Below are 105547 nucleotides of genomic sequence, written 5' to 3'. Positions count from 1 at the left end.
CAACAATCTCTGTGCTTTGAGATGCTGTTCTAGCCAGTCAAGCTATCTGGCCAGGGTCACATAACTAATTTTTCATCCCACATTTCAAAATGTAACATAAGTATTTTCCCACGATTAGAAAAACATCAAAAGAAGCACTTTTATTTATGGTTTAATTTTCCATTTTATGTTGTTCCACAACACTCCCCCAAAATATAATATTTATGAACACTGTGTTTGTTTTCTGAGTCTAAAATTTAAAATAATATAACTTATGATATAAAATATAAAAATAATATAAAATATAGTCTTTAAAAATGAGTATTTTAAAGGTTTCATCCAGGGCCACATTCCCTATACTACCTCTCCCCACTCTGCACCCCCCCACACAGATATGTTCCTAAAAGTTGAATTACTGGGATGCAGGCAATGAACAGCGCTATGAACTGAATTGTGTTCCACTCAAATTTATAAATTGAAGCGCTCACCCTCACTGTATCTGTGTCTGGAGATAGAGCTGTTAGGAGGTAATTAAGGTTAAATGAGTCCATAAGGGTGGGGTATAATTTCACAGGACTTTGGCCTTCTAAGAAAAGGAAGGGAGAGAAATCTCTCTGTCCACTATATCTGCACACAGAGATGGCAGCATTCTACCAGCGAGGAAGAGAGCTCTCAGGAGAAATCGACTAATGCTGGTACCTTGATCTTGGATTTTCCAGCCTCCAGAATTGTGAGAAATAAATTTCTGTTGTTTAAATTTCCTAGTTTATGGTATTTTGTTATAGCATCCTGAGCGGACTAATACAAACATTTTCAAAGTTATTGATGCATATTCATAAATTACTTTCCAGAATGGTGTTACTGATATACACCACTCCAGCATGTATGGAGCCCAATTGTTCGGAACCCTCACCAGCATATTTAAAACTTTTAAGATAAAGCTACTCAAATATCTATCTATCTATCTATCTATCTATCTATCTATCTATCATCTATCATCATCTATCTATCATCTATCTATCTATCTATCTATCTATCTATCTATCTATCTATCTATCTATCCATCACCTATCTATCTGCTTGACTACCTATTATCTCCTATCCTCTTAAAGTTTTTTAAAGCTCATTCTTTTAAAGTTCTATCTCATCAAATTAGACTTAGCTTCCATGACATTGCTTCATGGATATGCCACTATATTTTGAAATTCTCAGTGTCGGTATATTTCATAGAGATAAAAATATCCTCGGCCCTGGCCGGTTGGCTCAGTGGTAGAGTGTCGGCGTGCCGTGCGGAAGTCCCGGGTTCCGGCCAGGGCACACAGGAGAAGCGCCCATCTGCTTCTCCACCCCTCCCCCTCTCCTTCCTCTCTGTCTCTCTCTTCGCCTCCTGCAGCCAAGGCTCCATTGGAGCAAAGATGGCCCGGGCGCTTGGGATGGCTCCATGGCCTCTGCCTCTGCTGCTAGACTGACTCTGGTCACACCAGAGCGACGCCCCGGATGGGCAGAGCATCGCCCCCTGGTGGGCGTGCTGGGTGGATCCTGGTCGGGCGCATGCGGGAGTCTGTCTGACTGCCTCCCCGTTTCCAGCTTCAGAAAGATACAAAAAAAAAAAAAAAATCCTCTCAGGAATCCCAAAACAAAGCAAACAAACACATGTGAAAAACATTTAAGACTTCATATCGCTTCATTGTCTCAATCTTTATGTTTATAGGAAAGAAAAGCTAAGAACTAAGAATCTGAGGAGGTTTTAGTGCCATTTATGAATAGAATCAACACTCAAAGACCTATGGTACAGATTCTTTTCCATTTAAAGCCCTCACCTATTTTGCAAAAAAAGACGCCATTTTTATTAGAAAACAATAATACAGGAAAATTGCTATAGAAACAAAGTATACTCTCCCTCAGTAACTTTTCATCATGCTTTTAAATAAAGCCATACTAACAGAACACTCTTCCCCCAATATGCATGCTAAATTGTTGTGTCTGTGTACAATAATTTTCTCTCCTTCAGCTTGCAACAGAAATCAGTGACTGACTTAAAAGATAGAATGGAATTAAGAACTAAATTCCACTTCCCTGTCTACTTTTATACATTCTACTGTGCTCTGCAGAGTATGCAAATATTTATAGCATAAATTAATTTGCTATTAAACAGTAACAGAAATTTGACCATCATTGCCACTGACAATTATCTTGAGGACAAATTCGGTGTTGTGACTTTATGTCTGACTCACTTTTCCATTCTTGATCCATTCTTAACTCACCTGTTCCGTTCAGTATTACTTTACAGCACATCATGCACTGTTTTCCTAACTCTGCCCTGAGTTGACACCAAGTGGGTGGAAATGAAAATATCTTTCACATCAGTCTGTCTTGCCTCACAACATTCTCAAGCTGTTTTCCCTATTTCAGCATTTCAACAGCAGTTCCGTCCCCTCAAAGCTGATTGGGTTTCTATGGAAGAGGTGCCTGTGGAGTTGATAATCGAAGAAAGAGAAGAGTAATTTAACTTCACCTGTGCTGACCAAGTGACAGACAAGGACAATCCAATGTCAAACAAAGGCTATTTCAAAACCATCTTAACGGATGTTTGTTTTATAGAAAACTCAGCCAGAAATGCCCTTAGCCCAGCAAAATTGTTCTTATGGGCTCTGAGTTTGCATCCTGAGGTTATTTTTATAGCATCTATGTTGGTTTTCAGTGGCCATAAATAGAGGGAAATACCAGCAAACCACTGAGTTGTGGAATTGGAGTGATAATTTGAACAGAGTGATGAGTGGGTAGGGTATAGAATAAAAACACCAGTTCTTCATATAGAAAAATGTTCTATTTCAGAAAAACAAAACTTCTGTGGATCTAAAAAAAAGTCATTTCAGTGTTCCTTGTTTTGATCAATTTAGCAGTGCAGGTATAGCAATTCTTATTTCTCAAATGTCTAATGCTCTATAAATTGAACAAAAAATATGTAATTAGTTGTGTATAATTGACTTGGAATGAAACTAGGTTCAGATTTCCTTCTTCCTCTGTGCCTATTGTAGTGTGGGAAAATGCCTTTTTTAAAAAAAATAGAAAAATGATTTCTCCTTATATTTTTATATTCCATATATATATATGTGTGTGTGTGTGTGTGTGTGTAAAATAGACAAATAATGTTTCCCTATATCAGGAACTAATACAATGAAATTCATGCTGGGAAATAATAGTCACACAGTTTCAGTGGAGACTTTTAGAAAAGATGTGTGTCGAATTCAAAGAACATTTGATTCCTCTGAAAAATCAGATAGTGGTTCTCCTCCTTCTGTTGACAGGTATACTTCTGATAGAAGGGTAACTAAGGCAAGCTACAGCAATTACACATCACTCCACACCAGCTAGGAGCTGGAGAATTAGTGTACTGGGATTCCCTTTCCCTCAGAAAAGGAAACTTTGTCTAATAATATATGAGCATGCCATAAAATAGTACCTCACAGCTTTATCAAGACCGATCAAAACAATATGTGCCTTAGACAAATTAGAAGCTATCAAGCCCTTAACTAAAAGACGAGTAACAACCATCTTGTGGAATTACTCTGTGCCAGGATCTATGCTACATGTGTCACTTACATCATTTCATTCTCATAACAACATGATGAAATAATTACTATTATTATTTCCGTTTAACAGACGAAGAAGCTGAGACTAAGAGATGATGATTTATTTCCCCAAGGTCAATCAGCCAGTAGGTGTTAGAACTGTGATTTGAATCTATATTTTGAAAGCTATTTAATTGCCCCTGATCCTACACACAGTCCACTGGCTATAGACAGTACTCTTGTAATGGAGGAGTTGAAATATAATGTTTCTGTGATGCCCATATTATTAACAGTTATGATATTTTATATACAAACTAGATACAAATAAAATTTTAACATTCTCTATAAAGGAACACAAGGTATAAATTTGATATTTTGAAGTGAAAACATGCTTAAAGTTTTCATCAGGACTGATTTTTTAACTGGAAAGTAGTCTTCGTTTCCCTAATGTAGCTGTGAATGTAAAAGCCAGGGTCTCTTGTTGCCTTTGAACTGTTTTACAATTCTGTAAATTGTAGAAAAGTTAGGATAATGCTGATGGTTCTCATCTTTAAAAATGCAAAAGAATTTTGTCCAAAGGGGAACAAATGATCAATATCCCCATGGGTATCAACCAATTTTATATCCATGAGTAAATTTACTTCAGCATTCATGATTGTGTATCTGTGTGCCTTGAGTTCTCTTTTTAACCGGTTGTAACATCTTACTGATCCCACCATTATTTAATAATGAATTAAATAAAATCTTTGACATCTGTCCATTGTGTATTTGTATATGGCTCATGAGTGCACCATTACATTTTTTTCCCTTTAACACTTCCTTTATTTCTTTCTTCCATTTGAGTATCTAATATAGGGGCCAAATCCAGCCCAAATTCTGTTTTTGGCCCCGCTAGCTAAGAGTGACGTTTGCAATTTTAGTGATTAAAAAAAAAATTTTGTGGCATGTATAAAAATTGTACAAAACTTAAATGTAGTGTCTACAAATACAGTCTGATTAGAACAGCCATGCCAATTCACGTATCTGTTGTCTCTGGTGGCCTTCCTGCTACAACAGCAGAGTTGAGTAGTCCCTACTGAGACCAGGTTTAACGTTCCTGCCCTTTTTCTTCCTCCCTACTCATCTATATATTTTTGACTCTTTCCTAGATCTGCCCCCTCACCAGACTCACCCTAACTGAAAGCATTCTGAAGTTACCTTAGCTCTCTGAACTCAGCAAAACACTTGAGAATCCCACCAGGACTGGAGGTGTGGGTGGGGCTACCAGCAACAGCTGCTGTCTGGTTTTGTTCCTGGTGCTGTTTCCTCTCCCAAAGAACTATCTCTGGTTCACTCATCTCTGCCGGCCAACCCCTAGCTGTTTACATTTTGCCTCCTCCCTAATCCAGCTCTGTAGTACTATAAAAAATCCCATTCGATTATTAGTAGTATATTTTAAATCCCATCAATGAAAAATTACACAAATTTGTGTTCTCTCTTGTTATGTAAGTACAGTATCTACAGAATAGAATTTGCCACCTTTTGAGTGAGAACTAGCCCTTCTATCAACTCATAGTCATCAATTGACCCACCAAGTTTCTTAACTATTTCACTATCTCTAAGATCTATGTTAGTCACTGTGTCTGGACCAGTCACTTTCATCATTACTGTAAATGCACATCATTGTGTAAATGCACAAATCATTCTGCATTTATACTCATTAGAAAAAGCAGACTTAAATAGTGGGAGGCAACCTTGGAGTTCAATGAGGTGGTTGCACTATTTAACAATGTTTCTCTGTCACTCAGTTCCACAGGTCCAGACATGTCAGTCAAGATTTCAGTACCCTTTCCCAAAGCCTTCTGGAATGCCTTGGAAATGATGGTTAGATGAAATCCTTTCTGAAGAAGCTTGATACAGTAATCTAACGGAGAGCCAGCAATGATGGCCACTGGTGTGGTACAATCTCCCGCTTCTATATCTTGTGCCTTAGACAATTTCACCAGCATTTTGGCTTGCTGGATGAAACATGGGCATTTGTTTCAGAATGGTAGCACCATCGTTTGTAATGGTCACTTCACCTTTCCTATCTTGAATCATTTCATCCATTCCTTGTGGTCCAAGGCTTGTCTTAATAGCATCAGCAAGAGCTTTGGCCACGGAGACGTTGCTGAAGTGGATATGGGCCACCTTATCGTGGTCTTCGTAGGCGCTTCTGCAGCCTTGGAGGGTGTCTCGCTCCTGGGCACCATGTTCCTGTTCTCAGGCAGCGGAGCTGGGCTGGGTCTGCATGGGCTGCATGGGCTCTGGAAGAATGTGTGCACTTGGATTCTGGCTTGCTGTGGCTAAAAATACTGCCCAAGGCTTTCACGAACATTTGGTTCTCTTCAGTTTTAACTTGAAGTATCCAGATAATTGATTTCTTTCTCTTTCTTTTTTTCTTCTTGTGTGTGTGTGTGTGTGTGTGTGTGTGTGTGTGTGTGTGTGTGTGTGTGTCAGAGAGAGAGACACACAGACAGACAGGAAGGGGAGAGATAAAAAGCATCAATTTGTTGTTGCAGCACCTGAATTGTTTATTGATTGCTTTCTCATATGTGCCTTGACTGGAAAGGAGTGGGGAGTATGTGCTCTAGCTGAGCCAATTGCTCAAGCCAGCGACTTTGGGCTCAAGCTAGCAACCTTGGACTTCAAGCCAGTAACCTTTGGGCTCAAGCCAGCGGCCATGGGTCATGTCTGTGACCCCACGCTCAAGCCAGAAGCCTTGGGGTTTCCAAATTGGGTCCTCAGCATCCCAGGCCTGTGCGCTATCCACTGTGTTACTGCCTGATCAGGCTGATACTGGTTTCCTTTTAAAAACTTATCCTGTTGAGGACTCATATTATCCCATGGGCTGTATTTTTCTTTGTTTCTGAGCAATTCTCTGTCATTTTCTCTTTGAATAGTGCCTCCCTTTGTTATCTCTTTTTCTCTCTTTGAAACTCCTACTACATGTGTGTTGGATCTTCTTATTCTGTCTTCCATATTGCTTAATTTTGCTTTTCTATTTTCCATTTTCAAAAAATCTTCTGTTTGTGGGTAATTACCTCAGATTTATTTTTTGGTTTAATAATCATCTCTTCTGGTGTTTCTAGCCTATCTGTTTAACCCATCTGTTGAGGGTTTGTTTTTAATTTTTTCTAATAGAATATAAGCTCTACGACAATAGAGAATTTATATGTCTTCACTATTTTATCTCCACCACCTAAAATAGTGCTAGAACTTTGTGGACGTTCAATAAATACTGTACATGTTTAAAAAATTAATGAATCAGCCTGACCAGGCAGTGTCGCAGTGAATAGAGCATTAGACTGGGACACAGAAGACCCAGGTTCAAAACCCCAAGGTCACCGGTTTGAGCATGGGCTCATCCGGCTTGCGTGTGGGCTCACCAGCTTGAGCGCAGGGCTGCTGGCTTGAGTGTGGGATCGTAGACATGACCCCCTGACTGCTGGCTTAAGCCCAAAGGTTGCTGGCTTGAGCAAGGGGTCACTTACTCTGCTGTAGCCCCCCCCCCCCATTAAGGCACAAATGACAAAGCAATCAATGAACAACTAAGGTGCTGCAACAAAGAATTGATGCTTCTCATCTCTCTCCCTTCCTGTCTGTCCCCATCTGTCCCTCTCTCTGTCTCTGTCTCTGTCTCTGACACACACACACACACACACACAATAAAGTTCTATTCTTTTTAAAAGATTTCTATTTTTTTAAATCTAATCTTGTTCTTTTATTTTATATCTTTAACCATTTTATTTTTGCAGTCATTTCAGGTTGTTTTATTAACTGAAGTACTGGGTACAAATATTTTTCAATTTAATAGATCTGCTATCTCTTCCTTGTGGTGGATTGTTCCCTTACCTGGTATGCAAATTTTAGAGTTCATCTTCAGTGAAGGTTGTCTATTCTGTGGGGATTGTTTGTACCCTAAGTTGTGCAAGTGTCCTTTTTGGGGATTTTTGTATTTGGTTCTCTAGGGGCTGAGCAGTTTTCTCTGTTTCTAAGCTTGGTATTCTGTTTCCAAGTGATCATGTAAATTTGGATTTCCATAAACTGGACTTTCAATTTTCATGTGAACCGTTGCCCTCCACACCTACCCAACCTAGACTACTGGGTAGAAGATAAGATTGGCAACTTCATTAGCCTTCTATAAGTGAAAGCTCTTTAGAGTTCTAATTTATACAGGAATTTCAGTTTCAGCTCCTCTAAGGCCACAAGTGTTGGTCCTACATGGGGTTAAAACCTCAATTCCTGGCCCTTACTGTTACCAGCCAGGAATCAGGCGCAGAATGGGTCTGCCTCAGGTTGGCCTAACATGTGTGGGTTCTTGACTTCCTGCAGGAAAGCTTTCAAAAAACAAGTCCAGGTGATTTTGAGAGTATGTTTATTAAAGCTGGGGACAGTGAAACAAAAAAAGGACTAGGATAGAAGAAGCCAGAGGAGAGAGACTAGGCAGGGCTGCTGGCAGCTCACTGGAGAGTCAGTGGAAAGAGGACCTTGGCGACAGGTTCAGGAACTTAGCCCAGGATGCTGCCACTGCCCATTTCTCCTCTGATTGCAAGTCTCCTAGGGACCCTTAGACTTTAAGAGATGTCGCCTGTGGGAAAGGAAAAGGAGGGAGGGAAAGGTGTGCTCTCGGCAAGGAGAGAGGCTCTGGGATCTTTGTTTTGAGGCTTTGTAAAGGCTGGGAGTTTAAGGGAGGATTTAGGGGAGAGTCTGAATAGAATATTCATCAGCTTTTCCAGGTGTGCCCTTGTAGGGCTGTGGTCTCTACTGATTGGTCAGCACCAGGGCAGGGTGTCATTAGTCATTGCAGCTGGTCCTGGCCTCACTGGCCTGGTTTTGCTGCTTTTGCAGGCCTCGGGCTAAAATACAACTGAGGCCCAAATGTTATCTCTGGGAAGGAAAGGTCAGGGGATCCAAACTGCATGACCGGGAATATGAAAAGTTAGGTCTAAAGCTCATGACCAGCGATAGGCCAGGGGAGAAATGGCCACCCTGGGGGAGGGGTGTCCAGCATCAGTTTTGCGCATTGCTTGGCACTGGGACTTTCTATTTGGTCACTCGTATCTGGCTGTAAATTGCTCAGCCAGTTTGTTCAGCTATCTCTCAGTTTCACCATTCCACTTGTCAAGGAATTTTCCTAGCTCCTTACTATCCTGCCTCACTACTACTGTGACTGTGAATCTCTTCTTCATATCTTGTATCTGAAGCTTTGCTTTCTCAATTTTGAGCTCAGATTTAAACTTTAAAATAAGTATACTCTATCATAACTATAAATTTGGAGGAGGTGGGAGTCTCATGCCATAACTTATTTGTAAGGTCGGTGGATAATGGGGGATGGTCATGTGGGGAACTCAGACCCGTGAACTTTGGCTAGGACCGCCTACAGCCAAGCGTGCCAAAGGAGGCTTCGCAGGAACCCTTTGGAAAAAAGCTACCATCTGCCAGCCAGTGAGATTTCACCACGTCATGTTAGCTCCACTTCCCTAGAGGGACCCCTTTAAATATCTCCCACGCGGTTTAATCTGTGCAACTTCCCTGGCCTCCATCTTACCTCGGGGCCAGGGAACCTTTCCGGGCAGGATGTGCGCTCTGTACTCAATAAAGCCTTTTACTATTCCACAATTCGTGGCTCTGGCTGTTCCTTCCTTCTCGGCGGCAAAAAATACCTTACATTATTTCTACGTAGAAAGATAATTTTGGTTCCACAGGTTTTGCTATTTTATTTTATCCAAATTATCCAAGAGCCAATCACTAAAAATCATCATCTCGTTTTTGATTCTTTGGGTTCTGGCAATGTTCTTATGGATGTTAACATTCAAATCAGTTTAATAAATAATACTGTGCTAAATATTTTAGGAAATAGATGACTAAGATAGTCTCTGCACTCCAGAGGCAAATATTATTTAGGACAGAGATTAAGAAATGTTCATGTACAGTGTGTCTGTAAAGTCATGGTGCACTTTTGACCGGTCACAGGAAAGCAACAAAAGATGATAGAAATGTGAAATCTGCACCAAATAAAAGGAAAACTCTCCCAGTTTCATACCTATTCATTGCAGTTCAATATGGGCTTACACACAGATTTTCTAGGGCTCCTTAGGTAGCTATCCTGTATAGCCTCTACACACTCATCACTGACTAATGGCCTACCAGAACGAGGTTTCTCCACCAAACTGCTGGTTTCCTTCAACTGCTTATCCCACCGAGTAATGTTATTTCTATGTGGTGATGCTTCATTATAAATGTGCAGATATTCATGTTGCACTTTGGTCACGGATTCGAATTTAGCGAGCCACAGAACACACTGAACTTTCCTCTGTACCGTCCACATCTCGACTGGCATGGCTGTGGGCTGCACCGCTGTATACACGGTGTTACATCATCATCTGCACATATGCACATGCTGCCACAACATCCTACAGAAACTGGGAGGGTTTTCCTTTTATTTGGTGCAGATTTCACATTTCTATCATTTTTTGTTGCTTTCTTGTGACCAATCAAAAGTGCATCATGACTTTATGGACACACTGTATAATCATAAGACAGTGTCGGGCAGATAAAATATATTATGCTCACTTTGTTAAAGATGGCGCTGCCCACATGGAAGCTGGTCACCCAGGTGATATTAATGTGTGTTGGGGGCGGGCTGTGGGCAGGCAGGATCCTTGTAGCCTGGGTTTTGGTTTTAGGACTAAGCCTTTCCCACTCTTTTTTGATGTGGGGTGGTGCAATCCCATCATGCCTCAGATAAGTGACTTTGTATTAGAGACTTCCCTATTTTGTATATTGGGCTAAAGGTTTTGATTTCTGCACTATAAAGTACAGAAAGTGGGGCAGACTGGGAGCTTGCTCTCTCGGTTCCTGAGATTAGCATTAGAGAGGAGAGCAGAGAAGGCCTTGTGGAGGAGGCCAGGAGAAGCATCCAAGATGGTGGAGTGCTGAGTGAGAAGCCAGTTTGTGCAGAGTTTGTGCAGGGAGAAGGAAGGAGATGGGGAACAGAGCTGAATAAGTCTGGTAAGCTAGAAACCTTTGATTCTAGGAAACTCGGATAAGTCAGTAGCTTTGTGAGCACTGAATGAGTGGGTTTTGGAGCCCAACGTGTGTTTTTACTTGTCCACTGGGTGAAAGCTAGGATTAAAGATGATGGCCTGCCAGTTCTTGGCTCCATTGTTTCATTACTGTCTGTTTGAATCCAATGTGAACCTGCACGGGCCAGGCAGCTGTGATGGTGGCAGTGCCTACACAGACAGAAAGTCTTTAAGTGCTACATGGATGCATATAGGCTTAGAATAATATATGCTATATTTATTATTAAGTAAAATACTAAGCTTCGGATAAGAACAAAAAGGGAATATAAATAAGGCACCTTCTTGTGGTAGTGATAGAAAAAACACCATGGAAACTGTAAGTTGAAATGTGTCTTGAAGAATGAGTGAGATTTCTAAAAGTAATGTAGAGGGGTAAGTTTTAGAAAAGAAGGAGTGGACCCTGGCCAGTTGGCTCAGTGGTAGAGCATCGGCCTGGCATGTGGATGTCCTGGTTCAATTCCCAGTCAGGGCACACAGGAGAAGAGACCATGTGCTTCTCACCCTCTCACCCTCACACTTCTCTCTCTCTCTCTCTCTCTTTCTCTCTCTCTCTTCCCCATTCTGCATCCATGGCTCAATTGGTTCGAGTGCATCACCCCCAGCACTGAGGATGGCTCCATGGAGCCTCTGCCTCAGGTGCTAAGGATAGCTCGGTTGCGAGCATGGCCCCAGATGGGCAAAGCATCTGCCCCAGATAGCGGTTGCTCGATGGATCCCGGTTGGGGCCCATGCGGGAGTCTGTCTCTCTATTGCCCCTCCTCTCACTTGGAAAAGAAGAAAAAATTAATAAAAGGAAATAAAAGAAAACTGAAAAAAAGAAGAGGGAGTGATTTTTCCAAGTTGAGGGAAAATCATAAGCTTAAATAAGAAGATGGGAGGGTAGAGGGCATAAATAGAGAACAAATAATCCAATTTACCAGGTTGAGGTGTTAGAACGACAGGATTATTAGAATGTAAAAATAAATGAAAATAAAGCATGGGTGGGGATGAGGAAGCACAAGATGGACAAGCATGTAAAGGTGATTTAATTTTAAATTTCTTACTGTCTTATATATCCAAAGAAAGGAAAATGCTGGGTTTATTTGTTAAAGTTAAATGCAAGAAACAGGATCACATAAATTCTAGTTAAATGCAAGAAGCAGGATCACGTAAATTCTAGTTCAGAGATCTTCTACTTCTCAATGTCCTGATCCTGATTGGTTAGTTTCACTGATTTCCAGGAAGATAAATGAGATCACCATTTTTTGTCTTTCAGGTTTGCAAGTGCCATCTAGTGGGAAAAGAAGGCTATCACCAGAATGATATTCTCTATACCAGGGGTAGTCAACCTTTCTATTCCTACCGCCCACTGTTGTATCTCTGTTAGTAGTAAAATTTTCTAACTGCCCACCGGTTCCACAGTAATGGTGATTTATAAAGTAGGGAAGTAACTTTACTTTATAAAATTTATAAAGCAAGTTATAGCAAGTTAAAGCATATAATAATAATTACTTACCAATTACTTTATGTCAGATTTTCGCTAAGTTTGGCAGAATAAACCTTTATAAAACAACTTACTATAGTTAAATCTAACTTTTTATTTATACTTTGGTTGCTCCACTACCACCCACCATGAAAGTTGGAACGCCCACTAGTGGGTGGTAGGGACCAGGTTGACTGACTACCACTGCTCTATACAGAAAACATTTTCTTGCTTATTTGTCACTTGTTATTTATATTATGATTAGCTACTAAAAGTGGGCCATGTTCTAACTAAATTGACAGATAAAGTAGTCTAAGAAAACATTGTTTGATCATTGGATTAAGAAAATGTGGGATCAGATAAAAATAGATTATAGACAAAGGTTTTATTAAATATGAAACATTTGAAAATTTCATACCAGGGACTTACCATCAAATTGTATTTTGGAATGAACATTGAAGCAGGTTTTATTCATGTTTTTAGAGACAGCTGAGAGTTGTAAATGAGGAAGAGGCTGAAATCCTGAAGGTAACAGTGTTCTACCAGAATCCTCTCTTCTTCCTCTTTACCTAACTCCTGCTTAGCATTCAGATCTTAATAAAGATATGACTTCCTCTGCGCGATGTTCCTTGACCTCTCAGGTCTGTGTTAGATGAGTCAATCACATCCTCCTGCCAACTGCAGTCCCCAGGATGCTGCTGAGCGCATTCCATGGTCACTTCCTGTCCTTATCTGTAGCCCTCAGTACAGTTTAAATCCTTAACAGCTAGTACCACGTCTGCTTTATTTGCTGTTTTATCCCTAATGCTTGGGATAGTACCTGATGTAGCATAATAGGCACTCCACAAATATTATTTACAGAATGAATGGATTAGTGAAGAGAATAACTGTGATGAAAATGTGCAAGGAAGAAATATTGAAAGTTAATATCAGTAAAGCTTAAATGAAAATAGAAAATATTTTTAGGAAAATTACAAGTAGAAAAAAACCTTTTGTTATTCATTGTGTGTGTATATATATATGCACACAAAATGATATTTTCTACACGATGTCAATTTATTTGTAATCTCTGGTGCTTATAGTTTTCAGAGTACTTAACTTCTCTCTAATTCAATGGAGGAAAAACAACAGTACACAGCTCACATTGTCATTGTAGAGATTAAATAAAAGACTACATATAAAGCATACAGAAAAATGTGTAGCACATATTATGTCTTTATTAGATGGCTTTTATTATTTTATGGTACATACTTCACCTTAAAAACTCTGTGAAGCAACCCAGAGAGTCAAAGAAGGTATTTTAAAATCTTATTTCACAAATTAGAAAACTAGTGATTATAGAAGCTAATTATGCATATGTGATTATGCAATCTCATCAGTTATTAAATTTCTTAATCCTCAATAACTAAGTAATAGCTCATTGTCCTTTCTACGGCATTATGTTGTTTACCTACAGGGAGAGAAGAAAATTACGAACATCTGGATGCCAAATAATAACATCTACTTTGCAGAAATGAAAACAAGTTGTAAGAGCTGTGTTATGTTTCTACTACTGCTCTAACAAACTACCACAATCTCAGTGACTTAAAACAACACAAATTTCTTACCTTATAGTTCAGTAGGTTAGACGTCCAACACACAGGTCTTTCTAGGATACAATCAATCAGGGTTGCCTTGTTTCTGGAGGCTCTAGGGGAGAATGTTTGCTTGCTTTTTCCAGCATCTCTAAAGGCCATTCATTCCTCCACATTCATAGCCAGCAATGGTGGGTTGAGTTCTTCACACATCACATTCCTCTGACTTTCTCTTCTGCTTCCCTCTTCTACTTTTAAGGACATTGTGATTACATTGTACCCACCCAGATAATCCAGGATAATCTCCCTATTTTAAAATCAGTTTGCCCACCCTGGCAGGATAGATCAGTTGGTAGAGAATCTTCCCAAAGTGCAAGAGGTTGCCGATTCAATTCCCAGTCAGGGCACATACAGGAGCAGATGGATCTTCTTGTCTCTTTCTCCCTCTCTCCCTTCCTCTCTCTCTCTCTCTCTCAAATCAAAACAATAAACATTTTGAAAAATATAAAAATAAAGTCAGCTTGCCTGACCTGTGGTGGCACAGTGGATGGAGTGTTGACTTGGAATGCTGAGATCGCCAGTTCGAAACCTGGGGCTTGCCTGTTCAAGGCACAAACGAGAAGCAACTTCAGAGTTGATGCTTCCTGCTTCTACCCCCTTTCTCTCTTTCTTCTAAACTCAATAAGTAAAATCTTAAAAAAAAAGTAAAGTCAGCTGATTAGCAAACTTCATCCTCTTTTTCCATGTAAGATAACAGATTCATAGATTCCAGGGATCAGGATGTAGACATCTCTGAGTGGACCAAGGTCATTATTCTACCTATTCTAGAGGAATAGTGGTGTCTATGGGGGAATATTAAGAAAGAGATCCCCCAAATGAAAGGAAGAAGCAGGTGCTTGTGGGCACAGCTTTTCAAATGAAAGTGTTAGAGGGATCATTGCAAGCTACTTATATATATTATTAACTCACATTGATCTTGGCAGACACTAGAACTTCCAGATGTTTTTTACATAGCTAAACTGGAATCTATCCTATTTTATACTTCTGCAGTTTTATTTTCGATTTGAACAAACATAGGAATTTCTCCATATTTTCATTAAACTTTACCTTTAGATTTTAGGTGAAAGTTTAAATTGTTAATATACTTTTGTGTCCTGATTCTGTCTTCGACAATATTTTTCTATGTTATATAGGTTTTTTCATCCTCTGATTTGACCAGAATGATCACTATGGCTTAATCTATATAATTTGTGAAAAATTATAAATAAAATGTTGACTACAGTTATCCAACTCACTTTGAATTTACCTAATTATATCAAGCTCTACTTTTAGAGTCTCATCCACAAATATTATGAATGACTGGATTAAATGCATTGCATTACTGAAATTAATTTATATAATGACTATACAATTCCCATTTTAATTCAAAAATAAAATCTAAAAAGAAATATCATATGACTTATCTTTAGGTAGTTTGGTTTTTGGTGACCTCCAAACTTTCTTATAAATGTTCATAAAATATATTTAATTATGTACTCTGAAATTTTACTTATCTGTTTTAAAGTTTTTAGTGTCTACCTTTCAAACAATTTTTAAAAGTAGATGATCTATCATCTTTAAAAATTTTTTTAGTTTCCTTGAACTTAACAACAATGGGTCTTAGGTTACCAATAAACAGCTGTGGGATGTAATTTGTGCCTGGAACACCTGAACTTACTTGAAATAGATAGGTGTTTGCTTACTGTCTCTTCACCTATCTCAAGTTTCAGTTCTCTTTCTATATTGTTTCACCTTTACCACTTTCAAGTCAATTTTTCTTACTGAGTAGGGAAAGAACATACAAATAGAGTCAAGTCTCTTTTTTAGCCTTTGCATTATATCTTTGGTACAATGACAATTTTGTGTTTATAAAAACCTATGCAGGCTTACTTATCTTTAACTATAATATATTCCCTATGGTTTAACCAATCTCCCCAACTATTCTTGAAAGTACCAGATAATTCCAGTCCTCAGTGATTTCTCTATATTATTTTATAGTTTGTACCATATAGTTTAATAGCGAAACAAATACCATATTTCCCCATGTATAAGACATTCCCACATATAAGACACATCTTACTTAAGGGCCCAAAATTAGAGAATAAATGTATTACATAAAGTTATTGAACTCAAGTTTTATTCATCATAAAATTCATACAAGTCCTCATCAAAACTCCCATCTATTACCTTGTCCTCATCTGTGTCTGTTGACGAATCACTTTCTTAATATATTGCCTCATCTTCCGTTCCATCTATGGCATTTGAAATGCCACAACCACTGTATAAGACTCACACAGTTTTTAGACCCCAGAGTTTTTTTGGGGAAAGGGTGTGTTTTATACATGGGGAAATGGTATTATCTTCTATCTGATACTCTTTTAAAATTTTTTTTTTGGCCTCTCAGAATAATAGTTGATTTCTTCTTTTTTTTTTTTTTTTACAGAGACAGAGAGTCAGAGAGAGGGATAGATAGGGACAGAAAGACAGGAAAGGAGAGAGATGAGAAGCATCAATTATCAGTTTTTTGTTGCAACCCCTTAGTTGTTCATTGATTGCTTTCTCATATGTGCCTTGACCATGAGGCTGCAGCAGACAGAGTAACCCCTTGCTTGAGCCAGCGACCTTGGGTCCAAAATGGTGAGCTTTGCTCAAACCAGATGAGCCCAAGCTGGCAACCTCGAGGTCTCGAACCTGGGTCCTCTGCATCCTAGTCTGATGCTCTATGCACTGCACCACCGCCTGGTCAGGCATGGTTGATTTCTTTACCTTTTCTGGTTCAGCTGCAAGTTGACGTTCTTGTTAAGCAAAAATACTAGGCACTCAGTATATACTTGTTGATTGGTTGAGTTTGGTTTGTTTGTTTTTTGCATTTTTCCGAAGCTGGAAACTGGAAGGCAGTCAGACAGACTCCCACATGCACCCGACCGGGGATCCACCTGGCATGCCCACCAGGGGGCAATGCTCTGCCCCTCTGGGGCGTCGCTCTGTTGCATCCAGAGCCGTCCTAGTGCCTGAGGCAGAGGCCACAGAGCCATCCTCAGCACCCGGGCCATCTTTGCTCCAATGGAGCCTCGGCTGCAGGAGGGGAAGAGTGAGACGGAGAGGAAGGAGAGGGGGAGGGGTGGAGAAGCAGATGGGTGCTTCTCCTGTGTGCCCTGGCCGGGAATTGAACCCAGGACTACCGCACGCCAGGCTGATGCTCCACCACTGAGCCAACTGGCCAGGGCCTGATTGAGTTTTTAAACAAATAATTAGGTGGCCCTGGCTGGGTACATCAAGGCTGAGGGTTTGATTCCTGTTCAAGGCACATATGAGAATCAAACCCATGAATGCATAAATAAGTGAAGCAAGTTGATGTTTCAATCTCTCTCTTTCCATTCTTCTACCTCTCTAAAAATCAATCAATTAATAAGTTTTAGCAAGATATTCTCCAAATATTAATGTCCTTGAATCATTTTTCTGTTTGGAGAAACACAAAGAAAGAATATAATACTTGGAATTCTTTTAAATGTATCAAGAACAACAACAGTATCAGTAGTAGTAATAAAAGCCAAACTACAGCTACTTTCAGAAGTCATTTCCTTCTCCAACTTTCCACCAGTTATTAATTATTCATTTCCTTAGGCAATTTAATAACAATCTCAACCACATTTGAAATGATAGTTTGGAATTCTATTGTTAAAGATGTAGGATTCTTTTTCTACTTTCTCAGTCAAGCCTATGTTTTTTTACTTGTCTTGTCCTGTTCTAGAAAAAAGTACCAATTTGAATTCTTTCAAATTATACCTAGTTTAAACCTTGAATTTAGAAACCACATCACTCGCTTGTGATTTTTTAGCTTGTAGGAATGGCAAATGTTTAAAAACAAACAATAATAGTGTTTAATAGTAATAGATTGAAATAATGGTATATGGAATTTTTAATATAGTGATATCATACAAAATAATATACTGATAAGACATCAAAAAAATTGCCCTAACAGTTTAGAAACGTTGCTTTTAGTTTTGACTAAAATCTCCATGAGAAATCCATTAATAAAGCTTTGGTTACTGGCACATACAAAATCAACACAAATAGAATCTATTGTTCACTAACAGAAGGTTATGGTATAGGTTAGTGTTTAGGGTAGCAAGCCTGATTCTCTTTTTTTACATTAAACCCTCTCAAAATTTTGCTTCACTGTTTATTTTATTTCAGCTAGGCAACTTGTTAAATCTCAATCTATGATGTCTATGATCTATGTATTCCCATGTGATTTATTTGTCTAAGAATCTATTAATGAGATATGGGGATTTAGGTTGCCACCATGACAACCAAGCTGTACGGTTTGTTTGCTATTTCCTGGATACAGAGGCTCGTAAAGTAAAATCTCCCCTGTGGATGCTTATTTAATACATGGACCTGGTAACTATGGCAATGTAGATTAAGAGTACATGGCTAAATTGTCTACAAGGTACATGTGAGGTGATAAGCATCCCACACTCAAAGACAAAATATATCATGGCCAGTACATTACTCTGTGTAGTCATTTTATGAAAAGATCTTTTTTACTGTTCTTTCTGTTGTTATTCCTACAACCACATTGTCATTATAATTTTGTTACTCATTTCATGAGAAGAATTTAGTATTTTCCCTTCCTTTTTTAGGTAGATTTTGTTGCATTAGTGGACATTTTGTGGGGATAATAACAACAACAATATTTGCATACTCTTGTACATATGTTTTCTCATCAGTAGTGCTACTAACATTTACTGCACACTATGATGCATAAAACCTGGAAAGTTAAATTGGTGTGAGAAAAAGCTCTTAACCCCACATTACTTACAATGTAATTGAAGACAGCGTGTAAGTAAAACTATATGAACAAGATGGTAGCAGGTGTGAAGTGAGATCATTTTGTCTGGGAGAATGAGAGTTTTATAGAATAACTGGGTTTTGGTCAAGTTATCTTGAAGCAAGAGTAGAAGCATAAGCTGACAACACATGATAGAGAACATCACAAAGGTAAGAAACTCAGGAAACAATTGCCTTAAATAGTGATAAAAATGATGAGTCAACTTCTGACATTAAAGCAGGTTAAGGCTACTAGTCAGTAGTATAATTGGAGAAATGGAGTGAATGTATAATTAAGTAAGACATTTTTACCAAGTTTATCTTTGATCTACATTTATTTATTCGCCCACAAATTCTAAGCCATTAAGAATACATTCTGAGGCCCCGGCCGGTTGGCTCAATAGTAAAGCATCAGCCTGGCATGTGGAAGTCCTGGGTTCAATTCCCAGTCAGGCACAAAGAAGCACCTATCTGCTTCTCTACCCTTCCCCCTCTCTTTTCTCTATTTCTCTTTTCCCCTCCTGCAGCCAAGGCTTGATTGGAGCAAAGTTGGCCTGGGCGCTGAGGATGGCTCCATGGCCTCTGCCTCAGGCGCTAGAATGGCTCCAGTTGCAAAGGAGCAATGCCCCAGATGGGCCGAGCATCACCCCCTAGTGGGCATGCCTGGTGGATCCTGGTTGGGCGCATGCGGGAGTCTGTCTCTCTGCCTCCCTGCTTCTCATTTCAGAAAAAAAAAAAAAGAATACATTCTGATAATAATGTTGAGATAATGGAGTATGGAGCTAAGGGGGTACTTGGAGCAGTGAGAGGCCCACTCTGCAGAGTGCATGGTTTTCTAGTCACTTTACTATACATCTGAAACTGGTATAGAATGGTAGGGAATGTAAACTGGGGTTGAAAAAAATTTTTTTTAATAAATATAATGCAAAATTAAAAAATGCATTCTTCTGAATTTATAACAAAAATATTTTAGGTATTTCAAAAGAGAAAAGAATATGTCATGAATAATTTTTATTACTTGCCTCCTTCAGTATTCTGGTATAGTTTCTAGAACAGTCTGTTTCTCTTCCTCCAACTTCTACTACCAGATTTTTAATCATCATGGATTCTGCTAAATCTTTTTGTATTTCCTATTTAATCCATATTTGGTAGGATAAATAAAACCTAATTCCTTGATTTTATTTCTTTTGGAACTTAGCATTGAGACTGTTGGGGAGATCTGGCTTAAATTTGAACAGAAAAATAAAAATAAAATTTAAAAAAATACATGACATACATAGGCTTGACATTAATTTTAAAAAATTCTTTAGCCTGAGCTGGATAGCTCAGTTGATTAGAGCATTATCTGGAAGTGCAGAGATTGCAGATTCTATCCCCATTCTGGGCACATACAGGAATAAGTTAATGCCTCCCCCCTTTCTCTCTCTCTAAAGTCAATAAATAAAAATAAAAAAAAAAGATTCTTTAAGTTAAATTCCCCAAAGTAAAGAACTGTGCAAATAAATATGACTATACAGCCTTTTTCCTCCCTGTCCCCCTATTGTATCCTTCACATCCTCCCACCTCACCTGCCAAAATGAACAGCTTGGATGAGGAGAAGCAGTTGTACTTTGTCACCAACCTAAAGGAGCAAGCAATAGGTGAATATGAAGACCTTAGAGCAGAGAACCAGAAAACAAAGAGTGACAAAATTAGGCAAGATCAAGATGAAGTTGTTAGAAAACTGTAGGAATGTCAGAAAATTTCTCACATCGTTATAGAGGTAGTTGAATTTATGCAGAACTGTTTTGAAATAGAGATTTGTCAAAGTGCTGAAGCTTTGGCAACAAAGCTAAATAAAGAAAATAAGACATTGAAAAGAATCAACATTATATATGGTAAGGTGACCAATCGTCCTCCTTTAGAGAGGACAGTCCTTCTTTTGTAAGTTCCATCCTCCCTTGAAAAGTGTCCTCCTTTTGGATATTGGAAGATTAATCTATAAATGTCTGTATTCGATCAATGCAGAGTCGATCCATTGCGTGTGATGTGACATATTTGTATCTAAATGAGTACTTTTTTCTTACAATTACTATTAAAATTAATAGGCATATAAGCATAATTATAATATAAAATATTACAAATGTTTTTATTATGCATTTATCATTTTATAGTGTATTATTGTTGCAATAAATAAAATGTTTCTTTTATTTACAATATTGTTTTCAATTAATTTTTGTCCTATTTTTCTTCCTTCTTTTTTTTTTTTTTTTTGTATTTTTCTGAAGCTGGAAACGGGGAGAGACAGTCAGACAGACTCCCGCATGTGCCCAACCGGGATCCACCCAGCACGCCCACCAGGGGGCGACGCTCTGCCCACCAGGGGGTGATGCTCTGCCCCTCCGGGGCGTTGCTCTGTTGTGACCAGAGCCACTCTAGTGCCTGGGGCAGAGGCCAAGGAGCCATCCCCAGCGCCAGGGCCATCTTTGCTCCAATGGAGCCTTGGCTGCGCGAGGGGAAGAGAGAGACAGAGAGGAAGGAGAGGGGGAGGGGTGGAGAAGCAGATGGGTGCTTCTCCTGTGTGCCCTGGCCAGGAATCGAACCTGGGACTTCTGCACACCAGGCCGACACTCTACCACTGAGCCAACCGGCCAGGGCCTTGTCCTATGTTTCATTGTAAAAAAATTGGTCACCTTATACATGAACAACCTGAAACCTGATATAACAACTGAAGAGAAATATTGATGATGAAGATTCAGTTATGGACCCAGAGGTTACTGCTGAGAATTGTCTTAGTACAGTATCAGAAGCAAATCAAAGCCTGACCAGGTGGTGGTGCAGTGGATAGAGCGTCGGCCTGGGACACAGAGGACCCAGGTTTGAAACCCTAAGGTTGCCAGCTTGGGCACAGGCTCATCCAGCTTGAGTGTGGGCTCACCAGCTTGAGCATGGGATCATAGACTTGACCCCATGGTCACTGGCTTGAAGCCCAAAACTGGTTTGAGCAAGGTGTCACTGGCTCGGCTAAAATCCCTGATCAAGGCACATATGAGAACATATGAGGAAACAATCAATGAACAACTAAGGAGCTGCAACAAAGAACTGATGTTTCTCATCTCTCTCCCTTCCTGTCTGTTTGTCCCTCTCTCTTGACTCTCCCACATGCAAAAAAAAAAAAAAAAAAAAAAAAAAAAAAAGCAAATCAAAGAACTTTGAGATCATACTGTATCTGTTCAGAAGGAAAAGAAAATATCACCAATTGAACAGGAAAATCTGAAGTGCAAACTTACAGAAGTTATTGAAGAAGTATGTATCTTAGGCCAGCATGGCATTTTGGGACTGGCCCTGTTAAAAACTTGCCATTGGGAGCCGATGTCTGACATATGAACCAAGATCCAGTTTTAATCCCCTATTCTCCCCTCTTTTTCAGACAGATCAGGTATAGAAAATAAGATATTGAACATTCATATACCCACTACCTAGCTCAATAAATAAAACATTAAAGCAGCATCGAAGTGTTCCCTACTGTCCCTCATATTTCACTATGTAAGAACGGTATCTTGAATTTAAATCATACACATTATTGCTGCTGGTCAAGAAGTGTTTTACTTCTCCAATGGGTGGCGGGCTCAGTTGGGAAAGTTTATCCTATCCCCTTGTACCAACACAAGCATATATGATAAATGGTAGAATGGGTTCAAGTAGGTATTTGGAAAATCTTTTTCTTTTTTCTTTTGAATTATCTTTAAGAGCAGGAGTATATAATTGCCTTTCTTTGCACAAGGCTTCAAGAATCTGCCTTTGCAATCTTAATTTAACTTGTGTCAATGGTTCTCAGATTCTATAGCCCAGAGCTTCCCAATAGATGTGCTATAGCACCTTGATAGCCCTCAGTGGCTTACAAGATGCCAAGGTATTGATCCCTTCAGCAAGCAACCTCATCCAATTACCTCAGTTCCCATACACATACTGTCATTTTCTCAAGGGCCATAATGTGAAAGAGGTTGGGAAACTGCCCTCCAATTCTCCAGCCCCGGTTGCTTTTACTTATTGTGCCAAAACATCCTAATTGAATGAGGAAAAGGATGATATTTTTGAAATGGCATTCTTGTTGGACATTTTATACCAGTTACTAGCTGAAACCAGAAACAAAAATATAGCTTATACTAAAAGAACTCATCTCAGAAATTATCCGAAGTGCTGATGGAGTCAGAGTCCCTTTCAGGACCATTATCTTAGTTTCTTCCTTGAGTGTAACTATAGCAGAGAGACAGGAATCACATTTTGATGCATTCTATTCCTCATTTATGATTGATTATTGATGATTCTCTCCCTCTCACTTAGGGGGGTGATTGGGAGCCATTATTTTTAATGACTGTTTCAGTCATCTGAAAAATATAAAAAACAAAACAATGACCATATATATGCCTACTATCTAGCTTACTACATAAAATACTAAGGGAGGGTTGGAACCCTGGAGTCTTTCTGTCCTTAATTGCATTTCTACAAACAACCATATTTCAAACTTCAGTTTTATCATTGCAATGCAATGTAATTACATTTGTCTATAATACATAGCATTTCCACTCTTTTAAAATTATGTAACTATATCTGCCTTTTTTATTCCATGTAATACATATGAAATTTATCCGCTTTGATACTGTTATTGGAACAAGCCAGGGTTTGAGTTGTCCATTGCTGCTAATCAATCACAGAGATGGATCCAATTGGTATAAGAGTGTTTTTTATTCAAATGGACAGCAACCTGAGAAGGAAGGGAGCCTAGAATGCATTCAAATCCTGCCTTAATAGTCTTCACTGATTGACCAGTTAACATACTTTTGGGGAAGGTTAGGGACTTATTGAAGACACACAGTCATGCAGCAGCACACGGGAGGTGGGAGTCCAGTTTGCAGGAATGTCTCCCTGACAATTCTTCTGATGTTAGCACAAATCCAGTTAGCACAGGTCAATCACTGGTCTGTTTGGCAATCCATTTGGTGGTGCATTTGGAGGAAGAGCTGGGGCCTGGTGCTTCTGAGAGCCATTTGTGTCTCTGGGGACCATCTGCAAGGGCGACTGCCTGCTCTCCTAGGGAGACAAAGTTAAGATTTAAGAGTAGTGAAGAGTAGTGAACTAAGAGTCCTAATTATCTCTAGAGCCTTAACTGTTTTTGGGGTTTTTTTTTGACAGAGACAGAGAGAGTCAGAAGGGACAGATAGGGACAATCAGGAAGGGAGAGAGATGAGAAGCATTAATTCTTTGTTGTAGCTCTTTAGTTGTTCATTGATTGCATTCTCATATGTGCCTTTATGGGGGGGAGGGGAGTACAGCAGAGTGAATGACCCCTTGCTCAAGCCAGTGACCATGGGCTCAAGCTGGTGAGCCTGCGCTCAAGCCTGAGGGGCTTGCGCTCAAACCAGTGACCTCAGGGTTTCGAACTCGGGTCCTCCAGGTGTCCCAGTCCGACACTCTATCCACTATGCCACCACTTGGTCAGGTTAGAGCCTTAACTCTTTATAGAAAATTCTTTGACTAAACCCTTACAAGAAACTACTGTGATTTATCCCTCCTCTCCTAATCTTCTGGTTCCTCCTAGATGTTTGCTTATAAAGAGCCTTCCTAGGCCCTCCTGCAAAGACAAACTTCTCACCAAATTTCAAAGAGGAAGGCCAGGTAGTTATTAAGCAAGAATAGCAAGCAAATTAACTATTTCCTAACCCCAACAACACTCGTAGCTTTATATTCTTTTTGAAAAACTGTCTGTGATAGTCTCTTCTATTGACAGTCTCTATTTCAGAAACAAGTTTTGGAGGACTCTTATCATGTATTTTATTTAAGCTAAAAGTCACCCACATCGAAAGTATTTATTTAAAAAATTTATGTATGTTCTACTTAAGCCAAATAACAAAATTTAAAACAAATACCAAAATTGTAAAAAAAAAAAAAAAAAAAGAAAAAAAAATGTGACCATACAGAAATCTAGAGAGGAAAACCTGGAATGCTAGTGTTGGGGGTTTTTCTTTCCTTTACGGTAACTTTTGAAGAACAGTTATGTCACTTTAGATAATACAACTCAAAATACCAGTTTATGTTTTTAGCAAAAATACGTCTCAAGGGTATTATCCACTTCAGGTCGTTTATGAAATTCAGAATCTGCCACTTTCCCAGACTCTCAGGGGAACTTAAAGCATCCTCAACGTCCAGATGTCCCAGGTGGTTGTTGATGGTGCACCGAGGCCGCAGTCAGGAAAACGAGGTCACTACACTCCAGACACTGCGGAAGGGGCTGTGGCGTGAACCTGAATGCAGTCCCGGCGAGAACCGTTCAAACGCCGGGAAACAGAAAAGAACGGATTCTGAAAACGAGCGGTGACCCGGAGAAGCAGCTGCGGGGAGGGCCGCAGGTCAACATCGCACGGGATCAAACTCACGCCCGAGCTCCTGAATTCAAGCTGGTGGTTTGTGCCTGTGCCTCCCGGGGGAGCGCGGGGACGTCCCCGCAGCAGAGTTACGGGACGCAGGGCCGCCAGGACGCCAGAGCTCGGCGCGCGCATGCGGGCTCCGGGTCACAGCGCGCCCCGCCCCGTCGGAGCCCGGCCGCAGGAGTGCCGTGGGGTGCTCGCGGCGGAGCTGCGGGAGCGCGCGCGTCCGCGGCCCCGTCCGTGGGAGCCCCGCCCACAGGTGCATTCGGCGGGGGGCGGGGCCCGGCTTCCGGCGCCGGGCACCTCTCTCTCGGGAGCGCTGCCATTGCTGCGGCTCTGGGGCGCGCTGGGGCCCGCGGCGGGGACGCGCGTGCAGGGCCGCGCTCTCACGGACTTCTCGCAGCTCTGTCACCCGAGCGGTCTCTACAGACCTAGAGCGTCCCGGGCGTGACTACGCTGCGGCCCCGGCCCCGGCTCCGAGGTGAGGACGGCGCTCAGGGCAGCGATGTGCGAGGCTCAGCCGGGGGACACCGTCCATGGGTGATGGAGGGGTCAAGCCCAGCGGCCGCAGGCAGCGGCGGGAGGGCCAGCTCGACTGTTGGAGGCGTGCAGGCTGCGAGCATCGGGCGGAGGCCGCGCGCTGAGCGGCCCCGGGACCCGCGAGCAGCCGTGGCGACCGCGAGGCCGCGTCCCACCGGACGCGGTGGTGTCCCCCCGGGGCGTCGTGGGGGGCGGGCGATGCGGGGAGGTCCGTTTGCCTGCGCGCGGCTGCCCCTTCGGGAGTCTGCTCGCCTTCCTAGGGGCGCGTGTCTCTCGGGGCCGTGCCTGCTGGTGGGGGAGGGAGTGCGCGCGTCCCAGGACAGGATTTAGGGCGAAATACTCCGATTCCTATAGAGGAAAACTCTAGGCTAGCAAACATTTCACGCCTACAGGAAAGCATGGGGCTCGGTACGAGGCGATAGCAGCCCGAGGAGGGTCCATCCCGGCTCCTGCCACTTAGGTGTACATTTTATTTTTTTAAAAAAACTTATTGTATTGATTTTAGAAAGAAAGAGAGGGCGGGAGAGAGAGGGAAGAAAGGGACATTGATCCGTTCCCGTATGCGCCGTGACCGGGATCGAACCGGCAACCTCCGCGCTTCGGGAGGATGCTCTGGCCTGCCGAGCCGTCCGGCGGGGGCCGGTGTCCATCTTAAATACGTGAAGCCTTAAAGAAGGAAGGTGGTCCTGTTTGCTCTGCTTCCCGGCTGTTCCGAGGGGACTGAAGGGGAGGAGGGGCGATGCTGCTCTCGCAGCTGGGAGCCAGGTTCGGTGTTCATATCCATTTATGGCGACAGCCGCCCCGGGAGGTGGGGTGTTGCTCCCTGGGTGCAGCCGCGGAGGAGGGCGGTAAGGCGCTCGGGAAGGGCGCGGACAGCTGCAAGGGAGAGCCGGGCTGAGCTTGTCCCCCGCGGACGCCACGCTCCGCAGCTGGTTCTTGGTACTGCTTGTCCGCCCGGGGAGCGCTGTGCCGGATGCTTAGGGGGAGACTCCGTAAGGGAGCACGGCGTCAGGGCAGGTCGGGCTCCTGGGGGCCTTGGGGTTCCAATCTCACCAACAAGGCGCTCCTCCTTGAGGAGGGGCTGTTTTAATCGTGTTTGCCTGCGCGCAGGGTTTCCTATAGGGACCTCGTACGTCCGAGGAAAAACAAACAGCTGTTCATTTCCACATTGTTTGAGGGCGTCTCATGATAGACGCTAAACTGTGTGCCGAGATAAAGACAGCCCTGGTGTTTGAGATGGTCTCATGGAAAGCGTTTTGTAACGTTTTACTAAATGGTCCTCTTCACTGGTGTGTGAATTGATGGGATTTACATAGATTGAAGCGCAAGCTTTGAGGGTCCATTTAAGAAGAGGTGTTGGATAACTTCTCAGGGAGCGTTGATTTGTTCCGTTCCCATTCAACAAGGAGGACTGCGGTAAAACTTAGGTTGAATCATATGGGTAAATTACTGTTTTGTTGTGTCATTACACGACCTTCAGTAAGTTTTGAAATAGTGGAGAAGAGAGCACTTATTCTTCCCAGTTAAGTTACAAGGCTTGATTTTTATGTTGCTTTTATTGGTTGAGAAGCCATGTGGGCAGGCTTTCTTTTAAAGTCATCTGCCAAGTATGTTCTTAATCTCTTCCTGAAAATTAATGTTAAAAGTACAGGGTGGGGCAGAATTAGGTTTACAGTTGTTCGTAAAATAATAGAACAATTAATAAATAATACAAGAATAAACTTTTGTATACTCACAACTGTAACCCTACTTTTACCCCGTTAGTACCAGATTCCATTTAAGCTTTTATGGCTCAGCGTTCTAGTGAACACAGTCTTCAGTTTAGAACTGAAATAGCACGTTGTTGAAATACAACATTACATTCGGCACAGCTGTGTACCTACATATATACAGGTAGGTGGGTAAAAGGGAGAATGGGGCGTTCTGGAAATTTCTGATAGTTTCAGTTTTCTCAGTGAAGGAATCAGATCGTATAATCCCAGGGTGATGCTGCAGGTGGACCCTTGGGAGGGCTAGGGATTTGGGAGAGCGAGTGCACTAGTGAAATACACAATTGCCAAGCAATTGAACAATCACACATAGGTATGAAAAGCCCAGTAGAGGAAATATGGGTGCACAAGATAGAGTGTCTAATTTGATTTTGCACATACTAGGTACTTCACAACCCATTTCTGTTGCCTGTCTTCACAGTGTTGTCTGGAGCAGATACCTGCACCCTTTGTCCTAATTCACGTTGCTGGTGCCTCTGACATGTTGCAGGTATACTTATTCTTTATGCAAGGTAAGCCCTTTTGGGAGTCTAGCTTTTCCATTCTTTTTTCTCTGCCTGGAATTTCCATTCCAGTCTTTTACAAGCTCTTTCCCCCAGTTGCACTTATCACATGAAATTTTGTCTATCTGTAAAGTCAGTACTAACAGTGTTTAACTTATTTTTGTCATTATGCTTAGTGCGTAAATCTCTCAGTAAATGTTAAATGAATGTGCCACTTTTATTCTTTCTTATTCCTTTAATCTATAACAGGGGTCAGTAGACTTTTTCTGTAAAGAGCCAGATAGTAAATATTTTAGGTTTTTCACCATCTGGTCTCTGTTTCAGTTACTTAGCTCTGCTGTTGTAGCACAAAAACAGCTGTAGACAATACAGAAATGAGTGAGCATGGCTGTATTCCAATAACATTTTATTTATGGATGTGAAATTTGAATTTCATATCATTTTAACTGTTAGGTTGGGTTCAGGGCTCCTTTAAATCCAGTGCCCCTTTAAATTCAAATTATCCTCACCCAACTTCCCACTAGGGCAACTTCTTTATTAAGGATCTCCCTTACCCGACCTCCCCCTCCCCGTAAGCAGCTACCCCTCAACCCTGGCACCGTTCTAGGAAACATCCTTGGGACAAAGCCATCCGGAGGGACATGAGGGTTGGGAAAGGGAGACAGTCTGTGATCAAGGCAACAAACTGAGATATGCTAATCTGAGCATGTCCAGGTGCACCCAACCCCATGCGAGCAAATGCCTGCAGCAACCCCTGTATCAGACACCCGCTTCCTTCAGCTCTCCACTGGTGCCACTAGGGTCTCAGCTCATCTGTTTTACAGATGTGGAAATAAACTTCTGATGCATATAAAACTCATCGGGCTGTGCATCCCTCCTTAGGCAGACCTAACGTTAACATGTCACAAAATATTTATTGATTCCCCTCCCCTCAGCTATTAAAAAATGTGAAAAAACACTCTTAACTTGGCTGTACAGAACAGTCTGAATTTAGCCACCACCTCCTCCTCTGTGATTTGCAGACCGTTGAATTATAGGCACTCTCAGCAGGCCTCAATAAAATAATTTGTAGGAAGGTGATACTGGTTATATTACTACCATTGGGATAGCAAAGCAAAGATAAGTATAGCAGTCTTTTTTGTCAAGGATCTCATGGTCAAATTCAAGATTAAAACATGTAAACAAATAAATAATGATAGGGTTTGGTGACTACAATTACAGTTTATTTACTGGATATAGGTGTGGACCGAAGGAGTGGTCCTGAGCTTTGCTTGGGTGGACCAGAAGTAATCTCTGATAGTCATCTGTTGGAGATAGGGAACATTTTCAGCTGAGAGCTTTTCTTTTTTTAAAGATTAAAAAAAATTTTTTTTTAATTCATTTTAGAGAGGAGAGAGACAGAGAGGGAGAGAGAGATGAGAGAGAGACAGAGAGAGAAGGTGGGGAGGAGCTGGAGGCATCAACTCCCATATGTGCCTTGACCAGGCAAGCCCAGGGTTTCGAACCGGCGACCTCAGCATTTCCAGGTCGACGTTTTATCCACTGCGCCACCACAGGGAAGGCTGAGAGCTTTTCTGAGAATCTTTAAAACTTGCTAAGGTGATTTTACCAGGTTGTTATGAACATCAGGATGATTCAGTTTCTATATTTTATAGGATATCTGAATTCATGTTTCTCGGAAATAAAACATTCTGAGAAGTAAAAAATAATACATTACAGAGGATTTTTTCTAACAATTATTTCTAAAGGTCTTATACATTTTGTATTGTTTTGAGGAAGCTGAAATATGTTTCATAGCATGTTAATGTAATAATATTTCTTTAATAAATAAATAAAATTTTGATAGTGAATTTCAGATTATGTAACTTCTAGTCTTTAAGTCAATTATTAATACATTAGAAAAGAATGGTGGGCTTTAGTGGGCTTTCAGTTTTCTTGCATTTATTAAATTTAGTATGAACTATTTTATCTAGGAAAATATTCATCTAGGAATGTTAAATATTTGATTTAATAGCTTTAATTATGTTAGGTGTTTAAAACTTACCTAATTTTTATTTTAAGCTGTATAGTAAACTTAATGAATTCCCAGATATGCTGTGAAGCAGGGGAAAGTAACTTCAATTTTTAAAAAATTTTGTACCCTTATTTCTGTGTCTTTGTCATTGCTCTTCAGTGGTTTAGAATTCGGTTTGTTAAAGAGTTTAAAGGTAAACTTTTGAGTCTGAGCTATCTCAAGTATTATAAGTTTTCCAAAAATTATGATAGGTTAAATTATGCCATTGGAAGTTGTATTGTATTTCAACTGTCAGTTTGTACTTGCAAGAATCATCTAACATATGTTGCAAAAGAGAAGGTCTAATATAGGTTGGCTACTCAAAAAGCTGCTCTTTAATGTTGTGTGGTCCTCTCCACCATTTTCAACTCTACTGTGTGCTTGAGTTCACTAGTGAGCAGACTCCTGGATATTGTCTGCATATGTGGGGCAGGCCAGGCATCCTTTCTTGCCTTTTCCTTTTATTCTTTTGAACACCCCCACTTGTTAGAGCACTTTAAAGAAAAGTAAATGTATTTATTGATTTGAGAGAGAGAGGAATGGGGGAGAGAGAGGGAGAGAAACATCAGCCTGCTGCTCCACTTATTTATGTATACATGGGTTGACTCTTCATGTGCCCCAATTGCAGATCAAACCCACAAAGTTGGTGAATCAGGATGATACTCCCACCGACTGAGCTGTCTGGCCAGAGCACTGGAACACTTTCTATTCATAAATAGCTTTAAAGTTTTTGTCAAATAATTCCAAAATCTTGGCATTTGGCTTCTGTTGATTCCTACTTCTTAAAAGAGGTGATATTTTCCACATGCTTAATTTGCTAAGTAATTTTGGATTGTATGAGACTTGGAGTTTTGTTTTAACCCTATGGAGAGTGTTGATATTTTCTTTTAGCCTGCTATCAAGCTGGTTAGGTTCAGGTTGCAGGTTTCTACCCACACTCTTTAGGCTGTGGTTCTAATTTCAGTTGTTTTCAAAAGCCTTTGCAATGCAGTCTGGATCTGACCTGTGTGTGCCACAGGACACATAGTTGACAGGTCTGTATCTGGGCAGTGGTCTGACATCTCTTCAGTTCTTCAAGTCTGTGGTACCCAGAATAGAATTAGATCCATGTATGCCCACTTTGGGGGTTAGGCCAGGAGTTAATAAATAACTTGACTGTATTTCTTTCCTGAGCTCTTTTTTATTTGCTCTCCCTGCTACTATCCTCTTTTCCATTCTCCAGCTAATTTTTTTGCATCATTGGGTTACACACTTCTGCAGCCACATCCACTGCACCCAGGGCCGGGTAGCAGGAAGTAGAGAGGAAAGCAGTGGGGTTTGGCTCCACTCTTTTGGAACCATAGCTCCACTTAATGGAGAGAAAGGTTTCCCTGCCTCAGCGTTTTGGCTGTATTAAACTTTTTAAAATTAGATTTTACTATTCATTTTTGGAGAGAGAGGAGAGAGGAGAGAGAGAGAGAGAGAGAGAGAGAGAGAGAGAGAGAGAGAGAGAGAGAGAGAGAGAAGGGGGAGGAACAAGAAGCATCAACTCCCATATGTGCCTTGACCAGGCAAGCCCAGGGTTTCGACCCGTGGACCTCAGTTTTCCAGGTTGACACTTTATCCACTGTGCCACCACAGGTCAGGCATTGGCTGTATTAAACTTTAGTTATTGCAGTTTGACACTACTATTGTAGGATTATTTGGAGACAGGGACACAAGAAAAAGTAGAAAAGAAATAAAGGTTGATGTCCTGGTGCCTACTTCCAGTACATGCCAGAGAAGAAGTGGTAAGCTCACTTTGGTCATGTGGCAGTTATAATTCTAGTTCCCTCTTGTTTCCTATGCCACTGTTTGCTTTCCAGGGTCTTTAAATTGCGTTCCATGCATGCTCTCCAGGTAGGAGAGACAGCTTGGAGTATGCCTAAATCCACTTAGCCTGAGACAGAGACATCTGTCTGTTTTGCCATTAAAAATGGCATGTTCTTAACTGTGTGGTTTCAGTTTTTATTTTGTTTTTAAACTTCCCTCCCCCACTCTTAACAGACTGATCCTGAAAACATGGCTACTGCAATTAGGGAGGTGGGAGTCTGGAGACAGACCAGAACACTCCTACTAAAGAATTACCTAATTAAATGCAGGACTAAAAAAAGTAGTGTTCAGGTAAGTTAAATATTTTTCTTATGCCTTGTTGCGGTTTATTCTGTGTTCCATCTTTAAGAGGTGTTTATTTTGCTGGATACATTTTTATTAATGTTACATTTTTAGGTTTCTTTAATTTGCTTGTGAAATAAAATAGCCACAATAAAGTACCTAAATTATCTATTTTATAAATGTTAAAAATTCTAATGACTCCTAAATTTAATTAATTTCTGATTTCAGTGCTTGATTTTGAAATTTAAGCTATGGATTTTCTAACTTTCATGGCATGAAAAATAAATCGAACAGACAACTTTGTGGAACATTATTTCACAGTTGATTCCCCGTAACCTCCCATCTTTTGCACTCCGGATTGAATTGCCTAACATTACCATAACGATGTCATATATTTGTTTAAAGTAATGTTTTAAAGCATACATTACTTTAAAAGGCAAAAGAAAGAACTCTGGCTAACCAGTTAATAATAATTTTAAAGGATGAAAATATGTTTATCTTCTTATGAAACGAGCAGAACAATTAAATAAAAAAGATGAAATAGTATATAGCTAGTTCATCCCTATTAAAGTGGACTATTGAATTTAACTGAGTGTAGTTTTAGAAATAGAAATTTAGGTATAATTAAAACATGAGTTTTATTTTAGAATTAAAAACATTTTTATGGTGATCCCTACTAGGGATATTTGGTAAGTTATTTAAATAAAGTTATATATGAGTAAATATATTAGTAATCTAAGGTGTTTAAATACATTTCTCTTTTAATTTATTATGAGACTTGAATTTTAAAATATTACAGTAAAACTTAATGTCAAGGAAAATTAATATGCTTGTTGGGTTAGGTGAGGTGCTCAATACAAGATTTCTTTTAGGATAAAATTGCTTTTACTTTTTGCACTGAAGAACCAAATTTCTCATGTTTTTTATTAGTAGTAATTATATTATTTGCATAGAAATCTTGATGAACTTATTATACTTCATAATCATTTTGTTTCCTTTATTATAGGAAATTCTTTTTCCACTATTTTTTTTATTTTGGTTAATATTAATTAGCATGATGCATCCAAATAAGAAATATGAAGAAGTGCCTGATATGGAACTTAAATCTATGGACAAATCTATTCTCTCTAATCTAATTCTTGGATATACTCCAGCAACTAATATTACAAGAAACATCATGCAAAAGGTTTCTACTGATCACCTTTCTGATGGTATTATGAGCTTATATATGTATTCTATATGTTACAGAAAACCTCTTCAGCATTTTTCTGCTTGCTTTATTGCATAACTAACGTGTTTTTTTTTTTTAATTTGGTTGATTTTAGAGGTACAGAAGAGGAAGGGAGAGAGAGAGAGAAGCATTCATTTGTTATTCTACTTAGTTGTGTGTTGTTTGTTTGCTTCCCATATGTGCCCTGACCAGGTGTTGAACCTGTAACCTTGGTGTTTTGGGACAATACTAACTGGGCTAACTGGCCATGGTCTAGTAAATACAGTCTTAACACTTAGAGACATGCCCCTTCACCAAAGCATAGCTATATAACTAAATCAAATGATTAAAATAATTTGATTCTTTTCCTTTATTTTTTTTTTTTGGTGAAGTTTTTATTTATATTCTTGGTAATAGGAAACATTTTTTATGTTTTAATTGTTTATATTTAATTCTTAGGCCATTTATTAAATAAGTATATTTCTACAGAGTAAGAAATTTGAAGGGAAATTTCATTTTGATTCTGTCTCATGTAATAATTAAGCTGTAAATATAGGATCATGATTATAAAGCAGTATTCTTTTCAGATTGCTCTTCTCATTTCTGGAGGTGTATAGTGTGAACTGAAGAAGTACCTAGCTTGGAGACTTTGTGGCGAAGTACCGAAGCCTTGTTTCTCAGTTTGTACTTGTCACATGGAAATGGACTAGAGAGTTGAGCAAGCAGTGAGGTACTAATGAGTCTGAAGTGGCTGCGAGAGAGCTTAAGGCCGAAGCTGCAGAAAGTGATAGAAGTGTTCATACTGTGAGGATTGATTCAATGACATGCTGAGTTGTAAATAATAACCAATTCACATGTCTTATGTAGGATAGTTATAATTAACTTCTAGTGTTACCACATTTTTAGATGGTGTATCATTGAATAGAAGATGTTGATACAATCAGGAGTCAACTTTTCTCTCATTGGTTTCTTTCTGGCTTATTGCTATTTAATATTTTTATCAAATACATATCCTATTAGTATATAACTTGTTTGTTGATTTATCATGTTAAGGACAAGTAGCATGGATAACCATAAGAATTTAGCATGCCAGCTCAAAAAATTGATCAGAAATGTTGAGAACAAAATTCACTGGTAAGTCTTAAGTAGGGGAAAAACTTATATGCCAAAGAAATTCAAGTCAATGTATATTAACTTAGATGCCAAAATAATAGAAACATATACAGATTTTTGAAAGTTCTATCTTCTTAAAAGAATTATTTGAAAGTGGGATATACATACTTACATATATGGTAACGTGACTGACAGGAAGTTGAACTGACATCCTTTTTCACATCAATCCTGTAGTTGCACATCCACCTTAAAGGTCTGGAAAATCATGATGATTAACATTTAAGTAATACTTTATAATTTACAAGGCATTTTCATATTTGTGACTACATTTGATCTTAACAATGCAGTATAATCAGGTAGTTACTGTTGATGAGGATACTAAAGTTTGGAGAACTGTTTATCTGTGCTTTCACAGCTAATAAGTAATAGAGTTAAATACTAATCATATTTTCTTACCATTTCACCACATGTGCTAAAGCTTCTGGACTGAAAACTATATACAGTTGCTTGTAAATATATAAAACCTCAAGAAAATATTAAAAAAATTAGGATTTTCCTGATGTGAAAGGAGCTGAATGATGACTGTGGTATTTTCTCAAGAAGAATTTTTTTTTTTAAGAGAGAAATGGGGAGAGGAGAAGCAGGAAACATCAACACATAGTAGTAGCTTCTTGTATGTGCCTTTACTGGGCAAGCCCCGGGGTTTTGAACTAGCAACCTCAGAATTCCAGGTTGGCGCTTTATCCACTGTGCCACTCCAGGTTGGACAAGAGAAGAAATATATATATATATAATATATATTTTTACAGAGACAGAGTCAGAGAGTGGGACAGACAGGAAGGAAGAGAGATGAGAAGCATCAGTTCTTTGTTGCAGCATCTTATTTCATTGATTTCTTTCTCATGTGCCTTGACGAGGGGGGGAGGGCTACAGTGGAGCGAGTGACCCCTTGTTCAAGCCAATGACCTTGAGCTTCAAGCCAGTAACCTTGGGTTTAAGCTAGTGACCATGGGTCATGTCTGTAATCCCACACTCAAGCCAGTGACCCTGTGCTCAAGATCATTAGCCTGCACTCAAGCTCTTTAGCCCGCACTCAAGCCAGACACTTTGATGTTTCGAACCTGTGGCCTCTGCACCCCAGTCTGATGCTCTATCTCTTGCCACCGCCTGGTCAGGCAAGAGAAGAAATATTTGAAAATAAGATACAACTTGTTTATCAAGGAGTTATTTGTAGTTTTACTTGGAGATAGATAAGTAAATTCCACGTAATACATACAAATTGTATACTCTTATCATTCTAGTAACTTAAGTATTACACTGACATAATTTATGTAATTAAATGACAAATAGTGTGTGTAAAATTTTACTATTTGATTTTTTTTTTTTAGTATCTTTTTTAGAAGGGTTCTTGTTCATTTTCTAGGAAGCTAGAGCATAAAACAAAAGTACTTATTAAATATTGCCATTCATCAAATACAGTGGTAAATTTGGTCTATTGTATTAGGTAAACTATTTTAATTTGTGAGTTAACTATATTGTTGTAATATTTTATAGTCATAATTACCGAAGAATATACAAATGAAAAAGAATTGCTAGCATCTAGTCTTTTCAAGACCAACAACTTTGTAGGTGTGTTTTTCAAAGACCTCATGTCCTACGAACTCCGTTTTTTTCCTGATATGATTCCAGTGTCTTCTATTTATATGGATTCAAGAGGTAAATAGCCCTAAAAAATAATTGAAATCAGTTAAATGCATGTTTTTGCTGCTTTTAGTTCATATACAAAAATTTAGTATGGTCCAACATTGGCATTTTTCATTATACTTAATTGTTCAAATAAGAAAACTGTCAAGTATAGCATAAAAATATATACGTATACTCAAATAACTACCTATCTATACCTATGTCTCCATATATAAAATATATATTATTTTTTATTTTAATACATTTTCATATCAATTACAATAACAAAATAAAAATGTGTCTTGAATTAATGACTTCCTAAATCTATTTTTTTTCATGTACTGTATTTCTCCATCTATAAGACGTTCCCATGTATAAGACACATCTTAATTTTGGGACCTGAAATTTGAAAAAAAATGTATTACATGAAGTTATTGAACTCAAGTTTTATTCACCATAAAATTCATACAACTTCTTATCACTGTCAGAACTCCCATCCATCAGCTTGTCCTCATCTGTGTCTGATGACGAATCACTGTCTTCAGCAATGAGTGCAAAAACAAGTGCAAGAAAAGTGGGAAATGCAAGTAAAAAGATCTACAACCACTCTATAAGACACAACTAGTTTTTAGACCCCAAATATTTTGAGAAAAGTTGCATCTTATACATGGAGAATACGGTAGTTTTCACAAATGGTATATTATGTATTTTTAAAAATCTCAAGGCTTTCCATCACCGTTTTATATTTTATGTTTGAAACATGGAAAACAGCCTTCATTGCTTAAACCTGTAAAGAGACATTAACTACACACGTTCGTTTGTAGAGCAGTTTTTTTTTGTTGTTGTTGTTTTTTTTACAGAGGCAGAGATAGACAGGGACAGACAGACAGGAACTGAGAGAGATGAAAAGCATCAATCATTAGTTTTTCATTGCGCGTTGCGACTTCTTAGTTGTTCATTGATTGCTTTCTCATATGTGCCCTGACCGTGGGGCTACAGTAGACCGAGTAACCCCTTGCTGGGGCCAGCGACCTTGGGTCCAAGCTGGTGAGCTTTTTGCTTAAGCCAGATGAGCCCGCGCTCAAGCTGGCGACCTCGGGGTCTTGAACCTGGGTCCTTCCGCATCCCAGTCTGACGCTCTATCCACTGCACCACCACCTGGTCAGGCTGTAGAGCAGTTTTTAAGTCACTATGCTAAGTAGTGAATTTGTGACTTGATTCCAAAAAGCCCTTAAATAATTTTTTTTCTATTGTCTTACACTGGACTGTACTTTGAAGCTGATAAGTCACTGTAGAATAACTTACCTTAAAACAGAAAAGTAACTTATTTTAGATGACTGTGTTTACAATGAATTTCTTTCCATTTGTAGTCATTTACTATTCAGTATCCTACTACATGTAACTTATTTATTTCAGAAATTTCAAGTAAACGGTTAGGAATGTGATAGGTACTGTCTTTGAAGGGTAATTGCTTATTTTCTTTGGTCCTGTAGAGACTGAGTTATCATACTACTTTGGTAGACCTCTGTATGTTATCTTTCAAAGAAGGCATTTGCAAGTCTTTTTTTACAAATGCAGAATCTTGTATCTCACATTTTATCCCCATAGCTGGCTGTTCAAAATCATGTGAGGCTGCTCAGTACTGGTCCTCAGGGTTCACAGCTTTACAGGCATCCATAGATGCTGCCATTATTCAGGTAAATATGATAAAGGAAGAAAAATAAAGCCAAACTGTATTTTAACAATTACGTCCTAAGTCTTTACAATAGTATTTGGTTTGACTGCTGTCAAATGTACAAAATACATTACCTATTACAACTTCTTTAAGAAAAAAGGATAAGGAAGAAGACATATTTTCTGTTTCAATATTTTTTTGTTTGTTTCAATATTTTGAAACCCACATTTATTGGATGGTTTTAAAGATATGATTCAACATTCTATATATCTGTATTATTTTATCTGTGCTGACCATAGGTAATCTGCTCACGAAAATTAGGGGATATTTCATTGCTTCTCATTCAGTTTGAAATATTCCTTAATTTTTGTGAGCAGTAAGTATATTTATGAAATGTCTCTATTTGCAGACTTCCCCTTGAATAAAAATAACTTAATGAAAGTGAGTATCTTTATCCTAATTATAGTAGTAGATTTTACTTTTTAAATTAACACCACTTATTTGCCAAACATTCTAAGTTGTGTACTGATATTTAATCTTCACCAACTCTATGAGATTGGTGCTGTTACATCCATTTTACATATGAAACTGAAACACAGGGAGATTGATTTTCAAAAACTCAGTTAATGGCAAAACTAGTTCAAACTTCAGCTTTTTGACTCTCAAGTCTGTTTTAATACTATCCTGCCACTAGGATTGCATATACATGTTACAATTATATTTTAAACCATGCTTAGTGTTTCACATTTTTCTAAAAATGAACAGAAGGCCTTGAACAGAAGACCTATCTCTGTTAAGTTGTTAGACTGCTATATATGTTGTAAAATGACTACAATAATGCTTTACTCGACAGGGTTATAAAACCAAATGAAGTGACATATGTAGAATTGTCTTGTAAGCTGTCACACATGGTACATGTATTAACAGACATGTAATAGATATTATACAAATTCAGTAATACAGAAGTTTAAGATAAAAACAGTGAAATATCCGATATATCACCTTGATGGTGTTTTAGTACTTATTTGTGTTTTGGCAAGAGACCTTAGACATCTACAACCCAGACCACCCAAGATGAATAGCCCAAGCTGATTTCATTTTACACATTCAGTTGAATGTTAGATAGAAGTGTCATAAGGCATAGTTTGATTATCTATACGTGCTGTATATAAATATATATATTATAAAACAATTGAAGGACATACCTTTTACTTTTAAAAAATGTATTATTTAAAATAATTTTAATGAGAGTCTTTCATCATACTAATAATCATTCTTTAATTCTTCAATTTTATAAATGCATATATTTGTTAATATACATATATAATTTTCTGTTTAAGATTATAATTGTGAAATTTTATTTATTTTTTGACAAATTATTTTATCAAAGTCTGTATACTTCCCAACTTAGACTTTAAACTTTATAGTCTGCTTCCACAATGAATAAGAGCAGTATTCTACTCTATCATGGTATTGGGGTCAATCACATTATTCCAGATGTGTAGCTTCTTGAAAAGTATTTGTAGTAGGTTATATAAATTTTGTGTATATGTGTCACATTTCTTAGGGGCTACTGTCAGAACTATATTAATCAAATGTATTTATATTTTCCAATTATAGTTGAAGACCAATGTTTCTGTATGGAAGGAGCTGGAGTCAACTAAAGCTGTTATTATGGGAGAAACTGCGGTTGTAGAAATAGATATCTTTCCCCGAGGAGTAATTTTAATATACTTAGTAATAGCATTTTCACCCTTTGGATACTTTTTGGCAATTCATATCGTGGCAGAAAAAGAGAAAAAGTTAAAAGAGTTTTTAAAGATAATGGGACTTCATGATACTGCCTTTTGGTATGTTATTCAAAGTTTATTCAGTATGATTAATAATAATATTAAATACGCAAATCTTCAGAATTCTTATTTTGTTTTGACTTGGTAAGAGAGGTTCTACTGATACTATTTTCTTACAGAGATTGTCTTTGTCTTGAAATTTGATACTACTCAACAAGCTTCAGTAATTGATTGGCTTGTTTTAACATAAGGAAAGTAGGATTTGCAAAGCACATTGGTATTAGAAGTTTAAATTTTCTTTCACATTTTGTTTGAATTGATGGCGTGTGCTCCATGTATTTCAGTGTATTTTTTAGTTCATAGCATATGTGAGGTTTTGGAAATGTAGAAATTAATCATCTGGCATAGTGCTTCTCCAATATCACAGCATATACATGTTATGAAATATGAAAAATTTAGTTAAAATGATTGAAGTTTGTGTATATAGTTTATAGGCATTTTTTCCTGGAAAAATAAAAAGATTATTCGTGTAAATTAATATGAAAATATGATATATAAATAATTTATGGAGAACCAAATGTTTCACAAGTGAGCATTGTTATGCAGTGATAATTTTATAAAGGCCTGCATTTTTATTAGTAATTGTAGATGTGTTTTCCGTAATTTTCACATTATAAGAAAATTTATTTTGACCTCAGTTTGGGAGAAAAATTAGTTAATAAGCATGTAAATTGGTCTTACAGTCCATTTTACAAAATTTTGTCTCATTTAGCTCGATATAATTATTACTTTACCTAATGCTGTCATTACATACAACATATTTTCTTTGTTTTTATCCTCTTTTCATTTTAGTAGTGATCAGTATTTAAGAAGCACTGGGTTATTAAATTACTTTGTGAAAAAACAGTAGCTGGAATAATTTAGGCAAATCAGTCTTTCATGATTCACCTTTGTAAAATGATGGATTCGATTTCAGTAAATTAGAAATCTTAGCCCTTTTTCAGTGCTTTTATGGTAGCATACATTAAACCATGATCTACTAACTTGAAAAATAAAGACTAAAATGACACTTAATACTGTAGAAATTCCACTGAGCTCTGATTTGAGGAAAAACTTTGAACAAATAGAGTGACTCTATTGTTGATCTTCTTGATTGGACATATGTCAATATGTAGTAATTATGTTGTTGATTAGTGAGGTAGTCTTTATAGTTTAAATTACTATAAGCTATCAGAGGTTTTATTATAGCACATGCCATGAAGAAAATTGTTAGTCATTAAACTCTTGTATTTTAAGAAAATCAGAAGTTTTATATTTTGAACTTTTGAAATTCTAGATTTAATTTAATCATGAATTGCTATTTATTTGTTTTTTGACTCTTGCAAAGTTAATTACCATTTTATATCTACATTAGAGTATAATTTAACCAGTAATATATTTTTAATCACTTGTAAGAGCATTAATTTTCAGTACATGAACATTCACCGAAATAGGTAAATTGATTTAATTTTAAGAATAAAATGGTTGACATAAAGATGAAATTTTGTTTAAAGATACTTGTTTTTAACTGTTACGACCTATGCTTTTAACCATAAATGTATTTGTATTCTCATTTTAGGCTCTCCTGGGTTCTTCTTTATACCAGTTTGATTTTTCTTATGTCCACTCTTATGGCAATCATTGCTACAGCTTCCTCGTTATTCCCGCAAAGCAGCTGCCTTGTGATATTTCTACTTTTTTTCCTGTATGGGTTATCATCTGTAAGTATTTCAACTTGCAGTGGGAATAAAGAACTGCCAAAATATTTGACTAATATAGCAAAATCTTTTTTTTTTTAATTTTTTTATTCAGTGAGAGGAAGGGAGGTAGAGAGACAGACTCCTGTATGCACCCCATCCGGGATCCACCTGGGATCCACCTGGCATCCACCCCGCATGTCCACTAGGGGGTGATGCTCTGCCCATCTGAGGCATTCCTCCATTGCTCAGCAGCTGAGCTCTTCTTAGTGCCTGTGGTGGGGTCCATGGAGCCATCCACAGTGCCAGGGGCAGTTTGCTCAAACCATTCAAGCCATGGCTGCAGGAGGAGAAGAGAGAGAGCGAGAGAAGCAAGAGGGGAGACATGGAGAGCCAAATGGTCTCCTCTCCTGTGTGCCCTGACTGGGAATTGAACTCGGGACATCCACATTGGGCTGACACTCTACTACTGAGCCAACTGGCCAGGGCTGCAAAATCTTATATATATACTTTGGTTTATTTATAGTCAACTTTCCAGGAAGGACAGATTGTTAGGATGTTATTGATGAATGACTTACATATAGCATCATTGTACCTCCATATTTTTAGAAGACGTACAGAATAGTCTAAAGATTAGATTTAACTTTTTTCATATGATATATTTCACACACAAATCCTCTGAGTCTATCTATTACCATCTTCTTATAATATGAATAATTAAGATTTGTGTAGTGGATTCTTTATTCCTTTGTTTTGAGAAAATCCTGTTTCAAGTTAATTTATATTACAGGATGATTAATAAAAACATGTCTTTGATATTATTTTGATAATAATATAAATACAGATCTTTGAAAGTGTTGATATTCTTTGATATATTGGTTGAATGCTGGCTGTTAATGACCAACCTTTGTTTTAAGTGGTTCCACTTTTAATTCTGTTTTATGCACCCATGCTGTACCAGTCATTAAATTTTTGACTATTATTACCTCTTTTCTTTAACATAATAATTAAAATATAATTCATATACTTCTCTATATAATTGCCCGGTTTCTGCCTGGTTTTGTTTCATATTAATACATAAAATTTTAAAGATGGGGTCTATATTAAAAAGCTTATTGATTGATTGTTTTGTTCATGTATGTACATAGCTAAGTGCAGAGATATCTAGCTGTTTATGGTTTCTATAGAGTAGAGGTGGTCATGTTTGCCTATTATATAGATAAAATGTTTTTAAATTTGTCAGTTTAACACTTTAAATATAACTATTTGTATGAAAATAAAATATTCTACCATAGCATTTAGAAATTAATTGTATTTGTTTAAATACCAATGTATATGAACAATGCATTAACCTTAATATTTATATTTTATAGGTATTTTTTGCTTTAATGCTGACGCCTCTTTTTAAAAAGTCAAAACATGTCGGATTAGTTGAATTTTTAGTTACTGTGGCTTTTGGATTTGTTGGCCTCTTGATAGTCCTCATGGAAAGTTTTCCCAAGTCATTAGTATGGCTTTTAGGTCCCTTCTGTCAGTGTACTTTTTTGATTGGTATTGCACAGGTAGGTAATATATTTATGTTGCTTTCACTAAATATTTTTCTTTCCAATTCCATGCAGCATATTATAATACCATGAATACTACCTCTGATTTGCAAAAAAAGAAAAAAAATTAATTTCAACATGAGCCTTACCTGTGATGGCGCAGTGGGTAAAGCCTTGACCTGGAACTCTGAGGTCCCTGGTTCAAAACCCTGGGCTTGCTTGGTCAAGGCTCCTATGGGAGTTGATGCTTCCTGCTCTTCTCTCTTTCTCTCTCTCCCCTCTCAAAAAATGAATAAATAAAATCTTAAAATAAAATTTCAACATGAGGAGGGAATGATATTTGAATACTGAAGTACATTTTGTATTGGTTTTATTTATATTTTCTTCAATTTTAATTCGTTCATTATATCATCTGTTAAGTTCTCTGCTTTCTACTTTAATGTACCTGAGCAATTTAGTTATTGTAATAACTCAGATTAAGAGTCATTAGAAGTTTAAGCATCAGGTAATTTAGATTGCTTTATGTTTACATTGCTACCTGTTGTAACATATTCTCAGATGAGTGCCTGCAGAAAATTGTGTGTGGAGGAGAACAGATTTTTCATGACTGTGTAGTAAAATAAGTAGAGCTGGTAGATTTTATTGCTCCAGGATTCATGGGATTATCAGTCACTTAAATAATATTTTATACTTAGATTTATAGATTTAATTTTTAGTAGTCTTTACAGAGGCTATCAAGTTGTAAGGAAAACTTCTTATAAGAAACTTTAATTAGTAACAGTTTGGTTAATGTAATGGAAAGAAAGGTAAATAGTTTAACAGATTATTTATGTTAGCTGGGTAGAATATTGTGATTTGTGAGACTTAACGATCGATTGATTAGAAATACTGAGTTAAACAGATTTTAATTACTTAAGTCCTAAGAGCTGTTGTTATACATTTTAGAAATCCACTGAGTCCCTTTCACATAGGAAGCTAGAATTATAGATTCATAGGTTTTTGTTGTGAGTGGAAGGGATTTTTCATGTCACTTAGTCTGTCTCCTTTATTTTATAGATAAGGAAACTGAAATTCAGAATGTTATTAAAATTGAATCACTTAATGACAGTCTAGGACCTAAAGGCTCAAACTTTAGTACATTTCTTTCTGTTCTTCACATATATCTACTATGAGTAATTTAATAATTGTGTTAATAATTACATTTTAATTTTTTAATTTCAATTTTGTGAGAGAAAGGGAGGCAGAGACAGACTCTTGCATGCACCCTGACTGTGATCTTCCTGGCAAGCCCAGTAGGGGGTGGTGCTCTGCCCATCTGTGGCTTTGCTCCATTGCTCAGCAACCAAGCTCTTCTTAGCACCTGAGGTAGAGGGCATGGAGCCATCCTTAGTGTCTGGGGTCAGCTTACTCCAACTGAGCCTAAGCTGCAGGAGGGGAAGAGAGAGGGAAAGGGGTGGAGAAGCAGATGGGTGCTTCTCCTGGCTTCTCCTGTGTGCCCTGACTGGGAATTGAACCTTGGACATCCACATGCCAGGCTGATGCTCCACCACTGAGCCAACCAGCCAAGGCCTATGTAAATGAATTATGGTACTTCTTCCTTTTCAATATTGAAAAAGATGCTGACCATCATTTTATCCTTTAGTGCTTAATTTGTTTGCCTTCTATGTGGACCATAAATCTTTTGTTTGCATTAGTTAGTATTAAAATCAAACGTTATTTTTATTTCATTTGATAGTAATAATATTAGAATTAAATGGCCCAGGAGTGAATGCATACTAGTTTTAGAAGTACAGCATTAAAAACATGATTGAAAGGGATTGCTGTGATAAGCTTATAGCTTGATAAAGTTCTTATAAAGCTATGTTTTTCTTATAAATTTATATTACTAATTTGGTAGACTTTAATCTGTTAAAAGGCTCAGTTTGGTTACTCTTACTCTGGATATGAGGAGTAACTCTAAGTAGTGTTAGCTTTTACTTATTTTTACCAATTTTATATAATAAAAGTTCGTGTTTCATTTTTTTAGGTCATGCATTTAGAAGATATTAATGAAGGTGCTTTATTTTCTAATATGACTGAAGGTCCACATCCTCTAATTATTACTATTATCATGTTAGCACTTAATAGTATATTCTATGGCCTGTTGGCTGTTTATCTTGATCAAGTCATTCCAGGTAAGTCGATAATTACTGGCTTTAACTTCAAAGATTTTAGGGTATTTTTGTCCACACTAGGTCAAATTTAATTTTTTCTAGCCAGAGTGCCCAACTTGTATTCATTGTTAAAGCTTTTAATTTAATTTCAAATATGTATATTTTGTACCTTATGTCTTGACCACTAGTGAATATAAGATTCTATAAGAAGAGAGCAGTTTGTTTTGAAACCCTTAAGTCCTTAACTCAACTTCTTAACTTTATGTCAATCTTTTTTGGCTAAATTGTTGCATTTTTTTGCACTGAAGGTCCAAAACTCTGAAGCAATTTTGTATCTCCTTCTATTCCCCTCTGCTGCTGTCCTGCATTTATAGCAGTAATTTTCAACTGGTGTGCTGCAGGAATTTATTTTTTCATTGAATTTATTGGGGTGACATTGGTCAACAGAATTATAAAGGTTTCAGGTGTACAACTCTGCAACACATGATCTGTACATTGCATTGTTTGTTCACCATCCCAAGTCAAGTACCTTTCCATCTTAAAACATACAGCATTGTATATTTAGATGGTCAAGTAAAAAAATCATAGCCAACACAAAAATAGCTTTCTGTTGTAAATGAATCAAAATTATACCTATTTTTTTCCATATCAGCAAAACATGTACATACATACATACGTGTTTGTGTATTTTTTGGTGTGCCACAGAATTTTAGTAAGTGTGCCATGAAATAAAAATGTTGAAAATCACTCCTATAGATTCAAAATCTGAAATATCCAGTAGCCCCTTTACTTTTCCCTTTCAATTTCTCATTACTTTTGTCTGTGTTCTAGACCTGCTCTGATTTATATGGTAACCACTAAGCACATGTGGCTTTTTAAATTTAAATTCATTAGAATTAAATAAAGTAATTCATTTCCTCATAGCACAGGCCACATTACAAGTGCTCAGTAGCCATATATGGCTGTTACTCACCATATTGTCCAGTATAGATAGGACATTTCCATCACTGCAGAAAGTTGTACTGTGCAGCACTAGTCTAAACTGTTGTAATACTTCTCACCTAATTACCTACCTTAAGTCTAAGAACTTCACCATTTTCTTTAATCAAGTTAATCACCTGCTCAACAGCCTTAGTAGGCATATTCTTATTAATAGGTATATCTAATTAGAAACTCATTATATATTAAAGTCCTCTATAATAGTTTTATATTCTTAGTCTCTCCTTATCACTCTCCCCTTCCTCATTGTATTTACTGTTCATTTGTATAGTCCTATTTACTTATTTAAACACATTTCCAGGGTATCAACTAAATTGTTTTTGGCTACTAACAAAATCTTTCTAATTGGATTAAACAAGAAGGAAATCAGTTGTTTGACTTAAAAGGAAGTCTAGAGATACGATGGGCTCCAAGTTGTTTGACTTGCTCAACTGTGTCAGCAGGGACCCGCTTTCTCCATTCTTTGCCATCTTTGTCTTAGAGTCTGGCAGATTTGCTCACCTCATGGCCACCGGGTGTTACGCTTCTTTGTTCATGGCCAGTGGAGGAAGATTGGTGAACCTTGCTCCCAGCTAAGCCCTTTGCTTCTGTCTGATTGGTTACATGCTGATAGCTGGAGCAACAATAGCCCTAGAGCATGCCAAGAACTGATTAGATCGATTAAAATCTGTGTAATTGGGATTCAGTGTCTTTGAAGTACATTGCCTTCTAGAAGAGTAGATATTTTTAAAAATGTGAGTGTTGGATTTTGGGAGGAAAGGGGAAAATGGGTACATGCTATGTGGACAACTATCACTGTCTACCATATGTAAATCTCCTGTCCTGTTGCTGTATGATTTTCCTAATTCTAAAATCTCTTCTCTATTAACTATATTTACTTTCCTAAATGCTTTCTATTTTCAAAGACTAAGAGGATACATTCAAGCTTTCAGGATATATCCCTTCTCTAGACATAAAGTTTCCCTCTTCTGGACTCTTATTAGCATTATGGAGGATGTGCCTCCTGCTACACATTGTGTTCTAGCTACTTGGTATATATGTGTACTCATAAAGATTTAAGTTTTTTTAGTGCAGAAAACATGCTTTATTCGTCTTCACATTCCTGTGCACTCTCAGCAACGCTGAAACTATTTCCAAACTGAGTTATTTGTTAATAAAACTTATTTTCCACACAATATTGATTTAGTACTTTATATCTAACCTTTAGATTTAGGTTAAATATTTCACATACTGCCTTTATGATTTTAAAACTCATTTTCAGAAATAATTTATGATAACATAGGTTTTTTATTTTTCAGGGGAATTTGGCTTACGGAGATCATCTCTATATTTTCTGAAGCCAGCATATTGGTCAAAGAACAAAAGAAATTATAAGGAGTTATCAGAGGGCAACAATAACGGGAATATTAGTTTTAGTGAAATTGTTGAGCCTGTTTCTTCAGAATTTATAGGAAAAGAAGCCATACGGTATGATTTAATCGTTGGCAATTTAGTCATAAGAACTGCTTATGGAACATGCCGCATTTAAATACTACTATTTTTTTAAGTAACTTATGTAAGTAATTTATTTTAAAAGATTTGGTACACATTTCATGATTTTTAAAACAGTGTTAATAAGAGCTATTGCCCCCGCCCCCTTTTTAAATTCAGTAAGAGGAGAGAAGTCAGAGACACAGATTCCTGCATGTGCCCCACTGGAATCCACCTGGCAAGCCCACTAGAGGATGAGATTCTGCCCATCTGAGGCATTGCTTCGTTGCTCAGCAACCAAACTCTTCTTAGTGCCTGAGGTGGAGGCCATGAAGTCATCCTCAGTGCCTGGGGCCAACTTGTTCCAGTCGAGCCATGGATGCAGGAGGAAGAGAGAGAGAGAGAGAGAAGTTAGAGGGGAAAGGGTGGATAAGCAGATAAGTGCCTCTCCTGTGTGCCTTTACTGGAAATCAAACCCAGACATCCACATACTGGGCCGAAGCTCTACCATAGCCAACTGGCCATGGCAAGAGCTTTTGTCTTTTAAGTTCTTATTTTCTTTGCAACCATTTAGAATAAGATTGCTGCTAGGTTTGAAATTTTATGTTTCAAGGAAAACATTTTAAATTAATAAAACCAGGTATTTACATAGTTAAGTTATGATATTTTAAACTTTCTCTGTTATGTAGAGTAAAACAGAATAAATGCTATTTTTGTAATTTGATTCAGGGTTTGTTGTCTAAGTTATATAAAATATTAAATTGTCCTTCCCTGGCCAGTTGGCTCAGTGGTATAGCATCGGCCTGGCGTGCAGGAGTTCCAGGTTCGATTCCCAGCCAGGGCACACAGGAGAAGAGCCCATCTGCTTCTCCACCCCTCCCCCTCTCCTTCCTCTCTGTCTCTCTCTTCCCCTCCTGCAGCCAAGGCTCCATTGGAGCAAAGTTGACCCAGGCGCTGAGGATGGCTCTGTGGCCTCTGCCTCAGGTGCTAGAATGGCTGTGGTTACGACAGAGCAACGCCCCAGATGGGCAGAGCATCGCTCCCTGGTGGGCATGCCGGGTGGATCCCGGTCCGGCGCATACGGGAGTCTGTCTGACTGCCTCCCAGTTTCCAGCTTCAGAAAAATACAAAAAAAAAAAAAAAATTAAATTGTCCTCTGTTAATTTCATAGACCGTTATATATTGTGACAAATGAATATCAGTTTAATTTCTAAGTACCAAAGAAATTAATCACTATTTCTTGCTAGATCAGTCAAAGCCAAATTAAAAAATAATGAGAAAGAGAAAAATAAAAGTGAAAGAAAGAGTGAAGTACAATTTGTTTTTTACATTTGAGAAAAATGTATAAAAGCTGGGGAGAGTGAAATACTTGGGATGTAATTATTGGGCCAGTGGCTGTTTTTTTAAGAGTAAATTCAAGCAGGTCAATAAAACCATTAATTCTTTTAAAAATTTTATAAAGTATTTAAAATGGAATGAAAGAATCACTTCACATTTATAGAGAGCTTGAAATGTGTACTGATGTGAAATAAATAGCATTTGGTTTTTATTCTCCCTTAACTGTTATAATAAGTTGCAAACAAGTATAGCAGTGATAAAAGGAAATCTGTAAATGCTTGCATCTAATGCTTCACTTTGTCTTTTGAAGCTGGCTTATGAAAAATGAGTGAATGACATTTAAAATAAAGACTAATGCTATATTTTTCTCTTGTAGTCTCTAAAATATTTTTATAATTATTGCCTACTCTCTTTGGTTAATTATGTTAGTAGGAAGGTGCATTATTATTATTCCTATAAAACATGACATATTTGATAAAAGTACATGGAAATACATTTATAAACTGCTTTAAATACTTAAAGTAGAAAATGATGTTTTTCAGAATCAGTGGTATTCAGAAGACATACAGAAAGAAAGGTGAAAATGTGGAGGCTCTGAGAAGTAAGTAGCTTTTTTAGTATTCAGTTTATGGTATTATAGTACAAATGGAAAAATCATGTGCATAAATTGTGGGAAATTAAAACTTTTATCACAATTTTCTTTCTTTCCTTTAGGGATACTTACATTTATGTATGTGATTAATATGTATAATAAAACTAACATCAAAGTAGTAAAATAAAAGTAATATCTATTAAAGATAAAAAGTATTCAATTATTTGTACAAATCTATGTTCTTTTTTCCTTTTATTTTTATGCATGTGTATACAGGTTAGTTGCTTTTCTTGGCACAACACAGGGTTTTCAACCTTGCAACGACTGACATTTTGGGCCTAATAATTCTTTTTTTGTGAGGGGTTGACTTGAGAGTCAGAGAATGTATAGCAGTGTGTAAGTCTGGGATCTTTAGTTCCAACAGAGTATCTATGCTTGTATACACACATACTTACAGAGTGAGCTGGATGGGATTGGGCAGGAGAGAAGAAGGGAGCTTACCTTTAAGGATTTGGGGCCTGACCTGTGGTGGTGCAGTGGATAAAGCATCAACCTAGAATGCTGAGTCGCTGGTTCGAAACCCCGGGCTTGCCCAGTCAAGGCACCACTATAAGTTGATGCTTCCCACTCCTCTCCCCAACCTCGCCTTTCTCTCTCTCTCTCTCTCTCTCTCTCTCTCTCCTCTCTCGCTAAAAATCAATAAATTAAAATCTTAAAAAAAAATAAAAAAATTGGTTCATATGATTTAAGGTTCCTTACAACTTAAAATCTGTAGGACAGGCTGGCAGCTTGGAAACTCAGGCAAGAGTTGAAGTTGTAGTCTTCTTTTTTTTTTAAATTTATTTTTATTTTTTATTTTTAATTAATTTTAATGGGGTGACATCGATAAATCAGGGTACATATGTTCAGAGAAAACATCTCTAGGTTATTTTGACATTTGATTATGCTACATTCCCATCACCCAAAGTCCAGTTGTCTTCTGTCACCTTCTAACTGGTTTTCTTTGTGCCCCTCCCCTCCTCAAGCCCCTCCCTCCCCCCCCCGTAACCCTCACACTCTTGTCCGTGTTTCTGAGTCTCATTTTTATGTCCCACCTATGTATGGAAGCATATAGTTCTTAGTTTTTTCTGATTTACTTATTTCGCTCAGTATAATGTTACCAAGGTTCATCCATTTTGTTGTAAATGATCCGATGTCATCATTTCTTATGGCTGAGTAGTATTCCATAGTATATATGTACCAAAGCTTTTTAATCCACTCATCCACTGATGGACACTTGGGCTGTTTCCAGATCTTCACTATTGTGAACAATGCTGCCATAAACATGGGGGTGCATGTCTTCTTTTCAAACAGTGCTATGGTGTTCTTGGGGTATATTCCTAAAAGTGGTATAGCTAGGTCAAAAGGCAATTCGATTTTTAATTTTTTCAGGAATCTCCATACTGTTTTCCACAGAGGCTGCACCAGTCTGCATTCCCACCAGCAGTGCAGGAGGGTTCCCTTTTCTCCACATCCTCGCCAGCACTTACTCTGTGTTGTTTTGTTGATGAGTGCCATTCTGACTGGTGTGAGATGATATCTCATTGTGGTTTTAATTTGTATTTCTCTAATGATTAGTGATGAGCATTTTTTCATATGCCTATTGGCCATCTGTATCTCCTCTTTGGAGAAGTGTCTATTCATTTCTTTCGCCCATTTTTTGATTGGATTCTTTGTCTTCCTGGTATTGAGTTTTACAAGTTCTTTATGAATTTTGGTTATTAACCCCTTATCAGACGTATTGTCAAATATATTCTCCGATTGTGTAGTTTGTCTTTTTATTCTGTTCTTATTGTCTTTAGCTGTGCAGAAGCTTTTTAGTTTGATATAGTCCCATTTGTTTATCGTGTCTTTTATTTCACTTGCCCGTGGAGATAAATCGGCAAATATATTGCTGCAAGAAATGTCAGAGAGCTTACTGCCTATGTTTTCTTCTAAGATGCTTATGGTTTTACAGCTTACATTTAAGTCTTTTATCCGTTTTGAGTTTATTTTTGTGAATGGTGTAAGTTGGTGGTCTAAAAAAGTTTCACTTTTTTGCAGGTAGCTGTCCAATTCTCCCAACACCATTTGTTGAAGAGGCTGTCTTTACTCCACTGTATGCTCTTACCTCCTTTGTCAAAAATCAGTTGTCCATAAAAGTGTGGATTTATTTCTGGGTTCTCACTTCTGTTCCATTGATTTATATGCCTGTTCTTATGCCAGTACCAGGCTGTTTTGAGTACAATGGCCTTGTAGTATAACTTGATATTCGGAACTGTGATACCTCCCACATTATTCTTCCTTTTTAAGATTGCTGAGGCTATTCGTGTTCTCTTATGGTTCAGTATAAATTTTTGGAATATGTGTTCTATATCTTTGAAGTAAGTCATTGGTATTTTAATCGGTATTGCATTGAATTTATAAATTGTTTTGGGTAATATAGACATTTTAGTGATGTTTATTCTTCCTAACCTTGAGCACGGTATATACTTCCACCTGTTTGTATCTTCCCTGATTTCTTTAATCAGTGTTTTATAATTTTTCCGAGTACAAGTCTTTAATCTCCCTGGTTAAATTTATTCCTAGGTACTTTATTTTTTTGGTTGCAATGGTGAAGGGGATTTCTTCCTTAATTTTTATTTCTGATAGTTCATTGTTAATGTATTAAAATGCCTCTGATTTCTGAGTATTAATTTTATATCCTGCCACCTTGCTGAATTCATTTATCAGGTCCAGTAGATTTTTGACTGAGACTTTAGGGTTTTCTATATACAATATCATATCATCTGCAAATAATGATAGTTTTACTTCTTATTTTCCAATTTAGATGCCTTTTATTTCTTTTTCTTGTCTGATTGCTGTGGCTAGAACTTCCAAAACTATGTTGAATAAGAGTGGTGAAAGGGGGCACCCCTGCCTTATTCCTGATCTTAAGGGGATTGCTTTTAAATTTTGCCCATTGAGTATTATGTTGGCTGTGGGTTTGTCATAGATGACCTTTATCATGTTGAGGTATGTTCCCTGTATTCCCTCTTTGCTGAGAGTTTTGATCATGAATGGGTGCTGGATTTTATCAAATGCTTTTTCTGCATCTATTGAAATTATCGTGTGGTTTTTCTCCTTCCTTTTGTTTATGTGATGAATCATATTGATTGATTTGCGAATATTGTACCAGCATTGCCTACCAAGAATAAATCCCAGTTGATCATGGTGTATGATTTGTTTCATATAGTGCTGGATCTGGTTTGCTAATATTTTGTTGACGATTTTAGCATCTAAATTCATCAGGGATATTGGCCTATAATTTTCTTTATGTTGTCTTTGTCTGGTTTTGGAATCAGAATTATACTCGCCTCATAAAAAGAGCTTGGAACTCTTCTTTCCTCTTGCATTTTTTTAAAATATCTTGAGAAGGATAGGAGTTAGTTCTTCTTTAAATATTTGATAGAATTCTCTTGTGAAGCCATCAGGCCCAGGACTTTTCTTTTTTGGGAGTTTTTTGATAAATTTCAATCTCATTTGTTGTAATTGGTCTCTTTAGGTTTTCTGATTCTTCCAGATTAAGTTTTGGAAGATTATTTGTTTCAAAGTATTTGTCCATTTCATCTAGGTTGTCTAATTTTTTGGCATACAGTTCTTCATAGTATTTTCTTACAATATTTTGTATTTCTGATGTGTCAGTTGTTATTTCTCTCATTTCTAATTTTATTTATTTGAGTCCTCTCTCTATTTTCTTCGTGAGTTTGGTTAAAGGTTCATCGATCTTGTTTACCTTTTCAAAGAACCAGCTCCTGGTTTCATTGATCCTCTGTTATTGTTTCTTTAGCCTCTATGTCATTTATTTCTTCTCTGATCTTTATTATTTCCTTCCTTCTACTACCTCTGGGCTTTACTTGCTGTTCTTTTTCTAGTTCTTTTAGATTCATGGTCAAGTTGTTTATTTGAGCTTTTTCTAGCTTCTTAACGTATGCCTGTAATGCTATGAACTTCCCTCTCAGGACTGCTTTTGTTGTGTCCCATAAATTTTGAGTTGATGTATGCTCATTATCGTTTGTTTCTAGGAATTTTTTAATTTCTTCTTTGATCTCATTGTTAACCCATTTGTTATTTAATAACATGCTATTTAGTTTCCAAGTGTTTGAGTATTTTTTAGTTTTTGTGTTGTGGTTGATTTCTAGTTTCATGCCATTGTGATCAGAGAAAGTGCTCGATATGATTTCAATCTTCTTAAATTTGTTGAGACTGCTTTTGTGCCCTAACGTGGTCTATCCTAGAGAATGCACCATGAACACTTGAAAAGAATGTATATTCTGCTGGTTTAGCATGAAAAGTTCTGAAGATATTAAATCGAGTTGATGTAGTATGTCCTTTAAGTCTGCTGTTTCTTTGTTAATTTTCTTTCTTGAGGATCTATCTAGTGATGTTAGTAGGGTATTGAAATCCGCTACTATTATAGTATTGCTGTTGATCTAGCCCTTTAAATCCATCAAAGTCTGCTTTATATATTTAGGTGCTCCTATATTAGGTGCGTAGATATTTATATTGGTTATATCTTCCTGTTGGATTGCTCCCTTTATCATTATGTAGTGACCTTTTTTATCTCTTACTATAACCTTTGTTTTAAAGTCCATTTTGTCTAAGTATTGCTACCCCAGCTTTTTTTTCATTTCCATTTGCGTGAAATATTTTTTTTCCATCCTTTTATCTTCAGTCTATGTGCGTCTTTTGTTTTAAAGTGTGTCTCTTTTAGACAGCATATGTATGGGTCCTGTTTTCTTGTCCACGCAGCTACCCTATATCTTTTGATCAGATCATTTAATCCATTTACATTTAAGGTTATTATTTATATGTAGTTGTTTATAGCCATTTTATTCTTTAAAACTGTATTCCTCTTTTGCTCTATTCTTTTTCTCCTTTGATCTGTTTACAACAGGCCCTTTAGCATTTCTTGCAGCATTGATTTGGTTGTAGTTAATTCCTTGAGTTTTTTTTGGTTTTTTTTTGTCTGGAAAGCTTTTTATTTCTCCTTCAATTTTAAATGATAGCCTTGCTGGATAAAGTAGTCTTGGTTGTAGGCATTATTTTGAATATTTCCTGCCATTCCCTTCTGGCCTCAGTGTTTCTGTTGAGAAGTCAGAAGTCATCCTTATGGGGGCTCCTTTGTATGTGATAGCCTTTTTTTCTTTAGCTTCTTTTAATATTTTCTCTTTTTCACTATGCTTCGGTATTTTAATTATGATGTGTCTTGGTGTGGATTTCTTTGCATTTCTCTTTAATGGAGTTTTCTGTGCTTCTTGAACTTGTGAGGCGTTTTCCTGCCTTAATTGAGGTAAGTTTTCAGCCACGATATGTTTGAACAAAGGCTCTATCCCTTGTTCTTTCTCTTCTTCTTCAGGAACCCCTATGATGCGGATGTTATTTCTCTTCATGTTGTCACAGAGTTCTCTTAGAGTTTCCTCAGACTTTTTGAGTCTCGTTTCTTTTTTCTGCTCTGCTACTGTGCCTTTATTTATCTTGTCCTCTAACTCGCTGATTTGATTCTCAGCCTCATCCATCCTGCTTTTAATTCCTTCCATTGTGTTCTTCATTTCTGATATTTTATTTGTCATTTCTGACTGATTCTTTTTTATTATTTCTATGTCCTTTTTTATATTTGCTATCTCTTTATTTAGGTGTTCATAATGTCCATCTGTTGTTTTTATAATATCTTTGAACATCCTAACAATCGTTATTTTAAACTCTGCATCTGGTAATTTGGTTATAGCTGACCCATTCAGGTCCTTTTCTGGGGATTTCTCTTGATTCATTTGTGTTGCATTTCTCTGCCTTCTTATTTTGTCTGTGTAAAAGAAGGTTTTGGCCACTGGAGTCCTCTGGATGTGGCCTCTGTGTTCTCTACGTGTGGTCTCTCTGCAGGCCTGCCACCCCCTCTGCTGTTGCTGCCTAGGGTGTTCCAGTATGGGTGTTGCTGGTGCCTGCCCTCTGGTGCTGTTGCTGTGGTTTCCGCCTCTCCTTCAGGGAGTGGCTGTGATCACGTGCTCGGGTGTACAAGCCTCAGTGGCCTTGGCTTTCGCCCCACCCCTGCGGGTGGCATTCCGAGTACAGTGGCCTTGGCTTTCGCCCCGCCCCTGCGGGTGGCATTCCGAGCACCTTTGCTCAGTTGATGGTGTCCGCCTGACTCCGGTCTTTCGCCCCGCCCTTGCAGGAGGAACCCACTCGTGGGATGGCTGCAAGCCTTGGCTCCACAGCCGGGCGAGACTGCGTGCCCACTCTCAGTAGCGGGACTCCGCCTGTTCTGGGCTCTTGGCTCCACCCCCGCGGGAGGAGCTGGCTCCCAAGTCAGGCCACAAGCCTTGGTTCCGCGGGTGGGGCAGGGCTGTGTTCCTGCGCCCTTGCTCAAGGGCAGGTCTCCACCCCTTTCGGGGCTCCTTCCCTTCCCCCGCCGGCTGGATTGCAGGTGGTCTGCAGCTGGGCTTGACCACTTTTGTACATCCCCTCCTCACCAGTCGGGCAAGACTGAGCTAGATGTATAGGTCATTTTATAATGATGCATTTTACATACATAAATTTTCTTCTAAGCATGGCTCTGCTGCATTGTGCAATTCCTGACAGGTTTTTTTTTTTATTATTCAGTTTTAAATATTCCTGATTTTTACTATGGTTTCTTTTTTTGTGTGGATTATTTATGTTTTGATTTTAACTATATGGTGGTTAATTTTTTTGTTGTAAATTTTTAACATAATTCTATTGTAAAACAATATTATCTTACAATTCATTTTAGTCTTGAAATTTATTGAGATTAGATGGTCCAGCATATGCTTAGTTTTGTACATATTCTGTGTACACTTGTACAAATATATATTTTGCAGTTATTGTGTATTGTGTTCCATAACAAGTAAAGTTGGTTAGTTGTGTTTTTGAAATCTTTTCTGTATATTTAGTGATTTATTTTTTGTGGAAGTGTTTCTGTCATTTACTGAGAGAGGTAAATAAAAAATAAAAATCTATTTATTTATTATTATTTTTTTTTGTGTATTTTTCTGAAGCTGGAAACGGAGAGGCAGTCAGACAGACTACCGCACACCCACCAGGGGGTGATGCTCTGCCCATCCGGGGCGTCACTCTGTCGCAACCAGAGCCACTCTAGCGCCTGGGGCAGAGGCCAAGGAGCCATCCCCAGCGCCCGGGCCATCTTTTGCTCCAGTGGAGCCTTGGCTGCGGGAGGGGAAGAGAGAGACAGAGAGGAAAGAGAGGGGGAGGGGTGGAGAAGCAGATGGGCGCCTCTCCTGTGTGCCCTGGCTGGGAATCGAACCCGGGACTTCCGCACGCCAGGCCGACACTCTACCACTGAGCCAACCGGCCAGGGCCAAAATCTGTTTTCTTTGTACTTCTGTCATCCTTTACTTATTTTTCAGACTGTGCAGTGAAATACCTATATATTCAGGGTTATGGCTTCCTTTAGGTTAGTGATTGATTGCATGATACATGTTTCTCACCTCTTTCAATCTGTTAGTTTCAAAATTTGATCTGAAAATCTTTATCTTTTAATTGGAATGTTTTTAATTTTCATTTAATGAGATTATTACTATACTTGAATTTTAATTATCTAATTACTTTGTTACTGTTTGTCTCCCCTGTCTTACAGTTGTTCTTTACCTTCCTTGCCTTTTTTGATTGTATATTTACAACTTAATATACCGCTTGATGAGTCTTTTACAAATGTATTCAGCTATATAGCCACCACTCAGATAAAATTGGTCTACCTCTAAAGGTTTGCTTTTGTTCCTTTCCAATCAGTGTCATCCTACCCCAGATATAGCCACTCTTCTGAGGTCTGTCAGTATGAATAAGTTTGGTCTATACTTGAATATCCCATTAGTGGAGTCAGTTTTATGTCTAAGTGCTCTATCCATCATGCTTTCTGTCACAGTACTTTGTTCCCTATTTTTGCTGTTTAGTTTCCTTTTGTGTGAATATACAATATTTTTTTCTGTTTTTAGAGAGACAGAGACAGAGAAAGGGACAGATAGGACAGACAGGAAGGGAGAGCAATGAGAGGCATTAATTCTTTGTTACGGCACCTTAGTTATTCATTGATTGTTTTCACATATGTGCCTTGACGGGGAGGGGTGTTCCAGTTGAGCCAGTGACTCCTTGCTTAAGCTCAAGCCAGTGACCTTGGGCTCAAGCCAGCGACCTTGGACTTTAAGCCAGTGACCTTTGGGCTCAAGCCAGCGACCATGGGATCATGTCTATGATCCCATGCTCAAGCCAGTGACCCTGTGCTCAAGCTGGTGAGCCCACACTCAAGCCTACGCCCTTTGGGTTTCGAACCTGGGTCTTCTGCATGCTAGGCCGATGCTCTATCCACTGCACCACCACCTGGTCAGGCCAATCATTTTTCCTTACGATCATGATGTTTTGGTTATTGATGGACCACATATCTGAAGGTGGTCCTATAAGATTATAAATTTCTGTCACCTAGTGACATAGTAGCTGTTATAACAGTATAAAGCATTACTCATGTTTGTGGTGATGCTCATGTAAACAAACCTACTGCACTATCAATTGTATGACAGCTCTTTAAGTACACTCTGATCACACAATGAAATTGCCTAACAATGTATTTTTCAGAATGTATGGCCATCATTAAATAATGCACGGCTATTCTTTTTTTTTTTTTTTTAATTTTTTTTTTATTTATTCATTTTAGAGAGGAGAGGTAGAGACAGACAGAGAGAGAGAGAGAGAGAGAGAGAGGGAGAGAGAGAGGAGAGACAGCGAGAGAGAAGGGGGAGAGGAGCTGAAAGCATCAACTCCCGTATGTGCCTTGACCAGGCAAGCCCAGGGTTTCGAACCGGCAACCTCAGCATTTCCAGGTTGACGCTTTATCCACTGCGCCACCACAGGTCAGGCACGGCTATTCTTGAATAGAGTATATCTAAGTCATGAGTAGTACTCATGGGTGGAATTGCTAGGTCAAATGTTAACTTTAGTAAGTATACTTTCAACATTTCTCTAAAGTTGGTATCCTCACCAACCTTTGGTATTGTCAGTGATTTTAACTTTAGCTGTTAATTTGGTTTAATTTACATTTACCTAACTAATGCTGTTGATTTGAGAGCTCTCTGTTTATTTTTGGTTTTCAGCAATTTTACTATAATATGTGTTGGTGATATTTTTATGTTTATTCTGTTTTGGTTATGTAGTGCTTCTTAAGTCTGTGGCTTGATGTCTTTCTTCTGTTTCAGAGAATTCTCAGCCATTTGCTTTTTAATATTGCTTCTGTCCTGTTTTCTCTTTTCTCTTCCTCTATGTTTATTATTACATGCTATGACTTTTCACTTGATCCTTTTTTTTTTTTTTTTTTTTTTAATGACAGAGACAGAGTCAGAGAGGGACAGATAGGGACAGACAGATAGGAAGGGAGAGAGATGAGAAGCATCAATTCTTCGTTGTGGCACCTTACTTGTTCATTGACTGCTTTTTCATGTGCCCTGACCAGGGGACTACAGCAGACCGAGTGACCCCTTGCTCGAGCCAGCGACCTTGGGCTCAAGCTGGTGAGCCTTGCTCAAATAAGATGAGCGCATGCTCAAACTGGCAACGTCAGGGTCTGGAGCCTAGGTCCTCTGTGTCCCAGTCCGATGCTCCATCCACTGCGCCACCGCCTGGTCAGGCTGTCCTGTTTGTTTTTATGCTCCCCTGAGTGTTTTATACTTCTGTTTCTCTGTGCTCTAGGTATTTTCTTCTTTTCTTGTCTTTCACTAATTTTTTTTTATATTATAGTTCGGTATAACTGAAATCTTTTTCATCTATTGCAGTTTTTATCTTTCCACTTGATTCTTTTATATAAGTTTTAGTCCTTTGTCAACATTTTCTTGTAAAGATAATGATTTTTTTTTTTTTTTTTTTTTGTGACAGAGAGAGAGAAGAGAGAGGGGTAGATAGGGACAGACAGGGAGGGAGAGAGATGAGAAGCATCAATTCTTCATTGCAGCACCTTAGTTGTTCATTGACTGCTTTCTCATATGTGTCTTGACCGGGGGGCTATAGCAGACCAAGTGACCCTTTGGGCTCAAGCTGGTGAGCTGTGCTTCAACCAGATGAGCCCTTGTTCAAGTTGGTGACCACGGGGTTTCGATCCTGGGTCCTCTGCATCCCAGTCTGACGCTCTATCCACTGCGACACTGCCTAGTCAGGCAACATAATTATTTTTAAATCATCTCATATGATACCAATGTCTTCATTTTCTCTAGGTCTATTTCTTTTGTTTGTCTTTTCTATTGGTTTTGGTCCTATCTTGCTTTCTCCTGCCTGGTTATTTTGGTTGACTGTTTACATATTGTATATGACTGATTATATAGATAATTATATGCATTTGATAATGTAATCTTCCAGAGAGGATTCATTTTTACTTCATGCCTGCAGCTCTAGGTATACTAAATTCCAGATCACCTTCGTTAAATGAAAGGCTCTACATACACGGGTGGGCAAAAATAGGTTTACAGTTGTAATATAAATCAGTAATACTACACTTTAATAAAGTAAAATGCAAGAATAAACTGTGTCTCACATACTTATAGCTGTATACCTACCTACTTTTGCCCATGTCTGTATTGAAGCTGGGTTTTTAAATTCCTGTCTTCCTTTAATGATTGACGTATCCATCCAGTGACATTTCTTTGTTCCATTTTTCTCTTACTTAAATTGAACCTTTCAGGTATTAACTTAGTCCCATGCTACTGGTCAGTTTCCAGTTTTTTGCCAATATATTTAATATCCTATAAGTACCCTTGGGAACAAACGTTTACTTGTTTTAATTCCCTTGGAAATATTGGTATACAGACTTCCCCTCAATATTTTGTGCACCTTCTAAATCAGTTTAACAAAAACTGAAAGTTTGTTTTATTATGGTTCATACCATTATCTACAACAAAGAATTACCGTATTGCTCCATATATAAGGCTCACCCTTCCCCCCAAATTTTGGGGTCTAAAAACTGGGTGCATCTTATACAGTGGTTGTAGATTTTTTTACTTTCATTTCCTGCTTTTTCATGCTTGTTTTTATGCTCATTGTTGAAGACTGATTCATCATCAGACACAGATGAGGACAAGCTAATGGATGGGAGTTTTGACGGTGATGAGGACTTGAATGAATTTTATGATGACTAAAACTTCAGTTCAATAACTTTATGTAATACTTTTTTTTTTTCGAATTTGAGCCCCCAAATTAAAGTCTGTCTAATACATGGGGAAATACGGTAATATTGTGTTATAATATTAAATATACTGTATTATTGTGCATATTAAATATGCACTTAAGTATGCTGGTAACTTTAAATCTGTCTTTATATTTATTGATTTCAGAATTACTCAGGTATTATGAATTATCTTTTGTAGTTCAACAAAAATAAAAATTATATCTGAATCTTTTCTATTTTTCCTGAACTAGATTTGTCATTCGACATATATGAGGGTCAGATTACTGCATTACTTGGCCACAGTGGGACAGGAAAGAGTACATTGGTGAATATTCTTTGTGGATTATGCCCACCTTCTGATGGTGAGAGTTTTCTGACTTAAGAAAAATATCCCTTACTTGTTTTATTTGTATTATTAACTAAGGTGTGACAACATAGTTATCCTCAAAATATGTACTGATTGGTTTTTGTCAATGATTTCGGACCAACTTCTGTATCTCTAAAGGTATTTTTTTATGTTTTCCTGATTGCACATATTTGTTTTTCAATGGGAAATAAAAACCGATTCAGTCATATTTAATAAAGTAAGAAGGTTCTAATTTTGTACCTATTATCAGAAATTTTGTGTGGCCTGATTTTTCATTTCCGAGGAAGGATAAATCAATAATTAGTTGGATATTAAATAAGACCTGTAGATACTTCAGATTGAGAAAACAGATACAGATTTCTAACTATATGACAGTAGTTTAAAGGGAAAGAGTGATAAATGTCAAGACTATCTCCTAAAACAGAATTTTAAGAATAATACCTCAAACCTGTAATTATCATATATGCGCATTTCCATATTTCCACAATAACAGTGGGCCAAATTTCCATGTATTGAACTTGCATCTTTTTAAATGTTTAAATTTTAAAATTTTGTTGTTTATCCATAATTCTGTCACTCTGATGGTAGTATTAATATTACTGGGGAACAAAATTTTTGTTGCATCCACAAAAACACTTGTTCTTACCTAATTCGAGTGTGCTGATCTCAATTCTGACATTAGTTTTTCTCTGTAAGCTACAGTTTTTTTTGCAATTCAAGATTTTAGGTTTTCATCTTATTGTAAAATTTTCAACATTTAGTTTAACATAATGAAGTAGAATGTCTTCTTGGGCATCATCTTTGTGAAAATATAATAATTTATATAATGCAGTAAATACACTAATACACTAAAAGATATGATTGCATCAGAATTTGTCTACAATTTCAAATTAGAACATATTAAAACATTTTAATCATAAAATGTGTGCAAAACTTATTTAAATTCTATTTAGGCCAGGGGTGCCCAAACTTTTTACACAGGGGCCAATTCACTGTCCCTCAGACTATTGGAGGGCCGGACTATTAAAAAAACTATGAACAAATCCCTATGCACACTGCACATATCTTATTTTAAAGTAAAAAAACAAAACGAGAACAAATATAATATTTAAAATAAAGAACAAGTAAATTTATATCAACAAACTGACTAGTATTTCAATGGGAACTATGTTCCTGCTTTTGGCTAATGAGATGGTCAATGTCCGGTTCCACATATATAACAGAAGGTATCAGGACTATTCTTACATTTACGCCTACTAGAAGAAGCCATGATTCAATCTTAGAACAAAATAAGAGGGTGTTTTTATCAGATAATAATTTTTTACACTTAAAAACAACTACAATTATGTAAAAGTGATGTTTGTAAAACTTTAATTGCCTTGTGGTTATGTTCAATCCAAGAGTCGTTGCCCTTTAACTCCAATTTAAAAACCAATGCATGCCATTAACTGTAACAAAAAGAAATTAAAATTGCATAAAAACTAGAGCATGCACCAAAAAATGGATTTCAGATTTGAAATCAGTGATGCAGAAATATATAGAAAAAGTTCTAAAACCTAATGCAATAGGAAATGAAAAAAAATTGTTCTTCAGTGTATTTTATATTTATATAAGAGTGTGTGATTTTTGTTATTCTACACACTATTTTTACGTTGATTTCACAGTTCTTATGTGGGCTATGTTAGTATATAGTTTATATAAGAAAGCTTTAATTCAGATTGATTTCTCAAGATCACACTGCTGGTTAGAGGAATATTTTTATCTTTTTGTTCTCTCCACAATTGTGTCATGCTTGGGAATGAAGGAATGTTATTACTGGAGTATAAGTGTAAATAAAGCACCAGTTAAACTTTGGGTTTCTTACTCTTTCCACCATGTAATTGTCCTGAAAATGAGGGAAAATGAGATTGGCGCATAATAGAAGCAAATCACCACAGTGTGAAAATGAGGGTACATTGTATTTTCCAAGTTTGTATTAATTCCTACCTTATATGCTTATTACATAAACAGGTAAACTCAATTACACTGCTCACAAAAAGTAGGGGATATTTTCAAAATGAATATGAAGAACTAAAATATCCCCTAATTTTTGTGAGCAGTATATTAGTATATAGTAAAGCATGTATACTTTTTAATACTTAATATATTTAATATGAGTTAAAAATATATTTTTATTTTAGGGTTTGCATCTATATATGGACACAGCGTCTCAGAAATAGATGAAATGTTTGAAGCAAGAAAAATGATTGGCATTTGTCCACAGTTAGATATACACTTTGATGTTTTGACGGTAGAAGAAAACTTGTCCATTTTGGCTTCAATTAAAGGAATACCAGCTAATAATATAATACAAGAAGTATGTTATTCATATTGAAATCTCTACTTTTATTCCCTGTAAATTAATAGCCTTTGGTAATAACTTGTGTAATAAAAATATGCTTGAAAATCTAAATATAACTTATTCTGAGTCAGTGAACAAAATCATTACAAAGAATTAGAATTTTGAGTAAAAGTTTTGCATGTACAAAATTGCCCTTGTTCCATCTTGAAGTTACTAGTTTCTCAGTTAGGGATTTCTCTTCTTCCTTTCCTTCACTTTCACAGTACCTCCCCCATCCCCGCTCACCATGCACACACAGCCTTGCACTGATCTTCTTCCCCGTTACCCAGGAAGTCATACAAAGTAAAGCAGACCTTATCATCAGTCATCTTTTATCTGTTATTTCAAAATTAGATATTGCTATATGTTAAACTTAAATTCTGTACTAAAGTACCATTTTAAAAGTTGATATTAAAATTGGAACACTTAAAACTAATATTGATAATTGTGTAAATATTGTGGTTTAAAAAATAACATTGTTCCCTCTTTACCTTTACAGGTGCAGAAGGTTTTACTAGATTTAGACATGCAAGCTATCAAAGATAACCAAGCTAAAAAGTTAAGTGGTGGTCAAAAAAGAAAACTGTCTTTAGGAATTGCTGTTCTCGGGAACCCAAAGGTAAACAAATATTATTAGTGTCACTGATGAGATAGTTTTTAAATTAGAAAGCAGGTTATAGAATGATATATACACATTATGTAAAGTTTAAATATACCTAAAATAATATATATTATTTAAATGTAGTTATAGGAATAAGGGGAAGTCAGTAAGATACATGTCTTTATGATAGTGGCCACTTCTAGGAAGAGGAATGGAAAGGATGGCCGTTGGTTGTATCTGCAATGTTTTATTTCTTTAAAAAATGACCTGAGGAAAATATGGCTGGCAGTAAGGTCTGTTAAATTTTACTGGCGGCTACAACAGTATTGTTCTATTATTCTCTGTAGTTTTCTATATATTTGTAATCGTTCATAATAAAATTTCCAAAATAGAAACAAAATCAAAGGAATAGTTTAGATTTTCATTGTCCTGCTAATTTAATTTTGTATGTGCCCTTTTTGTGCTGTTCTTTGTCCTGTGGAAGCAGAGAGCTAGCTGATACAAGGCTTTGCAGAGTGATTGAAAACTGCTAGGTACATGCCTATGCTGGACTGATAATTTTTAAAGTCTGTTCTCACATATGAGTAACAAACTCAGATCTGGTAGATTTCCTATCAGAAATAATAACTTGAAATGGGGAAGCTTTTCAGTTTACATAAGTACTATATATTTTAGTTTTCACGAAGATTCCCTGTTCTCCCTACCTCTTTTCACACAGATACTATTGCTAGATGAACCAACAGCTCGAATGGACCCCTGTTCTCGTCGTATTGTTTGGAATCTTCTAAAATACAGAAAATCTAATCGAGTTACAGTGTTTAGTACTCATTTCATGGATGAAGCTGACATTCTTGCTGGTGAGATTTTTACTTTATTTTTGAAGGATGAGGTTGTGGAGCTAAATGGGAGATTGGACGTAAGAGATGTCAGATTTTGAGGAATAAAAAAGCTAGTGCTCTTAACTAAAAGGGTTTAAAATTGTTTTTATGCATTTTTGTGTCAGAGATGTTCTCAGACTAAAAGTTTAGTCATTTGCTAGAAGAACACATAGGCTCAGCATAGTCATATTCATGCGTATGAGTTATTACAGTGAAACTTAAAGGCATTAAACAAAGTCAGCAAACAGAAAAGGCACGTGGGACAAAGTCTGGAGGCAACAACCGGACGCAGTCTTCCCAGAAACCTTCCCTAGTGTAGTCACACGGGATGTGCTGAGTTTGCCCAGCAGTGAATGGTTCACAGCACATGTGGAACGTCTACTAGGGAAGTTCATTAGAGACCCAGTGTCCAAGGTGTTCATTGGGTGCTGGTCATGTAGGCACCCTCCGTCTAGCATATACCCAAGTTACAGACTCCCAGAAAAAAAGCAGCTGTTAACTATAATCTACATCTTTTAAAGTTAATTGAATTTATTGGGATGGCATTAGATTACAAAACCATACGTGTTTCAAGTGCACAATTCAATATAACACCATTTTCACAGTGATTGTGCACCCCTCCACCCAAAGCAAAGTGTCTTTCATCCCCACTTCCCCCACCCTCTGGGCCCACCTCCACTTTGCCCCACCTTCCTGTCTGTGTCTATGTATTACGTATATATATATTTTGGCTAATCCCTTCACCTTCTTTCATTCAGTCCCCTCACTCTCCTCCCCTCTCATACTGTCAGTCTGTTCCATGTGTCCATGCTTCCGTTTCTGTGAGCCACCTTTAACTGTTCTGGGAGTGGAGGTAACACTCCTAAAATCCAGATTTCCGGACACTAGGTAAGGGCCAACATTGTAAGCAGGGCTTTCTAAGAGTAACAGTCTCAGGTCTGCTGTGTTAACTGTTTTCTGCACAATTCTCAAGACAAATACATGTATAGGAAAAATCCAACACATGATTTTTAATAACTGACAAGATCCAAAAGTTTGAAATTCTAGAGCAGCCTCTTTCTGTTTACATAATATATCAATTTGGTATATCATTGATTATTTTCAGTAGTATCTTCTTTAAAAAAAAAAACCACATTGTGTCTTTGTTGCCTTTTTTGTCATTGACTTACTTTTGGTTATAAAGGAAATTGTGAAAGTGCTTGCATTAGTAAGTCTCAGGAAGAGTATGAGATATTTGGAGCAGTATAGGAAAACAGACAGAGTTAGACTGCCTGGGTACGATTCCTGGCTTTGTCATTTCATACGTGAAACACAGGCAAATTGTTTATTTTCTCATTGCCTCAGTGGCCTCAACCTAAAAACAGATGATGATAATCTAGTACTGTCTCATAAAGTTGTGATAATTTAATCAGCCAGTACATTGGTTCTCATGGTAATTCATAAAATACGAATGCCACTTAGTAATGCTGTTACTAACAATTGGAATGCCAATCTGTTTGCAGATAGGAAAGCTGTCATATCACAAGGAATGTTGAAATGTGTCGGTTCCTCAATGTTCCTCAAAAGTAAATGGGGGATCGGCTACCGCCTGAGGTACCTGTTCATTCTTTATTGGCTCTGTTCTTTATTATATTCTGGATCTGTTGCTGTATTTGGGGCTTGCCATAATGGTTTTTGGCCAGTATTTATGGCACTTGAAAGCAATAGGAGTTTACTTTTGGTTATTTACTGCGTAATCATACAAAGAATGATGATTTTTGGTTTTCTCTAGCATGTACGTAGACAGATACTGTGCCACAGAGTCTCTTTCTTCTCTGGTGAAACAGCATGTGCCTGGAGCTGCTTTGCTACAACAGAATGACCAGCAGCTTGTATACAGCTTGCCTTTCAAGGACATGGACAAATTCGCAGGTACAGCCTACTTTCCGTTGCTTGGTTGTTGAACCAGTATCTTGCATTGGGAATAGGTTTTCTTGGTTTACTTTACTTTTCTGTGTACTATTCACCTGCTCCCAGGTAGCTAGAGGTAATAATCTGTTTCTGCTTTATTTTATTTTAGAAAATTGGAAATACTACTAGTTAACATATTTCTTTTTTTTACAAACAGCATGGAAGAAACTAACATGTTAACTTGAGTAAATAATTGTATTTTCTTTGTTGTCAAGAAAGAAATTGCTTCATTTGCTTGTAGGTTTCCTAAGAATAAGATTTGTGCATGTGTACATGTACATATATATACATGTATACATATATGTATATATAACACATATACATATATGTATACATACATGTATAATTGTGTACTCAAGTTTTTTTGCATTTTCATAATTTTATAATAAAATTTATCATTCTATTGTAAGCGATTAAATTATTTTAATTGTGGAATTAGTTTTCCACTTTATAATGAGAAACTCAAACTCAGTCTCTCCTGTTTTTGTTTAGAGATCTCTTTAAGAATCAAAAGGATCTTACTAATCTACATTTGTCATGCAGAATTCCCATGGCATTTATCTCATAATCAGACAGAAATATCTTGTATTAATTGCTTTCTTTCAAGAAATAAAATTATTAATTAACTGGATTGAAGTACATATGCCAACTTAATGTACCTGCCTATTCTGTCTGTAAAATATTTCTTTTAATTTATAATATGATAGATATCTACCAGGTATATTTCTATAAACAAACATTCTTTGGGGTTCTTAATAAGTTGTAAGAATGTTAAAAGGCTTCTAAGACCAAAAACTTTGAGAACTACTCTGGCAGCAGAGTAAATTTAGACATACTCTATTTTAAAATATTTTAAGTGGTATTTTAGAATAATTCATGATAGTATGTTAACTACGCAGTATTCTTTTATATTTTCTTTTAGGTTTATTTTCTGCTTTAGACACTCATTCAAGTTTGGGTGTTATTTCTTACGGTGTTTCTATGACGACTTTGGAAGATGTATTCTTAAAGCTAGAAGTTGAAGCAGAAATAGACCAAGCAGGTAAAAACAAAAGTAGCAAAATATTTTAGGCAGTAACTGGACATATGGCAAATAAGACAAGTAGTTATATAAGCATGTGAAATTTATGTTTTGGGTAAGAAAGGGCTGCAACAAATAGGTAAATAAGTAATTAAGGTATTTACTGATAGTGATAGGTGTTATGCAGGAAGTAATGGGTGTTCTTGGGAGGCAGGTAAGTTCAATCAGTGATTTTCAACCTTTTTACACTTGAGGACCAGTGAAAATAGAATTATTGCAGGTACCGCTAAGGCTGTAATCACCCTGAGCATGAGTGAATTCGACTAAGCTCATTTTGTAGTAGTGTAAGCCTTTGGTAACCTTGACAAGAGCTGTTTTAATGCTGTGGTCAAGATCAAAGCTAAATCTGTGTAGTTTAAGGTGAGAATATGAGTTGAAGAATTTCTTATGATCGAAGTGGCAAGATGGTTGCAGTCGTAATTCAGGAGAGAGAAGAAAACAGGGATGTCTCCCTCAAACATGAAGACAATGTAAAAGTCAAGTTTATGATGAGGACATAATATCAGATTATAGTCAGAGGGAAAGTTCACATAAAAATTTTGGATCTTACACAGTTGGAGAAAGAACAGGATCTTAAATTATGGTATACATTCAGTTTGATAAAATTGAGTAGAGAAAAGTGTAGGGATAGAGGAAATAATGAAAATTAGAGGTCAGGATGTAGAATGCATTATCAACAAATATGTTTGTAATAGGATAATGGAAGACAATTACATGGAGAAGATGCTTGTACATGTGATGCTTATATATAAATTTTTTTTAAATTTATTTTTTTAATTCAGTGATAGGAGAGTAGGCAGAGAGACAGACTCCTGCATGCACCCCTACTGGGATCCACTGGGCAAACCCATGGGGGTGATACTCTGCCCATCTAGGGCATTGCTCTGTTGCTCAGCAACCAAACTCTTCTTAGCACCTGAGGTGGAGGCGGTGGAGCCATCCTCAGCTCCATGGGCCTACTCACTCCTTTTGAGCCATGACTGCAGAAGGGAAAGAGAGAGAGTGAGTAGCGAGAGGGAGAAGGGTGGAGAAGTGAGAGGGGGAGGAGTGGAGAAGCAGATGGTCGCTTCTCCTGTTAGTTCTGACCGGGAATCGAAGCTGGAACATCCAAACTCTGGGCCAACACTATCACTGAGCCAACCCGCCAGGACCTTGTGCATAAATATTTTGAGGTATACAAAGTAGTTTTTAGAGTTTGGGTAGTAGGAATAAAGTTAAGAAGGGTGGATGTGTTCTATTTAGGTATTTCTGATTTTTTTTCTATAGTACCTTTAGTCCACCATAATAAATAAATTTACTTCTAACATCAGCTTACTTTTAGTTTGGCTGATTTTTTTTTTAAAGGTTAATATATATCAAATTTGTAAAAGGTAAACTGGTGCTCTCTAAACACTGTGATTGTGACATACAATATTGAGCACCTGTTTTTAGTTTGATTGGTCCCTGGTGTCAGGGAAAGAGAGGGATGACACTAGTTCATCTTACTAAGTCCTTCATCTCAACTGTGAATTGGTGGGATGGTAGGATGACCAGGTTGTATGGAATACTATTTTAAGCATTATGCCATTACACTCAAAATATTTAATGTTTACTCATTTTTTATATTTTGCATAAATCTAAAAAGTGTTCTTTGTGGCTCTCATACTTAAGTCAATTTTCATCTCTCTTCATTATCTTTTAATCTTTGAAATTAAATCACGATTATAAAAACATCTTGATTTCTATCCTCATTGTTTAGTTTTGTTTGTGTTTGGTCTAATGGAATCAGTCATAGCATGTCTCTTTTGAGTTTGGCTTCCTTTACTTAATATTATGTTTGTAAAATTCATACTATTGTATTTCATTGGTAGTTTGTTTACGTTCATTGTTTTATACTATTTTATTACAGGAATATTTCACAACTTATTTATCACCTGCTGATAGCCTTTTGGGTTCTTCCCACTTTATTGCTGTTCTGGAAAGGGAGCTAGTTAAGAATGCTAGCGGCTAGAAGAACATTCTTAACTAGCTCCCTTTCCAGAATCTAGCCTGACCTGTGGTGGCTCAGTGGATAAAGCATTGACCTGGAACGCTGAGGTTGCTGGTTCGGAACCCTGGGCTTGCCTGGTCAGGGCATATATGGGAGTTGATGCTTCCTGCTCCTCCCTCCCCCTTCTCTCTCTCTCTCTCTCTCTCACTCTCTCACTCTCTCTCCTCTTTAAAAAAATAATAAAAGAAAAATTTTAAAAAAAAGAAAAAGAATGTTCTTCTGCGTGTGTTTGGTGAACATCTGTACAGTCTCTGTTGGGTTTATACCTAATGGAATTTCCTGGGTTGTAAGCTGTGCATCTGTTCAGTTTTAATACTACCTGTATTGCCAAAGTGTATGACCATTTGACCTATATCTCTGCTTCTTTAAAATTTGCCTGCTTCAGAAAGATTTTCATCTTTTTAAGGAATATGTTATAATTTTCTATTTTATTTTGGTAAATAGATTATAGTGTATTTACTCAGCAACCACTTGAGGAAGAAGTGGGTTCAAAATCTTTTGATGAAATGGAGCAGAGCTTACTCATTTTTTCTGAAACCAAGGCTTCTCTAATGAGCACCATGAGCCTTTGGAAACAGCAGGTGTATACAATAGCAAAGTTTCATTTCCTTAACTTGAAACGGGAAAGTAAATCGGTGAGATCAGTGTAAGTATAATCACTCTTCTACCTAATGAGTTACTTTTTTTAAGGATACATATTGGTTTACCATCTTACTTTTTAAAATGTCAATATATGTAAGTAATCTCTGTAGTTTTGAAAGATTAAAACTATAAACTTTGATTTCACTTAAGAGAAAAAATATGCTTATGGTAATTTCATCAAATACTATTACAGCCTTACTCATTTTTTAACCCTTGGGGTAGTGAGTTTTTTTCATGTTCACTGAACCCCAGGAGTGAGTATTTTTTCAAAAAATGAAATTAGTTACAGTTACAGCTTTATTAACTTAAAATCATGTTTGTTTGATAACCAATTTATGGAAACAAGAACATACATTTGCCTTTTTTTAATGTTGCCTTACACATTTTAAAAATAAATCGATCGTACTCTGGATGGTCAGGAGGCACAAGGATGTACATGAATGTACTACTCGAAGGGTTAAACTAGCATTTTTTTATCCTATTTATAAAATGAGGGAGTGACAATATTCTCTAATTGTGTAATTTTTGAATTATTTAAATTTTATTCTGCATTCATATTTTTTTACAAATGATTTGCATCTGTTACTAATATTTATGAGTAAACAGAAGTAAGAATAAGTTTATCCCTACTTATTAGATGATGAAACTGTTCTAGCTTTGCCATTCTTAGGTTCCCACAGAGTAGCAGACATTGAATTATTTGGAAATAATGTTAAGTTCTTTTCATACACCATTTACCTATCTTGTTAGATCCAAAATGGCAGTAGAAACAAAATTTAAGAAAAAGAGTTTTGGCCTGACCAGTAGTGGCACAGTGGACAGAACATCAATCTGGGATGCTGAGGTCCTAGGTTTGAAACCCCGAGGTCCCTATCTTAAGGGTGGGATCATAGACATGATCCCATGGTTGTTGGCTTGAACCCAAAGGTCGCTGGCTCAGCTGGAGACCCCTGGTCAAGGCACATATGAGAAGCAATCAGTGAACAACTAAAGTGTTACAACTGTGAGTTGATGCTTCTCATCTCTCTCCCTTCCTGTCTGTCTGTTCATCCCTGTCTCTTTCACCCCCAGAAAAAAAAAGAATAGAGAAATAAATGTGATAGCATCTTGTTCTTTAAAAGTTGTAAGTAAGGGTTCAGCTACTCTATAAAAATTTTAGGGTGACTCTGATCTAAAATATACTTCTATAACTTTTAATTTTCCCATTGAATATTGACTTTCTGTCCAATATTGTCATGAGATCATTGTGGAGAATAGGAATTATACTCCCAAGTGCTATTTTTTTCAAGTTTTTTCTTTTATATATATTTTTAAGTAAGTACGTTTTAATGGTTACGTGAAGAAAGATTTAAAAAACAGATTTACATATTACTGTGCCTTGAGCTGTATTTTTTTTCTCTTTCAGGTTGCTTCTGCTTTTAACATTTTTTGCAGTTCAGATTTTTATGCTTTTGGTGCATCGTTCTTTCAAAAATGCTGTGGTTCCCATCAAACTTGTTCCAGACTTATATTTCCTAAAACCTGGAGATAAACCTCATAAATATAAAACAAGTCTGCTTCTTCAAAATTCTACTGGTGAGAGTGTGTGAAGGTCTGTGAATGTGTGTTGGCTGGGGTTTGGGGATGAGGGGTAAATGTAGGTCAGAGATACGGACTTTAGATAAGGTAAAGTCGTGTTCTGTCTGCACAGATCTAAATTAAATAAAACTCCTTATTAATGCTGAGCAATATATTAAATGATTTTGGTTAAAGTATAAATGACAAAAAATATTCTAATTTACATTGCTTATAATCATAAAATTTACTTTTTAAATAGTAGCAGCATTATTCTCAGAGGAGTGTGTTTCATCTCAAAGTTTATCATGAGCAAAATAAACTTCAGAAGTTGAAAAAACCATCATCAGAGTTTACCACATATAATATTTATGCATAGAAATGTTTAAACTTTCAAGGGCTATCTGAAAAGTTAGAATTAAGAAAAGGTGCTGTAGCCTGACCAGGCAGTGGCACAATGGATAGAGCATCAGACTGGGACACAGAGGACCCAGGTTCGAAACCCTGAGGTTGCCAGCTTGAGCACAGGCTCACTGGCTTGAGTGTGGGCTTGCCGGCTTGAGCATGGGGTTGCTTGCTTGAGTGTGGGATCATAGACATGACCCCATGGTCGCTGGCTTGAGCAAGGGATCACTCTGCTTTTGCCCCCCTCCCCATCAAGGCACATATGAGAAAGCAATCAATGAACAGCTGAGGTGCTGCAACGAAGAATTGATGCTTCTCATATTTCTCCCTTTTTGTCTGTCCCTATCTGTCCCTCTCTGACTCTCTGTCAAAAAAAAAAAAAAAAGCAAAGGTGCCTAAGATGTAAATATTTATAATCAAAATATATTTGTAATGGGCATTTTTGGATTTGCTATTATTGTTATTACATAATTGTCAAGTATGAAAAAGAAATTTAAAACGTGGCCTAAGCAATGGGCAGAACAAATTAAAAAAGAAAACTAATATAGGATTGTGTTCTTCAAAGTAGTAAAACCTAATACCAAATTGCCAATAGACTTTTGTAATAGTCATAGCAGTAATAGCAGTAGCTAAAATTTGCAGTTCTGTCAGGTTCTGTTCTAATGCCCATTTATGTATTGACTTAAGATTTGAATCCAGACTTACAGGCTCCAGAGCCAGTGTTCTTAATCATTCCCTAGCTAATGAGGAAAAACTCTTTAAAGAAGAGAGAGCTCTTTCTAATGTTATTAACTGCCTGTATCTGTTTCTCATTTAAACTGATTCTTTACTATTTGCTTATTTTTCAATAACAGAGTCAGATATTGGTGATCTTATTAGCTTTTTCACAAACCAGAACATAATGGTGACCATGTTTAATGACAGTGACTATGTATCTGCTGCTCCCCATAGTGCAGCTTTAAATGTGATGGATTCAGAAAAGGTAAGAGTAATGTATGTAAATGAATACCCATTTGAAAATTATAAAGATTAAGATATTTCCTCTAAAGTTAATCATTTGCTGATTTGGCCTCATTAATTGGAAATTAGAATTTAGTTTTGGAAATAGTAGCTGTGTTTATTTATAATAAAGTTTATGCACTGATGGATGACCAAAAAATAAAGCTTAAAAGAATTTAATTTTATGTTATATTTGTGTTTAAAATATCAAAATATCTGTAGATTCCAAACCAGGTTGTCTTTATCATTGAGGATTTCTTTGATTAACTGACTAGCTTTTAGTCTAGTTAGTGAGAATTAGTTTAGTGGATGAGAAAAACTTGGTACTTAGCAACGGTATATCCATTTATATTTATATATGGTATGTAATAAGTCTCTCTTTTCTAAATTGTAGGACTATGTTTTTACAGCTGTTTTCAATAGTACCATGGTTTATTCTTTACCTGTATTGATGAATATCATTAGTAACTACTACCTTTATCATTTAAATGTGACTGAAAGCATCCAGGTCTGGAATACTCCGTTCTTTCAAGTAAGCAAAGTTAAAATGTGTGTGTGTGTGTGTGTAAAATAAGTACTAAAAACCAATGCCAAATGATAAAAAATGTGAAGAAATTCATATGTGACATCTCCTATTCTTCTTAAAACTTGAGTTGGGGATGGTTTCTGTCTGGGTTTATATCTGGAGAAAAATAGGGCCCCAAGATCCCAGCTGGCTTATAGTCCAGGCAACCTAATGAAGGCATCAGAAGTCATTCTGAGATGGATATCTTCATTGCTTTTCATGTAGTTACTACTTTTAAGTAAATGATGTTTACTTTATATGCCATATTAGTCTGTATTGCAGAAAAGAAAAGGGAAGTACAGTGATTTGCTCAGGATCCTATAGCTATTTTGTAAGTGGCAAAGCTAGCTTTGCTGCCTGTTCTTTCATACAGACTACGCCTAGTATGGTTATTTAGTTTTGGAAAACTAATGTGTTTATTCAGGGGTTTTGAGTCTTTTAGAAAGTACTAAGATGATACCAGGTGGTTCTCAGTTCCATTTCTTATTCTTTGGTTGTTTTTCAGGAAATTACAGACATAGTTTTTAAAATTGAGCTATATTTTCAAGCAGCGTTACTTGGAATCATTGTTACTGCAATGCCACCTTACTTTGCCATGGAAAATGCAGAGAATCATAAGGTAATGAATGACTTGCTTAAAAAATTAAAGGTATATAGTTTGCTAATCAGTCTCATTAAAAAATAATTTATTTTGACTGAGTTTAAGACTTATGTATAATTATTATTTCAGGAATAAGTAAATGGAATATAAATTTATTATAATTTCTTATAGTAATACGGGGTGAGGCACAGTAGGTTTACAATTGTGAGTATGTGAAAGTTTATTCTTGCATTATTATTTATTATTGTATTATTTTCCATATGAACAACTGTAAACCTATATTTGTCCCATCCTGTAGTAATAACTATCATTTATTACTCAAAGCCTTGCCATTTCTTTAAAAGTTACATCCTTTAATCCTTACAACATTGTGAGGTAAGTTTTATGTTACTCACTCGATAGGTCAGGAAACGGAGAATTGGGAGCATTCATATAATGTGTCCAGATTGAGTCATCTTGTTTAAGTAGTGAATCTGGAAACTGACAGTGGTCCTTAGGTTTGTAATTGATACACTCCCCTTTAACCTTTAATGGAATGTATTGATTGTATAAGGCACTTGATGTTAAGTGAAAAAAAAGGTGGGAAATGGTTTGTCATCATCAGTGCCTAGGAAAAATTGCTGTGTGTACAGAGATTTTTTGGTATTTTTTCACCTTCTTTTCTGTTCTTTTCTCTTTTTAATGTCCTCCATCCAGGCATATGCAGATGATCTTATACAGTTTTGTTTTTAGTCGGGGCAGGGACACACAGGGGCAGACAGACAGGAAGGGAGAGAGATGAGAAGCATCAATTCTTTGTTGCAGCACCTTAGTTGTTCTTTAATTGCTTTCTCATATGTGCCTTGATCAGGGGGCTCCAGCTGAGCCAGTGACCCCTTGCTCAAGCCAGCGAACTTGGCTTTAAGCCAGTGACCATGGGGTCATGTCTATGATCACATGCTCATACCAGCAACCCTGCGCTGAAGCTGGTGAGCCCCCACTCAGGCCAGTGACCTCAGGATTTCGAACCTGGATCCTCAGCACCACCACTTGGTCAGGCTTATGTAGTTTTTGACGGTTAAAAACCTTCCACTCTTCGACTCCGCTGAGATTCTCTCTTTCTTATTCCACTAATCAAAATTACCATTCTCTCTATGTCTGTTCTTACCAATGGAGGCAAATTTGTCTAAATCAATTTATATAGTATGATTAATAATGAGGTTAAGCCTCATATTAAATTAATACATAAGTCTTAGGAGTACTTTAAAATATATTTAATTTTTTTGATATATATATATTCATTGTACTAATTTTAAAAATATAGGAAATTAAATAAAAATGATTTATAATGTTCGCCACTCAAAGATAAAACTTACTAGACAGTTGGTATTTTTCTCTTTTGTTTCCACTTAAATGATTTTTAATTCAAAACTTTATTTTGAGGTAATTGTAGAATTACGATAGGTTGTAAGAAATAATACAGTGAGGACTTGGACGGGTTGCTCAGTGGATAGAGCATTGTCCTGGCATGCCTAGGTTGTGCGTTCGCTTCTCACTCAGGGCACATATGAGAAACAACCAATGAGTGCACAACTAAATAGAACAACTAAGTAGAATAACAAGTTGATGCTTCTCTCTCTTCCTTCTACCCCTCTCTCTCCTTTCTTTGCTTTTAAATCAGTAGAAAACTTTTTAAGAGGAAAAGAAAAATACAGTGAGATCCTGTTTATCCTAATAAAAACATCTTGCAAAACTATCATACAATGCAAAACAAGGATATTGACATCGAGAGATGGAATAGTACTTCCCCACAAATATCCCTTTTCAAGCCCACATACTCATCCTACACCCCTCCCTTACCTCTGGCAACAACTAATTTGTTCTCCATTTCTGTAATTTTGATTATTTAAGAATGATTAAAGGAAACCAAGTTTATTTTCTCTTGATATTGTCTTTTCTCACTGTAATTCTTTAGAGATTCATCCAATTTGTATGTATCAGTTCTTAATTCTCTTTACTGTTGGGTAGTATTTCATGGTATGGGTCTGGATGGTTTCCAGTTTTTGACAATTATGAATTAATAGTGAACATTTGCATATAGGTTTTTATAAGAACATAAGTTTTCATGTCTCTGAGTACTCTTGGATAAATGTCCAAGAGTACAATGCTGTATGGTGATTGAAAGTTTAGTTTTATAAAAACTTGTTGAACTGTTTTCCAGAGTAGTTATACTGTTTATCATCCCCACCAGCAATGTTTGAATAGCATAAGCATTTACTTATTATTTTATGAAATAAAATAATTATTAAAAATAATTGTATTTGACTCGATTTTTTATACTTAATTGGAATTTATATTTGTGTTTTTATATTTTGTTGAACACAAAAATTGTCCTTTTTAAAATCACTTCTCTTCTTTTTTTTTTTTTTATGTATTTTTCTGAAGCTGGAAATGGGGAGAGACAGTCAGACAGACTCCCGCATGTGCCCGACCGGGATCCACCCGGCATGCCCACCAGGGGGCAATGCTCTGCCCCTCTGGGGCATCGCTCTGTTGCAACCAGAGCCACTCCAGCGCCTGGGGCAGAGGCCAAGGAGCCATCCCCAGCGCCCGGGCCATCTTTGCTCCAATGGAGCCTTGGCTGCGGGAGGGGAAGAGAGAGACAGAGAGGAAGGAGAGGGGGAGGGGTGGAGAAGCAGATGGGCGCTTCTCCTGTGTGCCCTGGCCGGGAATCGAACCTGGGACTTCTGCCCTCCAGGCCGACGCTCTACCACTGAGCCAACCGGCCAGGGCACTTCTCCTCTTCTTAACTCTATATTCCATGCTTCCTTTACCTCTCTCTATGGCTAATTCTTTCATATAATACTTTTAATTATTATAATTGATGTTTTCATAGATGACAGGAATCAACTGAATAAAATTGTTAGGAATTTGGATTTGTAAAAGTTTGTTTTCTTAATTCTTTTAAAAGATTTTATTTTTTTATTTTACAGAGAGAGGGGGAGGGGGGTGGATGAGGAGTGAGAAGTTTCATCTCATGGTTGCTGCACTTTAGTTGTTCATTAGATTGCTTTGTGTATATGCCTTGACTAGGAAAGCCCAGGGCTTGGAACTGGCGACCTCAGCGCTACAGATTGAGTCACTATCAACTGTGCCACTCCAAGCCAGGCAGGATTTGCAAAAGATTGCTTTAAATTTCAAATTAAGTAATGAGAGCACTAGAGTTAGTGAAACTATCATCATTAAGCTATTTCTTAGTACTCATGAAGATGCTATTTATTTGTGGTAGCAATAACAGCTTACATTTACGTACTGCATATGAATATATAAAAGGCTTTTAAATACATTATCTGAACAAAGTTTCACTTAAGCTGAAAGCCCTATCAAAACCTGGAAGGTACTTGGTAGTTTATTAGTGTTTTCATGAAAGGTCAGTTTCACAAACAATCATGTTTTGACTACAGTGATACAGACTCACTCCTGCACAGCTATAACCCCATTAACCTTTTGTATTATTTTAGTTTGGTGTTTCTTAGCAGCACTGCTGTAATCTGATTCTGAAAATTTCATTTAAATTGTTAAATAATTATCTAAATTAAAGGCTGAAAGGAATTTAGATGGAAGGAAGGCTTTTATTATTTATAGACCTTGAATATGAACTTTGTTGTTTGTTGATGTAATATTAAGAGTTTTAAACAAATTTGCTAGTTTTTTGTTTGCAAAATGTTTAAAATTATAATCAATTGTTTTTCTTTTTCTTTTAGATCAAAGCTTATACTCAACTGAAACTTTCAGGTCTTTTGCCGTCTGCATATTGGATTGGACAAGCTATTGTTGATATTCCCTTATTTTTTGTTGTTCTTATTTTGATGCTAGGAAGTTTATTTGCATTTCATTATGGATTATATTTTTACCCTGTAAAGTTCCTTTCTGTGGTAAGTTACCATCTGTTTATTCATTATATTTATAAATAAAATGCTACTTTAAAAAATGAAGTCTGTAAACATTTGACAATTAGCTGATTGAGTAAATAGAACCAGTTTCTATTTAATTATTATTTATGATATCTGTAATCAGTGCAAATCATATTACTATAACCAATATTTAAAAGCAATAACTACCATTATAAAATAATTCCTTGAAATTGAAGCAGATTTTTCTATAGACTACCTATTTATATGTAATTAGAAATATTTAGCCTGACCTGTGGTGGCACAGTGGATAAAACGTCGACCTGGAAATGCTGAGGTCGCCGGTTCGAAACCCTGGGTTTGCCTGGTCAAGGCACAAATGGGAGTTGATGCTTCCAGCTCCTCCCCCTTTCTCTCTCTCTCTGTCTCTCTCTCCTCTGTCTCTCTCTCTCCTCTCTAAAAATGAATAAATAAAATAAAAAAATAAATAAAAATAAAAGAAATATTTAAACAGGTCTTCCTTAAACTTTTTTCCTTGTCTCTGTGTCTGAAAATTTCACAAGGAAGCTCTTTTATTTAATAATTTAAAATATGGTTTAAAATACCAAGGAAGACTATGATTTGCATTCATGTTTACACTTAAATTACTGTAACTAGACCCTTTTATATCAATGTTTTTATTATATAAGGAAAACAGAGCTAGATGAAGTCAGGATTGCTGAAAGTAAATTTCTCTATTTAGCCAGAGATTGAACTGATCTTATATATCTTCTGCCTTATAAATAAATGCTTTCCTTAAAAATTTATAAAATGCATTAAGTCCTGTATATTAAAATGGTAGCTAATAGTTGATTGAGAAAAAGTTGTAACTTAATTTCTGCCTTAAAATTAAGAAAGTTTTTCCTTAAAATATGTACAAAATGTGTTAAGTGCTGTATATTAAATTGGTAACTTGCCTGGCCTGTGGTGGTGCAGTGGATGAGGCCTTGACCTGGAATGCTGAGGTTGCTGGTTCAAAACCCTGGGCTTGCCTGGTCAAGGCACATATGGGAGTTGATGTGCCCTGCCCCCACCCCATTTCCTCTCTAAAAATGAATAAATAAATTTTAAAAAAGATTAAAAAGAAATGGTAGCTATTAGTTACTGGAAGAAGTTTTAACCAGCTACACCTGTTTATATAATAAATAAAATAACAGACAGCATTTTAAGTTGGCAAAGAAAACTGTTCGGTTTAAATTAATTATTCAGGATTATGTTAATTAGTTAAAAGCATGAGTTTCATTGGTTTAGGAGCAATGAGAATGGTAAGTTAAATAACTATAGTTTCAATTTTTGGAGTGATTTGAGAAATAAAATTTGAAGAATAATTATTCCTTAATGTTTTAATACTACTGCCATTTTGTATCTATGTATTGCTAGTTACTTATATTTTTATATGAAATTACATATTTTTGTTTTACAGGTTTTTTGTCTTATTGGTTACGTTCCATCAGTTATTCTGTTTACCTACATTACTTCTTTCACTTTTAAAAAATGTTTAAACACCAAAGAAATTTGGTCATTTATCTATTCTGTGGTAAGTCAGACTTTATATGATTTCATTTTTACTTTTCATAGTAGCTTAGTTGAAATGCTTTCATGTTTTCACTAGAGAAAAGGGAGCCATGTACTCTTTCAGGATTACACTAAAAAATATCACTGTCTTTTCTAAGCACAGGCCTTATACATACAGTTGGCACCATCTTATTGTCTCTGTTTTTGTCTTCTGCATTATCCACTTCATGAAGGGATGATAGTGAAAGCATTTAACAACTGCATGGCAGCAATGCCAGCTAAAAGCAACTGGTACCAGGTACTGCTGCTTCCTGGCGAAGTATCATCTCTGGTTCTGTGTTTTCCTAGATTGAAAACATACTTAATGTTGATTATGAAAATTCTAACCACTTTTTCACTTGTTTTCCTATTTTTTTCTCTAGACAGCATTGGCCTGCATTGTAATCACCGAAATCACTTTCTTTCTGGGATATACAGTTACAGCTATTCTCCACTATACCTTTTGCATTGTCATTCCAATCTATCCACTTCTAGGTTGTCTGATTTGTTTCATAAAGGTAGGTATATTAGGTGTTTTAATATCTAAAATTCATTAATAGTACCTAATCTTTGAGATTTTAGTTGTTATACTGAAAATAGTAAAAAAATAAAATAACCCATATATTAGCTGCTGCTGCTTGATTTAAATATTATTAATGAAGCAGTTTAAAATCACTGTTGAATTTTAAAAACATGTTTTAAACCTTAAATTCTGAAAGGAAAAGGACTATGTCTATTATGAGCTCTTTGATGCCTCAAATGGTATATGTACATAAATTATGAGTATGATCTGACTTCAGTTACTATTTGGGGGAGTTTTCAAGGATTAAATAATGTATTGTCCAATAAAGAGTTAATAGAAATTGTAGAGAATTTTCTAAGGAAGAAAACCACAGATTAGTTTTATTAAGCTTGGATAGTTGAAAAAAATTTTTCTATATGATTAAAAAGATAAATGATTAATTATTGGCTTAAGATGTTTGCTGATTAATTCTACTCACTAACCTCTTTACTCCTGTCCCTTTTGTTTCAGTTTAATATGTTTATATTATCTGTCCCATATTTTGGGATGTATACAAATCATAGCTATTAATAGTAGTGGCTAATGTTTTGTACAGAATACATGTTTGCTGAACAAAATGCATTTTAATCTAAATATTTCTACACGTTGCAGCTAAAATAAAATTACAACACTTCTGACCCCAAATGTGTGGGTTTTTTTTCTTAAATAAAGCAATACTTACATTACCTGGTATTAGCGCTGACCCCACAGTTTAAGGCCTTATTCTCTAGGACTTCCCTCCCCACCCACACTTCAGATGCCAGTTATAAGTAGTGGATCCAGTTATAAGCTGTTATTAATCCTTCTGTCTGATTTGGCTTCAAACTCAAATCAGACAGAAGGATTCTGTGACGCCTTCTCAGGTTCAGTAATTTGCTATTATGGCTTATAGAGCTCAGGGAAGCACTATTTCCTATTGCCAACTTACTACAACAGATACACAAATGAACAGCTAGGTTAGGAGATACATAGCAAGATCCAGAAGGGACACAGGTGCAGGAACTTTTGTCCTTGTGGAGTTTGGAGTGTAACATTCCCTAGCACATGCATGTATTCTTCAACCTGAAAGCTCTTCAAACCCTGTATTTAGGGTTATTATAAAGTTCTATTACTTGGCATGATGACTTCATCTCTAAACCCCTTTCCCCCCTCTAGTGGTCAGTGGGTGAATGGGGCTGAAAGTTCCAACCTTCTAATCACTTGGTTGGTTCTTCTGACAACCTGCCCTCATCTTCCTCCTACAGTCACCTCAGCTTTGGTGGAAAGGGGCTCGTTTTAAATAACAAAAAATACTCTTTTCATCTCTGACATGTAGGAAATTCCAAGGGTATTAGAAGCTGTGTACCAGGAACCAGGGTCAAAGATCAAATGCCATCTTAAAACATCACAGCAGCGCATATATTTTCAATAATTTTTATCTTAGGTTTCTTGGAAGGATATTCGAAAAAATGAGGATACCTATAATCCATGGGATAGGCTTTTCGTGGCTGTCATATCGGTAAGAAATAACAAAAATGTCCTGTTAGTTTGTACCTGAAGGATAGTTTGGTTGTATGGTTTTACCTCATTTTAGTTCTTATTCTGTTGCATAAAATGAAGGTGCATCAGAAGTCAAGTGTGTTAATACTAGCTAATGTGAGTTTTGATGGTAATACCTTTCATTTTCTGAATATGTCCATTTTAATATTCTTGGCTTTTTTTATGTTAACAATTCTATTTAATTATGATTCTGGTTTTCTAGAAGCAAAAACAAAGCTTTTTTTTCCCTTTGTATTTTATGAAACTGACAACAGTGAACTTTACAGAAATAGAAATAAAGGTGAAAGATTATCTTACAAAAAAAATCTACGTTAGTTTGTATTAAAATCTCTTAAATGATATGACATGCAAAGAAAAATTGTGGTTAATTTGTTGGTGTCAGTCAGGAAACTGATGTATGTGGTCTCTGTTCTCTATCAGTCATGAGCTGTTCTGTGTGGTTTCTTTCAGCCTTACCTGCAGTGTATACTATGGATTTTCCTCTTACAGTACTATGAGAAAAAATATGGAGGCAGATCAATAAGAAAGGATCCCCTTTTCTGGTCAGTTAATTCCTTTTTAAGTTTTAATGTTTTTCAGCATATTTACAGAGTTGTGCAGCTATTACTATAACCTTATTTTAGGTCATATTATCACCCCCAAAAGAAATCCTGTACCCCTTAGTTGTCACTCTTTCCCCCCTCCACCCATGCTTCCTAGCCCTGTGCACTCACTAATCTACTTTTCTGTCTCCAGATAACAGATTTGCCAGTTTTGAACATACTCATATAAGTGGAATACAGAGTACAATACAGAGTCTGTTTTTGTCTGGCTTCCTTTACTTTAGCATAATGTTTTAAAGGTGCATACATGGTGCAGTATGTAGCAGTGCTTCGTTCCTTTATCTATGCTGAGTAATGTGTATTAGTTGATAGACATTTGAGTTGTTTCCACCTTTTGGCTATTACAAATAATGCTGCTATGAATATTTGTGTACAAGTATTTGGGTGGACATATGTCTTCATTTCTCTTGGGTGGATACCTAGTGATGGAATTGATGACATATGGTACTCTATGTTGAACCTTTCGGTGAAGTGACAGACTGTTGTTTTCTAAAGTGATTGCACCTTTTTACTTTAGTTACTCCTTATTTGTGGGGGTTACTCTCCAAGACCCCAAATGGATGGCTAAAATCATAAATAGTGCCAAACCCTGTGTATGCTGTGTTTTTTCCCTATAATTACACACCTTTTCACTTAAAGGAAGCACTTTATGACTTCTATTCCGAATTGCCAGCTTTGCTACTCTTGTGCTTTGTGGCCATTATTAACTAAAATAAGGGTGACTTGAACAAAAGTACAGTGCTATGATTCTAAAATAGTCAGTTTGATAGCCCAGAGGGATTTGATAACAAAGAGATGATTCACGTTCCCTGTGGGACAAAGTGGGACACTGAGATTTCATCATGCCACTCAGAACAGCATGAAATTTAAAACTTAGGAATTTTTATTTCTGGAATTTTACATTTAATGTTTTTGGACTGCAGTTGACCTCAGGTAACTGAAACTGGCAAAACTGCTTAAAAGGGGGTGCGCACAGCACATTCTTATTAGGGATGTATGAGCATTCTGTCTCCTCCAATTCTTGCCAATATGGGTTATTGTTTATTTTTTTATTTTAGCCATTCTAGTGGATATGAAGTGGTGTCTCATTGTGGTTTTTATTTGCATTTCCCTGATGATTCATGTGTTTTTACCCTTACCTCTCTATTAATAGTATTTTCAGTAAGATAACTAATGACTTCCTCTTTGTCTTGTCAAGTAGGCTCAATTTATTTAACTAAGCAGCCTTTAATGTGATAGACTTTTCCTTGTAAGAATGAGACGGCACTCGATCACCAGGTGTGCAGGCTTTATTAGAGGAGAAAGACTTGCCGGGGCACTCCTCTGGGAGAAGTGCACCAGTACAAGCTAGGAGGACAAATTATATGGGGTCAAGAAGAATTTTGAGCTTGTGGGTATTGAATCAAAAGTCCTGGTATGTCCAGAGCCCCTCCTTGGGGTGGTTTGTCAGCTTTTTGGAATTCCTCTGTCTCAGGGGCAATAGTCCAGTAAGGGTGAGGTCTGACAGATAAGTGGAACATCAAGAGGGCAGTTTGAAATACACATATCTATCACTCCTTATACTTTTCTTTTGTTCCATTGTTTTCCATATATCAACTCCTATTCTCCTTTTTACCTTACTTCCACTTACAGTCTGGTTTTCCTTTGGAAGCACTTTTTCCTCTGCCTACCTCTAGGGTGTTTCTATAGATTCAGACATCAGCCCTCTACATCTACTCAGGGTAATCTCACTGACATACAGACTGTAAATTCTTTGAGTGAGGGGCTTGCTACTATTGTTTTTTGTTTTTTTATCCTTTTGTCTTTTTGTGAAGTAGTGCCTAACACATACTGGTCATAAATAATATTGATATGAAATTAGATAATATCTAAATGGTGTAAGTGAAGAAAAAATAGTTCTTTAATTCCATCTTTTAGGGATAACTATAGATCTCATATTGGTAAATTTTTTTTTCATTTTTTTCTCTATGCAGTGCTTGAATTTCTTATTATTTTAATTATTTGAAAATATACTATCTTGATATATTTAGGACCCTTTCAACAAAGTCCAAAAATAGGAAGTTTCCAGAACCACCAAACAATGAGAATGAAGATGAAGATGTCAGAGCAGAAAGACTAAAGGTCAGAGAGCTGATGAGTTGCCAGTGTTGTGAAGAGGTAATTTAGTCTTTTTGCTAAGTCGTGTTAAATGTGCAATGATCAGTTCCCCATGCATAGGAATTAATCTGAAAAATATTTTTCTTCTCTATGAATCAATCTGAAAAAGGTCTTTGAAAAAATTTTTTTGTCTACTTAAATTTTTTTTTTGGAATGATCTTTAAATTTTTTTTTTTTTTTAGCGAGCGAGAGAGAGAGAGGGACAGATAGGGACAGACGACAGGAAGGGGAGAGATGAGAAGCATTAATTCTTGGTTGCAGCAGTTTAGTTGTTCATTGATTGCTTTCTCATATGTGCCTTGACCTGAGGGCTCCAGCCGAGCCAGTGACCCCTTGCTCAAGCCAGTGACCTTGGGCTTCAAGCCAGCGACCTTTGGGCTCAAGCCAGCAACCCCACGCTCAGGCCAGATGAGCCTGTGCTCAAGCCCATGACCTCAGGGTTTCAAACGTGGGTCCTCAGCATCCCAGGTCGACACTGTATCTACTGTGCCACTGTCCCAGTAGAGCCCAAGCTCTGCGTAGATCAGGCGTCCCCGATTCAACTTCCCCAGCAGTGGGACACTCCTGCTTATCAGCAGGGCTGGCAGCCTCTTTGAGACTAGTCTCCAGGCAACTCAGAGGAATCTACTGTTGCAGGAGAGCAAAACCTTGGAGGATTGACACTTGGACAACTTATAAGAGGAAAAAAGAGAATTTATTAAGCCAGTGGAACATATGGGGCTATAACTCCAAAGACACATGCTCCCCAAATTAGATTTCTTACATCTTATATACCTTTTACAGAATGTAAGTTCACGTGATTCCTTTGTCCTCAATTACATGATTTCAGAATGGGAGGGGGCTTACAGGATGCCAGAGGGTAATCATTAGTAGATCGCCCATTAAGGAGAAAGAAAGGGGAAGAGGGAAGAACTACTCAAGTCTCCCTTCCCCCTGCTCTATTCCTGGCTGTTTTACCTTCTTTCACCCAGGTGTAGAGAAGGGAGGGGGTCCAAGCCTTCTTCCTCCTTCTATTCAAAACCTTCCAAGTATGAAAACCTCTTCATTTAAATTATAACGGCCCTTCCTAAGCAGGAATACGATTTTGAGATTTTGTAAATTACACAAGTACAAAATTATATTTACAAAATCTCTCTGAACACTTGGCCTAAATAATAAAATATTCTTGAAGTATCTTATTTAAAGGGGGGTCTCCTTACTCACTATCAGTGCTGAGACCAACTGCCACCGGAGGAAAGACACGACCAACACACAAGTAAGTTGCAAGAATTACACAGGCAGTTGATTACTCACAAATCCTTTTGGCGTGCCTGGGTACAGCTTACGGGGGCCCTGTCAGTGTGCTCCTCTTGGCTGTATTTGGTCAGAGCAGCGTGGAGACAGTCCATGTTCAGAATTGGAGGCTGGGCGGTGCCCCTTAGCTTTAGTACTTTTTCTGGCCAACGCCTTCTAACAGGTGTCAATCTACAGGAGTATCACCTCCCCCCCCTCCCCCCAGTCCCTCGCAGGGAGCCCTTTTTATGTTAATCTACTGAAATGTTACATCAAGCCACTTTTTTTTTTTTATTTAATAAAAATTTAAACTAATTATCAGGAAGCATCAACTCCCATATGTGCCTTGACCAGGCAAGCCCAGGGTTTTGAACTGGTGACCTCAGCATTCCAGGTGGATGTTTTATCCACTGCACCACCACAGGTCAGGCCAAGCCACTTTTAAGGTGTTCCTAGGGAAACTTCTTGTTTATGTTAACTTACAGAGTTATGACATCAAGCCACTTCTTATCTATGTATAACTTCATACACACACTAACTGGGCCCTGCTTGAAAATCAGAGTCTGTTTATCATATTAATTCCTATCCAGATGGCATAACTTTATTTAATTTCCTTAATTGCTTTTAATATTATATCCTAATTATTTCTATATATCTTCCATATTTTTCTATATTTCTATATATTTAATTACTATAACATTATATTACTGCAACAGCCACCGTCTGGTCAGGCAAGTTATATTTCAAATTAAAAATAAATATTCAAGAAGTATTGTTACAGAATGATACTTTCTTAAAGCAAAACACACACACATCGAGAGAATATCCTGGAAGGATATGCATAAAACTGGCAAGGCCAGATTGGGTGCTGAAATACAGGGGTTGCATGTTTACATTAATTTCATATTGAAAAAATACTTGAATTATATAAAAGTAATATAAAAAATTAAAGTACACAAAAATAAAGTACAAGGTCGGAGAAATTCTACCGTAAGAAAACTTGACTCTGGCCAGGTTGTTCAGTGGGTAGAACGTTGTCCCAGGGCACCAAGGTCACAGGTTTGATTCCCAGTCAGGGCACATATAAGAAGCAACCAATGAATGTACAACTAAGTGTAACAGCCAAGTGGAACAATGAGTTGATGCTTCTTTTTCCCCTCCCTGCTTTCTCTCTCTCTTCCTTCAATTTGTCTCAAATCAGTGGAAAAATTAAAAAAAAATCTAACCTTTTCTTGATTGACTTTTGTTTTTTGAGAGAGAGAGAGAGAGGGACAGACAGGAAGGGAGAGAAATGAGAAGCAACAATTTTGTGTTGTGGCACCTTAGTTGTTCATTGATTGCTTTCTCATAAGTGCCTTGACTGGGGGGCTACAGCAGAGTGACCCCTTGCTTAAGCCAGCAACCTTGGTCTTCAAGCCAGTGACTTTTGGGCTCAAGCCAGCGACCATGGGTCATATCTATGATCCCACGCTCAAGTCAGCAACCCTGCGCTCCAACTGGTGAGCCCACGCTCAAGCCGGCATCCTCATGGTTTCGAACCAGCATTTAGTTCCTAATTCTGTTCTTTATCCACACGTGATTCATTAACATAATAGGATCAAGGCTAAATGAGTATGGGAAATGTTATATATTATATACATTTCTAGAGGGTTTATAATGTGTATAAGCATATCATGAGTTCCGAGAAGTTCTCTGATTGTGCATGCCCTGAAGTTGTAATTAGCTCTATAATTTGGGAAAGACTTTGGATCTAATGGCCTGTAGATGGCAGGCTCTCCCCCTTCCATAGCAAGCCCATTAAGTTTTACAGTGGGATTTCTACTACTTGGCCTATTATTAATATTACTTTGGGGTGGTTTCTGAACTGGTTTAGGAAGCGTAGATTCAGTCAAAACTTTGTAAGCAACACTTTGTAGGGCTCCCTTTGATTCCCTGTCTGCTCACCAGGACTCAGCTGCATGTTAAAACAATACTGTTGACCAACCGGCTGTATCTCTCATGGCACCAGAAACTTCCAGAGTCTTATGGGCTGCCCCACCTCTGCTCTGCTGGGGATGTGCAGCTGTCCCACATCTGCTCCAGCCACCACTGTGTGATTATCTACTCACACTTTAATAAGTCACTATCTCAGTGGCAAACAGATATTTATTTATATAATACCCTTTATTAGCAATATAGTTCTTACGATATGGATGTGAGTTGTGTGCAGCCTTGTTATTTCATAACACGTTTCTGATTTATAACGTTGTTTTTTTTAAATCCTGTTTCCCTTGTTAGAAACCAGCCATTATGGTCAGCAATTTGCATAAAGAATACGATGACAAGAAAGATTTTCTTACAAGAAAATTAAAGAAAGTGGCAACTAAATACATCTCTTTCTGTGTGAAAAAAGGCTGGTATTTAATTTTTTTTTTCTTAAATAATGTTTTCAGAAGAATCATTTCCATTTTAAATCTGATTTACATGTGATGATTTTTCTTTCAATTCCTTTAGGTGAGATCTTGGGACTGTTGGGCCCAAATGGTGCAGGCAAAAGCACAATTATTAATATTCTGGTTGGTGATATTGAACCAACTTCAGGCCAGGTATGATATACAACAGTGTGGGCTATGCTGACTATAATTTGTATTTTTCATTAAAATTTTTTAATGACAGATTTGGACTTTGATGCTAAATATTGTTTTAATATTAAATTTTTAGCATAAAATTTGATTTTTTTGGTTAGCTATAAAAATGTACATAGTAAAATGTTGGTACTTATATGTAGATGACACACATGTATAGTATTTTTGCTTTTATAATTATTACATGGATGGGTGATTTTTCCACCAACTTTATGGAAGACAATAGTATTAACTTTAGGGGGTATGGGAGCTAATCTTGACACTGCCATCAGTCAGTCTTTGATTATAAGAATATCATTTAGCACTTTGTGGAAACTGCACAAAATTGTTCTGGTCTTATCTCCACCTCTCGCCCTTTTTCTCTTCCCACGAAGCACACTGGCTCATTGCTTTCCTGGAAAATGCCAGGCCCACTATTTCCTTTGGGCTTTTGCCTTATTATTTATGTTGACTATTTCTTAACCCTGAAGAAATTCCAATGACCAAATGTGCTTTCCTCTCTGGCTCATCTATCACTTTCCAACGAAGCCCTCGATCATCATCTTAGTTGAAACTGGGGCTTGTTTTCCCAACAGTGCCACATCCCTAACTACTTTTCCCGGCCGGGTCACTAAACTCTTAGCTAGGTAGGTCCTTCCTTCTTCAAAAGGAGTAAAAATCTTACCCTATCTCTAGGAAGGAATTTGAATTGATTCACATGCCACTTCTTTCACAATGTTAATTAAGCAAAAATAATTATATAAAGTTGGTTTGTCTTTCTGTAGGTATTTCTAGGAGATTATTCTTTAGACCCAGCTGAAGATGATGATTCCATTAAGTGTATGGGATACTGTCCTCAGATAAACCCACTGTGGTCAGATATTACATTGCAGGAACATTTTGAAATTTATGGAGCTGTGAAGGGAATGAGTCCAAGTGACATAAAGGAAGTCACAAATGGGTAAAATGTAGAATATTTTTGTTACCTGGAGAAAAGTTTCATATTTTAAAAATTTCATAATAAGCATTTTCATGTATCATAATTTTCATAGAAAATGGTCATTACTTTTTCATATAGTCTTTACTGAATTATAGCTATGAAAACAAAAAGGCAATTTTTCAATTTCTAATTATAGAATAAATTACCTATAATTGTCATGAAACTTATTTTAATTGAAAGTCAGCCTTTTAAATCAAGGAATTAACTTGTTTAAAATGTAAATTGAAGGTCTAAGTAGGAGACTTCAGCTGAGTATTCTAGAAAAAAGAATGTCAGTGTTCACAGATAATGAGTGGTAGTATACTCATATTTTATTATCTGTTTTGCAGAATAACAAATGCACTTGATTTGAAAGAACATCTTCAAAAAAGTATAAAGAAACTACCTGCAGGAATCAAACGAAAGGTACTTTTATTAAACAACATGTATGTTTAGTGCCTGATGCTGTCATGATAAAATTCCTTGTTTTGAATGCCCCTCATTTCTTCCATCTAGTTGTGTTTTGCGCTAAGCATGCTGGGGAACCCTCAGATTACTTTGCTAGATGAACCATCTACAGGTATGGATCCTAAGGCCAAACAGCACATGTGGTGAGTAGAACATTAAAGGCACTTGAGACACATTATACTATATTTTACTTTAGAACAAAAGAATAGTTTACTATAACTAAATATTTTGTATTAGTTACATATGCATATTGACTTTAAATCCTACACAAATAATAAAATATAATTAAAATGAAATATTTTGATTACTAGAGAATCCTGTAAACTTTTTAAACTTTATTATATTTTTCATGAAGTATTATATTAATATATATTTCAGAACAAAAATGAGTATGGAATTATTAAAATAAAGAATATTGCTGTCTGAATAGTTTAAAAAAATTTTTTTCCTAGTCATTTAACATGTAAATTATAGTTTATTCTCATAATATTGTGTTGAAGTTATGTTGGAACTTTCTAGAATTCACAGTGCTAATTAGTTGACTAAACTTACAAACCTAGGTTATGTCTATAGCATGTAAGGTTTGGTTTAGATGCATGTTAAGGTTTTCCTATGATTTTATGACTGTTTTTGTTATAACACGAAAAGGTATCAAAAATTTTTTTTTTGTATTTTTCCGAAGTGAGAAATGGGGGTGGAGGGGAGGGAGGCAGACAAACTCCCACATGTGTCCAACCAGGATCCACCTGGCATGCCCACCAGAGGGCGATGCGTGGCCCCTCTGGGGCATTGCTCTGCTTCAATCAGAGCCATTCTAATGTGCCTGAGGCGGAGGCCATGGAGCTGTCCTCAGCGCCTGGGCCAACTTTGCTCCATTGGAGCCCTGGCTGCGGGAGGGGAAGAGAGAGACAGAGAGGAAGGAGAGGGGGAAGGGTGGAGAAGCAGATGGGCACTTCTCCTGTGTGCCCTGGCTGGGAATCGAACTCGAAACTTCCACACGCTGGACCAATGCTCTACCACTGAGCCAACTAGCCAGGGCAAGGCATCAGTTTTTATAATTCATTTTTTAAAGCATAGAAACATTTGAAACTATGAAATTCCTATTTGACAAGCTTTTAAGAAAAGGCAAATAAATTAAAATAGAAAAATCATAGTTGGGTAGAACAGAATAACTACAGCAATGGAAATTTGATATTTTAATTACCCTAATTAACCAAATAGTTGGATTTTTTAAAAACCCAGGTATTTTCATGAACATTTAGATCATTTTCTCTCTTTATTTTATGTTTTGTAGGCGAGCAATTAGAACTGCATTTAAAAACAAAAAGCGGGCTGCTCTTCTGACCACTCATTATATGGAGGAAGCAGAGGCTGTCTGTGACCGAGTGGCTATCGTGGTATCTGGACAATTAAGGTAGATGTCCGAACACTCATTTGGGGGATGGGAGATGGCAATTTTAAATGTCATGATGTAAAAACACGTACTAAGTTAAATGGTAAAAAAATTTTTCTTGAGTTTTGAAATCAGTTTGCTTTCTATAGATTACTCAGAAATGTGTAATTTTTTTTACCAAAGTATGGCTAGCTACTTTGCATTTGGAATTGGCTTAATCAACAATTTGGATTATTTCAAGTATGATATATTTTTTTAAATTGATGGGCAATATATTGGATCATAACCCAAAGTATAAAATAAATATACATGAATTCATACTTATATAAATGATGGAATAAATAAGTTGGGGTCTCTGGCCGGGTGCTCGGTGAATGAAGCACTGTTCTGGCACACCGATGTCACAGGTTTGATCCCTGGTCAGCGCGTATAGAAGCAACCCATGAGCACACAACTAAGTGGAACAGTGAATTGCTGCTTCTTCCTCCCTCCCTCCCTCTTTCTATCTCTCCCTCCCTCCCTCCCTCTTTCTCTCTCTCCCTCCCTCCCTCTTTCTCTCCCTCCCTCCCTCCCTTCATCCTTCTCTCTCCCTCTCCCTCCCTCCCTTCCTCACCCCTTCTTTCCCTTCTCCCTCCTCTCTGCTCCCCTTCCCTCTGAAATCAAGGGGGCGGGGGACTTAAAAGTAAATAAATAAATAAATAAGAGAGAAGAGGCAAATCTTCCTCTTTCTTACAGAAAAATTTCAAATAAATATGTAGCTACAACTTCCTCTAGGAGGGGAGCTTAATCCCTTAGCTCCCAAATGTGATCAGGATTTAGCCAGTCTTTTCTAATGTACTTGGAAAGGGGAGGCTGGTGACTTTGCAGTGGAGACACCTGATAATGACTACTACCTCAACCAAACAGTTTTGTATCGGAACAGCGAGAAACAGACGTTTTGCCACACAATTAAGTAGCCAAATTAAGGAGTCTTTATTTTAAAGCTGGTGACCACACGGAGACCTAAGTCATCCAAATCATGTGGCCCCGAACACATTTTGGGGCTAGCTTTTAAAGACAAAATCTCATACTGGTTGGGGTGGGAAGGAGGGGGTGCTCAGCGAAGCGTGGTACAAAATTAGTAAAACGTATTCATTAATCTCGCTAGTAAGCTCATTAAATCTTACTGTCCTGCTACAATGTTTATCTATAGGATTGATTTAAGGAAAAAAAAATATTTCTACACATTAAGACTATAAACTTTGAAGATGATAACACAGTAGTGATAAATGTTTCGTATGTCTAACAAAAACATTTCTGAATATTCTAGAATTTACGACCCACCCCTGACATGTCTGCAATTTGGCGAAACTAAATTGAAGGCTGGGGGTAGGGAGTTTTAGACCTAAGTAAGTCCTGTGGTCACTTAGAGTGTAAGATGGAAGAGAAGCTAAATGAAGCTATTTATGCTAAAGAGTTTAAACTTTTTAAAGTCACCTATTGCTAAAAGCCTTTTTTTCTATATTTCACCAGTGGCATGTGGGTATCACATATCACCTGATATGATGTGGTAGAAAGGGTACTTCATTCAACTCTGTGCTATTTTCTCCAAAAAACCATAATCCTAGTCTAATCATGAGAAAAATATCAGACTACTCCAAATTAAGGGGCATTCTACTAAAACACTTGACCAGTTCTTTTCAAAACTTTCTAAAGTCATAAAAAAGGAGGAAACAGGAAGAAACTGTACAGACCAGTGGAGACTAAGGACGCCTGACAACTAAGTGTAATGTGGTATCCTGGGTAGATCCTGGAACGAAACAAGGACATTCATTAGTTGCAAAACTGGTGAAATTCCAATAAAGTCAAATAAAGGTAATGGTAACATACAGTGCTGGTTTCCTAATTTGGATAAGTGTGCTGGAAATATAAGATGGTAATATTGGGGACATTTGCCCTGTCTGGGTAGCTAAGTTCATCAGGGTGTCACTCATAAACATTTTATTTAAATCATTCTTTAGCTGGGAAATTAGTTTTTGAAACTGTCGAGTAATTTTATATCTGAACCTTCTTTTAAAAATTACTACAGATGTATTGGGACAGTCCAACATCTAAAGAGTAAATTTGGAAAAGGTTACTTTTTGGAAATTAAATTAAAGGACTGGATAGAAAACTTAGAAGTAGACCGCCTTCAAAGAGAAATTCAGTATATTTTCCCAAATGCAACCCGTCAGGAAAGGTAAAGATTTTAAAAATTTAATTATATTCTTTGAAGAATAATCATAAAAAAATTGTTGCTGTGTTAAGAATTGGGGGTGTCTTTATAGTTACCAATTGGATTAATGTAGTCTAATGTAGCTAATGGAGTTTTGTATCTAATTTAGTATTAGATACTATTTAAACTTTTTAAACGTTCTTATTTAATAGTAATGATAGTTATTGTACATGGAAAAAAATTTAAGATTTCAAATTTTTTTCTATATTTTATCTATTTTCAGTTTTTCTTCAATTATGGCTTTTAAAATTCCTAAGGAAGATGTTCAGTCCCTTTCACAATCTTTTTCTAAGCTAGAAGGAGGTAAGCAGTGTTTGAAGAATATGGTAAAGTAGCTTTCAAATTATAAAAGAATTTTATTTAAAAAGTTTAAAAAATAAAAAGTTTAGAAATTTTGACTCAGTGTATTGTAGAAACTGATAAATAGGAAGGTAATCTTTTATTAATCTGATATAGGTAAAGACTAATATTGTTGGGAATTGGGTAGATTACCTATATTATAATGTAAAACCTTTTACTATTTTGGTAGGCATAACTACAGTTTCTCTCATCGCGTCTGTGTTAAAACTGTTTAATTAGTCCTCACTAGTTCAGTCTGGAAGTGAGGGCACTGAGTTTCTTGAATCCTTTCTTCATATTGGACTATGGTTAGTTAGCAAGAGTTAAGCCGCATCAGTAGAGAGGAAAGGAAAATTCATAGCGCAGGAGGGTGAGTATTCCGAAAAGCTTTAAAGAAACTTAATTGAATCTTGGCATTTTAAAAATAAATGGTAGGTAGGTTAAAGAGGGAGTTAAGCTCTTGGATGGAGCATGTATTCAGATGCAGATTATTTTATGGTGTTTATAACTATGAAACACCTATATTTCCTGATTAAAGAGAACACCTGAACTACTTAGGGAGGATTAAATTAAAAGAATGAATAGAAAACCAGAAAATTTGGCATTAGATTGCAAAAGTACCTGAAATAAATATAATAAAGTGTATGGACATATGAATGCTTTGAGAAGTCTAGTGCAAGAAGTCAAGAACAGGCTTTTGGAATTGAGGAATGGGAGAGAGCAGAAATCAAAAGAAATGAAAAAAGGAAGAATGAGGAATAAGATAAAGGAACGAGGAGATGCTTCAAAAAGAGGCAAGTAATATTAAGTATATTGTGCTTGGAGGAGACCGTGAGAATGTGGAGGTGGGGAAGAGAAACAAGACGAGATGAGGGGATAGAGGAGAATAACGTATTTTGGTAGCTTCAAATTTAAATGAGTTGATTACAGAGGGGTTTTTTAAGATAAATTGTTAGCCAGTTAGTAGTTACTTAATAATTTTTATTCTTTAAAATATTAATATGTAAAATATTGTTTTCATATTTTAATAGCTAAACATACTTTTGCCATTGAAGAATATAGCTTTTCTCAAGCAACACTGGAACAGGTACTTTAAAGTTAAATTTTAAAAAATTTGTTTTAGAATAGAGTGTATAATAGCTAATTGTCTAGATTTATATTGGAAAGGGAGGGAGTTTGTGAACCAGAGACAAATCCTTATACATTATTCCTAAACTTTGTGTAATTTTAAACAACTCTATGTTCTCCATCTGTTTTGAATAGCTCAACTTTTAGTAAAGTAGTAGGTCATGATGATGGTATTTTATATTAGCACATCAATTTACATTGCTTAAATATTTGTTATTTTTTATGATAGTGCTACTTAAATATAGTAATTAAAATAATCCATTAGTTCTCCAAAATATTTATCTTTGTGGATTAATGGAGATTATTCTGTTTAAATATCTTAGTAATAAATCTCATGATACTTGAATTGTTAATATAATTAGATATAGCCTTACACTCTTTCTGATTTAGTTAAAAAGTCTTTGAGGTAATTGAGATACAGAATACTGCATTTATTTATTTTCATTTAGGTTCTTATTGAACTCACGAAAGAACAAGAGGACGAAGACAATAGCTGTGGAACTTTGAACAACACACTGTGGTGGGAAAGAACACAGGAAGACAGAGTAGTGTTTTGAATTTATATTGCTCAGTCTGCCTACTGAATTTCTTTTTCATTTTATTTTAACTTTGGTTTAAAAATATATTATTTGAATGGTAACTGAGGAAGAATGAAAGCATTTGGAATTTTTTTAAGTTTCTTATAAAAGCTGTGGTTGTATGTTTTTCTTTTCAAATAAAACATGTATAATTAATTGAAGCTGCATGTTTATATCTGAAGTATATTGAACTGTAGTCTGTATGTGAAATTTAATAATGACTTTTGTACCTTTCAACAACAGTGCTTCTAAATTTACGACTTAAAGATACAGTGATAATTTTATTTTAAGCAATTATCTTTATTTTTAGTTTATATAATCTTGTTAAATAAGTATGTCCCAAAGTAAATAAAAAACAAACACATAAATAATACATAGAAAAAAGACATAAATCAAAAGTTTCTTGCTTCTCCTTTTCAGTATCTAAAAGAAACTTTGAAAGTTGGCATCCTAAAAGCTAAACAATCTCATTGCAGATAGAAGTTTGTGGGAAGTGACACCCACTCATGAATCATAATAAATGACACCTGTTCTGTTAGGTGATTTTAGACATAGCTAACTTATGCATTTGATGTTCCATTTCTTTTGTTTGCAGTAAAATTTATACATATATAATATCACTCTGAGTTGAAGTAAGGTTATGGTTAGTGTAATCTCACAGAATACAGTTGACTCTTGAACAGTGTGGGAGTTAACAGTGCTGACACCATCCCCACCATGCAGCTGAAAATTTGTGTGTAAATTTTGAATCCTCAAAAAAACTAAGAGCCTACTGTTGACTGGAAGCCTTACTAATAACATTAACAGTCATTTAATATATGTTTTATGTTATATGTATTATATACTGTATTCTTAAAAATAAATTAAGCTAGAGAAAAGAAACTGTTATTTAGAAAATCATAAGGAAGAGTCCTGGCCAGGTGGCTTAGTGGATAAAGCATTGTCCAGGTGCGCAAAGATAGTGAATTGAATCCCCAGTCAGGGCACGTACAGGGGCAATCAGTGAGTGCACAACTGAATGGAACAACTAAATGGAACAGCAGAGTTGATGCTTCTCCCCCCTACCCCATCTCCCTCCTCTCTCTCTCAGATCAATGGAATGGTTTAAAAAAAGAATAAAAGAAAATCATAAGGAAGAGAAAATTCATTTATAGTACTGTATGTATGTATTGAAAAAAAATCTGCATAGATGTGGACCTGGTGCAGTTCAAACCCATGTTGTTCAAGGGTCAACCATACTTCCTTGTAGAACCCACATATGGACTATAGGTAATATATACTATAAATAATACTAATTGATACTATATTTCAGCTAGGTGAATGAAAATATTAACTTTGAGAAAGTAAATATATTGGGAGTGTGGTAATGGCAAAACCAGACAAATATGGTACTGAATTACTTTAAATAGCCAAACCCTTTAATGAAATCGTTACCTATTTAAAATAGACAAAACTTAATGAACTTTTAGCTCTACTATGTAATAAAGTATCTGTGATCTTAGACTCTAGCAGCTGATTTAAAATAGTATTCTTTCTGGTCTCAGTGTAAAGGATAAGACTGATACATTCCCCCTGTCTCCTCATTGCTTTGGTAACTGCTGTCCACATTCTTAAAGATGCCCACTTTACCAGCTGTCTCAGCGGTCTTCTAACTTGACATAGGGTGCTGAACAAACCATACAGTATACAGATCCTGTATTATACAACTCTATACCTGAAATTATATAATTTTAGCAATATCACCCTAATATATTCAATTAAAAATAATCTAAATGAGCTGTCTTACAGTTTCTGCTTGGATTTTACAACCCACAGCTAAGTTATTTCTCCTTGTAAGATTTAGTTGGCACTAGTTTTTAATCTTTTATTATTAAGTGACAGTCATTCGCCCCATGATATCAGACTTTTATATTCTTCATCTGAGGGTCTTACCTTTAGGTCTTTAGTACCAAACTTAAGTGTACTGCATGATAATTCCAGACACATTTGAAAGAAAATCTTCACCTTTGTAGATAAATTAATAAATAACACATTGCATTTTCTAAATAAGTCATTGCTAAATGATGTCATAAATTTAAAGAGCTATCTTTTAGTATCTAATAGTCATATAAATACCCAGGGTCTTCTCTTTTGGGATATGTTTTTGTAGCTGTGTATTACTTTGAACACTTAAACTTGATGTAAACAATAAAACTATCTGTAGTTTACTAGGGCGCTGACTAAATAGATATTTTTTTTAACCTAACCATACTGAGAGAGATGTATTATTTTAAAGTAGAGCTTGACTAAAATAGACCTTGACCTCCTTTTGTGCATTGAGTTGGTCATGTTCACTTTAAATTTGTGAATGTATGAACAGTGAAGTGAAGTTTTTTTCCTACAATGTAAAAGTTAAGATTATGCTGACTAGTTCTAATCATGTTCTTTTCGAGTATGTTCAGTTTCTTTACTACTATTGTGCATTTTAAAATAAGGTATTTGAATTTTTTTTTTTTAGTTTTTACATACTTAGAGTTAATTATTATTATTTTTATTAAGTGAGAGGTGGGGAGGTAGAGACAGACTCCTGCATGCACCCCAAACAAGATCTACCTGGCTAGCCACCTACCAGGGGATGCTCTGCTTATCTGGGGCTGCTGCTCCGTTGCTTGGCAACCAAACTATTTTAGCATCTGAGGCCAGGCCATGGAGCCATTCTCAGTACCTGGAGCCAACTTGCTTGAACCATTCAAGCCCTTGCTGAGGGAAGAAAAGACAGGGGTGGGGAGGATTGAGAAGCAGATGGTCACTCCTGTGTGCCCTGACTGGGAATTGAAACTGAGACTCCCACATGCTGGGCCAACGCTCTACTGCTGAGCTAACCAGCCAGGGCCTAGAGTGAATATTTTGATCATAAATTAAATTACTTATAGGAATTTCTGTTCTCTTTTTCACAGTAATAGATTTTTTCCTATTCAGAAGACAGAAAGTCAAATATGACATCTATGTTTATTTACAGTGTACTGTTCATGTTAATGAAGATATATTTACTTTAAAATGTCTTAAATTACAAAACTTTTTTCTATAGCAACACAAATAAATATAAATGCATATGTTAGGCAAAAATTGGGAAAAAATCACCTAGTTTATATTTTCTATCCATGATCTATTTTAAAAGTAGAGTAAAGGCAGAAGTTTACTGAGTGACTAGTTACTAACAAATAAGACAACCTCTGCCTGCAGCACTTAGGAATCAAGCAGTTGGTGACAATTAAAAACATAATTAGGTGTATATTTTGGACTTTTAATTTTTTTTCAGTTTTTTGTAAAAGGCTGTAGATTCTCTTTCTTTAAATTGACACAAACTACCTTAAACCAATATTTTTATTTTAATTATTAAAATACTTTAGAATTAGTTAATTTAACAGACATATTAATGACTATGTTTCAAGTAATGAGTTCTTTGGATAGGAGGATGGCTATCAATTTTGGCCCTGTAAGATCTTATAGTCTAGTAGAAGGAAGATAGATCCTTATATAACTAACTAGAATATAACATGACAAGTACATTGCTAGTGGTTCTAACACTTATTGGGACACAATTCTTAGAGTGGTTGTTATCATTGTTTTTTTTTGTCCTGTTGGTTGTACAATATTTCATCTTGATTGTACTGGGAATTTGATGAAATATACTGTATTTTTATGTAATCATAAATAGGCATTATTTTAAAAGTATAAATGCTTAATGTATTTTTTATATTGCCAACATTGACTTTTTAAAATTTTCTTTTCTGAAAGAACATATAACAAAATGAAAGAATTTATTCTTGGGTGGAAATTTTTATATCAGCTATTCTTATAAGGTACTAGTTGTTTTTTATTCATAACATGTTGTATGTAATTCTTAATGCTGTCATTTAAGAAAAATATTAATTATTAGTAGTAATCTATAAGAACTAATAACTTAGGACAACCTTTCATGTGGTATACTGAAATGAGTTCTTCATTATTTAGTATTGATAAATGGAAATGAGTGGCTCATATTAAAAATGAAGAAAAAACCTGGCCCTATAATTGTGAGTAGTTTTATTTTCGAGTACAGAATAATGTGCTTATTCAACATAATAAATTATTTCCAAAAATTTAATACTACTATGTACTTACCAATTTTCTTAGAATTTCAAATAAATTTGATTTTCTCAAATACTTAGGCAGTAACTGTGTATGGTGTCAGATGGGTACTAAATATTGAATTGATTACTTTGTGAGGTATATAAATGTCTCATCACTGTTGTACACCTGAAACTAATATAATGTATGTCAACTGTAATTGAATAATAAATTATAAAAAATATTTTAATTAAAGAATAGCTTCTTCCCAAGCATCTAAGCAACTCTTGCAAATCTAATTAATCGCTCTTTAAATTAAACAAATCAGTTTTTTAATAATTTCAACCATCTTCAAAATAGGCAACATACAGAAAACTAAATGTTAGAATGCTTTGCTACCATACCACACTTGCATAAATACAGGATGCCCCAAAACTATCAATACAATAATTTGAACTAAATTTTTTTGGTGTTTTACATTTCCGTATTTCTTTACTAGGGTTACACATTTATCAATTAAAGGGCCATCTTGGGTCACAAAAGTTTATGTTTTGGTAACTTGAGACTAAGAAACAAGTGCTGGTTAGGTTGCTCAGTTATGATTAGAATTGATTAAGGGCTTTCTGACATAACTGAATGGTAATATAAGCATAAACCCAGATCTACCTTCAAGGAGTAAGCTAGTAGCTGTTCAGGTAAGTGGCCCTTCTTTTATGTTGGAGTTTTGACCTTCTGAGCTTTCAACTGGGACTTAGAACCAAGTTTTAGATTTTTAAATCCCAGTATTTTTCTTTTCACTTTTTATTGTTAGGTTTCATCTAAATTTATGACCATATGATTTTCTAAGTTCTGTTGTCACCTGTTCAAGACACTACCAAATGTAGATCTCAGACTCTTAGCCCTCTTAACTATTTCACTGCACCATATTGGAGATTAAAATCTCTAAAATTATGAACATAAATTTTTTAAAAAATTTCATTACTAAGTATTTGTATGTATTATAGTTTGATTTTAGTTTTTAATTTTTTTCTCACCTATTAAAATAAATGTTATCATTAGTATCTGAGTTTGGAACCAGGTTAAATATTTGGTGTTTTCCAGTTCATGGACTTTTACCTCTCGTAAGGAATGACTGGCAGAAGAAGAAGACAAATGTGACTAACGGCAAAGGAGGGAATGCGGCTGAAGTCAAAGGAAATGCTTATTTCCGTAGTGTTAGTGAAAACTCAGAGTGCTTCACCATTTCTCAGTCTTGCATTTTCATAAATAGTTGTTAACTTGTGCATTCATCCCAAGAAATCTATTAGCATTACAGTAAGAATCATGTAATAAGGTTTTCAAGGTTGATAAATGGGATTTATTTACAATTCTAAGAATGTCCAATTTATTTGTAGCTGAAAAGGTAACCATTAAAGTCCTGTCCATCTAGTCTAAATTATAAAATATTAAAATGGGTATTAGATATTGTTTTGATTAGCATAATTTTCATAGTGGCTAAGAGGGAAGGGACTTGGAATCCAGACATTCTTCTGAACTCATTCGTTGGATCTGTTTTTATTTGAGTACCTGCTAATAACTTCATCTTTTAACCTCACTTTTCAAATCTGTAAGAGTTGTAAATATTGTACCAGCTTCATGTTTTTTTTTCTGAGTCTTCAATGAAGTGATTTATTTATTTTAAACCCTTGGCAGACTTTCCAGCACAGAGGAATCAGTACAAGTACCATTTAACTGACATGCAGTTAAGGCTTAGATGAAGCACTTAGTTATGATTTCTGAGATGATTGATCCTTATTTTCCTTCTCTCTGTTAAATTTTCTTTCTTTTTAATCTCTATTTTGGGCTGTCTGGAATTTCTAATCATTAAAAGCTAATATAGACTTATCCAATACTGTGGGAGTTTTTTCCCCTTTTGAATCTGATCACTTTTTAAATATGCCAGAGAGAGCAATCAACAGATGTCATGTGTTGCACTTAGCGAAACATCCATAACTCCACACTCTCTGCGGAGTAACTGGAGAAGACATGGAAAAGAAATTTATCAAGCAAAGAATGTGTGGCTAGCTTTTTACAGAGTACATGGCCTGTTTTCAGAAGCCAAACTGAATAAAATGTTTTAAAAGAGGCAAATATTTGTAGGAGAGTCCTTGAAGAATTATTAGCTGTTGTGGACAAAAAGAAACCAGTGAATTAAAGGTACTTCTAAGTTCCTCACACTTATTTTCCTGACAGTAAGTGAAATTTTTACCTTTCACTTTGCTTGAGGTAATTAAGGCATAAAGTATATAGCCAATGCCAAGCATCTTAATTGACATTGTTAAAATATTATTGTTCTGATATTTCTAAATTATTATATGTTTTATATTGTAGACCTGATGAGGGATTTAATTTTTTGAACTTGATGTATTGTTTAGTTTAGTATGGTAGCAAAATGGAAGATAGACTCACAAATGTGTTTAAACATTATCAATTTTTTTGTCATTTACACTTCCAGATTCTACAAATCAATTACTGTAGTCATATTAGCTAACCTGTTCTTGGTTTTCATCTGTAGGTTTCTTAAATACTTCATGAAAGGGGACCGTGAATGTAAAGAGGAAAAATTAGCTCTTTGAGATTCTAAGAATGAGTATAATGTTATTTAACTTTCCTTTACTCACTGGTTAACTGGATATTAAATAAGCACATGAGGCCCTGGCCGGTTGGCTCAGTGGTAGAGCATTGGCCTGGTCTGCAGGAGTCCCGGGTTCGATTCCTGGCCAGGGCACACAGGAGAAGTGCCCATCTGCTTCTCCACCCCTCCCCCTCTCATTCCTCTGTGTCTCTCTCTTCCCCTCCAGCAGCCAAGGCTCCATTGGAGCAAAGTTGGCCTGGGTGCTGAGGATGGCTCCATGGCCTCTGCCTCAGGTGCTAGAATGGCCCTGGTTGCAACAGAGCAACACCCCGGATGGGCAGAGTATCACCCCCTGGTGGGCGTGCTGGGTGGATCCCGGTTGGGCGCCTGTGGGAGTCTGACTGCCTCCCCGTTTCCAACTTCAGAAAAATAATAAATAAATAAATAAACACATGAAAGAACGTTATCCAATGTACACACTGCTTGTGGGCACATCTTTGATTTAATAAAAGCTAGAGATGATTTTATTCCTGTTACACCATCTTTTTTTAACTATAAGAGCAAAGTTTCTTTGTTTTGTTTTTTAATTCTGAGCATTACTAACACCTTTACTGGTTTACTTCAGATTATTGTAATATTAAGATTTGGCTGCAAAGAAGCCTCTTTGAGACAAGGAGAATGACCTCCCAGACCATTACTCTCATGGCTCCCATAGCCATAAGAACCTAGAAATAAATACCAGTTGATAGGACATTTTACATTCATTAATACATTATACTCTAAAAAAAAACCCAATTGACTGTGTTACAACAATGTCAAATAAGGCATTAAATTAGTACCTCCTAAACTATGTTTTCAAAGTGTTGAGAAGCTTTTTGGTAACTGACCTTTTTTTTGGTCATTTTCTCTCCTAGTTATTGCTGAACAGTATTTACCCTCTCTTTCAATGAATTGGAAAGAATAATTAAAAAGATAAGTGTGTTTCAACAAACTCAGGCCCTTCTGTTGAAGAATTTTCTTAAAAAATGAAAAGCTTATTGGTATGGTTCACAACATATATTTTTCCATATTTATTGATATGGAAAAATCAATAAATCCCAAACTCTGTCCCATCTGGCAACCATCAATTTGTTCTTTGAGTTGTTTGTATATTTTGTCTTTTAGATTCCACATATAAGTGACATCATATGACCTTTGTCTTTCTCTGACTTAATTAGCATATTACCCTTTAGGTCCATCTATTTCTGAATTTTGTTATCAATTCTTTATTTCTGTAGATTAAAATTTTGTTTTGCTCTTTAATTTTTAATTATTTTGATAGCCAAGGTAATAGGTACCCTAAAAAATAAGCAACACAACTTTGTATGACGCAAGAACATTAGAGCCTTGGCTACTTTCATCCTTGCCATTACTTCCTCCCTCACCATACCTCCCATTTAACTGCGTATGTTTTTAGAATATGTACACACACATTCATGGTGATCACACATAAAAACATTAATGTTTGTATATAGGCACATGAATTCTCTGTTTCTTTACTAAATTAAAGTCTTGCTAAAAATTCAATTTGGTTGTTAAAAATACCGTATTTCCCCATATATAAGATGTACCTTAATTTTAGGGCCCGAAATGTGAAAAACAATGTTATATAAAGTTATTGGACTCAAGTTTTATTCATCATAAAATTCATGCAACTAATCACTGTCAAAACTCTGATCCATTAGCTTGTCCTCATCTGTGTCTGATGACAAATCACTGGTTTCAACAATGAGCGCAAAAACAAGCGCGAAAAAGCGGGAAATGAAAGTAAAAAAAAAATACAACTATTGTATAAGATGCACCCAGCTTTTAGACCCCAATTAAAAAAAAAAAATGGTGCGTCTTATACATGGGGAAATATGGTGTATCATTCACATCTTTTGACATGTTTACATTGAATTGAAGACAATAGGTACCTTTAACTGAGAGGTACCTATTTAGGGATAGTCTAACAGCAATAATTTTATGTTAAACCCAAACAATTGCAACTTGGTTTTGTAATAAGTTTATATGATTATATTTTTACACATGTAGAAAGGACAATTATTGGGACTCCTGATGAGGAAACCATGGATACAGTACTTCCAAAATGCCACTTTGATGTGGGAGTTGTGTTTAATGATACTTTTTCCTATAGGCTGAAGTTTTTCATCAGAGATACAGAATTGGAAGTACAAAAGAACACTTAATACTCTGGTAAATATATGAGAATTGATTCTAAGCTGTTTTGCTATTTCATCAAATCTCCAGTTGGGAGTGACTGATAGAAAACTTAATAAAATCAAGTAAAGAAGTAATATACTTTTTATTCCTGAACTTGACCAGTCTTTACTGATGAGCCTCATTATTTTTTTTTTAATAAATTTTTATTAATGGTAATGGGATGACATTAATAAATCAGGGTACATATATTCAAAGAAAACATGTCTAGGTTATTTTGTCATTAAATTATGTTGCATACCCCTCGCCCAAAGTCAGATTGTCGTTCGCCACCCTCTATCTAGTTCTCTGTGCCCCTCCCCCTCCCCCTAACTCTCCCCCTGTCCTCCCTCCCCCCACCCCTGGTAACCACCACACTCTTGTCCATGTCTCTTAGTCTCATTTTTATGTTCCACCAATGTATGGAATCATGTAGTTCTTGTTTTTTTCTGATTTACTTATTTCACTCCTTATAATGTTATCAAGATCCCACCATTTTGCTGTAAATGATCTGATGTCATCATTTCTTATGGCTGAGTAGTATTCCATAGTGTATATGTGCCACATCTTCTTTATCCAGTCTTCTATTGAAGGGCTTTTTGGTTGTTTCCATGTCTTGGCCACTGTGAACAGTGCTGCAATGAACATGGGGCTACATGTGTCTTCACGTATCAATGTTTCTGAAGTTTTGGGGTATATA

At 36.6% G+C, this 105547-nt stretch overlaps 1 protein-coding gene across 3 annotated transcripts; it reads left to right on the top strand.

Moving 5' to 3' along the window:
* The first annotated feature begins 25149 nt into the window (after window positions 1–25149).
* On the top strand, window positions 25150–100032 carry ABCA5 (ATP binding cassette subfamily A member 5). 3 transcript variants are annotated; one of them, XM_066386734.1, is made up of 40 exons: window positions 25150–25450; window positions 27700–27790; window positions 31860–31976; window positions 32974–33178; window positions 35845–36006; window positions 37582–37670; window positions 39269–39498; window positions 41057–41198; window positions 42548–42736; window positions 44745–44892; window positions 47169–47337; window positions 49221–49279; window positions 60749–60859; window positions 63045–63220; window positions 63744–63863; window positions 64564–64702; window positions 66226–66316; window positions 66495–66634; window positions 67596–67715; window positions 70228–70429; window positions 71831–72000; window positions 73239–73366; window positions 73778–73915; window positions 74454–74567; window positions 78293–78463; window positions 79902–80015; window positions 80416–80550; window positions 82018–82092; window positions 82584–82675; window positions 84766–84892; window positions 88442–88556; window positions 88658–88749; window positions 89553–89728; window positions 90097–90172; window positions 90263–90357; window positions 91509–91628; window positions 93676–93825; window positions 94085–94164; window positions 95232–95287; window positions 95778–100032. In XM_066386734.1, the coding sequence occupies exons 3-40, from the start codon at window positions 31875–31877 to the stop codon at window positions 95883–95885; spliced, it is 4926 nt and encodes a 1641-aa protein (XP_066242831.1). In that variant the 5' UTR covers window positions 25150–25450; window positions 27700–27790; window positions 31860–31874; the 3' UTR covers window positions 95886–100032. The 3 variants fall into 3 exon arrangements, with proteins under 3 accessions (XP_066242831.1, XP_066242830.1, XP_066242833.1); XM_066386733.1 differs by lacking the exon at window positions 25150–25450 and adding an exon at window positions 26256–26274 and having other exon boundaries at window positions 27700–27768; XM_066386736.1 differs by lacking the exons at window positions 25150–25450; window positions 27700–27790; window positions 32974–33178 and having other exon boundaries at window positions 31858–31976.
* Window positions 100033–105547: the final 5515 nt, after the last annotated feature.

The sequence above is a fragment of the Saccopteryx leptura genome, chromosome 5 (genome assembly GCF_036850995.1).
Source record: "Saccopteryx leptura isolate mSacLep1 chromosome 5, mSacLep1_pri_phased_curated, whole genome shotgun sequence".
Lineage (NCBI taxonomy): Eukaryota > Metazoa > Chordata > Mammalia > Chiroptera > Emballonuridae > Saccopteryx > Saccopteryx leptura.
The sequence above is the reverse complement of the archived record's forward strand: the minus strand, read 5'-3'. Positions and strand labels throughout refer to the sequence as shown.

Bases quoted from the DNA above. Each gene is read 5' to 3' on its own strand.
- ABCA5 (XM_066386733.1), top strand. The intron at 42,737-44,744 runs GTAGGTAATATA...TCATTTTTTTAG, and splicing joins TTTTGATTGGTATTGCACAG to GTCATGCATTTAGAAGATAT. The intron at 94,165-95,231 runs GTAAGCAGTGTT...ATATTTTAATAG, and splicing joins TTTTTCTAAGCTAGAAGGAG to CTAAACATACTTTTGCCATT.